This window comes from Rhopalosiphum maidis, chromosome 1, assembly GCF_003676215.2.
Source record: "Rhopalosiphum maidis isolate BTI-1 chromosome 1, ASM367621v3, whole genome shotgun sequence".
In the NCBI taxonomy this organism is placed as follows: Eukaryota; Metazoa; Arthropoda; class Insecta; order Hemiptera; family Aphididae; genus Rhopalosiphum; species Rhopalosiphum maidis.
Window position 1 is genome coordinate 51,661,723 of NC_040877.1, and position 121,572 is coordinate 51,783,294.

At 26.6% G+C, this 121,572-nt stretch overlaps 4 protein-coding genes across 10 annotated transcripts; 3 read left to right on the forward strand and 1 right to left on the reverse strand.

The window, feature by feature from the left end:
* The first annotated feature begins 12,749 nt into the window (after window positions 1–12,749).
* Window positions 12,750–71,485, forward strand: LOC113552126 (atrial natriuretic peptide receptor 1-like). The gene is made up of 23 exons (XM_026954838.1): window positions 12,750–12,988; window positions 45,509–45,674; window positions 45,827–45,898; window positions 50,689–50,845; window positions 52,422–52,544; window positions 53,025–53,134; window positions 53,779–53,967; window positions 54,072–54,207; window positions 54,997–55,233; window positions 61,131–61,215; window positions 61,293–61,410; window positions 63,595–63,702; window positions 63,764–63,841; window positions 64,452–64,628; window positions 64,748–64,907; window positions 65,622–65,780; window positions 67,311–67,479; window positions 68,540–68,686; window positions 68,800–68,923; window positions 69,027–69,095; window positions 69,765–69,939; window positions 70,353–70,451; window positions 71,053–71,485. Exons 1-23 carry the CDS (start codon window positions 12,750–12,752, stop codon window positions 71,277–71,279), a joined length of 3,324 nt encoding a protein of 1,107 aa, XP_026810639.1. The 3' UTR covers window positions 71,280–71,485.
* Window positions 71,486–78,521: 7,036 nt separating this feature from the next.
* LOC113548718 (huntingtin-interacting protein K) lies at window positions 78,522–83,821 on the forward strand. Its single transcript, XM_026949752.2, has 3 exons — window positions 78,522–78,838; window positions 78,902–79,009; window positions 83,586–83,821. Exons 1-3 carry the CDS (start codon window positions 78,665–78,667, stop codon window positions 83,679–83,681), a joined length of 378 nt encoding a protein of 125 aa, XP_026805553.1. The 5' UTR covers window positions 78,522–78,664; the 3' UTR covers window positions 83,682–83,821.
* A 602-nt stretch (window positions 83,822–84,423) lies between these two features.
* On the forward strand, window positions 84,424–95,124 carry LOC113560603. 5 transcript variants are annotated; one of them, XM_026966585.1, is made up of 6 exons: window positions 84,424–84,904; window positions 87,680–87,886; window positions 88,937–89,042; window positions 90,720–90,848; window positions 92,073–92,229; window positions 93,959–95,124. In XM_026966585.1, exons 1-6 carry the CDS (start codon window positions 84,781–84,783, stop codon window positions 94,205–94,207), a joined length of 972 nt encoding a protein of 323 aa, XP_026822386.1. In that variant the 5' UTR covers window positions 84,424–84,780; the 3' UTR covers window positions 94,208–95,124. The 5 variants fall into 5 exon arrangements, with proteins under 5 accessions (XP_026822386.1, XP_026822383.1, XP_026822382.1 ...); XM_026966582.2 differs by having other exon boundaries at window positions 84,428–84,904; window positions 87,683–87,886; window positions 92,058–92,229; XM_026966581.1 differs by having other exon boundaries at window positions 84,430–84,904; window positions 92,058–92,229.
* Window positions 95,125–102,883: 7,759 nt separating this feature from the next.
* Window positions 102,884–111,410, reverse strand: LOC113560162 (GPI inositol-deacylase). 3 transcript variants are annotated; one of them, XM_026965923.2, is made up of 16 exons: window positions 111,045–111,410; window positions 110,809–110,950; window positions 110,511–110,731; window positions 108,915–109,196; window positions 108,670–108,837; window positions 108,290–108,549; window positions 108,075–108,219; window positions 107,738–108,015; window positions 107,546–107,659; window positions 107,269–107,490; window positions 107,014–107,199; window positions 106,782–106,944; window positions 106,343–106,545; window positions 106,181–106,282; window positions 105,943–106,117; window positions 102,884–103,104 (listed from the first exon to the last, which is right to left on the reverse strand). In XM_026965923.2, the coding sequence occupies exons 1-16, from the start codon at window positions 111,216–111,218 to the stop codon at window positions 103,057–103,059; spliced, it is 2,883 nt and encodes a 960-aa protein (XP_026821724.1). In that variant the 5' UTR covers window positions 111,219–111,410; the 3' UTR covers window positions 102,884–103,056. The 3 variants fall into 3 exon arrangements, with proteins under 3 accessions (XP_026821724.1, XP_026821733.1, XP_026821729.1); XM_026965932.2 differs by having other exon boundaries at window positions 102,885–103,104; window positions 105,888–106,117; XM_026965928.1 differs by lacking the exon at window positions 102,884–103,104 and having other exon boundaries at window positions 104,569–106,117.
* Between the last annotated feature and the right edge of the window lie 10,162 nt (window positions 111,411–121,572).

A 121,572-nucleotide genomic window follows, 5' to 3' on the forward strand; every position in this document is an offset into this window, starting at 1 on the left:
ACTATATAGATTCGTACTTGATACTAAAATAGGTAATGTTATAATCAAGTATTTGCGAATATAATTCTGCAAATACAATGAACACCCGTGTCGTTTGGACATGCATTTATTTTCTTTAGGTATTAAAATATTATCTGTTGATCAATAATTAAAATACTTTAATTTGTTAAAGTAAGTTTTACTCTGTACATTTTCATATCTACTTGCTTAATTGTATTATTTTATTGAACAAAATAGTATATTAAAATAAGACAAATTTATCAAATACTATTTATCACGGTTTATCAATAAAAAATAATTACACTAATTCTATTGTACCTAGTTAAACTTATACATTTTTAGATTTTTAAGACAAATTACTTTGAATTATAGTGAACTCCAATCCACAGTCGATAATACATTATTCGTATTTAGGTATTTAATTTGATTTAAAGATTTTTATTAGTGTAGGTATTCAATGTCTAACGAAAATTTATTTACAGAACTGAACTGATAAAACCTATAGTAGTGGTTACTGATCACTAAACGAATTATATTATAATATATAGTTATCCATACCGTGTTGAAAATGTAGTACGCATAGATCATTATCAAACGCATCATTAATCTGCAGATTTTTATTTCTCATCGAATGTTAATTTAGGCGTTTGAATATAATATAATACACTGTAATTAATAGGTTACGTTTATTAGAGATACGTAATTCAGTAATATTGTGATTGGTCTGTGCGGAAGTCGTTTTCGACTTGGGTGATTGACACAAGTAGCGCTTGGTTGTCGTAATTTATTTATTTTTACTTTTTTTTTCCTAAAACAGGAGAAAGCTCCGAAACAATACGTACCGACTGAAAATCCGGATAAATATTATAATATATTATAATATTATTATGTGCGCGTGTTTCTACGATATCGATGAAAACAAACGAAATAATATAGACACGCTCCCGCCGCGTGTTACAATGAACGGCGTTTACCGTTTGTTAGGGACTTATGACCGTCGTTTTTGTTATATTTTTCACACATAACGATCGTCTCACTCTCGCGCTGTGTGCGTATGTGTGTGCCTTTCTTTCTTTCTCTTATAGCTGCGTATTCGTCAACGAGACTCGTTCAACCGAAAGTTCCAATCTCATTTGATATTTGACAGACAATAATAGGGACTATTCAAACGAAACACACTGAAAAAATTAGCCCCGTTATTGTGCACGCCAACTCCCACGTTTGGGGCGTTGAGAATTTTTAATTTTGCGGCCAACGGGTCAAGTCTTACGTGATTTGAAATACATTTTCGATATTAGTCAAATACGTATAATAGTACGCGTATACGCGGTATAGGATAATAGTAATAACACACATAATATACGAACGTGTGGCACACGGTGCTGACACGGAGAACAATGCATCAATAATAACAACTAGGTATAATAATAATATTATTACTTTAATTATCAATAATCAACAACGGAATTATACAATACACGTGTAATTGTATGACCATTATTCTCGAGGCGCGTGTAGTTTTTACGTATAATATGTATATTATATAGTTTATGCAATTTTCAGATTTTTCGTATTTTGTTCACATATGCGCTACCGCAATAATGCCTTGTGTACCTATACCCACTTATCTATTCGTTATTACTTATTATTATGCGTATGCTATTTTTAGGGAAAGTCTGTCTTATAGATTTTCATATAATATACAGTGGACATACATTTGATTATAATAAAAGATAATTGGTTTTAACGATTTTCCTATGGCTTCATATACATTTCACAACTTTCGGATTGAAACATTTTATAAAGAATCGTTGGTACATCTTTGCGGACAAATGTCATCATAATATTATTTTTATTAAATGCTGCTAGATACGAAATATATTCACAATATAATTATGCATTATATTTGAAACAAGGATTATATCGTTGAACTTTAGTCTAAGATATATATTGATAATATGACAAAATCGAGAAAAATAAATTGTTAAATTGTATCTACAAATAATAAACATAATGAAATGTACAATGAAAAAACCGGTAACTTATCTATGTGCCAATTTGGGATTTTAAATTCTTTACGATAATTATTTATGATCTCATAAGTACCTTTAAAAAGCAAGCTTTATACGCAATTGCATTTGTTGTATAAGGTAGGGCTGTTTATAGTGTAATTCAGAACTGTAATAGCTGTATTACTTTTTAAATTTTTAATCGTATTTTATTGTTTTAACAAAATTTCATTATTTTTACAAAAAAATTTAAATCATATATTTAATTGTATAATACAGCAGTTACTAACCTTTTTAGTTATGCGGATCACCAATTTTGTAAGAAAATCTTTGAGGTCAAATAATGGCTAATAGCACACCTATACGCGTGTATATAATAGTATATAATATTATTAGGCATATAATAAAAATATATAATAATATTATTTTAAATATATACGTTAGTAATGTACTAATGTTAAAATTATATGTGTTACGGCTCAGTTCCACGCTGCCCCATGGGTTGGTAACCGCTAGTATATTACATAAATATGACTAAATTAGTCATTTTTTATTCTCATAATGACGAACGTAATGTCGTTGTAGAATTGATGTATGGAACAGGGATTTTTTTTACAGCTTTATTCTTAGACTTTTAATTTGTATGATTTTTAACTTAATTTTTTTTTGTGTTAAATTTGAATTTAATATGAAATGATTTATACTTACAAATTATTTTGAGAAAAAAAGATGAGTAGATCAAAATCTATTTTTATGGTCTATTAGTGTTAGCATTTATCAATTTAGGAAATAAACTTATTTTCTTCAACGATACCGCAGAATGGTAGAATTAAGCTCAAAATTAGCCTCAACAATTCTATTGTGTAAATAGAAAAATGTAAAATTATGTAATACCGAAAAGTTGGGAGTTATTACCTATGATATGTAAATATATTTTAAACTACCACAAGTTAACTAAAATCGTCATTTTAATTTTAATATTAATTTTTATTAACATTTTGAACCTGGACGTTTATAAATTATGACAAACTGTAGATTTTTTATATTTTTGGTTGTTAGGAAATTTTATTAAAATTTTGTGATTTTTTTTCAATCAATAAGACCAGGAGAAATACAAACATTTTTTTACATAGTAACAGAAAATAAAAAAATTCAAATAAATTGAAATTTAAAGTGTCTACAAATAGTTCGAAATATTTTGAAAATTATACCACGTCTATAAAATTATAATATAAATATTTTGTGAAAATATTGATTTCTAAGGTTTTTATTTATCTCTTTTTGAATTACCGAAAATAAATTATATAATAATGCTATTGTGTAAACATTTACATTTTTTCGATATTTGTATTAGGTTTTTACAAAATTATCAGTAAAAGTACTGGGATTTTCCTACCTATGTCCTATACCATAAAATAATACACAAGAACCGTTGCCAAAACTGAAGATGAAGACCATTTATGTCAATAATTTATAATAAATTTAAATTTCCTCTTTGTATTTTAATTAGTTTATCTTAAATATTGTTAAATGGGTACTTAGATTTTTGTTTTACATTTATGTTTTTGTTTATTTAATTTATTCTTTTGGGTACATATTTTTTTTATGCAAAATGTTTGTTTTTTATTTTTAATATGTCATTTAAATTTAAAATTGTTTAAATACTAAATACACAAAACATAGCCGGTATTCATATAGTGTAATATTTAATAGCTTGTATTCATTTGTAAATACAGTAGGTACATAATATTACGATTTTCCAAACACACTATTTTTGGCAACAACAATGACACGTTTGGACATATATTTGTACGTCGTTCAACAAACATAGGTGTGTCAGTTCGTCGTATTTAAGCAGCAATTATTTATGTGTGAATAAAAATATCATACCTAACTCGGTTTATTGTATTGTATACGTTTTGTTAGAAATACGCTTCTTCCAAAATTACGTACCGTTGTTTATGGAGCAAAGATGCATGAATGGCGAGATGTTGTATGTAACTATCAACTTAAAACTTTATAATACATTGATTCTGTACGCATTATGATAAATGATTTTGAATTGAAATATTTTGCCACAGATGCGGCACTTGACTAGTGTTTGGCAAAAAAAAAAAACATGTTACCAATGTGTATACGAGTAGACCGAATGAATAAATAATAACTACACTTTACATCGGGACAGTTTTTGTTATATGTATAATATAATATCTGTAGGTATGTAGCGTAATTCATTTTCGATGATTAATTATAGTGAATAGGTATTCATTTATTTTTTATTTTCAACTAGTCATTACTCCACAGTGAAGTGTAATAACTAGTGATCTTTGACTTCTACATATGTATACAACACGATAATTAGATACTTAAAAATTATTTTGAAGTTAAGAACTTGAGTAATTGCGCGGTTGTGATATGAATAAAAAATTTAAATCCAGTTAATTCCCTACTTAAATTGTATTGTTATCGTTTATTTTATATAGATAAATACATAGATCTACATTGCACAAGATAAGTACATGGATGTATTAAAAAATAAATCGTGCAATTTTAATAGCGTTTTGTTTTAAATAAATAAATTATACAGGATTATATTTTCAAGCTTTTCGTTATTTGATAGAGGATTAACGCAATATTATGTTTACGTTAAAATAAAAAATATGGATAATAAAAACTGTAAAATGGTCATATCCTAAAATTAGCATTATCAATCCATAATAAATTTTCCGAAACATCAATATTATGCTGATAGTATCCTATATTATTTTGATTGTGGCCTAGATATTGCAAATTTGTGGATAGGTTTGCAGAGCAACTAATTCGACCCGGGAATCCGAAGTTCAAACTGATTAATGTTACGATACAATACATTTAGTGAATTGTAATTATAATGGGTTACTGTTTAAGTTTAATCAAGTGCATTATGTAGTACATATATTTTGAAATCAATTTCTAATGTATTGAACTATTAATAGTGAAATGATAAAACAATACATTGCAGAAAAAATAATGACCATTATATTGGGTGAAAGATATTTAATGATTAAAATAAATAATGATTTATTGTTACTGTATACAATTGTTTGAGAGATTGCTATGTATATACTTTTTACAAATTAGCGATCGTTACATTATTTTTATAATGATGACAATAGTGAGTATCAATTTTTACTTGTGTAAGAAAATTAAATATTGAAAAACATTAAATAAATATTACATCGGTATTATAAATTTGTAAAAAGTATTTTGTAAATTAATTACTCAGTTTATTTCTTTATTAGCCGCTATCATTATAATCTTTAATATTCTTGTTTCACAGAATATTATATAATTATATTTTTTTTTTTTGAAATTAATTGTATTTATTACTCATCGCCATAATAAAATAATTGATGTAAGCAAAATTATTAACAACCAGTTATGAATTTCTATGATATATTTTACATTAGTTTTTTTTTTCTCAACTTACATCGATAATTAAAACGATAATAAAAAAAGTGATGTAAAATTGCAAGATTACCACTGATTGTAATAGAAGACAAAAATATTTCCAATAGTATATCCAATATTATAATACCATGTTGCAGATAATAAATTTCATCTAAAAATGTAATATCGCAATGTATCTAATACACACATATGATATATATGTATATATATATTGTGGTAATTCATAATTAGTCTAAAACGTGTGGAAATAGTATTGCCACCGTCCCGCCGTGTGCATTCAAATATAGGAAAACTAATTTACGTTTTCAAATGGCTTTTTAACAACCGATATATTTCATTCTTCTATCACAATTATAAAACGATAATCAATATGATACTACGCGTTTTACGTGTATAAGATAATGTGCTCGTACGTCATCTTATTTGCAACCGAATCGATTACTAGTAATGACGTCAAAATCGCATCGGTTCGCGTTAATGTCTATAAGCTATACAACGTAATATTAGTATATACATACGGGATAGGAATTACTGTTAAACGATGTAAGATGTTTAAATGTTTAAATCGCAGTATTATGTTACCAAACCCTATGGCTGGCCCGTTACGCCGCCGCTTAACGGACCGATAGGCGTATTATGCACGGCGACGAAACACCGTAAACTTGAATCACCCAAAAAAAAAAAAAATTGCAAGCGCAACGATGTCGGTCCACATTACAAAATAATAGATAATATGCTTGCGTATATGCATCGAATCCGAACGCAAAAAAACTCGGGTATACGACGCACTCTGTTCGAGCACAAAAACTCAACATTTCGTAGTTAATGTCGTTCTTGCGGGTTCTTCTTGCCCGAGATGCCTTTCGAATTCCTAAACTTAATGCCCGATCTCACTATCCCTATACTATCTAAACTCAATTTGAAGGGGATTTTTTTTTTGGAGAACAGACACCACAAGGAGAGCCATATGTCTCGTGCTAATATCATCACACGAGCGCGAAGAATTTCGAAATAATAACCATGCGGTATAATATGTACATTATTTAGTATTGTGATTTTATGTTTGTGTTAAAAAATTTAGAAAAAAAAAACTATTCAAATATTATTTTAGTATACATTTTTACCATAATAAATTGTATTTATTTAATTGTATTTAAAAATCCCTAAGATGTAAACCGCATTAAATAAATAAATATTATATGGTGTAAAAAGAAAAAAATATGCACTGTTCCATGGACTCGAAATCGTAACGATTCTGACCAATCGTCAAAAAAAAAAAAAAATAGTCTTTTATTAGACGAACACAAACTAGAGTATGATGCGATATATCACAGAAAAAAAACTAATTCGTTAACGTTTGAACCGTCCAAACCATTTCAACGTAGGCTGTTTGATCGCCTGTGAATCTTGCCCATAACAAACACTAAATATACGTTTCTAAATGTATAAATGTGTAAATGTATAATACATAACAATAGTATATATGTTATATGTAAAATATTGAATGTAGGAATCCTATACAAATTTAAGGCATTCTGTGTTGCATAATTTAGTAATGTATTTAAATGAAATGTTATTTTAAATTATGCACAGGAATTATATTCTTTCAGGACTTTTATTTGAATGTTTAATTAAAATGTGCTTATTATACTTTTATATTTATTTATTTATTTATCTCGTGAGAACTACATTTAGTTAATGCATGCAATTGTGAACATTTCTTTTTTTTGTTTGAGATTTTTGTAAATTTGACAAAATTTTGTCAGATTTCCGTTGAATATTTGATTGCCATATTAACCATAAAGCAAATGTATTTTCCATCAATACTTTATCAATCATAACTAATTTATTTGGCATACTATAAATTGAACCATTGCGACTTGAATATAATGTTTTAAAAGCTTTTCTTTAGTTCCTGAACAGTGAACGATAATATCCATTAACTGTTATTTGAAATAATATTAAAACGAACATGAATAATGAAATATGAATGATTATGTATTATTTTATGTTTATTTCAATATCAACACCTAAATAAATTCAACTTATACTTTTTTATTTTTTTATTTTATTATTCTATAGAAGACTTAGGTATTTTATAGAATGGCGGATTTAACACTTTGTTGAAATATTTATATAAGATAGGTAGATACACGTAATCAAACACAACGACGTCACTAAAGTCTCTCTGAAATAAATAATTGCTTTAAATAACTTATATATTGTGAGTACCATAAATTTAACCGACACTTGTTTACTAAAATAGATGAACTGTACTTGTTTTATTATTACATATATGCATTTTCATTAGTGGCGTAATTATAAACTTATTAAATACATTTTTTTTAAATTTATATTATCATAAATAGTACCTACTATCAAAAATAACGAAAATACAATTTCCTCAAATTGTAACCGTTCAGGTCCAATGATTTGTTTAAACAACATCTATAAGTATCGCACAACTCAAGTATGATGTTTGACATTGTTTATTTATGCAGAATTAATGATAATTTTAAAAACATGAATTCATTACAAATATAGAATAATTTTAGAAATTGTTGAACAAAATTAAATTGAATTTTTTTCAGTGTGTGCACATTGAACAATTGTTAATTGGCTATTGAAAATAGTACAGAGCACTATTTTATATACATTTCGGACTTTGTACAAAATACTCTTTAATCATGAAGAAATGCACTATTCCAAACTCTCTACATAAATAGCATAATATAAAATGACGTTTCTTAGAAAATTTTTAATGGCAAAAAAAAAAATCAATCAATAGTCTGTAAAAAAAGAATTTTTTCTTTTTTAGTAGAAAATATAATATTTTAATTATATTTGATTATAGTTCTAAGAAGATTAATATGATGTTTTCACTTTTAATGATTATTATAGGTAACTGACGAAACGTATAATAACTGTAATTACTTTGTTTTAAAATAAATTGTTTGAATTATTCGGGTCTCGGTGTTAAGGTCAATAATACAATGTTTTAATTTAAATTTTAAAACGTATTTCTAAAAATGAACTACTTACTAACTTCCATATTTAAAAAAAAACAGTTATTCAAAACTAAACAATGGTATTGTGGCAATTTTAATTTGTTCTTTTACTTTATTTTATTTAACCCGCATAAATATAAAAAATATAAAATAAATCAATACAAGTTATATTATAATTGTACTTATGAGGTATAGGATATTATTTTATACAAACTGAATAATAAACCAATCCTTATGTATATTATATTGTGCATTCCTATTAGTTTTCGGTTAGGGGGTATGAGGGAATTAAAAAAAAAACGGAGAAAAAATATAATATTACTGTTATATGTATTAGACAATGTCATTAGAAAAACAAGATAAGACTAGAAAGTATGTGACATTTATACCCGTGAACATGAATAAACCAGTTTTTAGTTAAATTGATAGGGTCCTGTGGACCTTAAGTGAACTACCTAGGTTAGAAGTTACATTGGTAAATGTTATAGGTCACTAAAAGCAGTCCCTTCTACCTTATCTTTCCTTCTATGCATATTTAATACATACACACACAAGGTTACACGTATATGGGGTGTCTCAGAACATTCGGTTTTTTTTTGGAAACGCTATGACTACCTATACGAATAGTTTACTTCCTTACTTTCGAAACATTCCTACACTTACATGGTTTTTAAAACTGTGAAAGTAAAAAAAAAAATGTACTTACCGTTTAGGAACATCCTATATAGTTATTTAAGGACATCCTCTTGTGACGGTGTAGATTATAAGCTAAGCATATAAAATATGGAGATGTGTTCGATACTCGTTTTTGATATTACCCTACTTAGGAGTACATATAATATGTTACATCCAGATAGTATACTATAATCGTTTTTTTTCCTGTAAAATGGGCATTCAGTTCATAAAAAACGATCGTATCGTATACATAGGGTTTCGAATACACGAAATACTTAACTCTTATCCTTTACATGGAATTAAAATAACATAACTTTGCGACAAATAATTATTGAAAAAAAGATTTTTGTGTATAGATATAATAGATATTAAATAAGAACATTATTGTGTATAATATTATTTTGAAATTCGTATAATATTGTGTGTATGCTGTTGCTGCTGTACATCGATTATTGATTACATATTATTTATCTTTGTTGTAAACTAAAAAGTTTGAAAATATATTTAATATAACAGTTTAGTATTTATACAGTACAACAAATTATTCAAATGTTTTAGTGTTCAATAACTGTAAAGACAATCGTCTGTTGTCCTTGCTTTGCATCCCACGCTTCGTCAGTGTATGTCACTATAATTCAGGCGCACAATAGTATGAAATTCAAATTCTCAAAAAAAAAAAAAAAATGTGAATTATAAATTGGGATGTACTTACTTTTGTATTTATATATGGCTCGATGCAATTATTTATTAAATTTTACTTAAAGTATAGTTGAACTTTAGGTAAACTTTTATATTTTTATTTCTAAATTATTGCTTTATTTCTTTGCTATACGATATATTTTATTATCAAATAAAAACACGTAGGTATCTACATTGTCCACGAATAAAAATAAAAATAAATATTTTAAATTTTTCATTGTATTTAAAAGATAATTCTAATTATAACAAATAATTATTATTTATTATCCATCAAATAAACCTTAAAAAGAACCCGGTACCATTTATTTAAAAAATAAAAATAAAAATCTAGGCACCAAAGAATAGTATTGTATAAAAAATTGTAAAATAACCACTATATCCACTATAATAATAATTTATATTACATCAAACAGTATATAGGTAATATGATATAGATAGAACTTATGAACTTCTGGGTTAGGGTTAACTCGTTGTTTTAATTGTCTGTTAATTAATAACAGTAGAATGTACGGAATTTGTACATTTTAATTGGGTTGATAAAGAAACACATCCATATAATAGAATTAATTAGGTACATAACATTATATTAATTATATTCATTTTGTATGGAGTCAATCAAATAGAGTAATTTTTATAATTCAATATAATATAATGAATATGATTGAATTTTTATGATTATCAAAAACCCCTATTTTTAAAGTGGATGTTCACTTGTCGAAATAAACAATATTTTTCAACATCACAAGTATGTAATATTTTTAAAGATATTACTATATTATAGGATATAATTATAATTAAATAATTAAATAAAAATAAAAATAAAGTATAATGTTTATTGTTAATTAAATGTTTTCACGTAAATATAGTATATAGGTATATGTATATAAAAATCCGAAAAGTTAATGTCGTCGATTTAAAAATTTAATTTCTCAACTGTATTTTTTATTTTATTTAATGATTATATTTCAATGTCTAAATCATTATTGGTATACCTACATATATATATTTTAACTGACTTATCGCCACATGACTTACCGTGGCTACAGAAATTCCTTCAGTTAAATAGTTATATAAATACAACTACTATTTTTCGTATAGATTTACATTGGCTGATACAACTTTTGTAGGTAAAAAAAAAAAAAGAAAAAGTTCTTGTTTGACGGTTGTATAACTTTGAATTCGCATTACATGATATACGTACACCCGAGTACTACTATGCTCGACATAAATAAGATAGTTTTACAATAAATATTCAAGTCTGGTGCTACATCGTTGTTATATTATATTATATACTTGAGAAACAAAACTATACATGTCCCGCGTATATAATATTATATTATATACGATATAAAGTCTCTATATATACAACGGCAGCGTTGTGCAACAAATTGCGGTGTCGTAAAGTTTTCTTAGGTGTAGGTAAACCAAATCGAACACCTGCATATTATAACCCGCGTGTGAACTACTTAGACATTTTTTTTTTGTTTTTTTTTTCACCAGCTCACAGTACTATTTTATCTTCAAACACATAGTATATCAAAAAGGTTGATTTTATACGAAACGACGGTGAGAAAATATTCGGACGAGACGATGATATACGTGCCGTGGTAGTTATTTTGAAAATAAAAAATAAATGCGTTCTAATATACATAATATTTTATGCAGCGAGTACCCAAGTGTAAAGTATGTAAATTATAATATATATTGTGTATTCGACGATCGACGCGAGATCGATTCCAGGAAAATTCGAGGTTCATAACGGCCTCGGATCGTCATAGTTATCCGCAGGCTCATATTATTATATACAGAGTGAGTCTTCAAGTATTCTCAGTATTCTTACCCCCATTTTTTCTCTAATAATAAAATTATTTAAAATTTGATTTTTAAATAATATACTTAAAGACCGTATTTTATAACTCTCGAAATTAATTGTCCTATTTATGGAGTGTCACGTGTAAATGAAACGAAATCCTATTATTCTATTTACGATCTCCCTTTCTTATTTAAATTATTTAGTATGTAATTTTGTTGGAAACATTGACGTATCAAAATCAAGATTCAAACGAGTATTTATTCGAGTTATTTAATTTAATTGTATTAAAGATAATAGGTCCATTATAATAAGTTTAGATAAAATGAAGTTATAGCGATTTGATAATTTTTAGTAATTAATCTTTCAACATTAATAATTGTAAAAAAGGGTCCAATTATAATAAACGCTGGATATAATATTACATCTATTTTATATATTTTTGTAAAATAAATTATTCACTAAATTATAGTCAGTAACAAAGGAGGAAGTTGTTATTTTCAAAATACAAAAGTTGGTATCGTCGCAGAACACTCTTAATAAGTAGTATAAGAAAATTCATGAATTTGAAAAAATCGTCTCCGAGTTTATTTAAAAATTCCAAAAATCATTATTTGAATAAATTTATAGTTAAAGGAAAAATGGTGATGGGGGTGAACATGTTTGGAGAATTGCCCTGTATACATATACATACAAATGTACACTTGTTGACATGATTTTGGTGGCATCGGCGGTGGCAGTGGCTTGCAGTAATAGCACTACACATCCGAACCACTGCCGAGGTCATGGCGGGCGGAGGGGTGTGAAAAATCAGCCCTCGGGAAATTCAACAAGTGCGCGGGGCGACGCAACGGTCATGCGCGCGGGCGGGTGCGTGCCTCGTGGACGAACGCGGTGGCGGCGGCGGCCGGTGCGATCCTTTCGCGGTGTCCACGTCGTCGCGGACCTTAGTCGCAGTCGTCGTCGTCATCGTCGCCGCCGCCGTCGTCGTCTCGTCGTCATCGTCGCAATCACCGTCACCGCCGTAGTCGCCGCCACAGCAACCGCATCACCGTCGCACGCGATTGTACGCGGTCGCACGCGATTATACGCCGTCGAATGATGTTGACGACGGGGTGGGCGGTGTCCGCGTGGCTGTTGCTGTTGTTGCCGCCACTCGCCGTGCATGCCGCCGCCGGGGGCTTCATCGAGTACAAGGTGGGCGTGCTGATGACCACTAAACTGGACTCGCCGTTCGACCTGGAACGATGCGGACCGGCCGTCGACCTGGCCCTGGACATGGTCAACAAGAAGTTCCTTGCCCACCACAGGGTACGTCTGAAGAAAGTAGAGAGCAGGTAAATCCTTTATTGGTATTCGCAGTTTATACGCGTATCTGCATGTTATGACTTATAAGTCACAAAATACTATACATGGCTGTCGAGTCGAAAAACTCGTGCGGGATAGAGTTATGCGTATTCGGAGAGGTAAAAAAAAAGGCGGCTACCGATAAATCCTTCGGGGACGACCCTTGTGTCGATCTTTTGCGAAATCAAGCTCTGCAGCGGGACAACAATCGCCTAAACTTATTATTATTATTATAAAATGCATTTAGTATACAATTTATTACAACCGGTAAACGCGACTGAATACTTTTGACTCGTATTTCATTCTATAGGTGCACAGATCCTTTCCTTTAGGTTTCTCTATATACATCACGTTTATCTATATATCTCAAACGCGTCTGTTTTTGACGATATTCGTTTATAATGTCTACATGTGTGTGCGATAAACCCGTATAATAGAAATAAAATACTATATAGACAGATATAAATGTTCTGCGTCGTAATGCAATTTTTTTAGTTCTCGTATTTTTTTTATTATTTTTTTTTTTTTTTACATTAGCTTGCCGACAAAACCGCCGAAGGGTCCTCGCGGAAGCCCGAACAGAAATATTAGCTCGCTCATGATACATAATACGTAACACGCGATTCTATACTGTTGAAAACTGCAAAAATTACGTCCCCTTATGACTGTATATTTAGGTTCCTACACTTATACACCATTATTGTGTCGGAGATACCGGTAAAATAACAATGTACCGCTTTTCACTTGAAATATCATCGTATTATCATACCATTATTGTTGAATAATATACTGACCCTCGAGCTTTCTTCCAGTAGGATAAAAAAAAATTCGAGATCGAGACTTTAACTCTTTTCGGTCCCAGAATAATAATATACGCGTTTTACCAATATAAAACAGTTTACCAAGTGAAAACTTTAAAACTTCGTTTAGTTAAAAAAAAAACCATTGCACCTATATAGGTACCTGTTATTTTTAGAATTGTATACTGCATTAGACGCCGTCAAATGGGTTTGATTAGTGTATTTAATGTTATAAATGTATAATAAACTATAGACATCTTTGTGTCTTGTTACAGTGTGCAGTACTTGATAATAACATATTAACTATGACAAAATATAACGTTTAAATAATTATTAGCAAAAAATCCTTCGTTTATTTTTGTTAAGATATACGTACAATAGCGTAGTAATATTTATAAATATTATTTTATTTTAATTAGTTATGTTTTGTTATATTATATACTATTTATACTTTGCTATAAGTAATAATTTTGGTATTAATTGAAACCTACTATGCTATTTAAATAACTTAGTCCAACTATTATAACTTTTGTAAGTATTTAAAACATTAAATATTACGTATAAAAATGATGATAATTAGTTTGATTAAACATAAACACATAATCAGTATTCTTGGTAATTCAAGTTAATCTTCATATAAATACGCGTATAAAGTTCATTATTGTTACAATACCTAGTATCATAGACCGTGTACAATAAGGTTAAGTATATGCCTATTTTAAATAAATATTAAAAATAACTCGAGAATAAATAACTATTGGTGCAGAATTAAAATAACTTTGAACTTCTCGGGAAGACAATAATTTAATTCAATTATGTGTATCGATTTATCAGTTATTTGTTTAAAACATGATTCAAAGTAACTTGTATGCTAATATTTTGTGTTAAAATATAAATAATTTAAATTTAAACAAAAACTATTAATAAAAATATTAATGATTTGACATTATTTATTATTATCTTACATCTAGTTCAGTTTTAAGAATAAGATATAATATTATGTACTACAAATAGCAGATTTAATTTGTTACTTTAAATTTTATAAATACAACAAACTATCTTTAAATTTGGTTTACAATACATACACCTCATTCACTGTTACGTATCTAATAATTTCATGGAAAATATATAATGGTATTAAGAACAATTTAAATTGTTAACAGCTATAGCTATAATATTATATATCAAGAATATTGTAGTATTCGTTTTTAACATAATAAATTTTAATTTATTGATGAAATTGGCTTCGTTCAAAATCTTCATTCAGATAACAATAAATTATTTTATTTTAAAATGTAAAGATTACATGTGTCGATATCTGTTTAAATCCCATATATTTTATATTTTTTAGTTTCTGTTTAGTGGACCGATAAATGTATTGGTTTTATAATGATATGTGCTTTAAAAGAAGGCGATGACATTCACAAAAAAACTTTTCGTAACGTTATAAATGTTTGAATTTTAAACTGTTTCTATCTTTCTGGTATTAAATTGAATCTATAGTTGATATATTAGGTAATCAGTCTCAGTAGTAAAATTTCTAGAATTTTTCAAAATATATTGTTTTTTTTTTTTAAATTTAATAACACTGTAAATAATTGAAAGAATTTTCCATTAAATATTTACATAAGAATTTTCTAAATTGTACCATTTTTATAAGTATTATGTGACTATTTTGTTGCTATTTATAGATATTTAAAATTTTTATTTTTTTTTTGATTTATGTATGACATAATTTTTGTTTGTTTGTAAATCCACCATATTTTATAATTTTTACATACACAATGGGATTTTCAAAATATTTAAACTAATTTAAAGTTTCTTACAGGTAGCTTAAAATTAGTTTAAGTATTTTGTAATCCTATTGTGAACGTGGAAATGATAATTTAAGTAATAGTGAATTTACTGACAAAACAAATTGTGTCATACGAATACGTAAATAGATAAAAAATGTAGACAAATTTCAACAGTTATTGTAGATAAAATATTTATGCTTGAACAAAATACTAGAAAATTATAAACAAAATTTCATATAAATGTTAGCAATAGTAATTTAAAAATTTTGAACTTCAGCACAATTTTTTATAAGCCTTTAAAGTTTAAATATTAAAAAAAATTGTTTAAATTATGAAAATTGTAAGTTACTGCTTTCATAAAAATAGGGCGCATCTCAAATAATGTATGAAAAATATAACCTAATACAAGTAATAAAGTAATAACTTACTGTTAACACATGTTCGCTTAACTTGATAATCTTGATATACGTTGAAATGTATGTATTTCTTAATATTTTAATAATTATCATACTTAGTGTTGATTTGAAAAAAATTGTATAATTATAATTATTCATAAATTCGTAATAAAACGTTCGTGATTATTTTATGTGCAAAAATATATTATTGATTACTTTGGAAAATTTTTTCCTCGTATGTGGTGTCTAATAAATAAAATATCAATTATTCATAACTTCCGTGAAAAGGCCGGCGAGACCAAAAGCTATCAGCCCAAGGTACATATAAAATTCTCAGACCCCAATACTAAAATAGTCCGCATTCAGATGTTCCGTTAATATTACTAAAAATTATGTAAATTATTTTATCCATGTGTTAATACAATTTATTTTAAAATTAACTACACATTATTGTGTTTTAGAATGTTTTTGGTATAAATCTAAATCGAGACTACCGAGTCTATTATATTAAGAAATACTATTTACATAATATCACGTAAGATACAAAGTTAAACCCATCGTATCATTTCATCTAGAGGACCAGTTTCAAACGAACTTTAAACAAATAAAAAAAAAACCATATTACACCTAACTTATTTCTTGAGAATTATGTCTACAGTGCAAGGGGTGTATTATGAACTCGAACTTAAATAGCATTATTATCAAAATAAAATACTGTGTATTATATATATGTATCTGATATACTCTCGGATATCCGTTAGATAAACACTAGATACCCCAATATTAAGAAAATAATCGCAAGTGTATAGTTTACAGAATATAATATATTTAAAATAAATACATCGATCCGTTGCAATGAAGCTGAAACAAAAGTTTCAGGGAAAAATGATTTTTGTCTATTTATTGCCTGTCCAACTAAAATTCTGATGAATGCATCCGAAATTAAAATCAAATTACGATTCAATATACTATAGTTGTCTCCGTGCGCTTCGTTGCTCGAACAAAATATATCCGTGTTAAATTTGGTTGCCTAGTGCTAACATTTAGTGTAACGCATGTGGATAAATAATATATTTGGTTTTCTGATTTGATGTATAATAGATGTATGATATTCCTGACATATCGACTTTGCATAGCTGTCCATATCGGTGTTTCCCGTGAAATTTGATTCGGCCATTTAAAATCAACATTTTTTTGAAAACTATTTTTTACTCGATTGGAAAGTGTCAGATTTAGTATATTATTTTTTAATATATTTTAAAGGTTCTATCGTTTTTCTGATATTTGAATGTAAACTACATTATTCGTTTTTATAATCAAGTGCATAGATATATAAATTGTTTTCTGAGTTTACACAGGAGCAAGTAACATAGTAATTATTCTCGTGCACATCGTTTTCCATTAAAATTACGGTTCTTATGTAGATAGATCAAAGTTTTTTAATTCGGTATTTATACTAGTCGTTCACAGACGACATGCCATTTCTTTTATACCTTTATGTGCTTTTGTGCGTATTTGAAGTTTATTCTAAAAATTAATAACTTGGTTGTTAGATCAACTATTAGAATCGGAAATGGGCTTAAAACCTTTTTAATCCAAGCTAACACACGGTTCTACATTGACGTGTCTCGGTTGTAGTGTCCCTATCAGCTCACTGACAAATCGTTAGTATTTTTGATAGATTTGTATTATTATTAATTTAAAATTATCTGAAAAAAAGCTATGTATATATGTGTGTGTGTTACTTTCTATAGCGTGTTGTTTAAAAATATATATGACATGTCGGACCGTGGCTTAGATGAATTATTATATATTTATATTATATGATTGGATTCAAACATAATATGATAGTTATATTACAATAGTATTGTTTGTGCTATTATAATGAGGTTATCCAGATGATTTACCTTATTTAACTAAAAATAAAAATATGATTTTTACTCACAAGATGCATTGCAGTTTGAAGTTAAAGGGATCGGCGGTGGTGTATACTTAAGGAGTTTAGTATAGGCAATATTCAAAATGGGTTAGGTTAAGTTAGGTCCAGGGTACGATCCAGAATGCGCGTATTTTATTTAATTTAAATAATGTACCTTAATTTTTAAGTAAACGAGTCAGATAGAAGTATAATATTTATTATTTGTTATAAAAGCGCTGAATATAATAATATGATGTCATAATAAATTACTAAAAATTTAAATAATTTAGTAGTTGTTCTATAAAATGTGTAGTTGGTTGACGGAATAGAAATAATTTGTATAGTAATTTTGTTAATTTATAATTAAAAGCTAATGTTTTGAATACTTGAAGAAAAATGTATATTAATAATTTACGAGAAAAAAATATTATATTAAATCAATAAAAATAACTTAAATTGTATCTTAAATTCTTAAATTGTATGAGGGAAATCATAAAAAAAAAATGATGAATTCGTGACCAATTTAACGCACACGCACACTTATTTTCTGTTTGTTAGTTATATGACCAATATTGACAACCTTCAATGACGGATATGTCATTACGAAACGTATTTTCTCCAAAAAAAGTTTCTTTCTAACGATATCATATTATTGTGAAATCAACATTTCCTCCACTTCGTTCTGAGATTATTTGACGATCGTAAAAATATATTTCATTAATTTACAAAAATATATACGTCTTTTCGAAACTGCTGTAGCGAAATTAATTTTTCGTCATTCGTATATGACTAATTTTCGAGGAATCAAATAAATCATAGTCAATCTTAAATTTAAACTTTAAATCTTGAAGATAACATCAAATCAAAAATTAGAATTGTGGCATAATTTGTAGTCATCATAATTAAATAATAATAATAATACGATTTCAACGTAATACGCAAAATGTAAATAATTGTATTATCCTCCCGTTGTATCCGATTTTTTGTAGCGATAAATTTTATATTTTATTTTATTTTTAAATAATGATTATAAGTTTGTTAGAATCAAACAAATTCACATCAACTCCACGGTAATTTGTGGTTCGTGGTATGTGAAAAATCGTTATCAGACATTATCGTCCATAAATTATTATGTTTTAGTCGTGGTTATAATTTAAAAATTTACTGCTCTTATCTTGGCTGTAATATATTTAATACTCGCGTAAAACATTAGGTATTTTACGAGTTATATTGTCCATTATGTTTGCTGCAGAGGTGTAATCTGTACATATTATATACAGTCCAAGTAGTGTATTAGTATAAATATGTTAGATGGGCAACATACATGGTTTCCGTTACACGGCGTTTCAATTATGCAATTTAACAGCACAAACGAGCATGTAACTTCGCTATGGTACACTTACGATATACCTATATTATTATTTATTAATATATTGTGATAATAATATAAAATTGTAATACGCCAGCCAATATATCCAAATGAAATATCACAGTATTAAGTTGATAAATAATAATAACAAAGTGTTCACTTTCGTTTGGACAAATATCATAGAGTTGATTAAAAAATAAATAAAATAATTATTGAATTAATTTCCGATTGAAACAACGGATTTATTATAATAATCGAATAAATGAATAACTTATGTTTGAAGTTATTAAATATTGTGTACTGCAAATATATATGTCGATTTACAATTGTATTTTAATTATTAATTAATCAGATATTTTATTGCACGTTTTTTTCTAATGATAAAATGATGACAACAATTTAAAGTCGTAAACCATTATTATTCTTAGTAATATTTAAGTTTAAACAAAAATAAACATTTTTACATAAATAAATTTGAATCTTTACAGTGTTTATATTAATCATATTAGTAGAGTGAACCGAGTAAAAATAATTCTGTTCATCCTAGCTCGTAAATTGTATATTGTTTCGTGATGTGTAATACACTTTTCAACTATTAAATTTTTAAATCTTGATCTTATTATATTAACTTCGTTTTAAAAAATATAATAAAAGTTGATGGCTGATCTTGAAGTAATTTTATAAAAAAAAGCTATATATATTTAGTCCTTATAAACATAAATATTTTTTCCCTTGAGGAAAAAAACATCATTATAGTATGTAAATTATAGTTTTAATGAATTTATTATACATATATTACTGAATAAACTAAAACTTTAATGAGTATCAAACGAACATTTTCAATTTAAAATACTTTTTATTATTATATTAGCAATACTCTGCATATAACGATAAATATATTCTATTATAGTTACTGCTTTGTATAATATATTCAACAAACAAAGAGAATTGTGCGGAATATTGACACATTTATAGTACTTAAGGGGATAATTTCAGTGTACCTATTTATATGGGGTCATAACATGGGTAGCCTATTTATTACTTATTACATACGTTATAAATAAAATAGTAATCCCAATTGATAAATATTTAAAATACTAGGGAATAAATTGTTTTTTAAATAAAATAAATATGTTAAGCTTCATCCGATGTTAAAATACTGATTTTATTTTAACACTCAAGGGAATAAAAAAAAATTTATAACTTATTTTACTCGTGATGAATACAAAATAAAATAAAAGTTGTTTATGTATGTTTTTTTTTTGTTTAAATTAAATAAAAATGTCTTATATTTAGGTCAAATTGAATAATGTGTCTTAAAAACTATTACATTTTATTATGATAACCTTTCTTTTTAAACATTAGTTTGTAACTGGTCTGAAGTAATTATAGCATCCTAATAAAAATGTTAGAATGTATGAATTTAAATATAATCAAAACATCAGCAACTTTTATCAATATTACTATAATTGTATAATATTATTAAGTTTGCAACTATTAATTATATTAGTATAATAATTATATATACATACATTATATAGAAAATAAACATACATTATTCGTTCTTTGTCCTTTGCTATACATAATAAGCTACATGATATTCTTCTAATATTACGACAATATAATTTATATTAAGACTATCGGTGTTAAGTACGATGGTTATAAATAATTATAATAAAAAATTTAATTAAATTATATGTATTATATCTATACCTAAACATTAAATTATTTGATCTATGTAATGGCGCCTTAAAAACGTATCATAATTCAAATAACTATTTTTTGGTTTTCTGTTAATTCGATTGAATAACGACCTGAGTGTATATATGCCTAAGGTAAGAACGTCCACGATCCCTCCTTTATTTATCTAACGTAATAAATCTGAACAATAATATTACAACACTAATAAAAAAACTAAATGAATTTAACTAAGACAATATGTCTAAACGTCGGTGTTTACAACTAACGCGTTTATTTTAACGGCGTGTATTGTCATATGATCAAAAAAATAAACCGTGAATCAAATCAAAAACGACGCGTACAACGTTATACAAAATTACAGGGTGTCCCTCGTGCTCGTGGCCTTCAATCAACCATGACATGAAGGTAACTTATTCATTGATTATAAATCAAATTTGTGTGCTTGTGAAGGCTAATTACTATAATTGACAATCATATATCCATACACACGTTACAGAGCAACACACGTTTAAATTACCATATTATTACGTAACACAATATGTGGTCAAAATACAACCACCCTTCTCCGTTTCTCTAGTTAACGCCTACTGATGAAAATTCCCATCTCAGGACACCTATTGTATTGTGTTTCTAATTAATTAATTTGTATGTATATTCGTAATTATTATTATTTGTTTTATAGTTAATTATAGTTATTATGAATTAATTTCCTAATTATGTCCCATCACACTCAACTAACTATAACAATTAACTAACCTATATAATAACATAATACAATTTTGAAATTATATGCTAATTCTCATGGGAAATAGTTATCTTACTTAACAGTTATGTTATTTGTATGCCAGTAGACATAATAAACAGATAGCCTAGTATTTAGCAAAAACACACAGACCGCTAAATAATATAATACTTCCCCGAGTGGCGTTATTTAAAATTTTTCTTGTTTCCGAACAAATTAAATTAGAAAACCAAATAAAATATTAAACACAACTGCCGTTAGTTCAACTGATTGAGCTGTTTTTAAAATAAAATAATTGAAAATTACTCCCTTTCCAATCCCACCTGCTTATACGCCATCATTCAATCACTATATAAAAGTAATAATTTAAATTTTTGATTTTCATTATAATATTTATACACAAGTTATAAAATAAATATTTTTATTATTTCAATAATCATATTTAAAACTCGGGTTTTATCTAAATATATATAATACACATCATTATGAAAATAAATAAACATGTATTATTACATAACTGTTTTTGTTTGTATATTTTACTAACCTACCATGTTACGTTGGAATAAGTACTTAGCAATTTTTTATGATGAATAATTATTTCAGTTTATATTTTATATCGAAAACAAGTATATTCTTAGTTTATCGTTATAATCATAATACGCTTACGAGTACAATAAAAATTAATGTATATAGCATAGTTAAAATTAGTATTTTATCAATATTTCTAAATAAAATAATTTAGATAATGCACTAAAAAGTGTATTGAATTCCAATTATTTATTATAAAAATATAAAATGAAATGAAACTAATTACTGAAATTTTGAGGGAAAAATATATAGTTGAAAAAAAAGCAACAAATTCTAAATATTTAATGCACCATATTGTGTAACAACTTTTGTATCGTGTTTCTATAATTATACTTTATACATGTTCATTATTATTATATTTTTATTTTCACAGAATATTCCAGAAATACAATAGGTTAGGTTACATTAAATCGAATTTTTCATTTGATTTTTAATTATTATTACATTTTATTATAATATATATATATAAAAAGGATCAAAATTTCTAATTTCTCTATTTCATTAGAATAATATAGAATATATTTTACTAAAAAAAAACCACAGATTATAATTTATATAAATTATATTATATTGACACTTATCAATAAAAATAATACGAGAAAAATATATTTCAATATATTATACGTTCATATGAATTTTTTTTAGGAAAGAATGATCTCAAACTGTAATATTTGGTCCTTATTTCTTTTAACATAGTGCATTTTAGTTTTGCAAGAGTAATAATTTTACTAAAACTTTTGTCTCGGAATAATATTCAGGATTACAGTAAATAGCAACCAGAAAAATTGCAAAAATTGCATAGTCTTATTGTGTATTAATAAAATAACTATTACAAATTGTTTAAGATATACGACATAATATAAATCGATACACTTATTTATATAAACAAAGTCATTATAGCAATAACGTTCTCGATTTAGAAAATAACGGATAAAAATATGTAAAATATACTACATGGATTTCTACGGTTTACCATTATCAGCACATCAGTTGATTATCTTAACATTAAATTAATAATAAGATTTCACAAGATTAATATAATAATATTGATAAATTAAATTATCATTATTAAATGCGTACTATACACCTACGTAGTGAAAATATGATTTTTATTTAGTTTGTTAAAAACTCTAGAAAAATATGTGTAGGTAGTGTTTATGATGTGGATCGAACTACATTTGACATGGCGTCCCTCATAAGTTATATTGACAAATATTTAAACTACATTTGCAGAATTTATTTTTATAGATATTTGAACATTTTATAAAATTATATATATCATCAAAACACAACGACGTTTCACTCAATAATTTTCATAACTAAAAAAAAAATAATAATAACCATGACTTTTTATCAATGAAATATATTCAATATAATATAATAAAACGTATATTATTAATTATAATTTGAATGTATTCATACCGTTCTACTGTATTGTTTTATTAACTTTTATCAGTAATACATTGGTATTAACATTATTAACTAACACGTACCTAATGCCTATATTATATTATATATATATGATATTTTTTGCAAAACTTATTTCAATAACTACCATAGGTATTACTAATATAGTAGTAACAATAGTAGTAGAATAAGTGAACAACAAGGGACGTCTATACCCTAAAAAAATGAAGGCTTAGCGACTATCATTGTTCAAAATATGTATTACTCAAACGATTTACTCAATGACTTATCAACACACATATAACATAACACCAAACAATTTTTTTAAACATTTTTTCATCTAAATAATTAAAAAATAAATCCGTAATCATTGTTTAATTAAGTTAAAAAAAAATAAGAAAATTTAGAAAACATTGCTCTTGAGATTCAATCAGAATCGTCACGCGCGGTAAACTTTTGCATTATGAAATCGTTTAATAGATGTGGTCAATTCTATAATGTTATTTTTGTACACCGGAATATTTTGTCGTTTTATTATATTGGTTCATTTTCGATAATGAATGGTCTTGTCAACGCTCTACGAATATGGTAGTACAAAATATACAGTCGTTAGTTAACAAAATATTAACCTACAAACAGTATAAGCATCCTGTTATTCTACGCTTCTATCTAGCTGATTGCCAACTAAACTTCTTTGAAGTCTCAACAAGCGATACATAATGGTAATAGTACATCCTTATGAACATTCCTATCTAACCACCTAGCATAATATTTTAGCACGATAAGCTTACTGAACAATGATTAAATACTCTACTGTATTAAATATCATAATTATTATTACATTTAATACAGGATTAAGTGCTAAATATTGATACATTTAAATATAGAACGATAGACAGTTCAAAACAAAAAAAATCAATAAGACTTTTTAAAATAAAAAATATTCTCACAAAATACATTTTTTCTCAAAACTCTATAGTTTTTATAGGTCAAAATTATTTTAATTAGGCATGTTAAAAAATATATTTCTGTCATGCATTTTTTTCAAAAATAATATCTCATTATTGTGTAATTATTGCAAAAACTATTGTCATTATCATTAGTTTTGAATCAAGTATTTAATGTTGTTGCTTTTTTTTTTTTAATAACTACTTTTTAAATTAAATTTCAATGTTTGATGACTTGTCTGGTGTCGAAATGAGCAAATAGTTTCTGTTTATATCAAGTTGGTTACTCTGTCAGTACTTTTTTGTCCATTCAATTCTTATTGCGTTGTATTGTATTATAATTTTTTAAGTAAATTACTGCTTATAAAAAATCATATAACTTTATTACGTAGAAGTACAAATAATTCATTATTGCGTCCAATAAAAATAAGTTTAACGTACAAACAATAAGAGTTTGTTCAATAATAAAATAGAATAATAACTCAATTAGATTGATATAACATTTACTTTTTCTGGTTTCAAAGTTTTGTATGTTTTTAGTTTTCTTTTGTGGCACTTTTAATGATTTTAAGTATAACACACACGCACTTATACATACACATGTATATGCGAAATATATAACTTAATTTTAATACAACGTAAACAGGAAAATGATGTTTAAGGTGTACCTACTGAATTAGTCTATACGAATTTAATAATAATATTTCCACTCTCAAAACACGTATGATCTATTATCATGATTTAACAGTTATTACGTTTTTTTTATTGAAACCTATACAATTTATTTGTAAGACCAGAAATCGACGTGGTATAATTTTCGATTTTAACGAATGTTCACACAAATCTAGTTTAGCAAAAAATAGTTTTGTAAGAAATTCGGGACAGTCGACTTTGCGTTTCTATTCATGTTATTTGAGGTTTTTAACTTTAAATCTAATATAAACCTCATATATTCCATTTCTGGCGCTGTCAAAAGTACTAATGTACATTTTATACACATGAACATACACGCACATCTGAGTATAATGACTAATGAGAAACATCTTAGCAAATTCAAAGTGTGGTCGCTAGGGACATTAAGTTTCTACGTTTCTGTCTTTAATGCTTAATGTTTACTAAACGCTAATAACTTTTGTCGAGTTTTATTATTTATAACGTTGCGATAATAACAGCAAATTGAAACGTAAAATGTTTGTTTTCATAGTTATTAGAGGATTAATAAATTCTCGCCTAAAAAAATTTGTATTATGATTGGATGACATGTAGTTTTAATTTTACTAAGAAATAATAACACTTACTCAAACAATTTATACTTCAAAACATTAATACGTCTTGTTTATATAAGCTTGATTATTATTAAGGTCAGTTCTGAAAAAAAAAAACAATATATTAATTTGCTTTAAATAATATTTAAAACTGTAAATATTTTTATTTTATTATTTAAATTAGAATATGAATATTTTTGTTTCATGGAATTTAAATCGAATTTTTATTTACCATCAGGATTTTTCTTATAATAACGTTGACAGGTTTATACGGATTATAATAAATGTATAACAAACAAAACAACAATGTAACACATAGACATAGTAAATAGTAATAAAATACAAAATTTTCCATAGTTCATCTTTTGGGAAATTCTTCGGGATAATGATCATTTTAGGAAACTAAAGCCAGTTCAGTTTTGTTCATGCGTGTAGCGTTGTAAATGTAGACCATAAAGTTTTCCCATAAGAGCAGGACACCATTTCTGTAGTGTGTTGTTATCATTGTCTCTTCGCACGTGACACCGAAATCATACTCCGTAGTTACTTCGTGATTCTGAAACAGTATATTTGAGATTAATATTACAACATTTTGACCTCTTGTGGGATTCGAAATTGAGACTATTGTCTGAAATCTATTGTTACTTAAAATAATATCGTTCGAATGCTATATGTTTTATCTTTACTTACCTATATATATATATATCTTATAAATAATTAAAAAAATATATTTCAAGTAGAAATAAAGTTTATCACCTGTAAATCGTTTAACAGTTTATTCGAAATCAAATGGAATGGACGAATTATTGACTACAGAATATACCGGAGTAAATTATTAGATCTAGAAAATTATGAATAATGTAAATATAAATATTCTTTTGTAATTCCACAAATAGTTTATTCTTATCCTCTCAAAAACGCATTTTAAAATAATGTATAACAATACATTTTAAAATGAATTATTAAACTGGACATACATAGTAAGTGATGCAAACTTCATATGTAATTCTAGATATTATTTTGTGGAGGTTTGTCGAATGCCAAAATAATGCTGTCACCGTGTTATGTTTGAAAATGATTTATGGTTATCGTTGAACTCTAAAATCAATTTTGGATGAAAACTTTTTTATTTATATACGTTAAATTTTCCATTTTGTTAGCGTTTAAATATGAAATTTCTATTCAAATGCTTATACACTTTATGCAACTTTCTAGGTACTCTAAAATGTGATTTCTAAAAAAAATATACATCATTGTTAAATGAATGCTGTTTTTCGACAATCGAATAAAATAAATGTTATGTGTAACATCGTTCATATTTCTCATGTGCATGGTGGTTGTAGATTGTACCTAGGTTTCTATAAAGTTTAAAATAATGTTCGAGTGTTAATCGCATTATTTGATTTAAATACGAAATAAAATTATAAAAATTAATTAATATTATAAAGGTGTTAATGGTTAAAAAGAAATATTGTTAATATTATTCTATATTCTTATTTTAAAAAAACGGAATTATGTCATATACATTTATTTAGATATAATAAAAACAACCATTGTAGAAAAAAAAATTGAAAAGTGCAAGTAGTAATTATTTCTAATAAAGTAATAACCATAACCAGAGTAGTTGAAACTTATAAAATCAAATTAAAAAGTAGTTAATTTACTGCTGAACATTAGGTTTTGAATAGATCACTATAATATGAGTGTGTTAAATTTGAATTTAATGATATATTGTGCACGAAAAAAGATTCTAAGCGTAGATGGTCTGCTTATCTATATTACTAAGTATATTTCGTGATATGTTTTTTGGCTGCTATTAAAATTATTTATTTTAAATTTATTCTGAATATATGGCATTTATTATATAATTAGTATTTAATTATTATAATAATATATATTTATACCATATTATATCAACTTATATAACTCATAATTTAATGACATATTTTTGTAAATAATTCAAAAAAGTAAAAATACTAAAATAGATTCACAGAATATTTTAAAATAAATCAAAATGTTATCGTGTACAGTGAAATTCTTAATTATATAAAAATATAACAGCTTAAGTTCCCTCGAAAAATATTTTTAAATTATAACAAAATAATTAACATTTTTATTTATTGATTAAATAAGTAATTTCATTAAAATTTGAACTTCAAATTACTATACAAAGTAATTGCCTTTATATATTTATTAGATTTTGTGGTATCAGTATAAACTATTTATGAGTAGTGTTTAATCTTGTAAGTATTAAATTTCCAAAACTTAGGTATATAATAGATGAATTTAAAATGAATTTATAACTATAAAATAGTTAGCAATTTTTGAAAATTTGACGAATTTGTAAACATTCTAACTAAAAAAAAATTTATACAAAAAGAATTGTACCTATGTATTTCTATTATTTTAATACATATAATATAAGAACAACTATGTGGAATAATATATTCCATTTCCAAGAATTTTAATTTTAATTTCTATAAATGTCGATTTAAAATTATTCGTTTGTTAAAAATGTTTGAAAATGTCATACAAGATAGCTCAAAAATATTCAAAATATTTTTTAAATGATAACGTAAGTAAAAACAGTAATATAAACATTTGGTGAAAATAACAAGGATCTGTAGGTATTCATTTTTGAGTTACACAAAAAAAAACATAATCAATTTTATCTAAAATTAACATTTTTTTGCTTTTCTGTTTATACAATTTTTATGAACTTTTGACCAACCAAAGTACTAACTAGATCCAATTTACTACCAGAAATCACCCTCATTTTTAAAAATCGAAGTATTTTTATTACCCTGAAATGAGTAAAATGTGTTTACATACACACAAACAAAAAAAACTCACATTATTGTAAAATCAATACATTTATCGCTCCGCTTAGAATCTAAAAGTAGATTTTATTGTATAGTATAAATCGAGTATATCACGAATAGTAAGTCACTTTACTCTTCAATGCATTCATATGATATGTTAAATGCTTAAATATGAATTCAATAATAATTCATTGATTCATTCGATTGTGCATACGAAAAACGATTCTGAGCGAAAACGGTCTGACAGACTGACAGCCTCTTTTACCAAATATATTTCAATATATATACATTTTTTTTTATTGTTATTATGTTATCATTTTTAAATGTCTATTAGTACTTCAAAGTTAATAATATTTTTTTTCAAAAACATTTAAATTATTATACTCCTAATATTTGATTTTTATAACAGTATCTATTTACTAAGTATTATGTTATTTTTTCTAATACGTTATTTAATATTTTAAACTGGAATTTTATGCGAAACTAGTTTTTTGGATAAAATTTATTTTCTAATTTTGTTGTAAATCATCGTAAATACTTAAAATTTTCACTAAATTTGTATGTTAGCATATTCTATATATGTATTAAAATTTTCTTAATATTTTATTGTATTTGAGCTATTCATGGACATTTCACTTTAAATTATTTTTTCGTGAATAGAACATTTAAAAGAATGTGTTATAATGTTTCTTACAAGTTGTTGTTAGCAGAATTAAAAACAAAATTATCCATCAATCTAATAGTAATTGCATTAAATTGTGTGTTGCTTCTTTGTGTAATAATTGCACAATACACAAGGTGAATAAAATATTGTCTAATTTATCATAGTTTTTTAAGAATGAAATTTTTTTCAAAGATAGAAAAAATTAATTTATTATTTAAAATGGTTATCAAACAATTATTTTAAAATTATTATTGACATTTTGTCAAATTTTCTTATTTTTCGTTTAGTTTTCCTGATTATTTTAAAAGTCACTGAGAGTTTTATATTTTGATCTTTCAAATGTATCAACTAGATCCAATTTTCTACAAGAAACTTCCATCAAAGTTGATGATCAGAGCATTTTTTCTACTAGTAAAGTGTCTTCATACGTAATAAATAAATAGATAAAAAACACACACAATTGTAAAATCAATACATTGATCGCTATGCTTTAATATAGTATATATTTATATGTATTATTTTTTTTTATGAAACAAATATTTTAGTGTTTTAGATAAAATGTGGAAATAATAAATTTTGTTTATTGTAGCCGGCTTATTGTTTTTACTTATATTTAATTCAATGTTTTGCCCTTTTTTTATAATGTACAAAACGATTTTTTTCCACAGTCTCGAGTGTTAAATTCATAATCTCTATAATTAGAGATCATTATAGTTTAAATGTTTAAAAGATATAAATATACATATTTAAACGTATAAATTGAGAACTGTGTAATCATATTATAAGCATATTAAAAGAATCCTTCTGAATAAAATATTAATATTAATATTTAATATATGAACTACATAAATGTGCGTTAATATTAGAAGCGGCATAACTACAAAGTTACAAATTAGAGGTAAGTAAAATAATTTATTCACTAAAATCAACATCATATCTTTATTTTTGCTTTAATCCATGTCTTAAAATTTATATTATGAAAAAAAATTGTATTATTATTATATTTATTATTTCTTTAATATTGTTGAATAATATTAAGTACTTTACTCCCTCGCAAAAATATTAGTGATAAAATCTCACTCATCCCCTAATTATACAATTTACAATATTTCAGTGTGTACTATTTATTTCCCCTCGATTATTTTGTATGATATATAAATAATCATAAGCAATTTTCGTTTTAATTTATCGAAGTTCAACATCTAAATTATTAGTATAGTTTGATGAAAACCAGTTTAAATTAAAAAGGAAATCACTTCAACTAAAATCTGTGTTGTATAATGACTTTAAGATTTTAAATTATATTGGTTAGACATTTTAATTTTTATTAAATCCTACAATACGAGAATAATAAATTATGTCACTTGAATTTTCAATTCATCAGTTGACAGTAATTTATTCACAGTTATCACATTTTAGAGATTACTAAAGGAAATAATCAGAAGGTATTACTATTACACTATTTTATGAAAATGAACTTTATTTATATATATATATATAATAATATAAAGTAACTAATGTTAAGTTATAATTAAATTATTTTAATAACAGTGTAATAAATATTCACAGATACAAATTAATACGTAACATTTCTTGTTACATTTACCTTGGTAACCAGGATAATGTTATAACTGGTTGTTACCTCTGTAATAAACCTTTTTATACGCATAGACGCAGTAATAAACCATTTAATTCGAAAATTGGTTTTTAGCGAATTGGGTTTATTAAAGCATTATAATTGGTTTTCATATTTTAAGCTCATAAAATGAAAAGTTATTATAATATTAAAAATGTATTAAAATGTGGACTTTAAAACTATACAAGTATGTTATTAAAATTAACTAAAATAGTTCTTTTTTAAATATTATTAGTTTCATCAATATTAAAATATTAATAATTATTGTTATCATTTATAATGTTGCCTAAAAATGTGATTCATACTCTAGATAATTAAGTACGTACATTTTCATAATATAAATCTATTTATCAGTAGGCAATGTAGCGTTTTTTTTTTTAACAAATAAAAATAATAGTTTAATGTTTTTAATCAATGCTCTTGAAATTAAATTTTAACATTTGATACAACTATTATCTTGAGCATAAATAAGCATATAGTCACTGTTTATATTAAGCTTCGTATATTAATACTTTTTTGTTCATTCAAATCATATCATGTTGTATTCTTTGATAATATTTTAAGTAAAAGACTTTTTATGAAAACTTGTTATAACTTTATTACGCAGAAGTACAAATAATTCACAAATTTGTCCAATGAAAAAAAGTTTAACATACTAACAATAACAGTTCGTTTAATAATAAAATGTAATAATATCTCAATTAGATTGTAATAACATTTACTGTTTCTGGTTTCAAAGTGTACGGCTTTGTATATTTTTAGTTTTCTTTTGTAGCACTTTTAATGATTTTATAATAGTGTATTACATCATACTCGTACATTACACATATATATGTGAAACAAATATAGACTTATTTGTAATAAATGTAAACTGGAAAAGGATTTTTAAGATGTATTGTCGTATTGTATAAATATACGTATTCGAAAAAAATTATATTTTCTCTGGAAGTCACAAAACGTGCATGGTAGATTTTTTTCGATAGATACTTAACACAATTTCGTTGAAAGTTCATATATTTAATATGTCGTATACTTTTAGATTTTAATGAGTTGCATTTTGTACAAAAGTACTTTGTGCCAAACACTATCAAAGCTTGAGCTACGTGATACATGAATGAATACAGCTGTAATGTTTTTTTCTGACGAAGAGCCAATTTTATTTATGCATTAGATGGAAGACTGAATGATTATTTCTAAAAAACCAAACAGAGTATTTTGAATTATTTTTAAAGCTGTAATGATATTTGAATAAATTCTTTCGAGTACAATTTTATTTAAGAATTTTTGAGAAAGAGAGGAGTAGGTTATTGTTCGGTAGGACAAAAGGAATTTCGGAACCATGGTATGTGCATTTCGATTATATCAATGAGTGTATTAAAAAAAAGGGATTCAAAATAATTATAGGATAATGTTATAGACTATATTGCGAGGCAAATAAAAGATTTTTCGTTAATTGTTTTATTATAAGATTTGCTATCGAGTCGTATTTTGAACCTTTGTCATAATAAGTATTGAGACTTAGATGATAATGTGGTGTAATATTTAAATAGAAAGTCATAAAATATCCATATAGAGTTTTGGATAAAAAAAAAATATTCAACTTGTGAAACGTATATACAGTCGTAGTTGTTTGAATGGGGAGATAACCTGTTTTATAGATAGGTGGAAAATTAATTTGTCTGGGAATGTAACGTTTAAAATAAAATAACTATAATGTAAATTATTTTTATCTTCTTCGCGAGCTATAAAAATAAAGTTTAAATAGTCATTTGGTTATAATTTCAAGTGTGAACTATTAAGAAACGTTTTTAATTTTTTTATTATTAAGCATATTATATATATATGTATAATCAATCAATATTGTTTTAAACAAAATATAAAAAATGTATTCATTAATAATAGATTACGTTTACAGTGGCATTATACTACCCATAATATTGAAACAATTTGGTGTTTAAAAATATTTTATCTTATCCAATTATAGTTACCTATATTATATACACTGATTATACAATAATGAACGTTTAATGAATTCGCATAGTAAAACCAAAACGCATAAATTAATACGTTAAGCTGACTAGGAAACTATATATATATATGCCTAGTGTACGTATTACGCGTACGTTTATCTAAATAATATGAATATATTTTAGCATAATATATTTGATCTGGTACAAGTTATATATATATATGTAAGCAGCTATATTATAAATATTAATATACCTATTACCGTTGGTCGTTCACGGCGATGTTAGATAAAATCAATGGACGTAGTCGATAAAAACAATTTGTTACTTTATATATATATATATATTTTTTTTTTTATTATTATTATTCAAAGCTTAATGAAATGAAACTCCGCTGGTGCGTGCTGTACATTATATTGTGTGCGTGCGTGCGTGCGTGCGTTTATGTCATCCCGGGGGGACTTATGTTAAATTGCAAATCAAACACAATGTTTTTATACCCCGTAAACGCGCGTGGGTATGGGATTGGAATTAGATTTCTTTTTTGGTTTTTCCGTATTTTAAAACTCAGCGCGCGAATCGTTGGAATTCAATTTCGACGAAAAAGTAAAATTGCTCTTTAAACACGTGCAAGCGATTCTCGAGGAAACCCGTCTAACCGCAACATTTAAAATCGTTTATGCGTGCATCGTACACAACGCATCGATTATACATCAAAACTGCCGTATTTATAAGCTTCTCTTTTTGGCATCAAAAGTTTATAATAGGTAAGTACCAATTGGCGATTAGAATCATTATAATATTATCACAACCGTAACGTTTATGCTTCAGAATTTCTTTAGATTCTAAGCGGAGCGATGAACGTTTAATTTATCTTTTGTACGAGAAAAATTTTTCAATCTACAACCTCAATGTCGTTTCTGGCAGCAAATTAAATAAATTCTGTACTCAAAGGTAGAGGTAGTGTTGGGAATAGGTAAAAAGTAAATTCAGAAAAAACGAAAAATGTACACAATACCAATTTTATCCTAATCGACTAACTAGTGGTGGGCATGCAATCTGAATATTTGAATTATCCGAATCCTGATTTGAATCAAATTAGTATCTGAATTTGTCCAATTACCAGGATTAATGGATTTGTTTTTTATGTGGCTTACAATCATTTTTAATTTGTCGTAAAATTAATTATTTTATTGTAATGAAAGTTTAAAAACAAATGTTTACTTGAGTTCTATGAACTATAGTATACTTATCATAACTTATCATTATTATATTTATTTTTATATTATTCTTTTCATTGTGTGTGCTGTATATGCTCGAGCAAAACTGTATATACGCAGTGCACTATTGCTTGTATTAGTATTATTTTTTATAAATAAAAGATGTTCTAGTCGATTTTAATAAAACCATTTAATTATTTAGATTATTGTTTTTATTGCTAAGCACAAAACAACGCTGGTAGTTAAAATGCGTCGGAAATATGATATACTTCTATAAAAAAATGACGTTTAATTAAATTTATTTGAATATAAAAATGAGACACTGGATAGCAAAATTAAGTTGAATAATCCGTAAAATCTTAAATTTTCGAATTTATTTTCTTTAAATGTAGATAAAAATGTTTTAATTAGTATAGAGGTTTGAAATTTAAATACAAGTGTCTTCACGAGTTGCTGTGAATGGAACTAAAATTAATCTTATTCCACAAATTTTTTATGAGCATTTGAAGTTTAAATTTTGAAAAAATTGGATATTATAACACATATAATAACGATTTCTTATTATACGTTTTTATTAATTTTATTTTAAACATTTTGTAATTAAAAAATTCAAAAAATTTCGCTATATATAACTAAAACTAGTATTTTCTATACAGAATATATTTTTCAAAATATTAAAATTAATTTTTAATTTTTTTATTGAAATTAAAATGTTTGATTTTTTTTCAAGTGTTTGTTAAAAAACTTATAAATGTAATATAATATGCCATATAATTTATTATTATAGTAGTTTCAAAATATTGTTGATACATATGTACCTATGGTTTATAAGCAATTGAAATTCAAACTTTAATATTTTGACGAAAAAATATATTTATAACTTTCTTATCATTTATTCGATTTGAAACTTTTTAGCACTACATATAATATTTTTTCTTTTAAAAAACTAGTCTAACCTAGTAATTCTAATTTCTTATTAAAAAAATAAATTTTAATTGCAATATAAATTATAGACACTAAAATAACCTAAGGAATACAGGCTGACAAATTGTCTCCGCTCAGAATCGTTTTTCACAATAATTTATCATTTAATTCATAAGTAAAAGAACTTACATTGCAGTAGCGTACTCAATAACAAGGTACACTCCCACCTACTATACAATAGAGCGAGATCCCTATTTCTACCTGTTATTATATTAGAATAACGTTTGACATCGCAGACCATTGGGAATTAATACATTTGACATTTGTTATATTATTTTGACATTTTTTTTGGTTTATGTGACATATGAATTAAATAATAACGATACATTTAGGATAGTAAATAAATTGTATTAAATTTATTTGTCTTATCTCGATTCCCGAAAGAATAAGAATCTATTGACTATTGAAAGTAACAACCTAATAGTTACGAATATAAGTCGTCAGAATTTTGTTCATAAGATTTATTATATACTAAGGATTATTACGCTATTCGGTCATTAGCAGGAGGAAAAATAAATATATATATATATATATATGTATAATTTTCAGTATATATAAATAATTCATATATGTACGTCTAATACATAATATACGAGAGATACGGACATCTCAGATCAATAAGATATCAAATAGAATAGACATTTTTTTGAATTTCCATCATCTCATGCCAATATTATAAAATGCGAAAGGAAAAATTGTACCTCCAGAGATACTTCTCGAAAAAGCATTTGAATAACTGTCACAAAATACAACATAGTAAAACTTAAGATATAGGTAATACGCGTATTTCGGATTATACGCGAAAGAGACGAAGCCCACGCTACATCATATAATATGACAGTTACCCCTAGAAGGTATAACTTATAATATAAAAAAAAAACTATTTTATGAATACGATATTATTAAATACACGATATAAACGACTGAAATCTTTTTGTACGATAATTAAATTAGTTAAGCAATTATTTTAATATTGTTGTGTCGATGTAAACCGTAAAATGTAGATTTGCTTTCGAAATATTATCGTTTTTGTATTGTATCACTGCACACGAATGAACATAATATTTTAAATTCGATTTTACTATAATAATAATTATTATACTGTTGAATTATTCCGAATGACTTTTGTAGTTTTTTTCAAATTTATCAAAATATATTTTATTGCGATTATATTATATTAACAGCAGCTCGTCAAATGTCCTTTTATTTATCTCTCTACAACAAATCTATCCATTATGACAACAGTCCTTATGACGGGCCTATACATCATATATACATATATTATAATATAAAGCTATTTATTTAGGAATAAATATTAAACATCAATGAGAACCACTTAATTAATAGAATAAGTTATAGCTAAAATTTTGTTTACCCGTAATAAATCTCTATACGATTCGAATTAAACTCTATACAACATTACTAAGCATTATTTTGAATTTATGTGTCCTCTATATACTTTAATAATATATTACATATATAATTAACAGTCTTATAGTTGAACAGCGTCGTTTTAAATCTCTTTATAACTTGTAAATACTTAGATTTTGTATAATAACGATTTAGACAATACCATAATTTAAAATGTGCGCGTGTGTTTAGTTTGTAAACAATTTCAGCATGTTTTACGGCAAAAACTTTTGAGAATAAACCGAATTAAAATGCTATAACACATTAATGAAAATATAATCTGTCGTTTTAATTATTATTCTCGTATTTTTATCATCCGTACTTTCTGTAAAGTTTTTGCTTTTTAATGTTTAACGGTATGGAAAATATTATAATCGCGCGGCCGCGCGCGCGCATAATATACGCCGTGTATATTATATCTACTGCAAGAACGGTCGGCTACTCGAAAAACATAGACGATAACTGTAGCGCAGTTATAAAATGTTTAAAGTTTAATAAGCCGGAGAAACCCTAAAAAGACTCGCGAATGTAGTATCACCACTCTTCTTTATGCTGTCGGAAAAAAAAAATACAATCTTCCGAGTAGTATCAAAAAGTGCAAAAACTGTTACCGACACCCCGAGATCCATATTATCCCAAAACATATTACTTTGTTATTTTTTTTCTATATTTACTTATGTAAGTACATAGTTTATGGTGTGCAAAATTTTCATGTCATGGAAATTTGCGATTCACTGGCATGCTCATCCTATTTTTTACTCAAATAATATACCTTGTATATCTTGTTTAAATTCTGTTTTTTGGAACACTAACGAACTATTATGTGATTTTAAAGTTGTAAATCATCATAACTTGTGAACATTGTCTGATTATAGTATATATTTAAACATATTAGCCTGAGTATCACATAGGTATTCTATATTTAATATAGAACCGATATAAAAAGTTATTATCATTAGCACTTAAAGTGTACGTATAATAACTGTAACTCTAAACCAGGTACTGGTTCGAATCACGAATAATATGCGTCTGAATTCTTAAGAGGTCATCTGCTTAACAATTTATAGAAAAAAAGCATGGTACTTAATTGATTATTTTTGTACTACCATAAAATAGTCCTCAAATTAAATTTTTAAGTATTTAAAAACATGAAAATGTAGCATATACTTAGAATTAAAATTAAAATTAATAAATTAATTATTAATAGATAAAAAGAGACTACTATCCTTATTACTAATTTAATAATCATAAGTAAAAAGGATAAAATTAGCTCGTACATTTCAATAATGTTTCCGAAATCGGAGCGTTTCAAACTATAGTTCTGAGTCTAAATTTAGAAAAATAAATAGGTCTACCAGTAGTTGCTTTATGAATAAAATAATAATAACTTAGATTAGATAATGTAAGTTATTTACCTATGTACTTAATATAATTTTTTTTTTTAAATCGCAATTTTCAGTTATATCACAACCAAATAATGTTCAGTTATTATAAATCTATTAGAACATTTATATATATAGACACATTAGACACATATACAGTATTATGTTCCAACCACTTTATTAATGCGACCTTGCAGATCGCTGTGATGTCGAAACTAATTTATTATTATACGCCTTAGTGCCTCGTTCAAAGTTTGTTTCTGGCACATATACGTCATTGTAACAAATTCACATCGACGATTTCATAGCAAAAACATCTATTACATCGTTAAATTTAAACAATAATAGTATACACTAGAGTGATTCGCTTAGCATGCTTACTTCCCCCTTCAAATCCTGAGTTTTCGAATTTTTTTTATTACACTCACTATAAAGACGGTATTTAAAAATATCTTCTTCGATTTTTTTACACGTTCTAAGAATAAGCTTGTGGTGAAACAAGCTTTTTTTAATAAGTTAACACCTTAACATTGTTACTCAGATGAATATTTTTGAAAATGTCGACTCGTCTAAATCAAAATGTTAACGAGTATTTTCTGAGTAATTAAACTTCATATATTAAGGATAATAGTCTTTAATAATGGTTTTACATAAAATATAATGTACATATCGTAATATTAAGTCTAGTTTTTGTTATACTTGGATAATTTTTACAAACTATAACATTTTAATTAATTTGTATTAATAATTATCATAGCAACCATACCTTCTAAACCTTTTAGTATGGAATTTATTATCCTTATTCTTTAGTACACATAGATTAATAACACAAAAACTACTAGTTTGAGCTTCGATTTAGATACATTAAAATATTCAAAAGAAAATATCTATACTAAACAAATAATAATAAAAAAGGGGGTTCTTATTTGAAAAATTAGATAACCGTTCTGTTATATAATTGCATTATGTGTTAAACATTTAAATTCAATAATAAACCATTGTATACGATTAAATAACGATTCGAAACCACGACAGGTAAAAAAGGTTGAAAAGGTTCATTTCTTAAATCAGTGTTTTATTATTTTTGACCTACGCGACATCCAGTCAAGGCAACTGTGAACCCCCGGTTGAGAAACGCTGCCATAATATATTATACAAAGAGGGTGCAGCGAAAATAACTGACAATAATTTAGTAGCTAAAATTATGCGATTTACTGTAATAAATAATAAGTTTTGTTTTAATCAATTTTTAATTTCAAATTTATTACATAAAATAATTTGTTAATAATAACACTTTTCATTTTTTTCCTGTTTTATTCTGTACCTATATATATTTTACTATTATTACGAATAATTCGTAAATGTATTTTATTATATTCCATCAAATATATTTAGACATATATTTTGGTTACGTATGTATATTTGAACGTGCACTTAGCTTTTAGATATTTTCCAAATGCATACTCATATAAGGTAGGTTTTTAAATAAAACTTTGAATTTATATTGAGTTTTAATAATATTTTGAATATTCTATGATCACATACATATTACACATATATATAACAGACATAATAAGGAATGTCATTTTTCAATGACATAGCAAAATGGGACTGCAAACTCAAATATTAGGAAAATTAAAAAAAAATGCTTTCAGTGAACATATTACGTCTAACCATGTATTTAAATTGTAATTTGTTTAAAGGTTGCTGCAAAAGTCTACGATTGTATATTCCCAGTACCCACAATATCACCATACCAAACTTATGAAGGATCTTAGTCCGATATAACAAATTGCCCCTCCCCCTTCTACCCAAAGGCAAAATTCTGATTACACCACTGGAATGTTTGCCTTCATTCGTCTATATATATATATAAGTAATATAATATGATGTATCCAATAAATAAATGTTGGTTGATTCTTGTAGAATGTACGAACCGTAACGAAAATACTTCTAAGAAAATAACTTGACCCTATAAAAAGTAAAAATAGATAGTTTTTGTTCCCCAGAGGTTTTTTAATAACGTCTTCAAAGATTATTGAATCTATTGCATATATTACGATATAATATATTGCAGATATACCCATTACAATATAAACATAATTAAATATTTTACTATACTTCATTAATTCGTTAAAAATAATGTTCAAGTCGAAAACCATTTAATATTTTATTAAAATCACAGTAATTATTAGTTACTACTTATTATTTATTATACTACTTGAAACATAAGACAACATATCCTCTAAAATATATAATAATATTCATTTTTCATTATTATAGAATACTACCCATTAATATGAAAATAAGCAGCAATGACTATAATAAACTAAAAATAATATCTGCGCCTACACTAAATAGATTAGATATTGTCCTTATAAGATGCTCTTATATTTCCATTCAATAAAAAAAAATTAATAAATTCTTCAATTTCCTATAGTTACATAATTTTAATCGTGATTAAAATGTTGATAGATAAATATGAAGAGTATAAGTTTTACTATATAACTATCGAGTAAACTTATACATTTATAATCTATACTTTACGCAGACTTCAAAAACATTTAAGGATCATAATTTGAAACTATAAAAGTACATAACTTATTATATAATAATAGTATGTAATATAAATTATTAAACTAACCAAGTATTTCATGTAGATAGAGATTAAGCAGAAAATTGTATAATAGATAGCATGTTATAAATAAATAATATATTATAATATGTTATTTTGCCCATAATATTATAAATATATAATATATTTATACAAAAATGCGTAATAAATGTATTAATTTATTTATTGTCTGCGAAATTTAAGTGAATCCTGAATAAATTTCATTACTGCATGTTGGTTATTTTATATCAGTATATTAAAACAATAATAATCTACAAATACCGATTATATAGCTTATAATTTAAATAATTACCTATGCCCAAACTATCTGATCGTAAGATAATATTGTAAGAATAATTTTCATTTTGATCTTTTCTTGTCTGCGTTTCTCGTTCAATAGTATAAGCAACAAAAGAAATCGCTGAAATGGCATACTAAATTTTTCCTGCCATGTTATTATACCGTATGAACAGAAATACCAATCAACAATATCATCATCTCCTCCGTCGATAAATAAACAAACAAAACTTTACAAGCTATAGAACTACCAGCAAATTATATCATATATACCACCCACGTATGACAACAAAATAATAATAACAATAACAATAATAATAATGATAATAAAACAATGAAAAATGTAACGTTCTCGACAGTTATTACAACCTATATTGTGATTTTATTTGTACGATACACCAAATAATTGTACCTACTTATATTAATTACGATCAAATCCACATGCACGATATTGTTCACTAGTAGACCTCATTAGTTAAAGGCCTAATCCCCACGATATCATATACAACAGTTAAATGTACGTATCGTAATAATAATGTACAGCGACCCACCCTCCGATGCATTACAACACGTCCAATCATGTTTATGTATGTGAAACCAGAGGGTTACCTACAACAATAATATACTAAGTGCACACCGATCAAACGAAAATAATAACATTTTTGTAAGACATATTTTCTTTCAAAATATATTTGTATAGTGTTGAAAATACATTTTTTTCACAATTATTATTATTTATTTTTTTTATCTAAATGTATATATTCAAAAAATAATGTACCTACACATTATTTTGTATTTTATGTTTGGAAACGGTTTTTAATAGATTTTTTAATAAGTAATCATCGAGTTATAATAGCAGAGTAGTTAGAATAGTTCTGAATAGATAAATTAAAGTCATAAGTCAAACATAAAAAATAACGTTTTATGGTCTAAATACTTTATATGAACGCGGTGAAGAGCATTTAGAATATTTTGATTGCAGTATATTAATTAGTATATAGGTTATTTATAGAAAATAGTTGTCACCTTGTCAGCTTAATACTAAACAATATATGTCTTATCGTTTAAATAAATAATATCTGTATGTTCAGTCATAGTTCTATTTTAGGATATAAGTTTATATTTCAGTATGTAAATATAATGTGTGCGATTAAATTATTATTTATTTTATCATTCGTACAAATATGATATTTTATTTTGGAAAAATATGAGATAGAAACTCTTAATATCGAACTCTTAAAAAATGTAACTTATTCGTATATAAATGTATGTTATAACTATATTTAAACAAATAAAAAAAATGATATTGGTTTTAGTAGAACTAATAATATTTTTGTACAACTGAAGCACTTTTAAAAATATATTGATAAAGGTAACCTAGTAATGAATCATATAAAATAACTCGAGTTAAAGTTTGTAGGCACATAATATTTTAAACTTTCTAGAGTTCTTATAAAAAAAATTAAAGTTTTGATGCGATTAATAACTAACTGAAATAGTTAAAACGACAATCAAAAAATGCCACTGATAATGACAATGATGAAATTCGTAGAATATAACGTTAAAGTAAAAAAGCCATTTAGGCATTAAATTGTATAATATTTTCTAGTTTAATACGCGTAGTCAATATTTTATAAAACTTTCACACTCTCATAATTTAACTCGTTATACTTCTCGGAAGAATAAATATTATTTTTAATTAGTTAATTTTTACGTTGAAAAAATAAACGACCTTCGAGGAATATCAAAATATAACTTAAACATTGCAACGCTTTTTATTATTATTATTGTACGTCTATTATTTGTTGTTTTTTTTTCGTTCTTTACGGTGAGCAGATAAAACATTCGACCGGTGTGAAATTTTCACAGTATAAATTCTCAGGGAGCCATTTCCAGGAAATTTATGAGTTTATCGAACAGAAAACTTTCGTATGTTTGTACTTGGTTTTAACTCGTCGGTCTGCCTTGGGGCTTATAATATTATTTTATTATTTATTTTCTTTTGGCCTTATCAAATTAAATTTCAGCAACCTTTTGCATATCACTTATAGAAATATTGTAATGCAACCCCAGATTTTATCAACGATGTTATAAAAGGATTCTTGATGTAAAATGTATTGGTAAGTAGTAAAAAATGTTGTCCTTAATAACAATAATGAATCATATTTTACCACAAAGCTTTTACGACAACAATACGCGGTCATTTTAAAAATATAAATTTACAAATTTTTACTATAAGTAAAACCAAAAAAAAAAAAAAAAAACTATGAAACACACAATGCTTTACTCTTTTAGGACGTAGATTCTATAAAATACTCTTTTTCAACTATTTAATATATAATTGTGTATAATTATTTATACGTCACGACGTCAAGTTATACACTTATGACGACAAATTAGGGCTTACAATTTAAATATTGATTGATACTATGCATTCCAAGATACAAAGTACTTTATGTTACCTACAAGTCACCCTTATACATATTATTTAATTAATATATTTGTAAAATAAGTCAATTTAAATAACTTCTACAAGTATAAAAGTCTGACACTTACTATCAACACAAACATTATACCTAAACCTAATCATTACTTTTGTTCATTGTTAACATAAAGACATATTATACAAAGTAATATGCATTGTCATAGTTATGCAAATAATAATATAAAAAAAGAACAAATATACTTACTAATAACAAAAACAAATTTGACTAAATCGCTGTAGAGAAACCAATTTATTTGGCTAATTTATTTTGAACATTTGATTGATTATCCATGGCAATTCGCAATTATAATATATAATATTAATATAACTAAATTACATTATTGTGCTATATATTTTATAGTTTTTGTTAGAAATTCAATTTTAAATATAGTTACTGTATATATATAATATTTATACATGTCAAACTTTAAGGTTGTTAAAATTAAATACGCATTTATCGTTCGAATCACGATAATGAAAAATAAATGGAGACGCAATGTAAAGTTTAAACAATATTTTAATTACTGTGCGTCATTTTATGTATATTTAAGATGTATTTTATTGTAATATTACGATTGCCACATTTATAATTAAATATGTTAAATCATTAAACTTACAATATGTAATCGTTAAATATATAATCTCTGCAATTTGTTCATGCATTTCCATTTAGATGGGTAAAGGGCTAATGTAACGCTTATTCTGAAAATTACTTTATTCTCATATCAATAGGCGTGTGGTTGGGTGACTAGTGAGTATAATATTGTTTTTGTATCCAATACGTGACGTTGAAAAATTATCATGTAAAGCACACACACGACTCGCAACCCGAATCTAAGGCATTTTGCAATCGAATTGCCTATGGATTTTTTCGGGAGTAATTCAAGTACACTCGAATAGGATAGGTACTAGATTTGCCTACTATAGCATAGTACCTGATTTTAATATTATATTAATACATTTTATTGATGGTATTTGTACTATTGATTATCATTATATCGATTTTTGTTATCTGCAAAAATATTATTTATTGTTATTTTGTGCCTAATTATTCGCACGCATAGGTCTATTTAATTATACGCAATTATTTATTATAATATTATACATATTTAAATTTATTTAATATTTAATGTATTATATTTTTACTTAAATGTATGGACGGACTTGAATCTTTATGCATTAAAACCATCTTTTGTATTCTCATAAATATTTTTAATCTTTAAAAATATCCACTGGTTTAAGATTCAACCAAGTACTCGTAATATTCAAACTATATTGTAATATTCGCTTCTAAGAAGTGCATACCTTTCTATAAAGAAAGATTTTTAAGAAATTGCTGAGTGGGTTGCGCTCAAAGCTTTATAATTATTTAACAATAAATAAAATAAAATATATTAAATTTAAATATTAAAAGAATTAGATAATTGAGTAACGCTCTGCTATACATTAGACGTTGAGTGGGTTAACTATATTGACTAGTTTACTTAACTATTTTGAATTACAAATTTAATTATTTTCATAAGAATAATAGGTATTATTGTACTAACATAATATGTATAACATGCGTGTAAATAAATAAGCGGTGTTCAAGCCGTTGTAGAATCTAGTTTTTTGTGCCGTCCATGATCTTCGTGCATGATCGATTATAAAAATATTATTGAATACATTTCTAAACATACAAAAGTGGGTCGAGAATTATACATCAAAAATCATAGTAATATGATAGATGAGGACGAATTTTCTCTCTCAATGACAATTATTGGTAATATGAACAATCATTATTATTTATAAGGTTCAGATGTAGAACAATAATAGAAAGTATAAATATGATTTCACTTTACAAAGTTAAAAGTACACAAGATTTTAATACAGACATTATAATTTGTTATTGTTATATTTAGTGAATAGTGTTGTCCATCTAGTGAATTAAAAAAATGTAACAATTATTTAATAATTAAAAAGTTTCGTATTATTCTGTTTGTTTATTCGTGATCCACAATATATTTTACCCAATGGCCACCATGTAACTATACATTTTTACCCGCCTACATACGCTATAATTTCAATTAACCTGCAATTTATTTCTGTTTCAAATTTTCAGCTATCCAACTTGCTCAGGCGCTCAAGCGCCAGGATTGGCTGCCAAAATGTACTTTGTCGATAAAGTCATAGCGTTCATCGGACCTGCGTGCGCCTTCGCGTTGGAACCCGTCGCCAGGCTAGCCGCGTTTTGGAATATACCGATCATAACCGGAATGGGCGACCAAGTAAGTCGTGTTAAACAGCACGTTTTCACATAACAACACTGTACTGTAGTAACATGTTATACGTTTTCCGATTTCGAAGGGAAAAACTAAACAGAGAAAATAAACTAAACACAAACCGTCCTATATAAATATATTATATAATATGTTTTCAGCCCCCAGCCGAAGGTCAAGTATCAGTCATGTCGGGCATACTCGGCAAACTGCCGAAATGGAAAAACGACTCGGTGAGTATAGTGAGATTAGCGTTCGGGACGTAACGCGTAAAATCAGTGTGAGAAGAAAATATATAGGTAGTACTATATGTGACACGAAAACCGTAGAAATTCATCGAATTTCGCTGCCGTATATAATACGAGCAAATAATGTTGTTTTTCTCTGAGCGCCAGTACTATGCCGAGAGAACAGAGGTGGATATATTATGATTATAATATTACAAATTTTATGCCGACACTAATATGAGGAGATTATAATATCTTATTATTATTCCCGCCTGCAGCAGTGCGTATAATGAAATACAACATATTATAATTAAACTATGTAATAATAATATATTCGATATTATTATATTTTCTTGTCAATATAACACATAAAATAAATATATGAATTAGGACCACGCGTTTTCTGCTACAGTGTTGTAATGATATCGTATACGGTGCACGGCGTCATAACAACTGACATTATTCCGTATAATATATGGGGTGAATCGTTTAACGTAAGACACAGTCATTATTTCGTTTTGGAAAATATTTCTTCTTGCATAATTTTAAGTCGTCAGAAAAACTTTTTCAAAAAAAATTACAAATATTTTTTCATCGCTGTCATTTTTTTAAATGTCTTGACGTTTTAAATCACAATATTCATTTTTCATTTCATACTCCTAAGCAGAATTTATTATATTCGTAGTATTTTGATCCATAAAAATCAAATTCCGAACATGTAATGGATATATTAGTTCATATAAGTATATTAATTAAAGTTTAGACGAATGGAGTAGTATACTAACCATTTTCGAGATACCCGTCCACCACTACACTCATAAAAACTTTCAATACTTTTAACTACTCGTCTAAAATTCAATATAAATACATGACGAAGCTATTGAAATAATCTAGGAATAATGTGCATTGGAATATGGAACTAAAAACACATTGCACGTTGTCAATAAAAAGTAAACATTTAAAAAAAAAAACGATAACGATATATATATATTATATTTTTTGTTTGAAAAATAATAAAAAAAATAAATATACATTTAAAATTTCAAAAACGTTAATAGTCTTAAATAACGAATGCCTAACATTAAGTGCATCACCCGGTATAGTTTAATGCATTATGTTGTATAGTATTCGTGTAGTGTTATATTGCCTCCGCGAGTGACAGTATCAACATTTGACTGTTCAATATTCATGAGTCGTGTTCACGTTTAACAAATAACCCATGTCAAACACTCCATAAAATCTTAGGTATATTATGTAGTGATGTGAATAAAACACACAGCTATATCATCATCATCATCATCACACTACAACTTCAAAGAAAGGCTCAAAAAAAACATTTTAAAAACAAGTTTTAAACACTAACAGCATCGACATAACAATATAATGACGATTAAAAAAGAAAAACCAGTCAAGATTTTGGAGTTTGTGACTGGTCACTATCGTCTCGTCCATACGCCACTGCTGCATGCAGAACGGTACAGCTGGTGTATTTTTCGTTTTAATTTCTATACGTTATATAGAAGGAAAGATATTATTTATAACGAAAAGATTAAGCGCCACGTGTATCAGGGTTATTAAATTTTAAAACCTATACTGAGAATGAAATTTATAACGGATTTATTTAGCAAGACGATTTTATGGGGAGAATATTGAATGGCGAATCGATATAAGAGAAAAAGTTAACGCAGAGGAAAGTAAAAGGTTTTTTTTCTAATAAATTGAGTCTATCGAAGTGAAGTGCTGTACAATTAAATAATAAATGGTATGAGTAGCAAAATTGCTCACACAATATTCTGAAGACTATAATATGTCATTGTGATAGAACCCTAAGCTGAAACCGTGTTTTGGTAAAAAGGTGAATTATTATTGTTAGAAATTGCAATGAACAAACGATTGCACTGTAAAAACTAATAGATATTCCGGATAAATATTATTTTTAATTAAAGCTATTATATTCAAATTATTGTTGCATTATTTTTTCACACGTTTTTTTTCACAAAAAAAGTAAAATTGAAAAAATAAATGGAATTCTTTTAAATGTGGGTATTATAATATCTATACAAATTCTATGTTTAATTATAATTCATTCATATACTGGACCTTTGGTATTTTGAACAATATAGTTTTTTTTATTATTCGTTTTAAAAAAAAATTGAATGTTGAATACCTTTGATGGCTAGCAATAACTTAATAAACATAAATTTCGTGAAAATATTTTTACATAAATCTTTAATATTTAAACTAATACTAGAGTAGGTAATAATGAGTAAGCCCTCAAAAAGGGTCAAATATTTTTAAAATTTTACCATGTATGAAAATTATCATATAAACATTTAGCGAAAATTTCTATTATTTATTGCAGGTAATTCGTTTTTTAATTACAACCATATATTTAAAAAACATTTGAGTAGAAAAAGTTATTTTACGGTTAAAAATGCAGTGTCGTAAAAATGTGAACTTTAAATAGGTACTGATAAAAAATTTATCTGACTTTTCAATAGACATTTTTTTAATATAGATTGAAAAATGTATAAAGAACTTGTATTTGACATTCAAATTTAAGATATTAAACGAAAAGTTTTTATGTCTTCTTAATCAAAATAATTTTAAAATGTTCGAGATTTTATGAATTTCAAAATTCTAAACTTAATCGCTTATAAAAAAATATTATGGCTATATGTTTTCAATATTCTTAAATTTATAAATGAATAATTTATGAGGAACCTTACCATATTAATTTTCCAATCAGTTTTATATAGCAAATACATTATTATCGTTATATGCTTGTAAATAGCTCAAAAAGAATCGAGTTGAAATTTATAATATGAATAGGAAATTCTAACATACATAAACATATGGTGAATATTATAAGTTCATACAGTTATTAATTTTTAATTCAAGTCAAAAAAACAAAATCGATTTTTTTAAACGTTGTTTTTGCGTGACAATTTCTGTTTTGCTTTAATTTTATTTTGTTTTTTCTGGTTATTTTTAAAAGCACTGTGGTTTTTTAATTTTAAACTTTTTTCAAATTAAATTAAATTTTTTAACAGAAACTACCTTTAAAGTTAAAGATAAAGCAATTTCTCAATTACTACGCAAAAATACACACATTATTGTAAAATTAACATATTCATTGCTCCGTTAAGAATTTAATATAATTAAATACCAGTTTTAATTTAAATTTACAAATAATATCATATATTTAAAATTTAAACCCGTCATAAATTTCATACGTGTATGAAAAAAAAATTATATGTATACAATAAGTAATATGATGTTCATATATAAATAAATAATTCATCCAACGATGATGATCTAAATTATAACTATAGAGCTAATAGGCTTTATAGGATATATCTGTCCTTCCAATGAATATGCCTTCATCTTATCAACAAATATTTTCTATTAGTACAATAGCTACTTCGGTAGTTAAGACCTATGTATTAATTTTTTGAAAATCCTTGTTATTTTCTACATATTATTTATTCTTTTAGTTTATCACTTAAAATGTCATATTAACATAATTACATTTATAATCATCCTAATTCACTAATATCCAACTCATAAACTTAATCATAAATGATCCAGATACCTTCTTGATGATAAAACCATTAGTTTTTAAACGAATAAATAAATTCTTAAAAAAAAATAATAACACTTGAATTTTGAAGTAATGTCAGTTGTAGTTGCATATTCAAAAAAACAATACTTTCATCAATATCGTCCTGTACATTTACTTTTTCTTGTACGTATAATTAATAACTAATAAATTATAACCATTGTTGTAATTATCAGTGTATGGAGATTGTAAATATTCTTTTTCTTAGTAAAACAATTAATAAAATGATGCCTAAATAATTACTATTTTAATTGTTTTTATAAATTATATTGGTATAATTACTCAAATGTATTGATAAAACATTATTTTTCAAGCATTTTGTAGGTTATACTGGATAAACAGTTAGCTATTATTTATAACTAACAATCGTCGCATAAATAATAATGTTTAGAATCTAATTTTTTGTTTAATTGACAATTAAAAGTTAAGATACTCGAATTCATGTCCATAATATAATTTTTATATAGATTTTCATTTCCCATGCAAATACAAAATCAATTATTCACACAGAAATTAATGAAAATAATTTTCTCGACATTTCTATAAAATGGAATATTTATCATGGCTATATTATTACTAATGAAATATGAATTGTGTTCTTATGGGGTTTCATTTAATTCATTTACACAAATAAATTTTACATAAAGTAAAATAATTTATTTAAAAAAATTATTAGGATTTTTATATTTATTCCAATTTAATGTAAACTATAACAGAATCAAATGCTTCGTGTGTATTAAAATAAACAAATTCGTAAAATAAGTTAAATTAGATTTTATAAATAATTGAAAAAGAAATTAAAGTAATAAAAATAAGTTATATTCATCTTTCAATTATTCCGTTAAGAAAACACGCAATAGTGTTACAAGTCTGAATGCATTTATTATGTTAATAATGTATTTCACGCGCGCTGATTTTTAAATCGTTCGTTACAATTCTCTCAGAAAATGAAATTTTACAGTATGTTTTATAATATAAATGATTTATAACGGAACGATAGAAAACCCCCATTTATTGTTGATGTTTGCAATATGGATTCATTTTAATTTTGAAATGATAAATAGGTACCTAACGCATTATTATAATATTTTTTTTCGAAAAAAACTAATCGTTTCAAACAGGTTTGATGCATTTTTTAAATGATTTCTACCTATTAAATGTTCAATATTTGCAGGGAATATTTAAAGACAAATCTGAGTATCCGACGCTGACGAGAATGTCATACTGTCAGCGCAGATTAAGGCTCGTATTTCTGAGCATTTTTAAAAAATTCAACTGGAAACACGTGGCCTTAATACAGGACCGTTCGGATTTGTTTTCTTTGACAGTGGGTGAGTAACATTGTATTAATAAATCGAAAAATTAACTGTACATTTATATTTTGCTTAATATAATCATTTTACATTAAAGGATATGTAAAAACGCAAATCATTTCAAATGTGTTTCTAAATACATTAAAATATTATTGTTAATGTGGAATAATTAACAGTAATAATTTGATAAGAAATTGCATACGATCTCATCTTGTTTTCCATGTGACTTATTGCCTATAATGTTATTACATTGCCTTGTGCTAAATCAATTGGAATTACTGGTTCGAAAAATATATTGAACAATAAATTATAAACAGTCAACAATTCCAAACATTATAATATATACTTTTAAGATCACTTGGTTATTTTTGACACAATACTTCTATGTAATAATGTATTAACCATGTATAAACAGGATTTTTCGTATTAAATATAGTTATAAACATTTCATCGTTTTATATTTATATGTGCTCATAATATTAAATATTTGTATGGCTCAGTAATAGGGCTATAGTCTAAACTATAATATATTTACGTTTGTAAAAATACTTTTTATTCTTATAAAATATACAGTGCAATATTCACCAAGCATATTCATCTATATTGTTTACAATAGATTATTTCAAATTTCGATTTTTGAAATTTATTTATATTTATGTAAGGCCCATATTCAAATACTTAGATTTAATTTCCGTTTAAGAAAGAGCTAGTGTCCTGTTGTTGTGTCAACTCCTTTTTTCATGTGAAAACTACCTTTTTCTATTATAAATTATTAAGCAGATAATGTTCAAGCGCTTTCTATGAATACTCAAAATAATAGTCCATAGTAATAAGTTTAGAAAATAGAGTTAATAATGTAATCATTTTTTTTATTTTTTAAACATTCCATCTAAAATTATTTATACAAATCTTGAACCTTAAAAAAATTGTATTACTCATGTTATTGGATAGAAATGGAAGGAATGTTCAAATGCTTAGTGATTCACCCTGTAAAAGTGTATCTCTTTAATGTCTTCCATGTAAATATATAATTCTTCTTTTTATAACTAGTTTTCTTCATCTGCAATATTTAATCAATTTGAAGCCAAATAAAAACCTAGAAACATTGGCCATAGTTATACATGAGAATATATATTATATTTTTTCTGTTGTAATTAAATTAATACTAACACTAGAAAATGTAAACTATATTATAATTTATAAACTTAAAGTGTACACACTACTCTTCATTTATCAAAAGTCATCTTTGACAACTTGAACTTGATCTTTGAACTTGTGACATATTACAGAGCTGTTCTAACAATTTATTGCTTATGATATATTTTGTTTAATTTAATCATACAATATATTGTATTTTTGTGAATTATATCCATTATTATCACTAATATATATTAATTTATAATGATAAAATTATATTATATATAAAAAAAAAAAATAAAAACTGTTTTTGTTATAATATAAATAATTTTGATTTTAAATATTACCCGAATCAAACTATATTATTAACCTTACACCGAATTAATTATATTTATTTTTATAGAAAAAAAATAGTAAAAAAAGTCCGTTTGTATATGAAAGGTGTTAAATTTTATAGGTAAAAACTTGGAAATTGGGCTTAGAAAAGCAGGCGTTTTGAGTTTTATACGGGATTTAGACGGAAATGACGAAGATCCACACTGTGAAAATTATTTAAAAGATGCTAGCAGTCAGGCAACAGGTAACTATTATGATTTTTAAATTAATTTCAAAGTATTTATGATATTTTTTTATACAATGTTATATTTTTACCTATAGAAATAAATGAACTATGTTAAATAATTAGATTTTTGTTCGTTAAAAATAATATAGATTAAAGTAGGAGTCAGCTGAAAGCCATTTGTCTTTAAGTTTTAACTCTTAAGATTTATTTTTATTGATGTTAATATATAATAATTATGAAGAATTTATTATACATATAATACTAGTAATTTTACGAAAACAATAATATTTATTCATGTTATGTAAAAAAAATAGCATAGGCGATAGACATTTAATAAAATTAAATATTGAGTATTCAATATCGTTATTTATTGAAGTGGAAAAAACAGATTAGCGTTATTTAGCGTTGAAATTAAAATACATTTCAAAAAACATTAAAGAGATCTAATTTTTTTCTTTTTACGTTAATGCATTATTCTTCTATTTTTTGTATTTACAGTCGTAATACTATGTGTAAGGGGAACGTTAGTTCGGAAATGCATGTTGGCTGCTCACAAGCTCGGAATGACCAAAGGAGATTGGGCATTTTTAGACGTGGAGTTAGTTCAGGTAAACAAAATACATGTAAATAATAAGTATGTAATCTACGTAATAAGGTACTTAAAATGGTACTTATAAGGTAATTAAAAAATTATAAGATTATTAAAAAATAATTGTCACAAACCGTAGAAAAATGTTATCCAAGACCACCTAAAAAAATGTAGTTTTAGTTGATAGGAAAATATTTATTATTTTCTGTGGTAAATATTTTGACAGAAAAATAAATTCTGCTTGAATGATAATTAAATTACTTACTGTTATTTTAAAAGTAAATTACAAAAAACCTGTAAGTAAAACCTCAATTTTTCTTGTTGTATTTAGTTATTTTGAGATTCTAGACCCACCCGTTTCTCAAATTCTCAATAATTGTACCTGATTTCCTTTTTAAGAAATAACAAATATGATGATAGCCAATATGAGTTTTGTCTTATACAGTTATACGAGTATAATATCATAAGTATCGTCTACACAACGATTTAGCAGTTGAAACATTAAATTGAAAATTAAAAAAAACTGTTTCGAACGTATTTTTTAATGATTTATCTTAGATAAAATGAAAATCCCACCATCGACATTTACCTCTCGAAACTGTTCGTCTTCTCAATTCTTTTTAATTTTGATCAATGGCGTTTATAATATTAATTCGTTATAAGGGCTCTTATTGGGGCGAACACGGATGGTCGACGGGAGACAGTGAAGACGGTGCTGCCAGAAAAGCTTACCAGGCACTGTTGCGGGTGTCTCTGCTAAAGCCTACCAGTTCGCAATTTCACAATTTCTCTAAACTGGTCAAGCAAAAGGCACTAGAAAATTACAACTACACATTATCTGAGAACGAAGAAGTGAGTATATCAAACGAAATAATAATGATAACAATAACCATAAATATGATCGTCGGACGAATGATGAGATGATAGTGTAAAGGTCGATATTATTGGTATCTTAGGTAAATTTTTTCGTCGGCGCATTTTACGATGGCGTACACTTGCTGGGCATGGCAATGAACGAAACTCTGACCAACAAACAAAACATCAAAGACGGCAAAGCAATCACCAGTTTGATGTGGAACAGAACGTTTAGCGGTAAGATGGTTTTGAATTCGCTAGTAAATTATTAAAACGTAGTATAATAATTATTATATTGAACTCAGACGATGTTTACAATGAACAATATCATTTTAATTCAAAATAATTTCGAAAACATAATTTGTACACTTTTGCTTAATCTGAGACAGACGTTCATTATATAATGATATTGTACTATTAAATGTCTTAGAATACGGTATCACGTCATTAATCTTATTACAAGCTTACCGTTCAAAAGGTACAAATTATAATGCCGTTTGCCCGTTTAAAACCGTTAACCCTCCACGGGTAACTATAAATGCAATATACTTATACAATACTACAATAGATTGGGGAAAATATTTGAATATTATTTCATCCGATATTTCGATCGGGAAATTACGAAAAAGGTCCCGTTGATATTTCCTAAAACCGTAAAATGCATATAACTATATAAATAAATAATAATAACATTGGAACTCGTTAAGTATGTTATCGTGTATTTGTCTACTATGATATGTTTAGCTTGAAATGTTAAATCGTGGAAATACGTATATTTCTATTAGACTTTTTTGACAATTTGACAACTGACAATATAATAATATATTTCCGTCAGATAACGATATTGAGCTCAGGCGATCAGTGTCTAAAGACGATGAGATGATCCTGTAGTGGTAGGATGATTTGAGGATAGATCGTAAAATGGAGAGGATTTATAATATCGTATAGTACGTCACGTACATTATATATATATATACAATTATTTATCACTCCTTTTGGTCGTTTTTGTCGTCATGGCGTAAAAAGGTGTCACTGGCCGAGTGAGAATCGACGAAAACGGCGACAGGGACGCGGATTACGCGATATTAGACTTGGATCCGATCACGGGTCGGTTCGAGGTCGTAGCCAAGTACTATGGGGAGGCGAGGAACTACAGCCCGGTGATTGGCAAACACATCCACTGGCCCGGCGGATCGGACGGACCACCTGAAGATGTTCCGGCCTGCGGGTTTCTAGGAAGCGGACCGGCCTGCGATTCTAAAGGTAATTAAGTCCTATTTTAGAATGCACACATATGATAATAATATAGATTTCACTCAATTCAAGCATAATTTGATCAGTTCTTAATACATTTTACTCGTCATTAGATTCAAATATTATGTGGGTAAGGAATAGGATTGCTGAGAAAGCTTAGTCTACCTCGACTTTAATATATATATGTATACATATATATACACATATATATATGTATACATATTAATTCTTATTTTATTAGTCACACGTCATTACTATAAGTTTTAATATTAAAGGTTTAAATTTTAAGGTATTAAACTTTATTGTTTAGGATGTTTTAGTAATGTAGTATACACTATAATACCTATCCACTATCGAAAGCAGAAATTTAAATTGAATATTAAAAATCATATAGCTATACAACTTGTCATTGTTTTTTACAAATTGTATTTTGATATTTCTAATGTCTTTATATAATGTACATGAGCTAAAATTTATCAGATAAGAACTATACAACAAGTGTATTTCAAATAAATTTTCAGATTTAGAAATATTTTTACATTGATAAAAGCAAAATGACACATCGGTTTGAAAATAAATGATACAAAAAATTGTATGTCAATTAGTCTTTTTTTGAAAATACATAACTTGCATGGAGCTTTGTGCGCCGAACTAAATATAACCTATGTAATTCTAGACATTTCTTTTGACAAAAATAAAAAAGCTCTAGTTGCGTGGCGTTTATATATATATATATATAAGTATATAAATGTGTGTGTACAGCCGTATAGGTTAACCTTTTACTTTTTTGCACAAAAAAAAACTATGAACACTGAAAAGCCATTCTTTTGGTTTTTACCCATGCCAAATTTAACGATTGCGGTTTTCTACTAGTCCTACTCCAAGTACAAACAAGATCCAATTTGCTACCAGAAACGGCAGAAACCCCCCTCAAAGTTGGAAATTAAATAATTTTTTTTAATTTTAAATCTAAAAATATCAAACAGAATTGTATAATTAAAAAATTCATCGATTGGCTCTTAATCTAAAATTAGATAAGCCAATAATATTTTATATCTTCAAAACAATCGCTATCAGCCGCGATTGCTTTAAATATTACTATAATAAACGTAATAATTTACTGTATTTGGTTTTGTATTTGTAATTGATAAATTAATTTAACTAACCGTACATTTTATATGTGAACAAACATTTTAAAACGCAGTCACAAAAACACAATAAAATTATAACAAAGTCGTTGAATTTGTTTTTGGCGCAAATAGAAAGGTCACAGTTATCTGATTTGGGCGAAACGGAAAAGGTCGATTACGGGAGAAAAGTGAAAACGCACCACCCATAATACCTAATATATACGTATATTATATTATATGTATACGATCGGCGCCAACCGTCGGCTATCCGATCATTTGGTCGGTACAATTCGATCGACAAAGATATAATTTTATAGTAACGGTTTAAGTAAAAAAAAAAAAATCATATTATGGTAGATATTGCAGATGAATAACTTCATTCATTGCAAGTTCGTCGTGAATTCTCCATTAACAATATAGGTAATAATAAACACTGCATCGAACATTTCTTTATTGCCATGGTGAAAAAAATACAATACCTATCATTTACCAAATCCGATATTTATAAAGTTTAAAATTTAATTAATTAATAATTAATAATGACGGTTCATTTGAAAAACTTTTTAATTATTTAAAGCGGTGATTTTTAGAAGATAAAAAATAATTATTGCACATGGATTTTTTTAATGATAAAATATAGTAATCTGGGACTTAAGTGAGTCCGTGGTGTATTTCAATATTTTTATTATAATAATTATATTTACGATCTTCGAATACTCTTACTCTCTCTCTCTCTCTCTCTCTCTCTCTCTCTCTCTCTCTCTTTCTCTCTGTATATATATATATGAATAGATAGATAGATATTTAGGTCACCGAGGTCCTAAATGTGAGGCTACAAAGTATGAGACCACGTAGAATAATAATAATAATGTACATTTTTGGGTTTTTTATTCGTTTAAGCTTTGTTATATACATAGTTTTGACAATTAAATTATTGGGATAAAAGTTATTTTGAAAATATAAATATTATACATAATGTGTACAAAAAAAAAATAAATAGCTTGAGTGGTTAATGAAAGATAATACGGGAAGTATAATATTTTTTGTTAATATGAGAAAGTGTTTTAGATGTCGAAGGGGATGATGTAGGATTTATAAAAAGACAATAGGTGAGTGCACTGTGGTGATAATTTAGGCCATTTAGGGCAATTGAAGTTAAGATAAATAATTTCATAAATCATAGAATTGTTGTCAAGTGTCCAGAAGACGGATTTTTGTTGTTTATTATCAATAATACACTCAGAGAAAAATTTCATTTAATTAATGAAAAACGGGTATGATTTTGATCCGATGAAATCAACTCATTATATTTAGGTTATTGATTTCATTAAATTAATGAAACTCATAATTCTTGAAAAATAATAAATTTTCCATTAAATTAATTCTGACTATAAACAATTTAAAGAAATTATTTCTTTCATAGTAAGAAATCATATAATAGAAACAAATATTAATTGTAATAAAATTAACACTACCACCTTTAAATTATAACCTTAATATCTTTAAATTAAAGATTTAATGTACTAGATAAAAGTAAATTTTCCTTCAATATAATGATGATTTTTTTTTTAAAAATTCAAAAAATTCGAGCACCATGTTAATCATGGCGTCGCCCAAATCCACCGGAGCGAGATTCGTTGTTGTTACTAATGTACCCATCTATGCATGGAAACCTAACGCTAACACTTATCGACTACAGTTTGAATTGATATTTGATGCCAAATCTTGAGCATTTAAGCCGTTATTTCTGAGCTGCTTTTTTATTTTACGTTAAATATTGTTTAGCTATTCCTATGCGATTAGTATAATTCATGTGTAATTAAACTTTGATATTCTTATTAATTATCTTTTTAATTTATTTACTATTTATCAACAATATCTGTTTATATTTTTATGTTTTTTATGTATTATATATTATCTTTAGCATAGAAAAATACAGAATATATAATATACAATATTTTAATATACCAAATTTATTTAAAGAATTAAATATTAATGTTTATACCTGTTCTATATAATTTCAATAAATACATTATAGCACCATATAGTTTGATAAAAAAAAAATTGGAGGGAGGAATTATAGAGTACTATAATAATAGGGTCTAGGTACTCTTTTTAAAAATAGAACATAAGATTTTAATAAATGCTTTCCATTTGTTTCAGTCCTAAAATAATATAGAATAAATAAATTTACTAAACAGATTTAGTTTAAAATGTTTTAATGTTGGACACTTCTTATACAAATAAAAGCTATAATAGTTTGCACAGTAGTAATGTACGCGTTTGCTGCAATATTACATAAAATACCTATGCCATAAAGCGACGCCAAAACTTTTTTACTAATTGACTGATATTTTTTTATCTTAAACTATAAAAATATATTTTCGTCAATATAACGAAAAATGCTATTAATTCAATACCATTTTACAGTTGTTAAATTGAGAAGAAACGAAATATTGATAATATTCCATTAACATTAAGATGTTTTCCTTAAAACTAATACTATTTTAGAAAACTTAAATTATGATATCCGATAACATTGATTATAGGAAAAGTAACATTGATGTAAAAGTTGATTGAAATGTATTTAGTTTAATAAGCCATTGATTTAAAACCATTTTGTTAACAAATTAAGTACTATTTTTCATAAATTCAACATTATAATTATGCGTAAAAATGAAGATATCATTCATTGTTTCTAAGTCAGTTAAACATAAAATAAAATATTTATTTTCTTTATTTTAAAGAAAACTGAATAATATAGTCAATGGATTTGCTAAAATTTAATTGTATATTTTTATTCTCAAATTGAAAAAAATATCTTTGAATTGATTATGTTATCTTTGAAATGATGAAATTTGTCATACATTTTAAGAAAACAATAAAATAGTAAATCAATGGAATGAAATCATAAAAATTAAAACTATATTTTCTCTAAGTGTATTATTATTTATAAAAATTACTTTTAATTTTAATTATAAATCACGAATAAGTGATTAACAGGTATTTATAGTACCCAAGAGCCACATAAAAAATAACTTTAATTTTAACTATAAACCACTAATAATAATCTAAAATTTTAGGAAGGTAGATTACATTAAATTATACATAATAATTATAATAATGTATATATATTTTAGGATTACATAAAAAAAAATATTTCATTTGTATTTCTGACAACTGTGCTTGAAAAGTCACACTGATTTAATTAAAAACTCGTAAATATCTAAAACGTAATTAAAATTAAGGTTTTTAGATTTAATTATAAGTCTTATATAAACTGAATGCTAACAAAAACAAGTTAAAATTAGCAAATTAACTATTAAATAGTTAAAATTTGACTACTTTCCATAACTATAAAATGTACCAATATTCTGTAGATCTTGATCGCACTAATAGTCTTAAAGTAATAGGCAGTTTGGTAGAGTAGACTATTTACTGAAAAAATTATGAAAACATTAGAAAACTATATGGTTGTTATGAAAAATTCATATTGACAAGAATATATTATGTTCTAAAAAGGTATTAAATTAAATGCGTGACTCGGCATTTCGATGGATATGTATGTTGGATTAAATAGTCCCTATAGACCATTTATTTTATAAGATAGATTTATCCATTTACATTTATATTTATTGTAACGCGTCATGCGTACAATAAACTACAATTATACAAAATAATAAGATGTGCAATGTAAAATACATAAAACATTTTAAAATTCAAACTAAACACATTGTTTTGCTTAGAATTTTAAATAACTGCAAGTTATACAACACTATATTTATTTTCCGCAGCGCGGTATGCCTATGTATCATAAACATTTTTTTTAATTGTCTTGTGTAGTTTAATATTAATTATTGACATTCTGAGAATAGCGAAAAATGTATTGATTTTTTAATTATACGAGTGTTTACATAAATAAAGTATTTTTGTATGTCTGTCATCAGTCATCATTTTAGTAGTTTCTGGTAAATAATATTCTGTTGGTATTTTGAGGAATCAAGAGTGGAAAAATGTTCAATGATTTTCTTAATACCCTGAAAAAACATTAAAAAAAAAAAGAAGAAGGAATTTCTACGAAATTTGTAATTTATTTTTATGTTATTTATTTATTTATTAATTTTTTAAATGTCTATAAAAAAATGATTCTCTAAGTCAACATTTTAAAAAATTTAATATAAATATAAAATCTAATACATTAAAGCCAAAACATAGTTGGTTATTTTTGGCTTTATAGTTTTTTTTAGTAATTTGGGAGAATCTGGGTTTTGATTTGGTTAATATTAACTTTAGATTCAATATTTATAAATTACAGAACCATAATATTTATTCAAATCTTTTGGATAAATGTCGTACTATATTTATTAAACTATGCAGCAAATTACTCATAGCTCTTATTTTTATATTTTTGTTAAAATAAAACTATCTATATTTCAAACTGTATAACTAAAGTTATTAAAGAAAAAAAATGTATTTATCCTTATATCTTTACAAAGTCTTAATCCTGGATTCCAAAGAAAATAAAATTTTTTATTTATCTATACTTATGATTTAAATAAGTTTAACAGCCCTTGTGTTGTTTTTATTAAAAAAAGTATTGATGTTATTTCGCACGCAAAGGAATGTCAGTTTTTACTTTTTTTTCTCGATTTAAATATAATATTATGATTATTTAACTAAATTAATTTACACGATTATTAAAATATTATTATATAAATACTAATTGCCCATTTTTGTTTTTAATTTGTCTAATTTTATATTGATTTTTGCACACAGATATTTACTATATAATGTTATATGCATTGATTGCTTTTACCGTATTCATTTCATTCGTCACCGTATTAGCTTTCATCGTAAACAGGTACGCATTAATATTATAGAAAAATTATATCAATATTATAAATTAGCTAGTAAAATAATTTTTTCCGTTGAAAACAGACAGCTTAAACTTGCGGCGGATTTAAACAATATGAGTTGGAGAGTACGACCAGAAGAAGTATTGATTGAAGTCAGCAAACCGTATTCATCTCGTTTGGCTCTACAGAAACCAACTGAGGTAATGTATTTCATTAGTTTAAAATATATACTTAAGAAACGTACTTAGATAATTATTTTCTTCATTACCTGAAGTTGTGGTACATATTCATATGCGATATGCATTATAGCCTCGACGATTTTATCAAAAATACTATACCATATTTATAATTATTGGTATACTGTTTAAATATATTTTTGAACCAATAATTCCATTATTTCGATTTATCAGGGTTAGGATTTTGTCGATTTCGTAGCACCAAAGAACGTTTAGCATTATATACGTTAACATTTACTGCTAATTTAAAATCCAAAAATCAATTAATTCTCATAATTAACAAACAGGCCTAAAAAAGTACCAACATATAGAATGTATTACAAAAACATATAAAATGTCAAACCTTAATATGACTTATCTTATTCTTAGTCTACGGTCAGTATAAAAAAAAATACAAACAAGACTGTTAAAAATATATAAATATTATACATTTAACATATTTTAATTTCTTACTGATGAGTTTAATGCAAGTTTTACGATAAAAAAAGATAAACTATACATAATTTATAATGTGTAATTTTAACTTGATTTGGTTAACATAATTTTATTGTCAGCGGATTTAATACATTCGGGTGTATTTTTTTTGTTATTTCGTAGAAGGAATTTAATTCAGTAAAATGTATTTATATATGGCGTATAAAAATATATTTTGGATATTTTTAATACTTTAATAATTCATTGTTGTTTTTTTGTACAATCCAGGGTTATCTTTTAGAAAATCATAATAAATGTTAATCTAGGTTCTTTTTTTAATTTTCTAAATCAAATTATTTTTGGATTATATTGTTGTCAATAACACATATACTCGTCAGTAAAAAAAAAAAAAAAATATTACAAACCATAGACACAATACAATTAATAATATATTTTTTAGATATTAACAAACAATTAAAGACAGTTCTATTAAATTATTACTATATTTTTTAATTTAATAAATCATACATAAGTATTTTTTTAGAATTTGTAGAGAATATTTTGTCAGATTCATTTCCTTCGACTTATGGGCTTACATAGTAATTTTTTATCAGTATCGAAAAATAATTATTAATTTAACTTTTATTTGGACTTCTTGGTTAAATTTGTTTACAATTATAGCTTTTCCACCCTCGCTGTTCGAATATTCAACTATAAAACAAAATTGTAAACTACTACGTTTTCTAGCATTCTACTATTTATACTTAATAGTTACTATTTAATATATAGTATTACTATTACTAAATGGTACATTTTTGAAAATCCTAGCCATGATAAATCAATTGCTACTTAAAAGTTGTTTGAACGCTGAATTTATAAGATAAATCATATTATCATAAAAAATTCATACAAAAATATTTCATTCTGCAAATAACAATCAAGTATAAATGTACAAAGTATTTTATATTCTCTCATCGGATCGATTGTTTTAATAATTATTACATTATTGATCAACTTCGAATGAAATAAAACTTTTTAGAATAGCGTTGAAGAATTGAAATGTTCGAGTGCCACATTATGAATATGAGAAGTTTTCAGGTACCATCGAAATTTAATGTACACTGTTGGCTAAAGAAAATAGAGGCAAAATTAAAAATAAAATAAAATTTAATTCACTAAAAAAAAAAACATTTTTAACATGACGTGGCAACAAAAAATTGTAATGTTCAGGCCCCGATTAACGCCGAGATAAAAGAGCTTTAGCCCAAAGCGCAGTGTACAAATAAAGGAGTCTTTAAGTCTTTTCATGTTATTATTTAATATTTTTTAAATAATGTGAAATTATTAACTCTGGGTCAAATTAAGATTGATAACGAAAAGTAGACTGGCACTAACATTTCCTTAACACTAATTCGGCCATGACCAGGTATTATATTTGCAGTAATGTACAGTATCAGTATGGTATAATATTTTATGATCTCCTGTCATAGAAGGTAAGCTAATACGTACGTATTATTTTATATAATACATGTATATATTATGAAGGAATTTAGAGTGATTTTAAAACCTTTGAGCCGATATATATGTATTACAGTTCGTGATAATTTGTCGCTGAAGAAAAAGTAGTATAACATTATTATTACGAAAATCCGTCCGTTTATAAAATCACTGCGGTGTTTTTCTTATTATTTTAAAAGCCTTGTCATGTTAACCTTTCCAATTATTTTTGTATAGATATTCGAACCGGCGTTGCAAGAGAAATTAATCTGTCGGCGAAGGTCTGACACTTCAAATTCGTCGTTACCACCGGCTCAAGTTTATACTACAGTCGGCATTTACAAGGTAAACAAAAACCAATTTTCAAAATGATTTTTCTAAAAATTGTATATCCTTGTTATTATAGGGGTCTAGGGTAGCGATAAAAAAAGTCGTCAAGAAAAAAGTCGATTTAAATAAAAAACTATTATGGGAAATCAAACAAGTAAGTAAATTAATTATAATTTACATATACATTATCGTCAAATAATTTTAATTACCCTCAAGAGCATCTCTTAAAGCGTGCGTTGAATGAGTCTATTAACTAAAATCTCTATTTAATTTGTAGAAGTGTTTTGCTTTCATTGTTTTCATTGAAGTAATAAATTTCAAAATACATTTTAGATGTATTTACCAATTAAAACTGCCAATAATGGTATGAATATAAATCAATACCTATAGGTATAAGTTTCTCAGATTGTAAATTACGCTTCTGATTAAAAATATAAACTAAATTTTCGGAAAATCTAAGTATAATACTATAGGAAATAAAAATATTTAATGTTTATATTATATTTAATTAAATTATTTATTTAAAATATTACTTTTTATCATAACTTTAATTTAACTTAATACAACAATTAATAAAATAAATGTGTTTGATTTGATTTAATTTAAAATACAGTTGAATAACAGCTTATACTTACAATGATTTTCTTCAGTTGTCTCATTGAAATTATCTTGCTGATATTCAGGATTCCAGATTTAGATTTTGAAAATAACCATTGTAACTAAAATTTCTAAATTAAACTAAATTTGATTACATTTTGAAATAGGTACGCGACGTAACACATGAAAATACAGTGCGTTTCATCGGAGCGTGCATTCATTGTCCTACAGTGCTTATACTTACCGAATATTGCCCAAAAGGAAGTTTAAAAGATGTCTTGGAAAACGATGCACTAAGGTTGGATTGGAACTTTAGAATGTCATTAATACACGACATTGTGAAGGTATTTATACATCACGGAGATAATCAAACATTATTTTCGATCATGCGTATATTGACTTAATATGATTTTAATAAATTATAGCATCGCACTGATCATTTTGCTGATCTTGTCTGTTATAGGGTATGGCATTTTTACATAGTTGTGAAGTGGGTGTACATGGAAAACTACGATCCAGTAATTGCCTAATAGATGGACGATTCGTACTCAAATTGTCCAACTTTGGACTTCGAACGCTCACTACACCGTCAGAAGTTATACACGATAGTGTTTACTACCACAGTAAGCTGGAGTGAGAAATTTTAAATAAAAAAAATTCTGAAATTGATAATATGCAGAGTCATTCTATAATATTTCATAACGTGAACATGTTAAAAGTTTAAACTATATCATATAGATTTTAATTTCAATATAATTTAATAGGTTTATCTATGATAAATATAATCGTGGAGTGACATGATAATATAACATTTAAACTGGACAGTTTTGCTTATTTACCTTACAATTGACTATTTTAATTTTTAACCTTCATCCCCCCCCAACCATTGAAAATTTACGTGTACGCTACTGAAGGTAATTATTGTCTATCATAAAAAAAAGTTTCAAAAAATACTTATAGGTAAATTTAAAAAATATAATTTAACTAAGTATTTTAACTTTATTAAATAAGAACTTAACGTTTAAATTAACTCGTTTTATTTTATAATATATTTATCAAAATGTAAAAAACAATGTTTTGCTAGAAAATTGTCGATTGTATAACTTTAATTTTGGCAGTATTTGAAAATAATTTTTTTAATTTTTCCAGATATACTAAATATTTAAAATCAAACTCTACACCTACAAAATATAACTACCATATAAGACAAATTTAATTATATAATCTATAAACATGTGGTTATTAAAACATCACATTGTAATTTTAACAATGCGGTGGATTAATATTAAACATTTAATTGTATTAATTAATCATACTCATTATTTTATTTCTGTAAGAATTATTGTGGGTAGCTCCAGAACTTCTTTCCGAACATACTACTAATTTAATACCAGCTACCCAAAAAGGAGACGTTTACAGTTTTGCTATTGTCTTGGAAGAAATAGTTGTACGTGGTGGACCTTACGAGTTTGTCAAAAACGACTTAACAACACAAGGTAATTTAACAAAAAATAATAATACCTAATTGGAAATTTCTAAAAAAAAAATTTAATCGAGAAAATGTGTATTAATTTATGTTAGAATGCATATACAACTAATATAACTAATTGTATATATATATTTATAAATAAATAAAACATACATTTATCGTGAATAATTCACCACACGACAATTAATCGCAATTATTTTATTATTTTACCAACAATTGATCGCAAAGACCAATTTATCATAAAGTTATTTTTAGTAAATCGCCAATCAAATATTATTTAAGTTATACGTTGTCCTTCGTTGTTCTTATAGTTTACTACAGTATATTACGTGAAACTTATATGTTGGTAATATGATGACATTATTGAAATATAGCTATAGCTAGTAAATCTGAAGTATAAAAATATAGAAGTGTAATATACTATTGTAATTTGTAAGTACATTCATTCGCTAAATTGTTTTTATTATTAATCATTTTTTTTTCATAATTTTTACATTTTATTATACCATTTAATATTAAATTAGCCACTTTTACTATTATAATTTGTGATAAATATTGCCTCGGTAAATTTTTACTTCGATAACTACATCTTGCGATCGATTTTTTCCGATAAATTGTTGTACGGTAAATTATTTTCTATGGAGTGACGGGATACCAAATATTCTGTATAACATGTAATATTTTAAGGTTAAATCTTTTCATATCATATTAAAATTACCTACTACAGTGAATACCGCTTAATTGCAATCACATTGGAGATGGTCAGTTTGATTCTTTATTAACCAATTTATTGATTCTAATAATAATCTATACAGCAAAATAAATGAAAAGATACTATCAATAATTGATTTCCTTGAGGATCGCATGACTTTATTTTTGCTGTTAGTTTAAAAATAAAATATATATGCCAAATTGCATGAACAATCACTAAACATTTAATAAATCAATAGTGAGCTAATGGTCCTTTAAACATGATTTAGTGCAGACCCATGATTGGTCCATTACATTTGATTGAAAAATTAAATTAATAAATTTTTCAAATGACCTAGTAAAAACATATATATAAATAATTTTTATTTTATATTAAAATTAAATTAATATAGTTTACCTTTAATGTGGAATAACTGAAAGAATCCGATGTGACGTTTGTTTGATACGTCGTAACATAATGTTACGTTATGTTTACGATCAGCTCTGATTTTTGGCTATTAAAGTGATTCAATTATCTCTTATGCAGTGATTGTTAAAATGGTGGTTTACACCATGTCACACGATTAATTTAATATTTCAAACATTTAAAGCACATTTTTTGTTTTATTATTATTACGATAAGTAATTATATTTAATTACATTAAAATAAATTCATTGTATCTGTTACTATTCGATCATTTTAATAAACTAAACTATTATCGAACATAAAATATGTAATATTGTGAATAATTATGCAATATTATGATCGATTTATTATTGTTGTCATTCATAAACAATATTAATATTGTGATAATAATATTATTATTCGTTACAAATATGACGGTAGAAATTTTGGAAAAAGTCGAGTTGCGCGAAGAACCGTATTTCCGTCCCGACATATCTGGACACGATTGCCCGGAACCATTGTCCGAACTTATACAGAGATGTTGGAATGACGTGCCCGAAGAGAGGCCGGGCTTCGACATCATGCGAAGTATCGTACGACAAATCACGAGGTAACAATATAATATGTCTAATTTTACGCCGTACATATTATACGTAAACGATGAACGACTATTATTTTTTCGCTATTTAATTTGTATGCGAGTTATTGGCACAATAAGTAGATCGTCTGGTATAGGTTACATAATACTATGATCGACTACGTCTGTGTTCGTTAAGGATTCGTAATATTGTGGTTTCCTATTCACGGCAAACAAAAATTAATTTTCCTTATATATTAACTGCTGCAGGTATTCATTTGCAGAACCATAACTCTACTGAATGTGACGTCAGAAATTATACGAACATATAAGTTATGCAACCACCACAAATATCTAGCAATAAACATATATACACTGGTAAGAGTACATGAAAAACAATCCATCAAAACAATGTTGAAAAGGAGGAAACCGTGAACTTATCTGTGCATGTTATAAATCCGGAAACTTTTAGTAAATAAACATACGACGAGAATTACCTGTACAGGAATCCGTCTTGGTATTAAATACGTACTATGTATTTAATGGGTACTACAAGAGGGTAAAGAAGATGTATAGATTAAAATTGATCGTGGAAAAAGAGGAAGTCAGTTAAATTCAATATTTGTCGTCTTTCAAGTCTTAAACTAATAATTATTTATAGAATATATCAATGATGAAAAATAAATGAATGTATATGCATATAAACAATATGTTATTTTAAGTTATCATGAAAACACCATGTCAGCTACGGAAAATAAAGGAAAAACATTTTTAGAGATACCCATGCTAACTTGATATCTATAAGACATTGCAGTAAAAAGTAAAAATTACACAAATCTAAATCTAAACAAAAATATACAGGACACCACAAGTTATGAATTCTAATAATCTTATTTAAAATTATATTAACTATCTAACTATCTACTTAGTTTAAAAAGAAACTACTTATTACTTATTTATCAATATACACACACATGATGTCGTATTATTATTATTTATTACATTTAGTCCGACGTACTTACGTACGAGTAATCGTATTATACAACAACTATATGATAATATACATTCCTCAATAAAATGATATTAATTACAGGGGATATTGCGAAAATCTAATGGATGACTTAGTGCTGAGAATGGAACAGTACGCAAATAACTTGGAAGCTTTGGTCGAAGAGAAAACCGATCAGTTGAGTCAAGAAAAACGTCGATCCGAAGAATTGTTATTTCAAGTATTACCAAGGTCATGTGATACGAGTATAACATATTATTATTAGTTGTTTGAAGATGATAACATACGCAACATTATGCGTGCAAATATTTATTTTATAACTCTTTGAATATTTTTGTTTACAGGCCAGTCGCTCAACAACTGATGGCCGGCGAAATGGTCAAACCCGAACAATTTGAAAACGTTACCGTTTACTTTAGTGATATCGTTGGCTTCACGGTACTTTGTGCTCAGAGTTCTCCGATGCAGGTAAATAATATTATGTTTTTGAAATAAATTTGTAAATTTGTAATTCTGCAACAGGTAGGTATATAATATTATGATAACTGTCTCGTGTATGTTATTATTTCAGGTGGTAAACCTTTTAAACGATTTGTACAGTACGTTCGACCGGATCATTGGATTCTACGACGTTTATAAGGTAATGTGCGAGAATATATTAATTATAATAGAATCTACTACATTTTTCTATATTATTCTCAAAACATGATATAAACATTACATTACATTGTTTCGTGTTCGTTTATAATATTTTATTACATATCTCATTTAAATCAACACTTATGTGCAGTATCGTTCCCTCCCTAGTGGGGGTAGATTAGAGGTTATACCTCCCCCTCATTCACTTTTTTGTCGACTTTCAGAAAACAATTTATTTGATATTAGAGCTGTTATAAAAGCATAACTTTTGATTATTTGTAATAAGTTATTGCTTATACATTATTGACCAATAAATGTATGTCTTTGGATTATGATGACAGTTAATTATTTAAATATAGTATTATAAAATATATCCCTGCTTTCCCATTTGAAATTACTAGCCATATTACTGCTTGTGCGTTAATATGATTTAAACTATTTTATTATTATTCAAACGCTTGTCGTACAGTAGCCTGCAGTCTGCACGTGGCGTAGATACCTATATTATCGGCTTTTGATCATAGCAATAACATAACCACATCATAATATTATTTCATTTATACGTACAAAAAATATTTTTTCTTCGGATAATACTATTACCTGATTTTCACGTCTATCCCTCCCCCCTCGTAGGTCTGTAATAAATAATCACGAGAAAATTGATTGTTAGGTCGAAACAATCGGGGACGCTTATATGGTTGTTTCTGGATTACCTGAGAGAAACGGCGACAACCACGCAAAAGAAATTGCACTCATGTCTTTAGCTATTCTCGACGCCGTTCAAATGTTCACGATTCAACATAAGCCCGATGCTCAACTCAAAGTTCGAATCGGAATTCATACAGGTATTTTACGATATACTTCTATACTTAATACGCATGGTACCTAATATTAGTAATATTCTTATTAACAAATCATTTATTGTTCCATTTTGAAACAAATCATAAATAAATTAAATTGGGTCATATCATGTAGTTAATATTAAATGTACTCATGCATGATTAGATGTTTCATTTTTTTTTTTATAAATTATTCCGTTAAATTAACCATATTATTGTACTCAAGTTTAGTTAATTACATAATATTGTAATAGTCGTTCAACTTCATTGTACTAGTTTAAAAAAAAATTATATTTTTACGACAATTAATTAATCTATAACAACGATTTCCCTTTTTAAAAATATTTTTAATGTAATGTATAGTTTTTAATAATATTTATTAATCTTATGATTTAAATTATTTTTGGAATACGTTGTAGGGCCTGTGTGCGCCGGCGTTGTTGGCCAGAAAATGCCACACTACTGTCTTTTCGGAGACACCGTGAACACTGCATCCAGAATGGAGTCAACAGGAGAACGTGAGTATTCAATATAATATTACCATATTCCATAGTATTGATAGATAAAATAGTCTGAATAGGGTAGACAGGTGAAGAGTAAGATAATATTATATCTAACGTACCATTTACCCTGTAAAGTGTCTAAATTCCTATGCTTACCTATATAGGTAAGCATAGGTAAGAACGACACAATTTTTCTCCACGAAAGCCAATTTTATTTTATTTTTAAAAAAGAAAAACGTTTTTTAACTTCTGGTAAATAGTTCTGAAAATATAAACATAAAAAATCCAAAGATTTTTTTAATAATCGTCATATTATGATCTAATACAATTATTTTCCAATAAAAATAATATTTATGTACAAATAAAAGCTCGTATGTTTGTGAAGATGTGTCAATTTGTCTGCAATATACGTATATACCTACCATGAATATTATTCACCTCTAACATTGTACACCGACTTACTCAACCAAAAATATATTAAAAAAGAAGAATGGTGCAAACTCACTCTCTCCCCCCCCCAAAAAAAAAAAATTAAGCCACTAATACCTAACTATTTAAACATATGTAATAATAATAATAATTGTATTTTTCGAATCAAAATTATGGTATTTTACAGCATTAAGAATTCACGTGAGCTGGGCAACCAAACATATATTGGACACTTTTCAGACATTCAAATTAGAGCTGAGGGGCGACGTGGAACTAAAGGGTAAAGGAGCGGTGGTCACCTACTGGTTAGTCGGCTGCACCGAACAAGATCCGAGACCACCGACACCGATCAGCACGGACACGTTGGATCCCAACAACCCTTACCCCTTGATATTTCCCGAGTTGAGCAAATAGTTACTATATTAATATTCTACTTACAATTTTAATAATAATAAAAATAAAAGTGTAAATTATTTTATTGTCACGTGCGTTAATATCGAGGTTACTGTACTCAATTATTTTCAACGCGTTTACCTGCGTAAAATTACTAATTGTCATTAAAACGTATTTTTGTTCAACCCTGAAATTGTAATAATTAATTTATTAATTATTACACCGTATAGAAAATACAAAAGCTTTAAATTAATATTTATTATTATTTGTAATATTGTTCGTCTTTTGATTGTATTTTATGAAATTTAAATTTATCTCCGTATATTGAAAGTTCTATATAATAAGCTATATTATATAACTATTTAAGATAACATGCATCAGTGCGACAAATAGATAATTACATCAGTAGTCAACATAAATATTATATACCCAGTCAACTCTCGATAACTAAAAGTTTAAGAGTAAAGACAAAAACAATAGATACTTACAATTTAGAGATATCAAAAACCAATAAATTAAGTGTTATAGGTACTTATATAGCGTTTAAAGGAAAAATATTTATGCTAGAGATGTCAAGGTTTGTGTTATCGTTTAACGACTGTATATTATACTTTTAAGTTATATATCTATCCGATATTCAAACGATAATTATCTTTTTTGTGCAGATTGAACATAAGATTTATAAATTTTACGATTAAAAATTATATAATTCGATATAATCATTATTATATAAGTGTAAATGATTAATTAAAAACTGCAGTCAGTAGCAAAGTGCAGACTACCTATTACCTACAAGGATAACATAATTCAGTCGTTCGATTGCTGGCAAATAGAAATAATTTGAAAATAATTGTAATTTTTTTGTGTTCAGTGTACAAGCAAGTTGTGTGAGTGAATATAATATTGACAAAAAATACAATCTATTTGATTTAAATAAATATATTCTTAATAACAATATTATCGTTAAATTCATAAATCGTATTATAAACCAACCACAAATCAGTGTTGTGTATGATTAAGTAGTCATCAAGTATCAAAACATTTGATTTCATTCAATAATTTCAAAAATGTTGTAACAGGATAAAAAAAAAAGAGGAATCCCAATGATTTAGTCTTAAAATCAAGAAATATCTTTCAATAACAATCATATAAATATCTTAAATTATAAAAGATTTAAGTCTCTTTTTTTATTTAATCTTTTTTTTTTACAATTATGGTTTTAGGTATGCCATAGTTTCCCAAAATATGTACCTATTGACTTTACGCAGCATCCGCTGAATTGTTTTCGCTTTGTTATAAATATATAAAAGTTCAACAAAATAAATTATTCTTTCGGTTAAGCCAGATAATCAAATCAAAAACTGTAAGTGTTTTTCGTTTATTACTAAGAATTTGTATTAAAAAAAATTATTTACTTCATTTAGACTAGCTAGCAACTCAACCGAAACATATCATTTTCAAACGCAATCAATGCGAAAACTTTATATTGTGTATTTTATTTCTTAGAATACACATAGATACAAAGTGATTGTTAAAAGTATAGGTAAGTACTTTAAAGTACATATAATACATTTTTTTTGTCTTTAAAGTGGAATTTATGCTTTTTAAATAGAAACGGACCGTATAGTTTGTTCTGTATACTAGTTTAATTTATAGCGTTCGATGGCGCAAATTTCAATTCCATTACCCATCAATATATTCAATTCGCCCAGTATTCAAGTACACAATAATTAACTTAAGGTAACATATATTCATCTATTATATTGTTTATATTTACATTTGAACGCTCGTGTATAAAAATATAGGTAAGTATATATATGAATACAACGACCATCGACCTGTTTCGTATTTATATTGCATTTTAATATCACCTTAAGTGAGATCACTGTACAATATAGGTACATATAATAATTATATTAAATGTGTACATAAAAAATATGATTGTAAAACGTAGTTATAAGTGTATTAGTTAGTGTACATAAACATATCAATATTCGACGAGACTATATAATGATGGCTTTCAATTGTCTGTACAGCACATTTAATACAGTATAATACGCCATTCGACTTCTCGATAAAGTATACATGTGAGATTTTAAAGGTCAGTGATGGCTATAGTTAAACGTCTCGTTCAGGTACAAAAAAAAAATTGTGACCAAAAAGTAATGTTTAATCTAATCTCTAGGCTTTGGTATAGAAAATTTGAAAATTTTAGGTGGAAAACTTCTGCCTAATGTTTTAATGAAGTCTTCGTAAACACAAGAGTTTCTATGGAAACGAATCTTGTAATCGCGGAGATTTTGATAAAACTCAATCAAAATTTGGACCAATATTAACCTTTATGATTTCGTCGTCTTATGTGCAGAACATACATTTTCTAATTTGTAACGCTTAGTCGCAAATCCTTACGAATCTCGACCAATTATTTGTTAATTAGTATACATTTTGACATGAGTAGACTATTACGTAAAGTCGGCTCATCCATCCATAGTCTGTCTGTAGTCTATAAATGACCCACTCGTCAATTCTGAAAGTGGACTGACAAAAAACTCGCAAAATAGTTTTTTTAATATATCGGGGCCTCGTTGATCCAAATGTCTATCGCACCCCAGTTCCGCTAGACATAGATCCGACACAGGTGGCCGAACATTTTCAATGATGGGATTATCGCGCAGTATACATGTGCATGAAGTCAGTGTAAATAATGCGTGTTTAATTTTAAATACCCACAGCAGAAGTTCATCTAAAATCTAATACTATTGATTTTTTACGAACGACCGAAACTCCTATACAAATAAATCGTTTTAGCGTGAATACGTCGACTTATATAACTGTTTAATTTAGTGAACGTATATTCACGGTGATTTAAAACCATGTCCGTTACGCAAACATATATTTTGCTACCTGTAAAACCACCCTAAGTGTCGTATATCTCGATTGCCGACTTTGAGGGTCGTGACACGTTATTTGGGCGTTAGAATTGTTTGATCAAATTGCAATCACATAATGCTTAACACGTGTATAAAATATAATCATATTACGGTTTAGAATCAATACTGAAACGTGTGTTAAGTCCCATTAAAATGTCCAATAAATATTAAAATCGATTGATTAAATTAAATTAAAGAAATTCCTCGCTAAAGATTTGTGATACGGCACCACATTTTAATATTTCCTCATGACATCGATGTGATTTATATTTTATTGTCATTATATTATATAATACTACACGCATGTTCTATACAACTTCATCATAATCTTGAAAACTAAAATTTGCTGAACTTTGTAAAATGAATTTTTTTTTCTAATCTGTAGTGATTTAATAACATAGGTATATTCTCTTTAATTCAACAGCATACTATAGACACATATAACACTTACACACAATGTGTTATATGAATAAAACTAGTGTGCTCAATTTTAGAGAATTCTTTTTAGGACACTATTTTTCAGTTATAGTCTTCTACGTGACGATAAGTGATACCAATCAGATATTATATGTATAAGGAGTTCCCAGAACATACGACCGACAATGGAACAGCGTGAATAGAGATACCTACATATAGAGCTTTTAAAAGTTGGGTAATTTGAAACCAAACCTTTTATACTTCACGGTAAATTTCCTTTAACCTTAACAACACACGACCACCCATTTACGGATCGTACGTTTCCCATATCATAACATCGACGGCAGTTTCCAAGGATGAGAACTCATTGAGGAGGGACATTAGAACTTCTATATAGAAGTAGATAAAGGTGACGATGTGTCACGGTGAACGGTCAGTTCTGATCACAGAATATATTTATAATTCTATCTTATACCGACGTTGATAATTCTGCGTGCCACGTGAATCTATAACCACTGAACAACTGTTATAATTTATTAAGCTCGATTTACTGGCAGTTGCAATCAGTTACTAGTAGTAATTTATAAATTATAACTAATATTATAAAATGAAATGTTTAATTTATTTCATACCATTAATAATTATCTTTTTTGTACTGCAGATATGTATGTGTGACTATGTAGATCGATCATACAACGTGATCCATTTATGTGTTTAAGCTCGTTTTTTTTATTATTTTTTTTTTTTTTTGTATTACATTACAAAAACATAATTTATTATAATTACAAAACATTTCTTTAAAAAAAAATTTTAATGTTATCTTTATTATTTGTTGAGCTTAAACTTTTTTTTTAAATAAGGTATGGAAAAAAAATATTTTTTTTCCTAATGTTGTTTTGCAATGACATCAAATTATGTGTTGAAAGTTTTTGAAATAATAAGTTAAGACTAAATGTCCCTAATGTGTGTCCTAATAGGTTACATGTCTTATATTATATAGCATTAATAATAGAATAGATTAAAGTATCAATGATAATAGTAATTATTTAATGTATAATAATATTAATTTAAATTATATTATAATTGATTCTAATAGGAAAAATATTTATAAATTGTTATTATTTTTAAAATAATGCGTCATGTTAGGAGTTTAGAACAAAATATGTCCTATAACAAATATCTTTATTAATGTAGTGCATACTATACAGACATACACTTTTTACTTACATATTAAATTTGTGTCCGATATTACAATTTAAAAGACAAAGGACAAATACCTACGTATTGGTAACAAATTATTTATTATCATCAATATTAAATATATTAAAAATATCTACTCTCTATATCAGGTAATGGATATTAAAACTGTCAATGTTTTCATATGGTAATGGTATAATTTATTGATTATAGTACCTATACTTGAACATTATGAGTAATTAAAGTAAGTCAGTAAAAACGATTTACAGCGATCGAAAGACATTTAAGAAATAAATTGAAACACATCTTAAACAACAAACAAATGTCAGTTTTAGTATTAAATCCCATAAAATTCTTTAGTAGAGGTATAGTTGAATACAATATTTATAGAATAATAATCATCTATAATTTATAATTATTACTCTTAATTGTTTAATATTTCAGTGATAATTTAAATAATATAATAATAATAATAATTATATAATACTCTATGCTACTTAGTAAAGCTATAATTATAAAATTATATTTAACGTGTATTAAAATATATTCTTTATAGGTACTTACCTATAATAATTTATATAAATCTATACAAAGGTTATATATCTACCGATAAAGACAAAATTGATATGATACGTTTATATTTATGTTACCTAATTATAAAGTTAACTATTAATTTCAATAATATTAGAATAATTATTTTTAATGATATAAATAATATAAATATATATGTAGGTACCATATAAAACTATCAAAGGATAATATATATATACCCACCTATTATACCTACACGTTAGGTTAAAAACATTAAACATATATTTTTTCCTATTAATATGAACATTTAAATTCAATCATGTATAATACATAATTGTGTATAAATTATATTAGTAGGTACTACAATTTACCTACATTTAAATATGCCGTTTTTATCATAGATTAATAAGACAATCTGTATAGCATTTAAATGAAACTTGAAAAAGCATAATTAAATTATGTATAATTTTATACCAAGAAGTTATTATAAGTAAGTATGATTTTATAAATAATGAAATATTGTTTAAATACTAAAAATTTAATAGTAAATGAATTGCATTTTTTTTTTTTAAGATTTACTCTTTATTAATAATTTTAGTATCATCAATCATTTAATCATCACTAAAACCGAAAATCAATGGCAACTTAATGCGTTGTCTACCTAAAAAAATATTTATTATCAAATATTTATTACATACTTTGTACTTACATACATACTTATTTAGATTATAATTTATATATTAATGTTATAATTCATGTAACTATTTATACATATTACATATACTATATAAATATAACTATGTGAGGTTTAGTTACTCTCGCCGCAACACAATTGCGCACAATTATACCCAATATTTCTTCTTATTTTTAGAGGCTTAGTATATTGTTGAATTCATTGAAAATGTTTCATATTATTAGTACCTACACTCGATATACTATTTAAAAATATTAAAAACTATGTGTGCCTAAATATGTACTTTATATTAATTACAAATACCCGGTTATTATATTATAGATTATAGGATATCAGTTTTTAAAATGTTATGTCTTTATATTATAATACATATTGAGAAAACATAAACGTTTATTTTGCCACATGTTAATATTTTTTAAATAGTATATGAACATTTTTAAAACGACAACACATACATTTCATGGAGCTCAATCGTGCTACGATTTTTCATGTAAAATGGATTGTTGAAAAAATTTTAAAATAGTCGCAATCGTATTATACAACTAATTACTCTGCAAGACTGTATACAAAAGGGAGTTGACTTTTCCCTGCCCAAATATAGTAAGTTTAAAAATTAAAATACTGTTAGGTATAGGTACTTAAGAATATTAAATATATTTGTAAACTAGGTAGTATATTGTAGATGTATCTTGATTTAATCTAAATTTTCAAATTCAATCTATTTTAGATTTGTATTTCTAAAAATGTAAATTATAAAATTAAACAAAGTATGTCCATTTTTCACTAAATCTTCAATATTTAATTATTTTAATGGAAAAAAAATAGAATTTAATAGGATTTAGAAATAGTAATTATAGGTGTTTTGTGTGCATATAAGAGTGTATTTAATGATAATAATAATGAAATAAGTGAAGTAGAAAAGAAAGAAGAACTGCATTAGGTAGGTACCTACAGAAAATGTACATACGTATCTATTGGACGATATGTCGATATATTAATGTTAGAATAACTAAAAATGAACTTAAGTATAAATTATTGAAGAGTCCGTGACTGCCCTATGTAACAAAACAATTTATGTACCTATATATTTTTTTACTTTATAGTTTATAAGTTATAACTTATAAGTATAGCATAATCAAATTTTTAATATATGACAAATTAAAAACAATTTCCTTAAACTTACAAAAACTTCACTATTTATTAAAGTAAATATTATATCCATATTTATTTGTGTACACACAATACATGATACATCTACTTTAATTTAAAAATTTTTCAATTACATAAAAATAAATAAATAATACTGTCATTTTCTTAAAATTGAATTTAGACGTAGTGCCGCCATTTTAGTTATAATCATGACGACTATAGCTTTAGGAAAATATATTTTAGCATAGTTTCTGGATATTGTTACTAACTTCATATATTAAAAATGCCGGATCAATGTGATATGCAGTCAACGGTTGTGATAATGCTTATCAGTTATCACATTATCATGCTTTCTTCGTGACTTCTCGTGCCGAACAAAAAAATCTAAAATATTTAAATTTAAAAACACATTTTTTCATTTTTCAATTTAAGAAACTCAAATTTATTAATCATCGTTTGAAATTTGTTCATTCATAAACGGTTGTATAATGTCTGCAGAACCAGTGGTAAATGGTGTCGGTGGTACCGATGAACAAACCGACAATGTAGATGATGTGAATGCTAAGAAAACTGTGAAATACGATAGCGGAGCTGCTGATCTAGAAAAAGTGACAGACTATGCGGAAGAAAAGGAAGTCATATCCACCGATGACATATCTGGAGTAATTATTACATCACTAATATAACTCATCTGAGAGATATTAATATATGTTTCTATTGAACAGGCTATGACCATCATTGGTGACAGAAGGTTAAAAGAAGCTGCAGACAAAATAGCAAAAGAAAAAGAACTGCAGAAAGTTTCCATAAAAAAGTCTGATGTTGAACTTATTGTAAGTTAATATGTTTATATGGAAGTACCCATAGGCCCCATGTACTAGCTCCCTAAAACTAGGCAACCATTAAAATTATTATGGGGTGCTGGGCACCCAATAGAATATTGGATTTTATAAGAACATTGTATTGACCAGGGGCTACACTCCATCCTTCAAATTGTGCATTTATGCCTATGATACCAAGGCACCCATTTAGTTTTTTGGCACCTATAGGTTACCTATAACTTTTTGTGTATTTAAATGCAATATTAGTCATAGCAAAATAATTTTCTGTTTTGTTTATACATGTTCTTATGCTTTTAAAGGTAGTATTTATTTGTATTTTTATGTCATTGTTTGCATACCATGATTCATTTTTTCTTAAATTAGAAGTAGATATTTTTCACCTTTCAATAAGTATAATTTATTTTTTTTTAATATAAAGTTTCTTATTTAAACAGATTTCCACATTTTACACTTATATTATCATAACTATTCACAGTTAAGTTATAAAACATAATTATTTACAAATATTCTATTAAAACTACATGATGTTACATATTTCATAATATTACTTAAAAATATTCTAACATTTCTAACCCATTCATCGTTTACTAAACTATAGTTAACTTAGTTAAAACAAACAAGATAATAATGGCACTTTAGTAATTATACAGGGTGATTCTTTTATCATTAAACATTCTTTTCAAAATTTATTAATATTTTTCTCTCATCATTTCTAGTCGAAATAAAACAAAGATTTTTTTTTAAGCGATGTTAATATTTTTTATTGTTATAATTTTTCTAGTTTTTACATTTTTGATTGACAACATGCATTATTAATTTTATATTCTGGAGTAGAATATTTTTAGAGTATTTAATAAATAAAAATTGAAATTTTGATTTTAAGTTTTATATTAACTGTTAATTATGTAAAAAAATTAAAAACATTATTATTAGATTTTGAAATAATGAGTATTGTTCGATTAAAGAATCATCTTCTAAATTATTCATTTTAACATCATCCTTGTTTTATATTTGAAAATTCATTTGTAAGTCATTTAGTAATTCTTTTTAATGATTACCAGTTACGTTATATTATGTAAATATTATTTCTTAGCATTTATTAAATAATATTTGTTTTTATTTTATAATAATTATTAATTATTTTAAATGATGATCCAATGATTAATTATTATGTTTATTAAATATGCTATGGTTGTGTATTATAAATTATGACATACTATAATTAATAATACACTTTGCTTAAAAATATTGACATTGATGAAGCCAAAAAGAAGTGTTTTAACTGTTTTGTAAGACTAACATTATCATATTTATTTATAATAATAATTATTGAGTTGAAATAATTAGAAATAATATTTAGGTACATTTGGTATAATTAGAATATTATAAACTTGAATATTTAAGTAGTATACAACATAAACAATAGTTTTGAATTTTGCAAATCTAGTACAATTATTCTTATTGATATTTTACTTTAGTCATTAAAGTTCCGTTAGATATGCACCCTTAATAACAAGTTATATAAACAGATAATTATTAACACTTTCAAGTGATGTATTTGTACCATTAAAAAATTCCATTGTTTATAATCTATTAACAAGAGATGGGCATTGCAGAATTTTAAAATTTGCTTAAAACTTGCTTTTAATATTAAAATATATGTATAAATAAAAATAGCTTACGTAGGATATTACAATTGTCTTACTTTTAAATTTCACAGTAAGTCTATTTACTCTAATAATTATAATTACAAAGTAATATGGTTTCAACACTTGAAGGATGATGTCTTCTAAATTTTAATAAAAGGCAGTTAAATGATTAATAAAAAGTAATTACCAACTTTTATTTACTATAAAAATACTATTATTTAATATATTTTATAATACATTTTTAATTTAAATGGCTATTGCTACTATAAGTATCTTTAAACGATAATAATAATAAAATACTATGTAGAATTATAAATTATAATTAAATTATTTTTGTAGAATACAATATATATTATTTTAACTTTACTTTATATTATAAAAATGTATTGTTCTAGTTCTACCATCTCTCAGATTCTAATGTCAAATATTTTAATATTTCTTTAAATAATTAATAGTTATTACCATAATATATCTACAAAACAATTTTTTTTAGTAATGTTTAATTGTATTATTATTATATACTATTCTGTACAAAATCAAACTATTAATATAAAAATTATAATTTATTATGCTGTATTCAAACATATCAAGCGTGTTTAAAATATTATAAATTATTACTGCTTTAGTAATTAAACTCCATGTTGTTGCTATGCGAACAATTAAACTTGTTAAATCTTTACATAAATTATATTTATTATTGTGTAGGTATATGTAAATTTAATTATTATTTTACTTTGTCTAGATTAAACTTTCAGTTTTTATTTTATTAATCATTTGGATTTAAAACATTGGTACTTTGGTGAATTTGTTATATTTTATTTAAATACATAATCTATCTCATATTAGAAAATATTTAATAAAGTTTAATTTAGATAATTAAATTCATTATAGATTAAAAATAATGTAAGTACTTTAATACTTGTTGTAATATTAATACGAGTATATTAAGTAGCAGCTGAATACCCAAAGCATGATATTATTCGTGATCAAAATCTTAAAGTATTATTTGCTCTGATCTGACATAATGTCCATTGCTGATAAAATTAAATCATTTTACAAATTATTATTATATATTAATATATTCAGTATTCTTATGAAATATTAAGTTAAATAATATATGATCTATAAAAAAAAAAGAAGATTTTTTTTATTTTTTCTAAAGTAATATTATTTATTATTTATACAATTAAATCAGTACCGTAGACAGGAGGATGCTAACGGGTTCAAGCTCCCCCCCACCCCGAAATGTCAGACACGACAATAATTTTATTAATTTTATTACCGTTTGTGGTGATTAAGCAATGCTGCTCTTATCACACTTACTTGATCTTGAATTTGATACTATGTATAATTATATGAATTATAATGTCTGAAATACAGTGCAAACTTAATTTGTTGTTATAATTGGCCATCAAAAATTAAGCCTCCCCCACCACCCGAAAAAAATCCTAGCTACGGCACTAAATAAAATAGTTAAAACCCACCCCAAAAATCAATATTAACTAATTTATTTGAATCCCATAATAATTTTTCTTTGACTCATACAAATAACTCTATAGATTAACCTCTTGTAATTAATTATTCAATATATCATTATTTATTCTTCTATAATAATAATTTATCAAATAGACTAGGCCTTTTTATAAAATGTCATATGATTAAGATATGGTTGGTAAATACCATTGAATTATAAATTAAAGGCTTATACACGAGTAATCAGCAGTATTTGATGTTTATACATTATTTATAAATCATGCATCAGATAATAAAACCAAGAATATAGATTATTGTTTAAAGTAAACCATTAATACTCTGTTAACCAACAAGCATTAATGACGAAAAAATTAGGACAGCTTAAAATATTTAAATTGTCTGTATCTTATTACAAAAAAAAATTTCAAAAAAATAATCTATATTCTATAGGTACTTTTAAAAATAATTTGTGTTTATTATTTAATAAATTGCGCTGGTTATAATTTATTGCTAGTTATCACCTATGTTATAACTTATAAATTGTATTTCGTCACCTTTATCCCATCAGTTGTGTAAGTTATTGTTTTGTTACTTTTTACACAAACATAACCTTTTGTTTTTTGTTATTTGTATTTATTTTAAATAAGTGTATAATGTTTGTAAATCGAAAAACGATAAAAATATAGCGTGTGTATATAATATTGTAATCCTAATATTTATCAGTATAAATGTTTACCAATTGATGACTTTTCATATTGATTGTTATAAATTATTAAAATCAAACATAAAATAATCTTAATAATCTCGTAGAAATGAATTAAAACACTACCAAATAATGTATACTTAAACAAGATTTATATTAATTTTTTCATCTGAAAATCTAAATATCTTGTTTTAATGTTTTGATATCGCGATGAACTATCATAAAGACATAGAGAGTTCAATTGTAATTTTGAGATTTCATACTTCTTATAGCTTTAGAATAATCGCTATTCTACACAAAAATCCACTATAATCGTAGTTTTTTAAAGCCATTGTGTTGGTATAGACAGTTTAAAACTAGGTATGGTTTCTAGTTAACTATAATTTATGAGCATATTGAAGAAGCATAATTCATTATTATCGTAAATCGTTATTGAAAAAAAATAGTATTAACATTTTTATTATCATAGTATTAATGTATTATAGTTCATACATTAAGTCGTTGTTTTAATACTTTTATGATCTCACGGTGCACAGCGCATGCGTTTCGTACCGAATCGTATTATTTACTTTGTTACTCTCCGTTAGTCATAGTCATTAGCCACACTGACGTCGGCATCTCGATGCCATCAGATTAGATTACCGACAGGTTAATTATTAATTATTCTGAATTGCACACAACAACAACAACAACAACACTAATAATAATTTTCTACAATTTATAATGCGTGTATTGTTTACAGATACGTGAAATGGAAATATCGAAAACGCTGGCCGAGAGAACGTTAAGGGAATGTCACGGAGACGTCGTAAAGGCCCTAATTGCTTTGACTAATTGAAAATGTAAACCAACATTTGGAATTTTCTAATTAAAAAGGAAAAAACTACGAAAAAAAATCTACATATTATATTATATTATATACGAAACACACTGTAAATAATATTGACTAATGTTCAAACAACACGAGTAATTAAACAAATAAATAATTTAAAAAAAAAAACTGTGTAACACATTAAATAACAATTACATCCCGCAATTCACGGTATATCACGTTATAACATTTTTTTTTTCTATAATATATTAAGACGGCGTATACAATGGAGTTTCAGTGTAACCTTTATAATTTGAATTTTTTCGGTTTCACAGAGTGTATTTTATTCGGACGTGATGTCGGTGCGCGTTTAGTGTTTACACAATTATATAATAATAATATAATACACACAAACAACACGTGTGTTATAATATTATTATAATAATACGAATTATCAATGTGCCGCAGTACAATACTGCAATTTACATATACGGTATAGCAGTACACTTATGACTTATCGAACGGACTAAAACCTTTTGTAGGTAACAGTTCGTTTTAATTGTTTGTTTTATATTATGTGCTAATGCTTATGCATATTATGACGTATAATGTATAAAACATAAACTCATGTATATATATATATATATGTAATCATCATTCGGAGCTCTTCGGCTTTTATTATCTCGGTTATAGACCAATTATGTGTTTTCCTACCTCCGAATCAGTCGTCTCAGTGTATATATTATAATAATGATAATAATATTATAGAGAGCAGTATTGTACACATGTGCACCGCGCATATTTCGTGTGTATTTAATAAATAATAATATTATCGCGATATAATATTATAATATATACGCAACTCATAGTACACACCACTCGACGACGAGAGTTCCGTCGCGATATCTCAAGCTCGATACACTAATAGTATAGTCGCCTACTGCTCGGACCGCACATCATGATGAGCAACAGGTCGCGCTCTGGCCGCCCGATGTAGACGCGTACGCATGTCCGAGTGTTCGACCGTTTTGACAGTATAGTGTAATGTGATTTATTTATTTTTTGACACGCGCCTTTGCCGTTATTACATATTACATTTAGGATTTTTTCATTCCGTTCTCTCGTCATGCCGACGACACCGCAAATGATTATGATCTCTGCGATGGTCCCGACGTTGGCAATGTTCGTCTGTTCGGCGTTTTCCGCCGCCACGGCGGCGCCGCAGGGAACGTCACCCGACGACGAAACCGGTAAGTCGATCTTTATTGTACTGTATCGTAATCGGATTCTGATTTTCCCGTGCTGGCGTTCGTCGATTGTCGAGACATTTTTTTTCGGTCGGAAAACGCGGTAGACGTATTCATATCGTATATTATACTCGTCGTATAAATAAAATACGTCCTGTGCAGCGATTATACTTCGTCAGCCTTCCATACAAGTCAATCAAGTTCAGGGTATGGCCTCGGCGAAGTTCGCCAGATGTCATCGAACGCAGATAATGCGTATCATACTAATATGCGACCCGACAGTGTCATAAATTATAATTAGTCTATGTTGTGCGTAAAACGAACGGGATTAAAAAGCACCTAATACCCACATAACCAAGCCATATATCTCTGAAGATTTCAAACCTTGAACTGCTGTATATATGCGTATAGTTACTATATATAAGCAATATAACACGTGTACACGCGGTGCATATAGGTGCCATCGCGATTTTTTTCCGGGACATGTCCGCATGAATACGAATTATCATGTTAAATATTGTTGTTCACATGGGTAAGTACTGAAGTTCACTAACCCGTGCACTGCGTGTTGATAATTTTTTGTGTGTATATTATTATGCAACGATAAAAAAAGTCATAGCTGGTATTATAGCGTTAATCCGGTACAATGTTTCTGCAGAAAGACGCGCAGCGTAATAATCTTGCCTATAATATAATATATTAGATTACATTTATAATAGTATTTAGATAACCCAATTCGCGGGTTCGTAGTTTTTTACAATTTTTCGGGCAATATTCTTTTTTCACAAAAAAAAATGTTCAGTAATAATCACGAGTAAAAAACTTGTCGATACCAAGTACCGCTATAGGTCCATATTATATCATTATGTGAGTATGCATACCTACGATTAAGAATATTTTGTCTGTAATTATCAATGTATAATGAAGTTTGTAATACTTAAAACATATTAATATATTATATAGACGGCGCTACTGCATCAGGCTAGATTAATTTCACAATCAGTATTTATAGACAATAACTGAAGTGATTTTCAATACAGAATTTTTGGTGCAGTGTTGGTGGGAAAAAGGGTGATTTGTTGAACATTTGCTGACTAAAATGTATAATTTTAATTGTTAATCAAGTAGATATAACCAATAATGATTATCTTAAATCATAAACTTCATTATCTTCAATTTTTTTACCGTTGTAGATTGTATAGTGCGTTACACTCTCGTTACAACTAGGGTCTAGGAATTACAGGGGGAGAACTTATTCCCACACTATAAATTTTCCTTAAATCTAGCCTCTGTTTGATTGTAAGACAATAATTTTCAATTTAATATAACCTATGCAATATGCCAATATAATATTGTCTATTTATATACCTATGTAATTTAGATTTGTTTAAAATGCGTGTAATATACTACAAAATTTATAATAAGACGTAATAGGTAACTTTAAAAATAGGTACGTATAAATAAATAATAACTAATATTTAAGACTAATAAGTTAAATTATTTTTACTAACTATATTATCCTTACTAATATTGTGTAACGGCACCGTTGAGCTGGTCAGTGTATTGGTGGTTCCGACTAAAAATATATTAAACTGCAACCAGGTAATGTATATAGCTTATAGTCGAATCTTGAAGGTTACGCATATAATATAAACATATACAGTTCATTCACCAAACATACTCAGCTCTCAACGCCCTCCTTCCCCGTTTTCTTTCAACAACGAATTTATTAAAACTTTGGTTTTTGAATTGTACTTAGAAATCATTTTTTTAAATAATATTTTTTATACAACTTAAGGAGTATCCTGATAGGTACTTTTTTTTGAATCAAACTACCAATTTGTTTTACAGATTTTTCAGAAGATAATTTTTTTTTAAATTGAAACTAAATTAGCTACTCGTATTACACTTTAATAGTTCCTACCATGTTTAGTCCATAATAACAGATTAAGAATATATGCAGGGGCAGCTATGCTGTTTTAAAATGAGAATAATTAATACTAATAAATTAATTATTAAGTACACAATTTTATAATTAACCATTATTATGAATTAAATTTAATTAGATACTCAGAAACTACAAAAATGTTGATTTAACAATTATTTTCTTCTATTATTTCAAAAATATTATCTACTTAACAATAAAATAATTAAATATAAAATTAAAAAATGTACATCATCTTAAAAAAAAGGTTACAATTTAAAAAAATAAGTTATTATTGCCATAAAATACTATTCTTCGAGGTTTTAAGCAATCCAAGTAACTATTTGAAAATATGATCTTTAAATATAGATACGAGTATTCTAAGTAATGGTACTTAAAAATTCTAAAAATATAAATTCGTTATGGAGGGTGAGCACTGAGCATGCTCCAATATATTCTGTTCATACGTATAATAATTTTCCAGTTCTACTCCTTATGAAGGGCATCCAGGAATTTAACCACAATTTTAAAGAAGCATAATATAAATGTTAAAATTATAAAGATACTAAAATTAATAAATGTTATAATATATTTGGATATTTTCTTATCGGTGTATACATTTGTGGCCCAATCGCTCAATACCTGTGTAATAAAATTTAAACAAATATTGTGTTTTAAGTCCATTTATTATACACAGATATGTAATCGTAGATAGGAACCAACTGGCATATTTATTTATATTCGCGAATTATGACACTCCTAATGGCAAATAATTGTAATTATTATACACTCTTAATATTAAAATAATTATTTTTATCGTATTAAAATATTTCAAACATCATTATTTTTTACAGCAGTGGCGGAAATATCACACGAACCGACGAATATGGTGCGTTTTGTGTTATCGGATATACCGCCTGTGTACCATTGTAACGACAGCCTGCAATGCCCATCTGAATTTGGTTTCACCAGGTGCGAAAATCACCTGTGTGTGTGCGACGAGAATTTTTATCAAGTACTCAACAAGACTTCTGATACTACCTACTGTCGCCTATGTTCGCGTAAGTCATATCCGATTCGTGTATGATACCTATATTGAATATCCATATCGATTTGTATATTAATATATTATGCACCTAAGCATCACGTCCCTCGAAAAGAGCGTATTTGATCTATTTCCCTATCTGTTAGATGAATTTTTGAATTGTTTAAATTATGTTTTTGAATTTATTTTAATAAATTGTAATTTTTTACTGTTAAAAATCTTTATTGAGTATATCTATTATTCTTTATAAATATATTTAGAAGGAAGGGGTGTTCAGGACTTAGGAGAATACCAGCAGTAATTTTGATCTTTTTATATGAGTAAAATGTTAAATCATTTTTGAGAAACTTAAAAGAAAAATTAATTAGGACATTATAAGGTAAACAATTATAAAAGGTTTAAAAAAAAAATGATTTTGTAGTCTGAAAAATCAAAGTCCTTCTTGAGTGACGCAGAAATTAACTGTAAAAATATATCCTAGGTTATCGAAGAAAAAAGATGATCTTTAACCTTAGTATTTTGAATCTAGATTTGAATATTCCTATATTAATTTTATTATTATAATTTCCGAAAAATCCAATAATAATCTAAATTAAAACAAGATTGCTTTCTACGATCAAGAATTACATTATGTCATTGTGGTCACCTAGTTTAAAATCTGGAAAAATATTATTAAATTCCTTTTTTTTTTTAGTAATTTCAACACACAAATTCAAACAAGTCCGTTGATTTTGATTGTTATACCATAGAGACGTAATAATATTTTACAAAAATCTGTGAAAAAATGTTTGGGAAGTTAATCACAGTCATACAAAAACGTTTTCATCGTCAAATCAATAGTTTGATTATCTACCTAAATATAAGTACTATTAACACTATTAGTTCATTTAAATTGAATATAAAACGAATAGTATAGGTAACATTTATTCATACATCATACAGTTCGTAGCCAATGGATATGTGACTTTTCGGACACAATACAATAACAATAATAATACATTACCATACAATACGTTGTTATATATTCAATAATACAATTTTTATCTTTATATGTACCTATATACAGTGTTTCAAGAAAGCTGCGCCGTCACACAATGCTGTGAAAATCCACATGCCACATTTTGCTTCAACGGTTTGTGCGTATGCAGGCCTGGAATGGACGAAGAGTGTCTGTGAGTATGATAGATAATAAATCGAAAAGTATGAGTATTCGAATACATAACGGCTGGTAACGAAAATTTTTACTGTATCCCTGAATTTCGACCATATTTTATGAAAAAATAGAATTAAATATAATACGCATGATATAGGTACTATCATTGATTTTATAATAAATTGTATATTATAAAATCAATGGTACTATTAAAAAAACCTATACATACACTTAAATGTTATCTACTATATCTCTTCATATCAGCACGAGTTTCAATCAGTTGATTAGAGTTGCATATTGATTTTTACTAATCAACTTTTTTCGATAAATATAAATATAGAGAATACACAAATCTTTAATATTCATACTTTATTTTTATATATAACTCAATTTAAGATTAATTGTTATCAATGTTTATTAGAATATATTTTACAAGCGTACGTTATACATTTATCAGTATTAAGTCTTTCTCTAATTATTATAAAAGAAATGTATGTATAAATAAGAGATCAATATATTTTCATAAACGTAATAAACAGAGTGACGTAGTTAGTTTTACACATATATAAGTAGTCTCATAGGTAGAGCCCAACTTAGGGAGGGGGTGCAGCCCTGGGCCCCTTTTGATGATTAAATATTAAAGTGGCACTGTAAAATTTTATGATATTATTGTTTTCGTTACAAGAATTTACATGGTGTATATCAGTAAACATTAATTAATATTTTTTATTTGTACTAACATTATATTATAACTATCTATAGATAGTTAATAATTATATTTACATATTATACAAGTATTAACAATTAATTTATGGTTAGTAAATAAAAATTTTATTTACTAATGCAATTATTGTTATTTTAATGTTCACTATGTTTTTTGAATTAGGTAAATCGAATAAATACTAAAAGCTCCTAAAATTATATTGACGTGGATCCATATTTCCTAAGTTGGGCTCTACTAATAGGTAGGCAGACTATACCGTATTTACCTGGGCGGGTCCATTTTCCTCCAAAAAAAATTAAAAATAATTCTTGACCATTTTCCTCCAATTAATAAAATAATAAAATCATTATTCGTTGTCAGAATCTTAAATTAAAAAAAAATTATAAGCTATAGTAAAATCACCACAGTATATAACATTATATATATTTTTTTATAACTATAGGACATTTTAAGCAACAAATGAATACCTGTTTAAAGAAAATAAAAATTAGACATAATATGAATAACTATTTTACTTTTTGTAATTACATACCTATAAATCAAGCGACCATAATTTAATCAACAGATACGCGTAAACTGTGATCCTAACCATATTCTATCTTTATAATTCAGAACGCAACACTGCGACACTGGCTAAAATCTTGGAGAAAAATAGTCATAATTTTAGTCAAAAATAATGTGGAGGAAAATGGAAATCAACCTTTTATTTTTTTTGGAGGAAAACGGTATCTCGTTTTTGGAGGAAAATGGCTACGGCCGTTTACCTATACTTTAGATTCAGTTTTCGATTTTAAAAATTGTAGCAATGAGACAAATAATAATTTTACTTCTGAAAAATAGAAGATCTCGGCGATCTCGCTGACCCTAACTCGACCCAGGGCCATCTATCGAAAACGTTCCAAGTGTTCCATTCCTGCGACATGTCGTAGTTGATTGATTTAACCACATTTAGTTCACATTTCATTTATACAGTTTGATGATTTATAGAGGCAGGTACACTCCGACGCTGGGCATTCAGTTGGCCAACACTCTTTCAGTGTCGTTCGCATTCGTCTTCCTTGCCATTACATTCGTCGCGGTCATTAGGAAAACGTTATTCAGGTAAGATTCCACATATAGTATATTGCCTATATAAATGTGATAATATACAATTGAAGTATTTATAACATAATCTCGTCGGGGACAAACCAAAGGATGTTTGTGGGTAAGGAATGTGCCAAAAAAACGTAGGTATTATTTAAAATCTAATCAGGTGAGAAGAATTAGTATTCACCGACCTTATATTTTATAAGTATTAGCCATAAAGTGGCTAATTAAGTACCATTTGAGTATCGCTCAAAACCGTACACTTTCATTTCTTACCGCACATTTTTTCTAATGTTAAATAGGGAAATTAGAAAGTCGATAATTTACGCGCGGGATAGTCGAATTGCACTTATTATTAGGTACCTATAAAGAAATGGTCGAATTGCATTCTTGTAAAAACAGGTAGTGGTCGAACTATACATCTACACTCGTTCAAAAAAGAAGTTAAAATTTAAGGTAGGTTTCCACTATGAACGTTCACGTGTAAGTTCAAACTTATTACGAATAATGGAAACACGCCTTTAAAACGTTAAAAATATTACGAATCTTATGTTTACGAACGCTACAGCGTACCTGCTGTCTATATAAATCATGTGTTAGCTCATTTTTGAGTCCAAGTGCAGTTCGACAACTACCTGTTTTTTACTCGAGTGTCGAGTGCAGTTCGACTAAGACTTTTTTCAAACCGAAATGCAATTCGACTAAAATTTCGTGCTATTCGACCATGCCTATAATTTAAAACCACACATATTTGATTTTTATGGTTAAAAATTAAACATTTGTTTATTAAATCATTATTTTTATACCTATTTTATAATTTTAAAATTTTAAAAATTATTTAATTTATTTTTATTAAATAATATATTCAAGTACTTTATTAAACTTATTTTATTGTTAATTAAACGATCATATACATTTAAAACAGCTTTTTCTTTATCCCTATAGGTACATTTAATTTTTTATGTATGGTTACCATTACTTGTTCGTACAAGTCAAAGTTTTTTTTCTACAATCGTCTGCTGTTGTTTTAACACATTTACACATCTATCTAAATAAAATTTTAAAATAAAAACTCGGTTTGCCTATAACCTTTTTTTAAACGGAGCCCAGACTATACTTATATTACATGTATAGAACTAAGTTTATATTTACTGTGCCAATAAACGTACGGTCCCTTGGCCGAGACCTGAAAAAAATCCCTGAAACATAACCGCATTTTTACAGGTGCAGTTTTTGCAGATGCGATTCGATGAGCAGAGTAGCTAGTGACAGTTCACTGAACGAGTTCATTAAGCAAAAAATGCAAAACAGGCCGCCGTGTTACGACGACATCGAAAAAGACCGTAAAGTTCCTATTGCTGACTGCAGTACAAGTGTATGCACCAATAACCATCAGGTACGTTTTATTACATCATACGTATTTAATTTGGGTAATAACGCGATTGAGAACGTTTTTACCTGCTAACTTTTATGCAACTGCATTGATTAAAAATACAAAATAGTATATCTGATATTAAATTTTAATACAACATATTACTATATTAGTAACATTTGATTTAGATTTTTTTGTCATTAAAAAAAATATACAAATATCAATTATTTGTCAGTTTAAGATATAATTTAAATTTTCTACCTAGTACTTCCAGTTAATTTTAGATACTGCAAGAAGTCATGATATCTTTGGTTTGTTTAAGCTCGTAATAAGAATTAATTGTAAAAATAAAACGATCATAGTCATTACTGGGTATGGCTTTGATAATATTGTTTTCGATTGATTTCATTATTGTCGCGGTTTATGTTTAAGTTTCCTTCAAAACAGAAATCACTACATGCGTGATATGTAGGAAAATGCTTGCTAAAAATGTAGATAAACGACAACATCGCACAAAAATTTGTTCTTAATCGTTTGAATATAAGGTACAAATATTATTTCTTTGATTTGCCGACAATCGTTCTCAATCGTGTTACTAAAAAATTAAAATGTTCTCAATCGTATAACACCGTTTAATTTAATATACCTAGTGCTTCTATTTTCTCTGTATTGATTGTGGAATGACCGTGTAATAAGAGGAGGGATTTTTCCACCTTTAAATTGTCCGATAAATCATTTAGCTCTAGAGTCTAGGGATTTAAGAACACAGTCCTTAAATTATTATTTCAAATCGCATTGATTTATTATTCAGCCTTATACGACCCTCACAACTTTCCTGTACCGCGGCTATATATAGGTTATGCGCCCGTCAAGGACGTTTATTATACATATTTATGTTCCGATATACTTATAATGCAAGGCTAGCAATTAACTGATTAACTAGTTAGTTTCTGAATTCTGCAAATTTCTGTTAATTATTAACAATTAACTTAACTGTATTTTAACTAACGTAAAATTAACAAATTCAATTTTCATTTTATTAAGTTAATTATTTAATTCTTAATGTAATGTCATTTCATTTTTATAGCATTTCAATCGATTTCGTCTTTATGCCAAAAAATATTTCGGGTAATGTTTAGTGCGAATAGTGTGAATTTGTGAATTGTTTTTTTTTTTTTTTTTAATTACAAACAACTTTAATGAAGTACTACTTTTATTTATTTATTATATTTACAATCTTTTGAGAGAAATATATATATATTAAAATTAAATTATAGTTACACAATTGAAAATACATTTAAAAACGTACTATCTAAGTCATGAATTGGTAAAAATATTAATAAATGCGGGAAGCACGAACACATAGGCAAATACATTAGTTTTCTGATTGATTGATTTGTTAAGTGTGATAGAGGTGCATAGAGGAATATTAAAAGGAGTAGCATTTCCTACATTTCTGAAATTAATTAGACTTAAGAGATAAAGAGATTCTAATTTTCTTGTTAATACAAAATATAAAAATAATTTAATATAAAAATTTGAGACAAACAGTGTGTAACTTCTTTGTCTAGCAAGGCATTATTATAGAAATATATTGAATAAAAACTAAACGTTTTAAGCTCACCGTTTTTCCGGTTAAGTCCCACCGCGCCGCGTCCAAAAAAATGGCTCTTAACGCGCGTTTTGTCTGCTACTGCTCAGCTAATTATATTATTATTGTGACAATTATATGGTTTTTTTTTTCGTGTGTCAGCCTCCGCCCGAGTACGGCGCCATTCACTTCGGCCGGCAGGGCACAATCCTGCGCGGCTCGTTGAACCCGTCCCTGTCGATCAGCGACGAAGTGGAAATGAACACGGCCCCGCCTAACTATTCGACGTTCACGACCGTCACCCAAGTCACGCTGACGACGACCGCTGACACGTCAACCGCTCGGACCAACGACGAAATCATTCTCACGCAACCGATCTACACGAATCGCGAGTTCTTGCGACTCGGGTAGACCTTCCTCCGTGATGTCCGCGAGACCGCATACATAATATGTGCACACGAGATATTATATTATTATGGTATATTATTATCGTGTTGTAATGTACGGCCGGTCTCGCGATCTCTACTGTACAGATCACTGCTCACATTATGCATACAGACTGGGGTATTACGATAATATAACATTCCGTCCTATGTACTTATATATATATATATATAATATTATGTGACGTTGTATGACTGTTTTGTGTATTTTGTTATAATTTTTTTTTTTTTTGTCCCTTCTCGTGCTGTACGTTACCTACCAAGTACCAATCTATACAAATACATATATACTCTATAGTAATAATATAAATAATAGGCGAATATGTGAATAAAACGACCGACGACTGTGTACCGTACGACTGACTCCACATCGACCGCTTATATTATGTGTAGTATATAATACCCGTACACGGGTATATGGCCGTGCGAGTTTGAACGTTTGAGATGATTATTATTGTATTGCGTTTTGTTCGTTTTTTTCTTTTCTTTTTCGTTGTTCAGTATTTGTACCTATTTGTATTTTTGTTATTTTTGCACGATTTAATTGTATTGTGTACGCGTCGTATACATTTTATTTATATACATAGATATATTCATTATCATCAGTGATATTCAATGTGATATTGTAGTAATAATAAGTTATACCTAAATAGATAAATACGTGCGAGTCCCTAGCTAGTGCGTAAACCGCAGCCTATTATTTAACCTGCGCACGTTACCTACGACTGATGATATATTATAAGTGAACGTTAAACTCGTGTTGTTTTTTAACGTCATCCGTTAAATATATCTGTACATGTATAAATAATAATTATGTACCTATATGTACCTTTATATATATGATGCTAATTGATAAACAAAACGAATAAATATACGATTTCTAGATGTTTGTATAATTATTACCTTTCCTGAAGATTTTGTTTATCTTTACTTTTATGTTTTATCTATTGTATAATATATTTTTATGTTAGGTATACACCTATGGTTTTTTTTTTTTTTTTTGTTTAAACGGATATTTATATAATGATATAATATATCAGACGGGTGAGTGCTACTAACATTGAATAAAGGTATGGTTTTCGACGTTTTATTTCTACAGCCGACTGCAGGCAATCGTTATACCGCCAAACACTATTCGTTAAATGATGATGACCTATAAACTGACAATATTATTATAATATAATATAGAAGGATGATGCAAATCAAACGCATAAGGCGCCAAAGCACCAATCAATAATTTTCATCGATGAGGATTCAAACGGGTTTACGCAATTGCATATTGAGATGTACATGCAGGTGTGAGTAAAATCAAAGTAATGACTGCCACTTTCTTGTCACCTCGTGGTGGATGCATGATCCTGGATGGAAGAATGTCGTGGGTGCGTTTAATCGGTACGTGATAAGTTATCATGGCGTCTCATACATGTGTGCGATATGTGCCTATTATTGCTCAACGTTTCTCAAAAAAAAAAAAAAATCGTTTTCAATTTCAAATAATTGTTCTCATTTTCTCAATCTGATATTATTGTTATAAAATATACATTTATGTATATCTATATTATTTAGAATAAAAAGATGTAGGAGAGGCCCTTTTTTTAGTTTTGCACACAGGCCCATTTTTAGGATAAACCATCACTGGACTGATAACAGACAAGCAGGGTTGGAAAGTATTTGAAACGTATAGCGTTGTTTAAAATGTTTTATAGATATATATTTTAATCGACATTTAAAATAATTTATTGATTTATCTACAATAATACCTATGTAGTCATAATATTATGTAGACGTCATATTTAGTCCTTAATAAGAAATCAATCATAATTTGAAGCAATTCAAGTCAAATAGGATTTTCTGGTGTTTTTTATTATTAAATTTTGTGTTATAACAGGTATAGTACCTATAAGTTTCAGTATCCAAAACTAATGATTATTACTCGTTTTATTGCTCAAAGTTTATAGTAATATAATATAATATTCGAAAAATAGTTAATACCTTATACCACAGAATAAATAATATTATGTTTTCATTCATTACCAGTCCATACCACGTTCAAATTATTTATTTTTGTAAAAAGTTTTAGTTACAAATGATAAAAAGAGACGTAAGGTGTAGATTTTATCAGTGTTATCTTTTAACTATGAGTTATACAATTTTCTTGTCATATATTGTAATTGTTGAGCTGTCGAAGTTTTATATTAGTAAAATAAAAATAAATCTCAACTATGATAATATCCATGAATTTTTATTTCTTATTTTAAAATATTTCTGATCTTAAAATCTTTTAAAGCTAAGTGCTTACGGCAATTTAATTATGGTTATTCTAAAAAAAAAAAAGCGTCTGGGGTTGTTTATCCCACCCGCTATAATTATGCCACTGCCCTCTCCATAAAAACCTCCTTTGGTTTGTCCCCGAAAAGATTATGTTATTAATACTTTACTTTTATATTATTAAAATTAATTATATAAGCAATATAATATGTGGTACCTAACTTAAATAGCGTTTTCCTAACGACCAAAATGAATGCGAATGGTACTGAAAGTTGGAATGCCCAGCGTCAGAGTGTAGGTACCTGTCTCTGTCTAACTGTATACATGAAATGTAAAATAGATGTGGTCAGATCAAAAGTAACTAAGACGTGTCGCAGGCGTGAGAAACTTATGAAACGTATTCGATGCATGGCCCGAATTAGGGTAATCGCTATCTTCCATTTTTCAGAAGTTAAATTATTATATTTGTCTCATTACTTTATCGAGGGCCATAACCCGTTAAGGCGCAGTTTAAAAAAAATTATCTGAAAATTGTTAACACGTTTGGGCTCATTTATAAAAACACCTTTGTGCACAATACTGAATAATGTAACTAATAATCGAAAGTCTTGTGTAATTTAATATAATATTAAGTAGACCACGTCTTAATTATTGGAAAATGCGGCATTAAGTTGAAAAAAATATATTAAATTACATTAAAAAAAAATTAGGACTAGGTTTTGCGGAAAAAATTTAATTGATAGAAAAGATCATTATAAACAATAATATTAATAAATAATAAATTCATAATACACAAAATTAAATTAGGACATTAAAAAAAAAAAAATTCTTTAATTATTTTTGGAAGACTATTGAGCATACCTCCCTTGCGGTGTCTTGTGGTTAAGCTCAAATATGCTCAAGTTTAGTATAAAATAGTAATATGTGCAAAAAATATATGTACCCAAACGTGCCATCACGAAGGAAAATATTACGCCCAAACGTTTTATGGATTTACGCCCTAAAGTGTTCTATTTTTGGTAAATGAACCCAAAAGCATTGGAGGGGGGCTCCCCATATCGAGCATCGATTCTGAAAATCCTCGCAGTTCTCAGCGTTAGAAACCCAATCTCAAGTATAGACAAGTACGATAGTACTACCTATAATTGCGTGCGAACCAACAACGTGACGTACGTCACTCTATTCAAAGCGTTTATAAAAGTAAATTTATCTTATTTATAAATACATTTCTTTTATTAATTATAGAAATACTTAATGCTGATAAATGAATAATGTACGTTTGTACATATTCTAATAAACACTGATAATAAATCTTAGTTGAGTTATATATATAAAAAAAAATATGTAAGTTAAATATTTGTGTTTCTATATTTATAGTTATCGAATAAAGTTGATTAGCAAAAAATCAATATTCAACTTTAATCAACTAATTGAGACTTGTGCTGATATGAAGATATATTGTACATAACATTTAAGTGTAATAATATTACCTATATATCATGCATATCGCATATCGCATATATTTAATTTTAATTTTTCATAGGAATAATATCGTCGAAATTCAGGGGCGCAGTATAATTTTTTGCCACCAGTCGTTAGATATATATTCGAACACTTAAAATACTTTTCGAAATTTCGCTTGCAATTTATTATCTATTGTACTCACAGACACTCTTTGTCCATTCTATGCCTGCACACGCACTATTCGTTGCATGTGGATTTTCACAGCACTGTGTGACGGCGTAGGTTTCCTACGAAACACTGTTTAAGTATATACGTCGTATATGTAATATAATGGTAAACATCGTGTTTTATAATATTATGCAACAATAGCCGACAATGTACTGAATGATAATATATTATTATTATATTGTATATATTGTGTTGCAAAAGTTCCATATCTATGGCAATATTACTCCATCATGATGGGCTACGAACTGTATAAATAAATGTTATCTATTATTTGTTTTGTTATTTTTAAATGAATTAAATATAGCTTATACTAGTAAACAGAGACGTATTTAGGGGTGTAAGAGGGGCTTGAGCTCCAGGTGGTAAACTTTTAGGGGCGGTAAATTTTGAATTTTAGATAGCATTTTGATATAATACGGTACCTAGGTTTTTCTTACCTGGGGCCAGCGTTGGGTTACCCTACAAGAAAAATAATCAGGTGATTGGAGCGGAAAATTTGCTGTATTTGAAAAATAAAATGTATTTATAATATTATTATATTATAATTTGAGACGACCTGCTTGTAGGCGGCAAATTGCTTAATCCGCCACTGCCTGGGGCACAAAATTCCCAAATATGCCTCACGTAATATCTACCTTATTACCTTAATATAGGTATTAGGTAGATGGGTAAACTATTGAATTGACGACGAAAATGTTTTTTATGACTGTGACTAGGTTCTAACCCGGCAGTATTTTTTCACAGATTTTTGCAAAATATTATTACGTTTCTATGGCATTTATGTGTTTTTAGAATCAAAATTAACGAACATATTATATTAATTTATGTGAGAGAAATTGATATAATTGTGAGTTCAAATAATTAAAAAAAACTATAGGTTTAAAAAAAGTATACTAGTAAGCAGTGTCGCAACTTGGTATATATTGGTGAGTGTGCAAGCAAATATAATAGGGACCATTTAGCCAAGGACCTAAATACCTAACAGATCCTTAAAAATATAACTTTCTGTTTGTAGCTATATACATTATTGTACATATATGGATGAGGAGTAAAATGACCAGTAGTTCCTAAAACAGTTTATTGATTTTACAATTTCATTAGGATAAAATTGGGATATTGGGAAATTGGGAAACATCAATAATGTTTTCTATAAAACTTTTAATATGAAAATATGTTTCTTGTACCATTAATTTTTTGTGCTTATTGTATTGTTGTTATAAATGTCACTACACAAAGTGATTTTTCAAATATGCTCACTCCATTTTTATGCTTAAATTATGCATTTATGTATATATTCAAATTTTGATATTTTTAAATTTTTAAATGTAATTATAGACGATATTTTCGAGAACTTATATTTTTCACAACATTTAAGGAGTATCTTGTATTCTTGTGGAAATACCAACTTTATTTTTTTAAATGAGAACATATATGTTTCATGTTTTAAAACAAAATGTGAATCAGGTAATTTTTCTGAAAATGTTGACGTATTGTAATCCAAATTTTAACGAAAACTTTCGGAGTTATTTATTATACTTTAAGTACAAAGGAATGATAATAATAGTCCATGTTTTGAAAACTGTCAGGTGCAATATTAATCTATGAGCATTTCGTAATAAGTAGTAATTATTAACGAATAGTTTGTATTACATACAGAATTATAATTATCGAGCTCGTATCCATTTACAAATTATTTTTATATAATAGATTATTATCCTTAATCCTTAGTACATATTTAAAGTAGAATAATTCCAGAAGTTTTCATTCAAATTTCGATTATAATACGTCAACATTTTCAGAAAAATTACTTAATTCACATTTTGCTTTAAAACACAATATATGTTCTCATTTGAAATGCCAATGTTAATGTAATTATTTTTATATAATAGATTATTATCCTTAATCCTTAGTACATATTTAAAGTAGAATAATTCCAGAAGTTTTCATTCAAATTTCGATTATAATACGTCAACATTTTCAGAAAAATTACTTAATTCACATTTTGCTTTAAAACATAATATATGTTCTCATTTGAAATGCCAATGTTGTTATCGCCACAGAATACTTCTAAAATGTTGTGAAAAATCTAAGTATTCGAAACTATCGTCTTTAATTACATTTAAAAATTTTCAAAACTCAGGATTTGAATGAGTACATAATTTAATCATAAAAATGGGGTGAGCATGCTTAAAAAATTACCTTATAATATATAGTATACTTTTATGAAATGTGTTGTGGCGGGTGGTGCAGTGCGATAAACTATTTTACATACATTAATTTTATACAAAATCCTTCGATTTTTAGATAATAAAAAATTAATTTAATTTCTAAATGTACATAACTGTTATTATTAGCATTATTGAATAATAATGCTCCTATAGTTTAAACATTTTTCATTCTGATCAGACGTATAATAAATTCTAACCACAATAATATTTAGAAAAAAAGGTTCCAAATAGTTCAGCCATAGGCCTATTGTTATTAATTAATTTAGGGCCCGGTCGCCCGGGGGTTTTGTGCACCCCTAGTACCCCCGGTAGTTGCAGCACTGCTAGTAAGAACTAGTATACTAATAGCCTTCTTGCTTGTAAAATTTAATGTTTTTATTTAGGGTACAGTTATTAGATTTGCTAAAAAAAATAATGTATGAATACTTAAATTAAGATTCAAATTAATTATCGTACGGTTTATGGCTAAAAATAATCTTTTTCCTCGATAGCCTAGAATAAATTTTTTTTGTTAATTTCTACGTTACCGTATTTATATATACATTATAGGTATGTGTATTTTATATTAGGCAAACCCTGTCAACTAATAACTCTATATTAACTATATGTCTATATCAATAACAATTGTATATAATTTTCGTCATCTAATAATACAAGTTATGTATTATACCTATATAATGATGCTTCTTTAGTACTCTAAGCTCTATAGATTATTTTTTCAATAAAACTAAAAAAAGTTGATTAATTAGATATAATAGAAAATATTTTAAATAAGCTATTACCAAAATCACGAGGTTTGATGTTTATTGCTAAACATAAGTATCTAATATCTATATTTAATAACTAACATGAAGTTTTTTGATTTAAATATATCAGAATGTAAAATATTTTCTAATTGAATTTTTAAATAATCATGTGAAAACTTTTATCCATATAAAGATGACAATAATCTACAAGATCATTTATCTTTGAAAATAAAATATTTATTATCGAACATGGAAATTAATATTCAACGTTAACAAAAATATTTTGTTTATGCTAAATACGATAATCGACAATAATCTATGGAAAAAAACTGTTTTAAATTACTACAATAAATAAATAAATAAATAAGTGTTTGAATTTGAACGTATGAAGAAAACAGTTAATTGCACGTAGGTAATACGTTTATAATACAGGCATTTTATGAGGTTGATTATTTATTAAACCTCATCCAAATTTTTATCTTTATAGGTACAGTTAATACTACATAGAACAATATAATAATATAAAATTTCATAAAATCGACAGCTGAATTATTATGACGTTTGTACACCGATGATAATGACACGTTTTGCATACGGTTATAATAGGTAACATACTAGTGCTGAATATAACGCTGTGTAAATAATTGCTGACCGACGTCATCGTTTAGCAGATAAACCATAATTTGGAATTAACAAAAGCTATAGTTAAAATATTTTAGCGTAGACCATAGTACAGCTTTAGTACAGTTGTACGGCTATAAGTACCTACTGATGATAATTTTTATTTTACATTATGCCGCAGCTCAATTCACCGGAAACACTAATATTATATTATGCTATATAGTATTTTAAGCGTTTATATACAGTGTGATTTACCAAGTGTGCTCATCTCTAATAATTCGTTCAATATAATGCATTTATTCAAATTATTTTGAGACTTTTTGTACCACCTATAATTACAAACGACACACAATTTCTATTTTTAAAAATGAGACATGAGAACCCTCCTTTTCTTACTGTAAATTGTATAGCAGACAACAAATATGGTCTTTAATTACCTATATATATATATATATAAAAAAAAAAAAAAATAATAAAAAAATCAGATATTCAATAACTATTGCTTAATCAAAGAAGAAAAACGGATGGTTGTGCTCGCTGAGTCGTCCTGTACATCGTACTAATATTATTTATTACCATCAAGAGTCTTATTTTGTGATGTAATAACATTTTATGCGAGAGTAATATAATAATAGTATATAGGTGTACCTACCTATTTTACTTACCGCAGACATACGTAGTTACCTATTTTTATAAGTCGTCGATAGCACTAGGACTCCGAGGTATAATGTAGTTGGCACTCCACTCGACTTTAAGTGTTTGGCAAATAATACGTAGTAAAATTTCTACCTGCAGCCTACATAACAATAATATACGTCGATTGATGGTCCACGTGGTCACGTTTATATATGCGGCATATGTGCAGCGTGTCCTTATTACTGTTCCGCGCGAAGATAAACGCGAAAATCATTAAATGTTTAAGCTGTTTACCTATAGGTATTATGTTAAATACCTATAGGCTATAATATCGTGAGTATATTCTCGAGTAGGTAGATAATAATATATCTATTTAGTTATAAATATACAATACAATACATATATCTACCTACTTGTATATTATTAACTGGCATGTATACGCAGAGTACCAAAGTAGTTGTTTCGAAACAATTCGACGGAGCGACAATAATTCACAGCCAGTAATACCTATATAGGTATACTAATCTAAAATATGACCACGCCTGCAACTATCTGTGACCGCGTGAAACGCTTTTGACAACTCTGAAATGGGGGTTTTTATTCACAAGTTCAATGTTGATCAACAATCAAAACGATTTGAACTTATTAAGCCGCGTCGAGTGTGAATCGCAAACCTATAAAATATGTAAATCTTATATTACTATTATATAAACTATTTTCCTGCCATCATAAATTCATAAATCACAAACATTATATCAATGGATATAATAGTACCTATTTACCTGCAGTATATCAATCAAATACAAAGTCAGTAACCCGTAACCCTAATTATTAATTTAAGCTGTACATATATAGTGAGAATATCTTAAAAAAGTAATGTAAATATCTATATGATTAAATGCTATCATTTTATCATGAATTACAAAGTAAAATGTAAAAAAAAAAAAACGCTTAAAATTTTATTTTAAATATTTTCACAATTTTAAAATAACCATTTTATAGTTACTATCAATAATAGCAAATAAACAATATATTGAGTTTTTAATGAATAAGAATAATGGTCATAGTTTAATAAATATATTAACAATATTGTAAGATAATAGAGTTAATAACTTTTTAGTAGATGGCAAGATAGGCGGAAAAAAGTATGCAATAATTTGAGAGAAAAATATTTTTATCTTATAAATAAATATTAAATGCATTTTTTAAAATTTTATTTTAGAAGATTAAAAGATTTTTACTGAATACATAGATGGAGGGGAGAAGGGCAAATATAATCGAACCTCACAGTGAACTTTTTTCATTGTTTATACTTTATTTCAACTATTTTGTTTACTATTTACAAACATACACCTAAGTACACACTTTTTGTTAAAAACAAACAAAACAAAGTTAATGAGAGTAGTTACTCTGATACTATCATGCTTTCACGATTTAAATTATATAAATATTTTAAAGAACATTATCACAATTATTATACTCATTTAATAAAAAGTATGGATATCTTATGCCACAGTCCATGGCAAACTTTTGGCACACACAGTAATTTCAACCAAGCAATTTTTATAGAACAAAAAGGGTAAGCATAACCATTGAAAATTTGACAATTAGTGTTAATTTTAATTGCTGTATTTATCAGACACAAAAATAATATAATATACAATGATTTAATTAGTATTATTATAACATATATTAATTGTTACAATACCTTACAACAAAATCACATGTACATATGCATTTCATTTAATCTTTAAAAGTTTATATTTTTCTTATGTTACGTTTAATTATTATAATCTATTACTAATGAGTACTTAACGAAATATTGAAAACAATATAATATTTTTGTTTACATTCATAATTATTGAATTTATACAACTGACTAGAAGATTGTTTATGACTTAGACTTATAAGATTTAACATATAGAATACAATGTCCACAACAAATAATTACATTTAAACAAAATTAAATAGTAAATATTATTAAACAAATAAATAAAAAAAAAAATTAAAAAAATTAAATAAGAAACAGAACCAAAAATAATTAATCAAAAACGCGAATCAGTCTTTAAAAAACATGAAATGACACTGGTATGAGGTAAATAAGATGTAAAAATAAATAAAAATGGTCTATATATATAATATATTCTCATATATTAAATTATTTATAGCCAAAATGGTATTTTTTTGGCATATAAATTGTTATACACAGAGATTCTTTTAACTGTGAACTTTATTTCAGTCAATAATTGTATTTTTCAAAACTTTCTAAATCATAATTAAACAGTTATAGACGTTATAATTGGGGAGTTGCATACCTATATTAAAAATAATTGAGAACAATTTTATTTTTTATTTAAAACCTTTATTAATTTTAATTTTTTTTTTATTACATCCAAGTATTTTCATAAAATTATTAATAATCAACATTTAAAATAAATTCTTTAAAAAATGATTGTTAAAATTGTTCTATTTTTTTTATTGAGGTATGATACCTTAACTTAATCTGCATGAACACATAATTTAATTTAAAAAGAGCTGTTTTCCTTGTACTCTCAATACATTAAACAGATCTTTAGAAGACAGACCTGACTTTAATGTTGTATCCTCTTAAACAAAACAAATTTTGGTATTTTTAAATAATGATACTTTGCATTATATTATATCTACATACGGCTTAACTAAGAATCTAATTGATGTTTGTTTATGTGCTTTACAAAATGAAGTGTCTAAATTATATCGATAATTTCAATATATAGTGTAGTCAATATCTTGGTTCTATTATAGATATTGTATTCTACAGTGTTGGTGTTAAAGAAACAAAATATATTTAAATGTATACATTTTTAAATGAAAAATGGCATATTTAACTATGATAAGACATATGATAAGTAGGGCCCATGTATAAAAGCTCTAAAAACTATCAGAAATACATTAAAAAAATAATCAACAATGCCCTTAAAAAAGGATCAAAATTTTTTTTATAGGCACACAAGCTAGATAAAAATGATGGATTACATTTTAGCATTCATAACACTTCTTCATCTTAAATAAAATTATTAATCAACTTTAATGCAAAAACAAAATATGGATGCACAATAAATAAATAGTACACTATAAATGACACTCTAAATTAATGAGATTGCAATGTAACTCAAACTGACCACTTAGTTGTTATTTGTTTGAGCAAGGTACCACATCAAATAAAACAAAAAAATTGACAAAAATGTTGTTCACAATTAAATAAAAGAATCAACTATAGGGTGTAATGAGAGGTATGTGGACCAGTATCATACAATGATAAACTAATAGTAATAAATCATTGTTTAATATTGTCAAATAACCGTTGGCCAACTGGTCAACACTGAACCAGTTTAGTGTGCTATAATATACCAGCAAACCCTAACTAGTCCACCCCTGTCAACTGTACATATATTATATCATATTATTACATACTTACAATTTTTCAATTACTCCACTTTTTTTTGTGGTGTCTTATCATTAGCACCACTTACTTGGTTATCAATCAGGTCTTGTACTCCTATCCAAGAACTAAAACACTGGTGCAAAGTGATGATTACAAAAACCATTGTCAAAATTGGAGCTATTCGAAATAATGCAGTTTGACAGAACAAAAACAAAATTATTGAAGCCGCTATACAAAGGTTACTTAATTGTGCGTAGAATTTCCTAAAACACAAACATAGAAGATATTTTACACAATACAATATTTTTTTTTTAATGATTACTTACAAATTACGTTTGGGGATTTCCATTTGCCATAAAATACCCGCACATGTATTTAATATTAACGAGGTAATCAATGATGGATCTGGATCTAAGTATTTGCTGTGACTGCAATAATTTAAAAAAATTAATTTCAAATTTTTATGCAAACAAAATACAAAATATTACTGGTAATTTCGTGCCCATTCAATGCTGCACGGCAGATGACAACCACAAATTAGTAACCACAACAAAAAAAGTGAAAAATGTATGTGGATAGATGTCAGTGATAAATTCAAACCTGGTTTTTCGCCTTTCATAAAATACTCTTTAAAAAATATAATTGGGTAATAAATCAACTGGTCAATGCAGTCTTGAACCATTGTACACAACTGTAACATTAAGCATATAAATATCCTTTAGTTATTTCTTATATTATATTAAACAATTTTAGAATGAAAAAATATACTTTGTATAGCATTGATTAAAATTAATAAGGAAAATATATTAGACTAAACATTGATGATGAAAAAATTATATTGATGTTACCAAACATAACAATTTAATATTATAATAATTAAAATAAATGACAGTTTCAAAATATAAACTTAATTAATAATTAACTTACCAAGAAATAATAGAAAAATGCTGAAATAACAAGTCCTACAGTACCACATGTATTGTAAGAAATTAAAATGGCTATCATAGAAACAGCTATTGGTAATTTTCCAAATCCATATAGTATCCAGTCAGATAATGTAGCATTTTTTTTCAAAGTTTTCATTATAAACCTGTAAAAAAATTAGCACATGAAATACTAAGTTATTAAAAAAAATCTTTAATTTATGTCTAGTATTTACCCAACTAATAGTTCATTTATAGCCTTCCCCCAAAACAACATCATCATCCACAATGCTACAGTAGCAAAATACATGAATGAATTAGTTATGCAATATAGCAATGATGAAAATATCATTGTCTTTAATGGATGTCCAAGCCAGTCTATGCCACCAATTGGTTTATTGATGTTAGGCCACTGGTTTTGCCTAGAAAATAAATATCACTATTACCCAAGTATACTTAATTATTAAAATGTATCAACTTAATGATCTTACATAACAGTCAAAAAACAAATTGTAATGGCCAAAGTCTTAAAAACTCTTATAATTGATGGCAAGGAGTTATGATATATTGAGCAATCATCTTTAGTTGAATTGGCTAATTGTGAAAATTGATTTGACAATACTAACAGTATTATGATACCAATGTATGATGGAAAAGTCAATCCATATTTCAATCCTATTGTTCCAATTGTGTCCATAATAGATAGTTCTAATCTAAAAATAATCACATTTTTATTACAATAGCATACAATTGGTTTTTATTACTTACTCAATATGATAGTTGCATTTTGGATCTAATATGAACTGCAAATATGGATCTTTTGTTGCATTTGACAGAGGAATGTTTTCTAAAGATATTCTTAATGGTTCCACATAACTGTCGCTGAAATTAGAAGTAAAACCATCAAAGCAGCCACAATGTACAGTTTAATAAGATTACCTATGGCTTAAAATAGCTTACCTAGTGATACCGTGCAAAATGCCTTGTGTCCAAGGTACTATAAATTTAGAAACAGCATGATGATGTTTTTTTGAGCATTTGATGGGTATCATGTGCACATTATACACACAATGCATACATATACTAGCTGGCCAACCATGCAGGATAGTTTTGTATTGTATTGTTTCAAAAACATTGACATTCCACAAAATATATCTATTGAAAACTCCGTACCAAAATCTCCACAACATTTGATTAGTTCTATCACTAGCTTCATACAAGTCAATATTCAATGCTGTCTAGAATGAAGCATTATTAATTTATTATCTGACTTTTTATTACAGTTTAGAAAACTTACTGGTTTTTTTGTATTTTTTATTTTGAAAACCAAATTTGAATGACCTAATTTGTAAACATCAGGCAAATTTAATGTAATATGTCTTCTTTTCATATGTTTCGAAACCGATATAGTACTATTAGAAGACCAATTTGTACCAAATAAACTAAAATAATACAATATTAGGAATTTTGAATAAAGATTGTAAAACAAATTAATTGAATTTTATACCATACCAGTGTTTTTTTGAATGATAATCAGTTTTACACGAAAATACCCAATCGTGGTATTCAATATTCACAGCTTCAGCAGTCATTTCATAGTTAAAAGATTTTTCAAATAATGGCAGATGTATAACGATTGGCATTGCTGTTCCTTTTTCCAATGAAATTGATCTTTGAAGCTTATATGTTTCATTCCATTCAATCACGTTAGGCTCATTCAATTTTACAGTTGTAGGATGTAGATTAGAATGAAACCACTTTCCATTACTTCTCTGTTATTTAATAAAAACAATTAGTAGAAATCACTCATGCCACAGATGATCAGCGAGTATTGCAAATCAAATAAATCTATTATACAGTCTATATAATTAAGTTATTTTACTTTAACATACTTTGTCAAAATGATAAGAAGAAACTTTTTTTCTCCATTCGTAAATTGTATCGTCCGAGTCAGATTCTGCAGAGTCAAATAGCACTCTTACAATGGATTTGACCAACGATTTACACCACAATATACACTGATGGTCAGTAGAAGTCCAGACACCAGGTATGGCTAAACTCTAAAGATCAATTGGATGTTTGAATTTAATAATCTTCTCAAGCCAATTAAATTATTTATATAAAATATGGTACTTACTAATGCATTTATGTCTGCATGTGGGGTATAAGTCAAGCAAGGCCAAACCATTAAATCTCGATGACCACCACCAATGGATAAAAGCGAAATATTTGACAAAAATGAAGACCTTGGTTTGTCTAATCCGTTACCCCAAATTTTTTCCACTTGGTCATAATAGCTATCCATATAGTGATCAGCTAAAAACAAAGGTCTATGGGGAGTGGCCAAAGTAATGATCAGTTCAACGAGATTGGTATCAAATGAAGGATCAATAAACAATCCTTTGGCTATAATACCACCCTGGAAATAAAAAACAATTTTAATAACATAAGATACAAGAACATCAACATTTGCATTTGATAAACTAATTTAGTTACTAATTACAGTTTATTTTTTTAGGAAGGCTAAATAGTAAATGCCAAATCAATCAACTATATATTTATAAATGTGATAAAACTGTTTGCTATATTTATTCACGTATTATGATTACATGTACAGTAAAATTTATAGTAAAATATATTAATAATGATGCTTTTAATATTTTAATTTTGTAATAAACTGTATGCATTATAATAATATGCTTCAAAATTATGATACTTGTTTGTTATTGCTAAGGCATCAGGCCACTGCCCATTGTACTTGAGATAATTTTTTAACAGCATAACAATTTTCAAATAAAAGTAAATAATAATAACATAGTGTTTATTGATAATAGTGCAATGAATGATTAATAAACATAACAATAAGATTATTTTAAAAAGATCCACTTCTATTCATTCTATCATCATCATTGTAATTTATTTAATCGGTATTAATATTGTTTATATTGTAAAAATTAAATGCCAATAATATTACAGTGAATAATTTATTAAAATGATTTGATAGAAATATCTAATAATTGTAATATAAGTTAGGTACACACTTGACACTATAAATAAATACTAAAATAAAACTTTTTAAAAATTTAAAATTCATAAGCAAAAAAAGGGTTTACTCTTGATATTTCCAATAGATCATTTATATTAACAATATTGTTTAAATTTAGGAAATATGACAAACAGTTTTAATATACATATTTGCAGTGGCGACCTGGGAGAATAAAATAGCCCGGGAAAATCACAATTTTAGCAGCACTCAGTATACTAATGGCCCTTTATATATATATATATTTATATAATTATTATATACTTTTGTAAACACAATTTAGCTTATCAATTTTTAAATATTTTAACTAATTGATATAAAACAAAATAAAATGAATAACTATTTGAGATTTTATTTTTATACTTGTTACAATAAGTTGTAAACAAGTACGGACTGGCCGAACACAAGCCGGTCCCGCGTTATTAAATAATTAGAAATCTAGTTTTTTGTGTTTAATAATATTACATTTACATACTTATTACTTATTAGGTAATATTTTAATTTATGATTTCAGAATAATAATATTAATAAATATATATTTTATACGAGCTGTGGCCCACCAGGAAATTTCTCGGTATCTCGGTCGTCTAGCCCGCTACTGGCACTGCATGTTTGTAAGAGAGAGAGAGGGAGAAAGAAGACTAATTATTTAATTATGCATTGATGAAACAGCTAAGTTCAATAAATTACCATAGAATGTCCAATAAGTATAATTGATGTAGGTTTGTAGTCATATTCATATGTTTTTATGATTGTATCAATACATTGGGAAACAAATGCAGTTTGCTGTAATAGAACACCTCCAAAGACGGCAGAATATTCTTCATTCAAGTCAACAGTAAAAAAATCAAATTTTATATTTGATTGAATATGGTACATCTTTCTAATGTTAACTGAAGCAATGGACCGAACTGTAATGGATAAAACATTAGTAGTTCAATAAAATTTGTTCAAAACTATTTATAAATAGTCATGGTATTATTATTACCTTGTCTGTACGATCCACTGTGTCCGGGTATAAAAATGACCGGTGTACCGTAAAACTTCATAGATTTTATTTTCTCCATTGTTTGGCCTTCAGTGTAAGCGTACAAATTATACTTTCCCCTGTTCATGGGCACAGAGATTTCCTGAAAACGAAGAAAATTAATTAGATCATTAATTGGCATCATTACCATCGTAATGGAGAGTGTAAATACTAAATAATGAACTGATGTCACTCACAACAAAATGAGGATATTCGAACATGAACGTCATCTCACAATTGTTGGCCGTCTTTTGTGTCAACGTTAATTGCTTGTAGACGCCCGCTGTAAAGATTATCAAAAGTATCGCGCTCACGTAGCTCACTGGACTGGGAATCTTCATCCTAACGATGTATTTCCAAACGTCCACCATTCCGAAGTCGTTTTTGATGTGCGTAATCAGTTCGATGGCTAGCTAATGTGTTTCGAACACATAGAAACTATAATATAAACTGTAACAGTTAGTAATAAATAACATTTTAAACGAGTGTTGTTGGCCTTAATTTGTTTAAATTGAATAATTTCATTAATTTATATAATAGGTATCTGACGGGCATTGCGTCTATGCGTTTTTAAATAATATTAATAATAATAAAATAGGTATTATGTTTTATTTAACTGTTAACACATAAACAGAGAATGATAAGACGAATGATAGCAGCTGAATGGCTAAATCACAGATTATACCTCAGGCACTGAGATAGATAACAACTACTAATCTATCTCAGTGTCCTCAGGTCCTCGGCGGTTATGTTATCATTATAATATTGGGTTTGGATTTGAATTTTTAAGACAAAAGCCTTTTTTTAATAATAATAATAATAGAAAAATAATTTTTATATAAAAATGTGTATATATGACACGATGGATGTATTTTTTTTTTGGCTTTTTTAGTTATAAGTACTTTTTTGATTTATAAGTGATTTTTTTTACCTATCTACAGATTAATATATATTCATAATGCGTTGATACTAGTTTCAAAATTGTTCCTCAGTCCACTTTTATTTTTTAATACAAACTAGTTAAAATCGGTTAAAATGTACAGTATACAAACTATTTAATTTCTTAATCAATTTTGTAATAATTGCTTTTTTTTATCAATTATTTTGTCTATTGAATCATCGTGGTTTAACAGTTATGTAGGTACGATATGCATTTAAAGAATGTTATTAAATCCACATTGTGTAATACGACAACACCAGGAAAATTTATCAATTTCATGAAAAAACAATAAAAATCATTAATTTTATCAGAGCTAGAGATATAAATTGTATATACGCGAGATACTAAGATAGCAGTGTTGTGTATAATTTTCCTCGCCTTCTTTAGTCTTAAACGACATACAATAACATCGTACGTGCTGTTTATGAGGTATTACACGAGGCGCGTTTTTTTATTGTGGTGTCTGGTGTCCCCAGTAGGCCTAATCAACATCGTAAGCGAGAATGAGCGAACGTCGATCGACTATAATAATTGACTTTTTTTTTGCTGCAGCCAAACGTCCTCCGAGTTGAAACACAGCCGATACATTTTCCATCAGCTAAATGAGAAATTCTTCGTCGGTGGATAGTCCATGATCCAGCCAAATTTTCGGTTTTTATAAAACTTCAACTAATGTGCAAATTAAATGTAATTTAAACTTATAGATAAATCAATTTTAATAATTAGATTATGATCTACGTATAATAAAGAAGGACTAACAACATCAATAAAATTAATTTCTAATTACAAGCAGTGATTTACATTTGACTCGTTATACATATGTGACTATATCATTGCCGTTTCAATTCCGTCCTGTTTAAGAATAATAAATACTAATACTATTTTTTAATGATTTTAATATTAATCGATAGGTTCTAGTTAATATGCTCAGATAAGTTGTTTAAAAAAAATATTATGATTTATAACTAAAAATATTTGATCAGTTCTAATATAATAAAATCAGTCATTTTCCGACGGTTAAGTGTCCGTTTACGTTTAATTGAATATTGCAAAAACGGCCCGCAATAAGATTTGAGGGTTTTTAATGGAGTTATTAAGGATTTTTACGACATTTATATGCTATATAAGGAATTTTAACAATTGTTAATGACTTTTACTTTTACGGGTTATTTTTATGGAGGAGTTTGAAGGATTTTTGAAGGATTTTATAGAAAATTTTAAAGAAAATATGATGGAATTTTAAGGGGTTTTATAGGATATTATGGATTCTAACAATTTTGAAGGGAATATGGAAGAATTCTAACGGTATTACGGTTTTTCATGGAATTATGAAGGCATTTTAAACAGTTTAATGTATTTTTATGGAAATATAGAGGATTTTAAACGGTTTTATGGTTCTTAAAGGAAATACGGGGAAATTTTAAGGTTTTTTTTTAAGGATTTTATAGATTTTAACCTTTTTTTTTATGGGAATATGGAAGAGTTCTAACTGTATTACGGTTTTTCATGAAATTATGAAGGAATTTATAACAGTTTGACGCCTTTTGATGGATATATGGAGGAATGTTAAATGTTTTCAGTTGATTTTATGAATTTTAACGTTTTTTTATGGATATATAGAATAGGTTTAATGGTATTACGGCTTTTTATGGAAATATGTAGGGACTTATAACAGTTTTACGGCTTTTGATGGATATATGGAGAAATTAATAACGGTAATCCACTTTTTATTGGAAATATAGAGGAATTTTAAGAATTTTTAAAGGATTCTATAGATTTTTATGGAAATATGTAGGATTATTAATAGTCCGTCGGCTTTTAAATAAAATATAGAGAAAATTTATGGCTTTTTGTAGGATATTATGGATTTTAACGTCTTTTTATGGAAATATAGAGGATATTAAACGGTTTTATGGCTTTTAAAGGAAATACAGGGAAATTTTAAGTTTTCTTTTAGGTTTTTATGGATACTAACCTTTTTTTTTTATGGGAATATGTATTACGGTTTTTCATGGCATTATGAAGGAATTTATAACAGTTTAAAACCTTTTTAAGTATATGTGGAGGAATGTTGTGGGTTATCGATGCTTTTAATGGATATTAACGTTTTTTTATGGGAATGTAGAATAGTTATATTGGTATAACGGCTTTTCATGGATATATGGAGGAATTTATAATAGCTTAATGCCTTTTTAAAGATATATGGACGAATTTTAATGTTTCTAATTAGATTTAATGGATTATAACCTTTTTTTTTATGAGAATATGGAAGAGTTTTAACGGTATTACGGCATTTTATAGAAAATATGAAGGAATTTTTAACAGTTTAACGCATTATTAGGTATATATGGAGGAATGTTAAGAGTTTTCGATGGATCTAATGGATTTTAACGTTTTTTTTATGGAAATATGGAAGAGTTCTATCGGTATAACGGCTTTTCATGGAATTATAGACAAAAATTATAATAGTTTAACGCCTTTTTAGGTATATATGAAGGAATGTTAAGGGTTTTTAATGGATTTAATGGATTTTAATCTTTTTTTATGGGAATATGGAAAAATTTTAAGGGTATTACGGCTTCTTATAGAATTATAAAGTAATTTTTGACTGTTTAACTGCGTTTAAAGGAAATATGGATGAATGTTAAATGTTTCATTTGATATTATGCTTTTTAACCTTTTTTATTTATGGTAATATGGAATAGTTATAAAGGTATTACAGCTTTTTATGGAAATGTGGAGTAATTTATAACAGTTTATCCCCTTTTTAGGAATATTTCGATGAATGTTAAAAGTATTCATTTGATTTTATGGTTATTAACCTTTTTAGTATGGAAATATGGAGTAATTTATAACAGTTTTACGCCTTTTTAAGTATATATGGAGGAATGTTAAGGGAATTCATTTGATTTTATGGTCTTTAACCTTTTTAGTATGGAAATATGGAGTAATTTATAACAGTTTAACGCCTTTTAAAGTATATATGGAGAAATGTTAAGAGTATTCATTTGATTTTATGGTTTTTAACCTTTTTAGTATGGAAATATGGAGTAATTTATAACAGTTTAACGCCTTTTTAAGTATATATGGAGGAATGTTAAGAGTATTCATTTGATTTTATGGTTTTTAACCTTTTTATTATGGAAATATGGAGTAATTTATAACAGTTTAACGCCTTTTTAAGTATATGTGGAGGAATGTTGTGGGTTATCGATGGTTTAAATGGATATTAACGTTTTTTTATGGGAATGTAGAATAGTTATATCGGTATAACGGCTTTTCATGGATATATGAGGGACATTTATAACAGTTTTAACGGCTTTTTAAAGATATACGGAGGAATATTTTAATGTTTATAATTAGATTTAATGATTATAAACTTTTTTTTTATGGAATAGGAAGAGTTCTTATAGTATTACGTGTTTCATGAGAATTATGAAGGAAATTTTTGCAGTTAACGCCTTTTGTAGGTAAATATGGAGGAATGTAAGGTATTCATTTGATTTATGGTTTTTACCTGTTTAATGGAAAATGGGGGAATTTGGATAATTCATCTTGTTTTATGGTTTTACCTTTTTTTTATGGAATGGAAGAAGGATTGAGAATAAAGAATTTTGAACATTTAACGGATTTAAAGAAAATATGGAAGAATGTTAATTGTTTTCAATGGATTTCATGGTTATTACCTTTTTTTTTTATAGGTTATTTAATAGTTATAAAGGTATTACAGCTTTTTATGGAAATGTGGAATAATTTATAACAGTTTAACGCCTTTTTAAGTATATGTGGAGGAATGTTGTGGGTTATCGATGGTTTTAATGGATATTAACGTTTTTTTATGGGAATGTAGAATAGTTATATCGGTATAACGGCTTTTCATGGAATTATGAAGGAATTTTTAACAGTTTAACGCCCTTTTAGGTATATATGGAGGAATGTTAAGAGTATTCATTTGATTTTATGGTTTTCAACCTTTTTATTATGGAAATATGGAGTAATTTATAACAGTTTTACGCCTTTTTAAGTATATATGGAGGAATGTTAAAGGTATTCATTTGATTTTATGGTTTTTAACCTTTTTAGTATGGAAATATGGAGTAATTTATAACAGTTTAACGCCTTTTAAAGTATATATGGAGAAATGTTAAGAGTATTCATTTGATTTTATGGTTTTTAACCTTTTTAGTATGGAAATATGGAGTAATTTATAACAGTTTAACGACTTTTTAAGTATATATGGAGGAATGTTAAGAGTATTCATTTGATTTTATGGTTTTTAACCTTTTTATTATGGAAAAATGGAGTAATTTATAACAGTTTTACGCCTTTTTAAGAAAATATGGAAGAATGTTAATTGTTTTCAATTGATTTCATGGTTATTACCTATTTTTTTTATGGGAATATGGAATAGTTATAAAGGTATTACGGCTTTTTATGGAAATGTTGAGTAATTTATAACAGTTTAACCCCTTTTTAAGAATATATGGATGAATGTTAAGGGAATTCATTTGATTTTATGGTTTTTAACCTTTTTTTTTATGAGAATATGGAAGAGCTCTTACGGTATTACGGCTTTTTATAGAATTAAAAGGAATTTTTGACTATTTAACGGATTTAAAGGAAATATGGAAGAATGTTAAATGTTTTCATTTGATTTTATGGTTTTTAACCTTTTTTTTATGGGAATATGGAAGAGTTATAAAGGTATTACGGCTTTTTATGGAAATATGGAGTAATTTATAACAGTTTAACGGCTTTTAAAGGAAATATGGAAGAATGTTAATTGTTTTCAATTGATTTCATGATTTTTACCTTTTTTTATGGGAATATGGAATAGTTATAAAGGTATTACAGCTTGTTATGGCAATGTGGAGTAATTTATAACAGTTTAACCCCTTTTTAGGAATATATGGATGAATGTTAAAAGTATTAATTTGATTTTATGGTTTTTAACCTTTTTAGTATGGAAATATGGAGTAATTTATAACAGTTTTACGCCTTTTTAAGTATATATGGAGGAATGTTAAGGGAATTCATTTGATTTTATGGTTTTTAACCTTTTTAGTATGGAAATATGGAGTAATTTATAACGGTTTAACGCCTTTTAAAGTATATATGGAGAAATGTTAAGAGTATTCATTTGATTTTATGGTTTTTAACCTTTTTAGTATGGAAATATGGAGTAATTTATAACAGTTTAACGCCTTTTTAAGTATATATGGAGGAATGTTAAGAGTATTCATTTGATTTTATGGTTTTTAACCTTTTTATTATGGAAAAATGGAGTAATTTATAACAGTTTTACGCCTTTTTAAGAAAATATGGAAGAATGTTAATTGTTTTCAATTGATTTCATGGTTATTACCTTTTTTTTTATGGGAATATGGAATAGTTATAAAGGTATTACAGCTTTTTATGGAAATGTGGAATAATTTACAACAGTTTAACCCCTTTTTAGGAATATATGGATGAATGTTAAGGGAATTCATTTGATTTTATGGTTTTTAACCTTTTTATTATGGAAATATGGAGTAATTTATAACAGTTTAACGCCTTTTGAAGTATATGTGGAGGAATGTTGTGGGTTATCGATGGTTTTAATGGATATTAACGTTTTTTTATGGGAATGTAGAATAGTTATATCGGTATAACGGCTTTTCATGGAATGATGAAGGAATTTTTAACAGTTTAACGCCCTTTTAGGTATATATGGAGGAATGTTAAAGGTATTCATTTGATTTTATGGTTTTCAACCTTTTTACTATGGAAATATGGAGGAATTTATAACAGTTTAACGGCTTTTTAAAGATGTACGGAGGAATTTTAATGTTTCTAATTAGATTTAATGGATTATAAACTTTTTTTTTATGGGAATATGGAAGAGTTCTTATAGTATTACGTTTTTTCAGGGAATTATGAAGGAAATTTTTGCAGTTTAACGCCTTTTTAGGTATATATGGAGGAATGTTAAAGGTATTCATTTGATTTTATGGTTTTTAACCTTTGTTTTATGGAAAAATGGAGGAATTTATAACAGTTTAACGGCTTTTAAAGGAAATATGGAAGAATGTTAATTGTTTTCAATTGATTTCATGGTTATTACCTTTTTTTTTTATGGGAATATGGAATAGTTATAAAGGTATTACGGCATTTTATGGAAATGTGGAGTAATTTATAACAGTTTAATCCCTTTTTAAGAATATATGGATGAATGTTAAGGGAATTCATTTGATTTTATGGTTTTTAACCTTTTTTTTTATGGGAATATGGAAGAGCTCTTACGGTATTACGGCTTTTTATAGAATTAAAAGGAATTTTTGACTATTTAACGGATTTAAAGAAAATATGGAAGAATGTTAATTGTTTTCAATGGATTTCATGGTTATTACCTTTTTTTTTTATGGGTTATTTAATAGTTATAAAGGTATTACAGCTTTTTATGGAAATGTGGAATAATTTATAACAGTTTAACCCCTTTTTAGGAATATATGGATGAATGTTAAGGGAATTCATTTGATTTTATGGTTTTTAACCTTTTTTTTATGGGAATATGGAAGAGTTCTAACAGTTTAACGGCTTTTTAAAGATATACGGAGGAATTTTAATGTTTCTAATTAGATTTAATGGATTATAAACTTTTTTTTTATGGGAATATGGAAGAGTTCTTATAGTATTACGTTTTTTCATTGAATTATGAAGGAAATTTTTGCAGTTTAACGCCTTTTTAGGTAAATATGGAGGAATGTTAAAGGTATTCATTTGATTTTATGGTTTTTAACCTTTGTTTTATGGAAAAATGGAGGAATTTATAACAGTTTAACGGCTTTTAAAGGAAATATGGAAGAATGTTAATTGTTTTCAATTGATTTCATGGTTATTACCTTTTTTTTTTATGGGAATATGGAAGAACTCTAACGGTATATCGGCTGTTTATGGAAATATGGAGAAATTTATTACAATTTAACCCGTTTTTAGGTATATATGGAGGAATGTTAAGGGAATTCATTTGATTTTATGGTTTTTAACCTTTTTTTTTATGGGAATATGGAAGAGCTCTTACGGTATTACGGCTTTTTATAGAATTAAAAGGAATTTTTGACTATTTAACGGATTTAAAGGAAATATGGAAGAATGTTAATTGTTTTCAATGGATTTCATGGTTATTACCTTTTTTTTTTATAGGTTATTTAATAGTTATAAAGGTATTACAGCTTTTTATGGAAATGTGGAATAATTTATAACAGTTTAACGCCTTTTTAAGTATATGTGGAGGAATGTTGTGGGTTATCGATGGTTTTAATGGATATTAACGTTTTTTTATGGGAATGTAGAATAGTTATATCGGTATAACGGCTTTTCATGGAATTATGAAGGAATTTTTAACAGTTTAACGCCCTTTTAGGTATATATGGAGGAATGTTAAGAGTATTCATTTGATTTTATGGTTTTCAACCTTTTTATTATGGAAATATGGAGTAATTTATAACAGTTTTACGCCTTTTTAAGTATATATGGAGGAATGTTAAAGGTATTCATTTGATTTTATGGTTTTTAACCTTTTTAGTATGGAAATATGGAGTAATTTATAACAGTTTAACGCCTTTTTAAGTATATATGGAGGAATGTTAAGAGTATTCATTTGATTTTATGGTTTTTAACCTTTTTATTATGGAAAAATGGAGTAATTTATAACAGTTTTACGCCTTTTTAAGAAAATATGGAAGAATGTTAATTGTTTTCAATTGATTTCATGGTTATTACCTATTTTTTTTATGGGAATATGGAATAGTTATAAAGGTATTACGGCTTTTTATGGAAATGTTGAGTAATTTATAACAGTTTAACCCCTTTTTAAGAATATATGGATGAATGTTAAGGGAATTCATTTGATTTTATGGTTTTTAACCTTTTTTTTTATGAGAATATGGAAGAGCTCTTACGGTATTACGGCTTTTTATAGAATTAAAAGGAATTGTTGACTATTTAACGGATTTAAAGGAAATATGGAAGAATGTTAAATGTTTTCATTTGATTTTATGGTTTTTAACCTTTTTTTTATGGGAATATGGAAGAGTTATAAAGGTATTACGGCTTTTTATGGAAATATGGAGTAATTTATAACAGTTTAACGGCTTTTAAAGGAAATATGGAAGAATGTTAATTGTTTTCAATTGATTTCATGATTTTTACCTTTTTTTATGGGAATATGGAATAGTTATAAAGGTATTACAGCTTGTTATGGCAATGTGGAGTAATTTATAACAGTTTAACCCCTTTTTAGGAATATATGGATGAATGTTAAAAGTATTAATTTGATTTTATGGTTTTTAACCTTTTTAGTATGGAAATATGGAGTAATTTATAACAGTTTTACGCCTTTTTAAGTATATATGGAGGAATGTTAAGGGAATTCATTTGATTTTATGGTTTTTAACCTTTTTAGTATGGAAATATGGAGTAATTTATAACAGTTTAACGCCTTTTGAAGTATATGTGGAGGAATGTTGTGGGTTATCGATGGTTTTAATGGATATTAACGTTTTTTTATGGGAATGTAGAATAGTTATATCGGTATAACGGCTTTTCATGGAATGATGAAGGAATTTTTAACAGTTTAACGGCTTTTTAAAGATATACGGAGGAATTTTAATGTTTCTAATTAGATTTAATGGATTATAAACTTTTTTTTTATGGGAATATGGAAGAGTTCTTATAGTATTACGTTTTTTCATGGAATTATGAAGGAAATTTTTGCAGTTTAACGCCTTTTTAGGTATATATGGAGGAATGTTAAAGGTATTCATTTGATTTTATGGTTTTTAACCTTTGTTTTATGGAAAAATGGAGGAATTTATAACAGTTTAACGGCTTTTAAAGGAAATATGGAAGAATGTTAATTGTTTTCAATGGATTTCATGGTTATTACCTTTTTTTTTTATGGGTTATTTAATAGTTATAAAGGTATTACAGCTTTTTATGGAAATGTGGAATAGTTTATATCAGTTTAACCCCTTTTTAGGAATATATGGATGAATGTTAAGGGAATTCATTTGATTTTATGGTTTTTAACCTTTTTTTATGGGAATATGGAAGAGTTCTAACAGTTTAACGGCTTTTTAAAGATATACGGAGGAATTTTAATGTTTCTAATTAGATTTAATGGATTATAAACTTTTTTTTTATGGGAATATGGAAGAGTTCTTATAGTATTACGTTTTTTCATTGAATTATGAAGGAAATTTTTGCAGTTTAACGCCTTTTTTAGGTAAATATGGAGGAATGTTAAAGGTATTCATTTGATTTTATGGTTTTTAACCTTTGTTTTATGGAAAAATGGAGGAATTTATAACAGTTTTAACGGCTTTTAAAGGAAATATGGAAGAATGTTAATTGTTTTCAATTGATTTCATGGTTATTACCTTTTTTTTTTATGGGAATATGGAAGAACTCTAACGGTATATCGGCTGTTTATGGAAATATGGAGAAATTTATTACAATTTAACCCGTTTTTAGGTATATATGGAGGAATGTTAAGGGAATTCATTTGATTTTATGGTTTTTAACCTTTTTTTTTATGGGAATATGGAAGAGCTCTTATGGTATTACGGCTTTTTATAGAATTAAAAGGAATTTTTGACTATTTAACGGATTTTAAAGGAAATATGGAAGAATGTTAATTGTTTTCAATGGATTTCATGGTTATTACCTTTTTTTTTATAGGTTATTTAATAGTTATAAAGGTATTACAGCTTTTTATGGAAATGTGGAATAATTTATAACAGTTT

Excerpts from the sequence above, each read along its gene's own strand:
- LOC113548718 (XM_026949752.2), top strand. The coding sequence starts at position 78,665 with ATGTCTGCAGAACCAGTGGTAAATGGTGTCGGTGGTACCGATGAACAA. Across the intron at positions 78,839-78,901 it reads CCACCGATGACATATCTGGA|GCTATGACCATCATTGGTGA; the intron begins GTAATTATTACA and ends TCTATTGAACAG. Across the intron at positions 79,010-83,585 it reads AGTCTGATGTTGAACTTATT|ATACGTGAAATGGAAATATC; the intron begins GTAAGTTAATAT and ends TATTGTTTACAG.
- LOC113560603 (XM_026966581.1), top strand. The coding sequence starts at position 84,781 with ATGCCGACGACACCGCAAATGATTATGATCTCTGCGATGGTCCCGACG. Across the intron at positions 84,905-87,679 it reads GTCACCCGACGACGAAACCG|CAGTGGCGGAAATATCACAC; the intron begins GTAAGTCGATCT and ends TATTTTTTACAG. Across the intron at positions 89,043-90,719 it reads GGAATGGACGAAGAGTGTCT|TTTGATGATTTATAGAGGCA; the intron begins GTGAGTATGATA and ends TCATTTATACAG.
- LOC113560162 (XM_026965923.2), bottom strand. The coding sequence starts at position 111,218 with ATGGTGGACGTTTGGAAATACATCGTTAGGATGAAGATTCCCAGTCCA. Across the intron at positions 109,197-110,510 it reads TACTTATTGGACATTCTATG|GGTGGTATTATAGCCAAAGG; the intron begins GTAATTTATTGA and ends TTTTATTTCCAG. Across the intron at positions 108,550-108,669 it reads CTTCTTATCATTTTGACAAA|AGAAGTAATGGAAAGTGGTT; the intron begins GTATGTTAAAGT and ends ATTAAATAACAG.
- LOC113552126 (XM_026954838.1), top strand. The coding sequence starts at position 12,750 with ATGATGTTGACGACGGGGTGGGCGGTGTCCGCGTGGCTGTTGCTGTTG. Across the intron at positions 12,989-45,508 it reads CTGAAGAAAGTAGAGAGCAG|CTATCCAACTTGCTCAGGCG; the intron begins GTAAATCCTTTA and ends TCAAATTTTCAG. Across the intron at positions 53,135-53,778 it reads TAGACGTGGAGTTAGTTCAG|GGCTCTTATTGGGGCGAACA; the intron begins GTAAACAAAATA and ends ATTCGTTATAAG.